The following is a 144,179-nucleotide window of genomic DNA, read 5'->3' as shown; positions in this document are numbered from 1 at the left end:
ACGACGAAGAAACGAATGATACGACATTAAACAAAAAAGTACAGTGGTGCGGCGAGAGAGCAGCCGGTGAGAAGTTTTCCGCTCGTGCGAGTCGTTCCCCGCGATGAGGAGAGCTTAATATTGATTCTCGGAGTTTTTTTTTTAAGGCGTCGCGGAGGGGGGGAATCGGGGAAGAGGGGATTGGGGAGGAGGAAGAGGGGTTGGCGGGTGGTGGGTGTTCGTCGGTCGTTCCATCGCGTTCTGTCTGTCGGTGAGCCCGTGAATGCGTGTCAGAGGTTACGTAAACAGAATGATTGATACATTAGCTCGACGATCAGCTACGTATATACCGCAGAGCAGAAGAGGGCAGGGCTGCAGGGCCAGGCCCTTTTTTTTTTCTTTTTTTTTTTTCTCTCTCTCTTGCCTTATCTTTTATTCTACGTAGGTAGTGAATTGATTTCGTTCGACCAACGGCGCATCGTATATAAATAATATCACCGTGTACGCGACGGAGAGTCGATCGAAAAACTGCAGATGAGGGTAAAAGAAAATTTTGAGAAACGATATCCTTCCTAAAGGATATCGCGGTATTTATATATATGTATAAATTGAGGTAATTTTCAAGGGCCGTGAATAGCGCTCGTTACAAAGGTATACACATAAACTTTTCGTCTGCATCTCGTTTCGTTTCACGCCATCGCGTCACTCAAATTTTTTTCTTCCTTTCTTTGTACCGATCCAAACCCCACACGTACCATCTCGGCCCCGCCTATAATTCTATCGATTCGTTCTAAATCGAGGACATGGCTAGAAAAGAATCGATGTAAAAACGAGCCAATTACCCGACTATCGCGCTGTCTGTCCATATGTATACCTATATAAACGGTCCGCGTATTATCTTACCACATATAGAAACACGACCTCTATTTTCTATCAAAGAGGACTTCGGTTGCACGTATACGTATACGTACACGTATAATACCGCCGTCAGCTACGTGTAATATTATAGTCGAGCGCGTAACAAGAGCGGCGCGCGGAAAGCTCGAGGTGTCTCCATCAACGCTTACCTAAATCCATTATGGCTATAAATTATCCATATCGACGCGCGTCGTTCGCCTATTGAAAAATGTGTCGGGTATATGATATTCCCGTATACTTGTACACGATCCGTTCCCTTCGTTTTTTCGTTTAATTCGGTGGAAGAATTTTCCCTCGTAAGATGGATATATATTAATATACGGGGTTGCGGGGACGAGAAGCGCGCGTCACGCGAACGAACTTTTTTCAGCTGGATCTTCTGCGGCTGAGATCCTTGACGACGATAGCGAGTGCGAGGCATCGAGAAGTGAAAGAAATAAAGGATCGGGCGCGAGGTGCGCAACGAGTAGTCGAATAACAGGACATCAGCTTCGTTCGTCGCGACCTGTCGATCACCGAGGAGAATCATAATTACCTCGGCAGGACTTTGAAAAGTTGGAAACAAAAAGGAGCGATAGGATTTAATTTTCGACATTTTCCGTCCTTCAATTACTCGCCGAGGTGCCCGGATATAAATCTACTTTCGAAATCGGAGGGATAAAAATCGTGCCTCTTATATTTTGTTGTTTTCGTTGTTGGTTGTTGTTGTTGTTGTTGTTGTAGTAGTTGGTTTGTTCGTTTTAATCCACGTATCTCATCGGTGTCGAGGGACGCCATTAGCGATCGTTGAAATAATGGCTATAAATCTGTTCGGTTTAATAGGCAGGTCATTTTGACCGGTGATGTTTTTACAGCCAGCTAATGGCGTTCCGAATATATGAATCTGGCTTTTCAAGCTTTCGAATACATGTTATATATACACGCCGCGTATACCGTATTATTCGTATACCACGGGAGTTTCATTCCAAACTCGATGCAGCCCCCATTATCAATTCAAAAAGACATTTATTCGTTAATCGTTAACAGGTGAAGGTTGTGTTGTGCGCTCGTTTCGATGTCCGACAACTGTTACGGGATCCCATCTATATTCCTGTAAATTTATACGACGTATTATATAGTTTGGTAATATTCCACCGAACTATTTTTGTATAACCGTACCAGAATTCGTTACATCTCGTTACACCTTCTCGCAACAAAAGCGATCGCGTCATCGGTGGTTGCTCCCGCGAAATTCACCCCATTTTCCATTTCGTTTCGTTTCTCTTTTCCGCATGCACGACGTGCACGCCGACCAGTGAGACGGAGTTGATTTTCCGGAGCAAGAACGAAGTTCGTTTCCTTTCGAAAAATATATAATTCAAAATTGTTGTTGTTGTTTTTTTTTTTTGTTTTTTTTTTTTTTGTTTCGTTCTTCGCAACTCGAAGCGACGGGAATGCGGGAACGGTTTAAATAAAACATCAAACGCGGTGTGCGGGACGAGTGCAGCTGAAGCAGTTAGTACAACTGACATGTACCTTTGGCGCGTTGCGATCTGGTTTTGTTGCGTGTTGCTCGCGATGCGCAATGGAAGAAGAGAGGAGTCGGTTGCGAACTCTCTTCGGATAGCGGCGGTGGTCGGTGGCGAGTCCTTTTGTCTCACCGGGTTTGTCGAACGTACGGCGATCGAGCTCGGAGCTGCGAGAACGAGAAGCCTTATTCGCTCTCTCCTCAACATTTTGTACCTTTTGCTCCGTTGGTCGACCGCGCGGCATCACCGTCGGCATTAAGTGGGTAGGTTGTACGGAAGGATCGAGGATAGCGGAGGATCGACCAATCGGGCGCTGTACGTTAATCCTTACATGCGTCGGTCGCGCGGTGATAGAGAAGCAAAAGGCGGCAGCGTCCGTCAATGTCAGATCGGAAGCCCGGGCAATTCGCCCTTCGCTCGCGAAAGACTTCGCCTTCCGACCGTGCGCTGCGTTTATATCCGCTGCCGACTACGCTGCTCCTTCTACACCGGCTTCTGCGTAGACTGTTTTATACGAGATGGGATGTAGAATTCAGCGATGTATACGACAAGGCCAAGTAAGAGACGAATGTTCGTAAGACGGAGAGAGATACGCAGCTCGCGGACGCGATACAAAGGCGAGAGAAAAGGAGGAGAAAATTTCGAGAACGGACGAACGGCGAAGCGAAAGAGAATGAGGATTCGTTCGCCTCTTCCTCTCTTATTTCTTCCTCCTCGAAGGGTGATGAAGGACGAAAGGCGAGGGGAGGCGAACCAAGTTCCATGGAGACGTACGTCACATTCCTCGGGCTTGTTTCAGTCCTTGTTACAAGAGCTCTGAAGCTACTCGAGGGCTTATTGTAAAAACTGTTCTACCGAACGTATGATAGTATATCGTACATTGTAAGTACCCGCGGGAACCCCCCCCCCCCCCCCCACCCACCCGGAATCCGAAGAAACTTTCCTCCTTTTTCCTCTCCGGTACGCGTCTCGATACGCACCTCGATACAATCGACGTTCGTTTATGTATATGAATTATCACGTCTATCCGACTTTTTGTTGACAGGAAAAACGTCGCGGAGAGTGTTACACTCGGAGTAAAAAGAATTTCAACGCGGCGTTGAAAGAGGAGTATAATGGTGAAAATTTGATAATGAAAATTTGCACTCGGTTATGGCGAATTTTCAAAGGAGTCATTGATTTTTCGCGAGTACAACGACCGATAAATTGGCTCCGGTGTTTCTTTCCCTCGAGTTCCGAAGAGGATATATATATATATTCGCCGCGAGACTCCCACGATATACGTTTCCACGTCAGACGAGAGATAAAAAATGAAAAGAAAAAGAAAATCGAAGGACGGCAGAAGAAGCGGACTAGCCAGAACCGATTGGATCTATTATATCGTAGGTATACATATATTGCATTATAACGGTATCTGTAACAGGTGAAGGCGTTGACTGGATGAGCGAACGGACATCGGATGACCTCTGGCATGGCGCGTATAACGCAGTCGCGTGACGTAGGGAATAAACTTTGGTTGACTCGTCAAGCGCGTCTCTATGTATGTACGCGTACGAGTATATGCGATATAAAAGAGACGGATGACGGGCCGCGAGGGGGAGAAGGGGGCTCATAGGTATACGTGTATATTACGATACAGAGGTAGAGCATACCTAGGGTATCGATTTAACCCTTGAAGGCGAGAACGTGCCGCTCCTTCCCTCTCTCTTTTTCATTTTTTTTTTGCTTTTTCTCGTATTTCTAATTACAGACATATATACGCGGGGACTAGATATTATATAGAGTTGTAGCTACGGGGGCATGTGATTTTGGGAGTACGAGAGCCACGGGAGAGTTCGCCTCGAGAGGTAATCGGGTAGCGTGGTGAGGCGATGTGCGTTGTTAGTTATTAGTGGATATAAGCCGTGACCAATGAGAGGAGGATTCGTTGACTTCGTTATAGCGTAGTACGGTAAAGGGGGAGGGTCGAGTCGGGATCCCTTATATATCCAAATCCCGAACCAGAATCTCCCGGACCCGTAAGCGGGGGGTCGAGAATCTCGTGGCGTGCTTGCCCGCGGTTTAATAGAGTCAAACTTATAACAATAACAATATTATGCAGATTAGTACCCGAGGAAAGAAAGGGATCGGGGAGGGAGGGAGGGAAAGAACGGTGGGGGTGCGGATGGAAGGTTCCTCCTATAATATACCCTCTTCTCCTCGTCTCCCTCCTCCTCCTCCTCCTCATCTCTCGACTCTTTACCCTCCTCGGTATAACGCCGCGGTTCACATGTATCCCGTGCGGGTAAAGTACGTTTCGTGGGTATATGTATACCTATACGTACAGCTATGTATGCTTATGTATATTACATGGCCGCGGTTATAGGCGGTGCAAGGGATGTTAGGTCACGTACACCGACTCCTATAATCCTTACTTTATGGGGTTGAAAGATGAGCGGAAAAACTGAGACCACCGTGTTGCGGTGAGAAATCTGTATCCGCGTTATTATGTACCTACCCCGAAAAACTCGTCGTTTATCAACGAACTCGCGAATACTCCGAGCTAGATATTAATTACTCTTTGTAATTGTACGTAAATCTGTATATTATTTTTCGTATTCTAAATTTTTGAAAAGACGTGGTTTATATACATATACGTCTGTTATGCCAGTAAGAAAAACTCGTTATTACCGTCATCTAATTTTATAATGAAATAATTTTCAGCGTCCCTGCTGCGCCACACGAATTCAAAAGGCTGAACAATGGTCTTTTATGCGTCATATCTTATTCTAATCGATGAGAAACTGACATGGATAAAAATAAATGAGGAGAAAATAAAAAATATGTAAAATTGAACGAGGTATATTAACATCCGATTTTTATGTACCAAAATAAAGCCGTAAGTTAATTTTTTTTTCTTACCCGTAGATAAAAAGATACGATATAACGAAGGCTGGTATATGTACATAGTTGAGCGCAGCTAAGGTAAAGAATAAAATTCGGTTCCCTATCGATTATTACAATTCTCCTTTCACAATCGTCGTAATTTCGTGACCGTATAGTTTATCCCTCTCGGCCAGCGTCTAACTACATCCTTCTTAAACTGTTATCCTTTTTCAGTTTGTTTTTACCTTCTAAAATTGAAAAAAGAAAAAAAAAAAAACAGAATCGTCTTTGTACAATTGAACGCCGCGTTAGATGTAACGTTCGTGCGTACGTCGCACATACACACGTCTCTCAATTGCCGTTTCTCGACGATTTCTTTTCTCTTATTCCGTTCTTTCCTTTTTTTTTTATTTCGTTACAAGTTTTTTGTTCGTTCATCTCGTTCCTTTCATTTTTCTAACACGCAACGTACCACTTCTCCTAATACGCGTACCTATACCTGGCCGTGTATATTTCGGCATTGCCGCGTCTGAACCCCTAATCATAAGGTTCACGTGTTGCGTAACCACACAGCTATGTACGTACGTACAAACGTGTACATGTAATATACAGACACATAAATATATGATACACGTACGTATATGCCCATATAAACACGTGTAGAAAACAACTAAGCCTGTAATAATAATCGAGCTGTATAACATACATACCATTAGATCTAACAACGCGATTGAATACGAAATTAAACAGTTATCATCAAACGCGTATATAAATAGGTATGTATTTACATGCGTATATGTACAGCTGTACAACAAGAAGGCGTCGAACCCGCAAAAACGATTGTGATTATGATATTGCATCGTTATAATCATTCCTGTAATTCATAATCGTTGAGGAGATAATTGCGCGGTAATGAGTATTCGGACGGTGTACCGTGTACGGTACACTTCTTACAGTATTTCATACAATAATGCTGTTTCGTGTGTTTCGGAAGGAGCGTGAGAGGAGATGGAAACGGAATAAAATTGAAGAACGAAAAAAGGAAAAAATTGAAGGGAAAAAAAAAAACGAGAAAGGGAAAGAGGATCTCGTCGGTGTTCTACACGACCGGTGGTTGTAGGCGGCTAATAGAGGAGCTGAACAAATACAGCGGCAAAGATAACGAACAGGGAACCCTTCACCGTAGAAGTCGCTGTCTTCTGCAGTTAATCCTGTTTTAATCCTTCAATCTCAGCTTTTTTTTTTCTTTTTCTCTTCGTTTTATTTTTTTGTTTCCGTTTAATTCGTATTCTTCTTCGACGCCGAAAAACGTTTTCGGGAATGGAAATCAAATTCGATGAAACTGAGAAGAGGAATGAAATAGGCGTATAACGGCCGGTGGTGTGTGAGACCGAAAATTGGAGTAAAAAATTCCACATAGTCGGAAGTTGAAAAGTGTCGGGTGGACTTTTTTAGTTTTTTTTTTTCACAAGCTTTTCTTACGAACCGAAGAAAGTTAAGCACGTCGGGTCCAACCGCCCATTGTCGTGTAACGTGTACGTATTATAATTAGAATTCATTGATAGTTTATCTGCCGGTACAGTAATATATAAGCGCGGTAGCAGGTTAACTTTATAACACGAGTGCGTGACTCGTTTGTCTCGTGCTAGAGGTTACTAACTCTATTTCGCCAGCAGGGTATATAATCGGACGTTTTTATCGGAATCTAGTTTTAGTATTTTATTTCTTTCCATAATTCCTTTTTTCGATTATTTTTAACCGTACCGTGTATAGTGCAACCTCGATACGATTATACTCGAACGGTTAACAAAGTCACTAACGCGCTTCGTATTTCGATGTATACACTTACCGTTACAGCTATTCGTGATTATTGAATTGGAGTTTTTTTTATTCAACGATATATTTAGCTGAATCATATCTAAATCAGATTATCGTTTCGTATGGCTCAACTTGATACGTGTATCGATTGAATTTTATCTCACGGCCCCATCGATTGATCGGAAAATCTTGATCTCACAAGTTTCCGATTTAATCGAAATCTATTAATAATGTTGAATGCGAAAAGAGAGAGAAAATTTTTTGAATACTTTTGCTCTGCAATCAACCCCCCCAAAAAAAAAAAAGAAAAAAAAACCACGAATTCAACATTTCTTCGAGTTTTAGAGTTCACGGTGATACCTTATACTCTACCATCGGTGCGAATCGTTGGACATAAAATCGAACCTTCGCGTTAGGGACAATTACGTAATTACTTTTCCGGCGAAAACGTTGACCTGAAAACTTTCGGATACATGAAGCAATATATCATTTACGTGTAATAAAGCTAGTTAGTTACACCGAGGTGAATTCACAAGTAAAATACACACTTACCTGTGCACACTGCACACCTACGCGCACACTTGTACGTAATATTTATTCACCGACCACGCGATAAGAACATCTCGGTTAATTAATATGGTCATCAGTTAACGTCATAACGAATTCTGCTTAGGAATTCTCTGCTCGGTTATATAGGTATACATCCGTGGCGTATACTATAGCCCCGTGTTACATACGCTGTTTCGAGTAATTTTACACAACAGTTTCGGAATATTAGATGCTAATGACGCGTTGCGCATGGTGTCTGTATTAATTCTACCTACGCTGGCATTGACTGATTAGCGATTCGGTAGCCATTATATATCCCACCCCGATCACATAAAACTAAAGGTAATTATTATACCGAGGTATGCAGGCACATAAACCGTATAACTGGGATCATCTTCGTCCATCCGAGGACTGAAATTCGACGAGGAACATCCGACACGCACCCGACGGATGGGTTTTCGAGGGCTTCGGAATCACGAAAAAGATCCCGCAACTGTGGTATTCGGTGTGGATTGAGAAAATTTCAGCACTACTCCGCGATGTAGATCTCAAAAAAATGAGTTCACCACAAGCATTATACGTGGTAAAAATTTTATCGCTCTAGATCTTCGTACGAAATGAGTTTATTATTTTTCAAAATCACAGCAAGTCTGATGCTGTGAAATCAATTTTTTTTTTTTTTATGTAATCTTGATTTTTTTTCAATTTTTGTAGGTAACGTACACGTATACGTATACGTATGTATGATATAATAGTAAAGGTATATACGGAGGTGTGGCGAATGGCGATATTGTGAAGAATATAAGTAGGTATGGAGGGGGTGAGGTAGTTTGCGCCCCGCGTCGTGGATAATGATACGTGGAAATCGGTCGTTTGATGTAATTATATATAGCGCCAATTGAAATATCCCGCGCTACCGCTGGACGGCGAGCAAAGCCAACCCTACTCGTATAGCTGCGGGACTGAATCGCTTAGAGTTACATACCGAACTGACTGTACTCGCATATCTAGGTGGGATATAAAACCCTCCAGGTATAATTTCATTACGTGTTGCCCGTTTGTGAGAAAAGAATATAAAAGAGAAAAAGGGACAAAAAGTTAAAAAGAAAAGAAATACTCCGACCTAAGGGATAGAAAACCATCCTGCGTTCTCCTGCTTTATAGAGCACCCGATATCTTTCGCCGCCGCTGCTGCTGCCGCCGCCGCCGCGGCAAAGATATTTTATGCGGGCGAAAAAATTTCACCGGCAAAAAACGTAGAATTTCTCACAATTAACCGTCGAAACAGGAGTTATTACGAAGAGTTGAATTCATAGACAGCGTGCTGTTCTTAACTAGTTTAGTTCAACGATTTGCGAGTGTACGAGAAAAACTAAAGGAAGAAACCAAATCAAATAAAGTGGAAATAATGAGCCGTAATGATGCAGGAAGGAGTCGGAACAAATGATCAAATAATGTAACCGCATTCTTCGAATGTACGAATGTCTTACGAATCCTGAGCATTTTTTTTGTTTTTTTATTTTTATTTCGATTCCATTGGAAAAGAACAATTTTTCTTCCAGTCTGACTCGAACAATAAACGCGTAATCGTACGTTGGATCAACGAAAACATTGAACAGATTTTGAGATGTGATGTAACGACTTTATCGGTCTCGATCTCATTTTTGTTTTTCGAGACCAAGTCGGTGCGCTTGTTTCGATAAAACATTTAAATCCGATCGCCCCCTGCAGCCTATCGACTAACGAATAGAATCGAAATTAATTTTACAGCAAATCCGACGATCGTTGGATTCCGTGGAGGTAATGAGGATATTATACCACGTCCGCTCAGCGTTGCATCGACATCGACATCGGCATCGGCATCGGCGAACCTTCCTCCGTCGGAGTACGAGCGGCGATGGCGATGGCGAAGACTCGCCGCCGAACGGAGTCCGCTACGGGGGATGAGGAGCGGGAGAAATCCGCGGCGTTCCTCCCTCCGCGGTTTCGCTTGTACTACCTACAAACATTCACGCGTATACGTTCGCGCACCCATACAGAGGCAAGGGATTCACGGAGGCTGCGAGAGAGGCGAGCGCGCGGAGCACGTCGCGGTGCATGGAATATACTCAATTTCATCTTGGGTGGTCCAGGTCCAGCGCCGGCTGTTGTCGTGAACGCCAACGATCCCCGTGCGCCGCGCTTGCCACCTCATCTCCCACCCCCTTCCTTCTTCCTGATACCGCCGATGCTGCTGCGGCTGCTGCAACTTCTCTCACAGTGGTCTCTTTTTATCCGTATACTCCGCGTGCCCGGCTTCAGGTAAGTCGCGGAGACTCGATCTCTTAAGCCGCCCGCAGTTCCAACAAAACAGGCCATAATATCGTGTATATATATATATGTACCTGTATACATCCAAGGCATAGGTGTATATATATTTGTATCTGTATGCTGTATTCTTCGGGTCGAATTTTTAGATTCACTCGTTTGTATTCTCGGAAAGATTCTTCGTAATTATTGTATTTCCTCTGGATTTATTTCACTTCTTTTGCACTTGCGCCTTACTTCTAGATACGTATAGGTACCAGCGTGAGCCTAGTTTTCCCGTACATGTTTATTACACCGGAGTTCTGACAGCGACCCAACTCTCGCGAGTCAAAGTGCTACAGTTTGGTAAGTTGGACGTATACTTATAAGTGTATCTTACTTCGAACCAAATCAAGCGAAAGCTATTATCCATAAACATATACCTATATCCTCTTCAAATTGAAATAACGATCGCGCGTACTCGGTTTGAAAACCGCATGTTCAAAAATCTACTCACTAAAATTTGAGAGCCGGAATTTCATTTTACTTTTTGTACGCACGTAGATCTTTTTGCGACGATTCTTTTGACCAAACTTTGAAAGAACTTAGATGATTTCAACGTTATTTTACGATTCTCATCACATTTGGAACACCGACTCCCGTACAGCGGAATTCCTACTTTTTGTGGATTACGTCTTTCTGGTTCTCGTTTCTGTATACAATTGAGAAAAAAAAAGTTATACGCGAATGTGCTTACGTTACACGTGTGAGTTATGTGTGGAACGGTACACCTATGCGTACGTATGCGTGTTTGTATACAAACAGCCGGTTTATTGATACTTTCGATAACCTCGTGCTACACGGTAATTCCCCTCGGTTATATTTATTTTCAATTGATGAAGATACATCGTTGCGATCGGAGTAGAACGATCTACAGAAATGAGCGAGCAGCTCGCGATCAGTTAACTAGATATACCCGTCCGCGTACACCGAACTCCCCATATATATTGTATTATACACCGTCATCCTCGTTACAATTATCATCATCAAAAACGTACCGCTACGTGGAGGAAAAAGAAAAAAACAAGATAGCTACATAGGTGAGTGAATAATTGTCTAATTTCCAATTTCTCACTCTCCCACGCTTTTTCCCCCGCTGCAATTATTCCCAAGTACGTGAAACGTACCGGTGCAAATTTTACACATGCGAATAATGTACGAGGATCGTTACATTCGCGCGGTCATGTATTCGGAGGAATGGATGCTGCGCGGGATCCTTGGGTTATGAGGCCGAGAATATCGTTGCGAGTCTCGCCGCGGCTCTCACAGAGAGGATCTGGATTCTGGACCTCCTGTAGGCGGCCTTCCTCTACATCCTCCGCTTCTACTACTCGCTACGTGGCTGTTGATCCTCTCTCATCTCGCATGCTGCAGGTCCGAGTAGATCCAAAGGACCGCCCATTTCTTTATACCTTCGTGGGACCCCTGCTGCACGCTGTAGGCACACACGTTCGTATGTATAGGAGGTATATATATATACAATATACATGTGTACTCGTAATATGTGTTGTATATATGTAACGCGCACCCACACGTTGAGGAGATTTTTCTGATCGGCTCCATGGACCGGCCAGGGTATGTGAGTAAATATGTATTTCACGTTCCGTATTCGTAGTTAGTGAAATACCGTGCACACCACGCGTACCTATACCCATGGAAACGGAAAATTCTACCCCACCTATTTCGTTCTTCGATTCGATAAAATCTTAACAGGTGTAATTACACAATCGGAGAGAAAATTGAAGAACAAGATCGAATTACTCATCGCTCGCGCAATCGAGATTATGAAAAACAGACAGACGGGGATGCTGCGGTGTGATAATTGTTTCCCCTTCGTCCATTGTCGTGCGCATTGCTCGCCTCCCTCCGTTGATGGAATATAGACGTACGTATACAGTGTAAGCGTACGGGGTCTCCGTGTGCGGAGAATATGGAGGGAGAAGGGCACCGCGCCGTACGGAACACGGAGAAGGGAATCGAGGAGAAACATACAATACGAGGGGGAGAGTGGAAGCACCGCTGCCGCGGTTGTACCCGCCGTTGCACAGGGCGCCATGTGGAGGGTTCGGTTCGTCGGATGGGTGCATCCTGCGGTCTCTTAAATTGGGAAAAGCAAAATGGTTGTCTACACGTCGCCCTTCCCCTCGAGCCGCACGGTAAGACCATCGTGTACGATACAAATGATCATCGCGTGCGTCTCGATTTTATTTAGCCCAGCGCAACCTCTCCTTGCATACTGCACGTCTCAACTTTGATATAGATGCACCGTACGTATGTTCGTGTACAATTTATATACATATATATATATATATGTATGTATTCGTATAGGATCACGCTGAGAAACAGGTATAGCGCACCCTTATTTATCAACTTTTTTCTCTTCGCTTTCCTTTCCCGAAATAAATATATATTTTCTCTCCTTCGTTCGTACGGTGGTAATTTTTTGTCGGGGATAAGAGGATACGCGACCGTGCGAAGGGAAAACATAAAAATGAGAAACTGACGTACGACGATGGTAAAAATTTTCAAATATCTCTAACGTACGGAAAAATCTGTATAAAATCGAAACTCACGTTGCAGGAACAAGGTTTGAGAAACGCGGCGCTACGCACCATCAGGTTTTGGTCGATGGTCGGCAGCCAATCACGTATCCTCGTGATGAGCCCATTTGGGTCCTCCATTATACAGGTACCCATACATTTTCGGGCCGGGCCTAGACCCGGAGATAATCGCTTTTGTAGCCAGTCCCGATGCCGCCGCCTATTTCCACCTCATCTTCCATATAGGTATGTACGTAATACATATATATATATATGTACTCCACCCCAGACGCAACGCAGCTGTTACAAAATGTTTCTCTCCGCGTACGTGTTATACCTATATTATGTACGTATACGTATGTACGCGTATATACGTATATCGGTTCGCATGCTTTTCCAAAAAATTACCAATTGGATATCGTAATAACTCTTGGTGTAAAACGGAGCGATCGTCCCTCTGGAAATGATTACACGGGGGATTATTATCGCCAAATAATCCCCCTCGAGCTACGTACACGCCTGTACATAAATCGCGTACACACGCGGAGGTGTTTCGCTGGCGTACATACGAGGGTATGTAGATGTACTTATACATACATATATGTAAGCGGTTAAGCACCGCCTACATGCTCGAGCTGATTCCGTTCTGCTTATATGTATGTATTCGCGTCGTGCGTGTGCACGGGTACGAGTGCGTCGGACCCGTGTGTGGATCGATGCATACTCGAGCGATGTGTACATAGGTATAGTCGGAGCCACGATAGCCACGTGCGCGAATAAATTGGCCGCGAACGGCGAATTATCCGCTTTACGCCGTTGGCCGTAAGCCACGCGGGAATTGACGGCTCACACTATACATACGTGTGTACGCGTGTAAGTGTGCAACGTACCGATATACACGTGGTGGATATCCGCAAGTACGATGCGAATTCTGGAGGGTAACGAGGGTAACGAGGGTGTGCACCGCGTATGTACGTTTTATACGCGATACACACGCTCGCGTAACCAGGGGGAGGAAAACCATTTAATACGTTACAACTCGCCCGGAATTAATATACTGAACTGCGTTCGCTTTAGATATAAAGCTCGCGGGGAGGGCGCCATCGCGATCAGATAGAAAATTACGGGGGATGAAACCGCCGCGATTAAGACTTTCGTGAACAGGGTGAATATTGGTGCATGCCGAGTGCGGGGCGCGGGGATTTGAAAAATGGAAAATAAATTGAATCCAATATACTAACCGCGCGCGATTGGGTGAAGTTTTCAAATTTCCATCGAACCGTTTCGGCTTTCGTCCTTTCGCGATTTGATAAAATGAAATAAAATGGAGGAAAGAAAAAGGGGTTCAAAAATACAAGGATACTCGGGGATAGTCTCGCATCGGCGGACGTTCAGTCGAAGAACTCGCGAACGATCGTTCGCCGCCCGCGGTAATTGCACATATAGGTATACGGGGATATGATTATTGCGTTGAAAATATGAAATTACCCGACGTTGTTCATGCGCCCGTGCAATAATTTACCGAACTCAATGAGGGTTGTTACGATCTGACCCGTTTTACAAAGGTCGGTATCGGTAAGAGATCAGAAATCGTCCATCAAAAAACTGTATACATAATATATACACCGACTGCAGTTTATATATATATATATAGTTTTATTTTCATTGATTTTTTCTCACTGTAATAATATTTATTAGTTTTCACTTTTTTTTCCCGTACCTCTCTCGATACTCGGTTCTTAATCATCGGGATTGAAATATATACGTTCATATCCTATTCATACATGTATGTATTCATTTTTTTTTTTTTTTTCTCTTTTTCTATTACGTTGCGTAATAATTTTCTCTGCAAATTATTTAACCGGTTAGAGTTATAAATATTGTCTAGCTCGCGGTATGTGGATCACCGATTTTATTCCCACGTGAAATTCTATCGAAGAAAACGCGTCCCTCTCGCAAAATGGCGACGATTTACGAACACGCAACCAGCTTGATTTTTATTCTTTGGGTTTTTTTTATTGCCCTCATATCATACCACGCATTCGCAAGTCATAAGAATTTACTTTATGTATAATGATGTCTCATGCAAAGAGAGGAATTTTTTAAGAACTGTTTTATACGCAGGTATATATAATATAATATATATATATATATATATATATATATATACACATAATATATAGGTACATCCGACGAAAATAAGGTTGTCGGCTGGGCTGTCAACCCGTTTCGGAACTGCACGGAGCTAAAGAATGAAAAGAATATGAATGCATCCGCGGGATGTGTGTACACTGTACACAAATATAATACGCTCGTATGCTGCAGCGAGCATAAAATAAGAGGTGAGAATTTAGGAGGGAAGGATCATCGCTTCGATGACGGAAGCGTGATCTTTTCGTGGGCGAAAATTAAGCGACTTACGTTCGCGTTCGAATTTCTTATTGCGTAGGTATGTATAATTTATAGTCAAATATACGTGCGCCGTCAGATGCGTATCGGGTCCGGTTTCGAAGAAGGAATAGTACATGTACGTGTGCGTGCGCGCCCGTCTACGTACATCATATATTTTCGTGAATCGTCCGACGTTGTATACGACGATGACGAACAATCAGCTTGTTATATATATATATAATATTCGTTTATGCGTGGGATGGAATTATATAGGCGTGGGCGTTGAGACGGAGGGGCCTTGTATATATGTATAAGTAGTTATACCTTACATACCTCAGAAGACCCGCTGGACAGGTGGCGATATTCTTACGATGATGGCGTCGTTCTTCGTCGGACAAGAAACCGTACCGAAGATAGACGCGAGGGAGGTGAAAAAAGCGAGAGAGAAATTGATTCGTAAGCCCGACGGCGATGAAGCGATCGATCAATTTTCCAAATTATGTTACAATTCACACGTTTTTCAAAATGTTCGATACACCCGTTGAAAGATTTTTCAAAACTCTTTCTTACCTCGAACGAGTCGGCGTCGAGGGGTCGGGGGAACAAAAAAAAAAAATCGATCCAGACAGCTTTCCGTAATTTAAACTGCATCGGTCTCGGACGTTTTCGAGAATTCCGTTCTTCTGCACGATTAGGTTCTGTGAGAAAAGACGCAACTTCGAAAGAACCGAAAAAACGTAAAAGAAGGTCGAGGGTCTGAATTTTATTTCTGTCTATAAATAATCAAGCGAGAGGATTGAAAAATTCATACATCGCGACGCTTTCATTTGCATTTCGTATTAGCGGTGGTCTTTCGTTTCGGGGTGCGTGTTGACGCCAAATAAAGGGTATTCAGGGGTTGACAGTCTCGGGGATTGATAAGGGTGTGTAAAGCTGTGACAACTCTTATAATAACAGAGGCAGTTGTAACGGCCTGCGGTATAACCCTTTACAACGCAGTCAATAGTGCGGAATGCCATTTAAGTGAGTGGATTCTTTGTTAATACGTATTAATAAAACAATCCTGGGGTACGTCCTCCTGTCGACGTTAAATTCTCGTTACATAATATATATAGGTACGCACGCCTTGTTCACTCTCAAAACTCGGATATTCGAAATATCACGCGCGGTGCACGCGCGAGATTCGAATCAACTTGGAACAATTAGCCTGATTACATGAAAAAGCCAGTCAACTATGCCCCCTGCGAACCACGGTGTTGATGTCCACGATATCCGCGAATAAATTACCACACTTACTCCTGTGCCCTGTCTTCATTCATTTTTTTTTTTTTTTTCCTCTTATCTGCCATTATACCGCAACAGCTGGCCAAGTTCACCTTATCTGCGCAGCAGAGATAACGGGAAGTAAGTAAAAGTGACGAAAATCTTTTTCTCCATTATTTGCACGTGGATCGAATTCGCTAAAAATACGTACGTTTTTTCAGCGAGGTTCCATCGCAGACTCCGTCGGCGCAATGGCAATGCTTCGCGGAGTTTGTGTCGAAATCATTCGCTGTTTTCGGGACAAAATTAAGATTTTCCGGACACTCGCAATTGGGCTGATTATACAATTTACAATTTTGCAAAGCTTCATTTTTTTTCGCCTCGGCCGGTTTTTCGCGCACTGGTTTAATACGGACGGTTGTGCCGGAGCCGACACTTTTCGGCTCCCTGTTAGATGGTAAAAGGTCCTCTTCTTTAGCCAATCCTTCTCCCGATTCCGACGACACTGCAGTTTTTGAATCATCGGTGGGAAAATTTTCACAGTTTATTAGCGACCCGCAAGAGGTCGATAAATTTATAGTCCTCGCGATAGGTCCGATTTTGCAGATCGAACCGCTCATAGATCCTGAATTAGTAGACGTTATTTTGTCTACCTGGTACACCCGAGAACACCCAGCCATTTCTTTTTTATTTGAATTCCTCCAGCTCGAGACGCTCATGTTTTTGTAGAGTCTTTTTATCCTGGCAAATTTTTTTCGCGTAGAAAAAAATGAGCGTACGCGATCCTGAAGATGAATCAAGTTTCAATATCTGTTTCGTACCGCACGATCTGAGAAATCAAAAATTCAGGAATATATCACCTTGTAGGATTTTTTCGAAGACCGGCGAGATCTCTTCGGCTCGTTTGCCTCCGGTGTTGCCGATCGTTTAATTTTCGAAAATCTGTGAAAAATTAAAAGAGTGTGATTTCGAATTTCGAGAGTTTTTTCAAACTTTTGGTGTACCGCCATTTTCTCGATGAGTTGGACTTCGATCTGGTTGATACGCTTCCGTCGCAATATGATCTCAACGATTTTTCGGAAGCAACAGAGAATCTCTTTCCGAAGGAATCATCGGAGTTGATATCGTGGACCGATTTTTCCGAAGGGTAATCGACGTGAAGCGAGGATTTCGCGGAACATCCCCAAGATTCTCGAGAGGGATGAAGACCCTGATCTTGATCAATGAAAAACTCTGTCCCCGATTTTCTTTCTCTTTTTTTCCGTAACCCACCCCGAAACTTGAATTCAAAAATCGGTGGCCTCGATTCTCCGGAACTTCGAAATAGCTGAGTAATTTTTCTCGACGCCTTTGAAGGACTTTTCGTCTTTGAAGAAACGGAATCCTTATTTTTTATAACGAACAGAGGCAATCTGCGATCCGACCTCTCGTCAGATGAAGGCTTCAGAGATCGTTTCGTTGATTTGGCCAATTTTTTCTTCACGTAAAAGGGAAATGTTGATTTTTTAGCGCGGCTATTACCGATGGGTGATTTTTCTTCTGTGGCTTCTTCGTTGTTATAAAAAGATTCAGACACATGCGGGTCTTCCTTTTGCCTCGATAATCTTCGATGGCTGCAGTTGTTCGTTGTAGAACCGTTCATTTTTTTCTTTTAAATTTTTTTTCCACTTTCAAATTTAACCTCATCTTGTCATCGATTTATTAATCATGACAGCGGAACAGCGATCGTAAACCTGCGAATTTATCAGCTACTGAAACGTGTTTGAAGAAAAAAAGAGATTTTCAAACTTGAAAGAATTGAAGTTTAACTAATCGACAATCAAGGGAACATGTCGAGTAATCCGCGGCGCATATTTTATGGCTTTATTACGATCTTATAATCACCATCGCACCGACCTCCGCTCATCGAAGAACCCATATCGAGCTTCGTTTATTCTTCTTTTCAGGCAGCGTTCTCCGCTTACGAATACTTTTCTTCCCGTTAATTAAGGCTCGTCGTCTCCGCTCTTTCTTTTTCTCCGCGTTTTCGACATGGCGTGCAGATCCTCTGAGCTACAATTTATTTCTGGGGAGGAATCGGTAAAGTTGTCGTTTTAAATGATTGCACTCGTGCAGCTGGATGATAATTATTTTTTTGTTATTATTGCCTTCAGAATTTTGCGGCGTTATGTCGTCGGCTCCACAGTCGTAAAAGTACCGTCTTAAGATGGCGTTACCGCGAATCGTTATCACCGTTTTTCCTCCCGCCAAAATATTTCCACTCGACATCGGCGCAGGCGTCCGAGATATTATGAGAATTTGCTCGGTCCGGAAGTCGTCCTGATGATTCAGGAACGTATTTTTATCGATCGAAATCACAGAGAAATGGTAGAATAAAATTCGAATAATCGCCCCGTACTCACCGACGGATTTTTTTTGTTACGGTGAATTTTCCATTTCTTGTACCAGACTTTCCATAAATTTGGGATATGGACCGGCGCCACGATATAATCTCTCCGATACTGCAGTTTCGTCATATTACCGCAGTCTCCGCTATTTGGACTGACGAACACTGATTTTTTTTTTCGAATATTATCCTAGAGGTAGACTTATAGTTACTTATAGAAGTGCGTACTCAGTGAATACGTCGAGATCGGGATTTTTTTTCGAACTAAATCCACTCGGAGATGGGAAACCGATTTCTGGATTTTGCAGATGATATTGTGAAAATTCCATCGGGTGAGCCGCGTTTTTTGTTTCGGCAGTTTCTACCGTTTCCACCCTTTCGTTTTCTTTCTTAGGATTTCTCTTTTCATTTTCAACCCTTCGCCTTTCCTGGATATTAAGAACGCGACAAAATCATTGATGTAAGCGTACCCACCAAACGATCTGCGAGTGATTGATTCCAATTTTGTTAAAGACTCACGCGTTTTTTCGATTCTTTTTTTCCCCGACTTTTACCCCCGGTATTTTCACTGTTGAAAGTATTTTTGGGTTTAGGTTCCTCATCCACGTAAGCGTAGGCTTTATCTCCGTACCAGATATGCCTGGGAACAGCAGACGGATCTGAGACTGGAAAAATATTCCATTATATTTCGAAGAGAACCAGAATCCGAAATTCTTTGAAACATTGATCCGTACGGGGTTCGGATTTTAGGGCTGGTATTGGCGGAGAGATCCAGGGTTTCCTCTCCTTCTTTTTGGTTGTAGTTTTACTCGATTTCGCGTTTTTCTTATCCGGTTTCTTCCTTTCATTTTTCTTACGATCGGAATCAGAATTTTTAACGGCTAATAATTCCGCTTTTTCTTTTTCCGCGCATTTTTTCGTGCACTGATGCTTCACGCTACTGCATTTCGAACTGTAAACGAGAGTGCCAAAAACTGAATAACGTCAACGTCGATCAAATTTGCATAGATTGCTCGTGTCATTATACCTAGAAAATTCGTAGCCCTCGCTCAGGCACTCTTTTGAATAGGAGCAAGGCGAGGTATTCGCTGATTTAATTTTCCGCATGGGACTCGTCCCCTGATTCTTACGATTCCCATTTTCTAGATCCACGGGCTTTCGATCCGACGATTTTTGTCTCCCAACCGACGAACGGAATCTTTTTTGCCCCTTGTCGCACGGCGTTGCCTTGGTCACGCTTGATTCGAGGTGGGAATTTGGCGCCAAATTTTTCTTGGTCACGTCATCTGGATTTTCTTGCGAATCGTTGTGCTGATACAATTCCATAATCATCGGCACGCCGTTCAAGTAACCGTGGAGGTGCGGTTGGACATTTTTCCGGTCAATTTCCACGGTATCTCGTCTTCCTTCGTGGTCGACTCTGCATGCATTTCTTTCAAAAAAATCCACTCCTTTTTCCAAATTATTTCCGCAATTTATTACAATTTCGTAATGGCTGTGGGCGTTCACTCCCGAGCCACCCGTGACGCTTCCGATGGACGTTTGGCAGGAGACTGGCGTAACGTTCTATGGCAAAAAAAAAAAAAAAAAAACAGTACAAAAAACAAGAAAGGCAACTGTATCGCGGCATAAGGTTCTTTTCCCACCTTAACGAACGTTTGGATTTTAGGTTCCGGAGGTCGGCAACAATTTTTTATCCCCGATCGATCATGATTTCGATTTTTATTTGCGAGACAGACTTGCCCGTATTTCTCTGTAACTTGAGGTTGAGGGTGTTGAACATTTCGGGAACAACAGGCTGTAGATTTTCCCCCGCACTTGACTTTGCGTTTCGAGATCGCGATTTTTCGAGACCCGCTGAGTCCTCCACCCATTTTTACTTCGACCGACTTCAAGCCGATAACAAACAAATCGTGGTTAGCGTACGACGACTGATAATTATGCGAACGTTTCATTCATGCTCACAAGATTTCAGCCTCGAATATTTGCACGAAGGAATCCGATCCATGAATGGAAAATTTTCCATCGCGCTCCTCGGTCATTCCCTTCTTGCGTCAAAAATTTTTCATTGTGGTCATTTTTTCCCCGCATTTTCGCTGTCAACGTCACTCGGCATAATTTTCTATAAAGTCGATCATGCGCTACGTTCAATTTTTTTCTTCCCGTAGAAAACCATGTAGATAAATCACCGTTGAGTCGAGCATTGTCCTCTCGCAATAGAGGAGTCGTTTCTTGAATTGTCGCGAAAAATGGATAAAATACAAATTGTGAAGAAGGAAGTTTTTCATCGGTGTGTTAACTAGGTTACCACATCGCGTGATATTCGTATTGTAATTTCTGGGGTGTCTCTCGGCAATGTAAATCGGTGTGAATCACAGGTGCGTGAAATCCTAAGATTTACAAAGCTGAGGAATTTAAAAAGCCAGAAGAACTATAAAAGCCCTGTTGTGTATCGTTCATTGTCCGCGGTAAAAATCAGACCCCGTATCGTGATGTCCTCATTGAGGTGCAAAATAGGATCGTCCGCATCAATTCCGTGCCCCAGAATTATTATTATTGTTGTAATCATTGTTATTATTACGATCTTACAACGTCGCGTAACAAAAGATGATGTCCCGCACCCCCTTTAACACGTCACACGTAGCGCGGAATGCTGCATTGTGAAATTTTGTCGTATAGCTGCATTCACGATGCAAATAATATTCCGATCCCGAAATTTGGTTTTCTTCTCTTCGGCGAACAGGAATAATTTGCTCGAATTTTCGTTTCGACAAGAATTAGTTGTACGCACCTACGAGTTGCACGATTTTTTCGGCGCAACTCGCGTCAGAGGAAAATTTGAAAGAGAATCTGTTAAGATCGTAAATTTCTGTTGATCTCGAGAGCATTGTATTATTCATCTTCGTAGCTGGCACAGCGTCTCAGGATCGGTAAAAGCCGCCTTGGTTGCATACGTTATAGAGTGTAAAACTTGTTGATCAATGGGGTGCTGGTGTAGCCGCCCACAATAAACCCATAGAATTCGGTGTGTGTGACAAAGTTGAAAACGTTTTCGTTATATATATTGTGCATTTTGTGGTTGTACGGTTAGTGAACGCCGCAGATACACCTCCGTGAAGAACGTACAACACATCTTTACCTATCCGTTTAGGGAATACGTGCGTACTTACACTCGGGTAAATGTATACCTGTATACGTGTGCGGCAGGTAGCTATAGAAAAACCGTAGAAGAGTCTTCGCGTCGCGTCGCGTCCCCGCATCCTTTTTCCCAACCATCGGTCGCTTTATGTTTGGGGTAAAGTAAAAGTCAAAATAAAGTAATTGTTACCTTTGTGACACCCGGGGGGGTGGCGGCTGGACTCCCAACAGTACCGACTTTGACGCGCTGAAATTTTTCTTTCTCCCTTCACCTGTTTGTTTTTTTTCTTTTTCTCTTCTCTCTCCGTTATCTATCTCCTTCTACCTGATCCCGCAAGTCAAGCCGCCTAAAAGTTCAAAGCGAAAAATCTCTGCGGAGCTGAAAGTTTAAGTCACCCCCGCAGCGGGCGTCTAGAGGATATTCTTACTGTTATTGCAAAACTTCATTCTTTCTTCTTCTGCTTCTTCCTTTTTTTTTTTTTTTTTCTCCCCACTTGCGGTTTTCCCTTTTTGCCCTTCATTTTTTTCATTTTTCTGGTAAGGGGTGCCGCGCGGCGAGACCCCCGTCGATCTAATCGCTCTTGGATTTTTGAATACCACCGACTAGCTCATGAGCCTGCATATAATTAGGAGACCACACACGATACGCCACATTACAGGTGCGTATCATATAATATATCATATTTTATTGTACGCGCGTTTTTTTCAAAATTCGTAAGCAAACTTCAGAGCTGCAACGGCGCGCTGTACGGGTGGCCCGCGATTGAACGGTTTTTTCTTTCAGAGTTTTCTTTTTTTTTTTGTTGTTTCTTGTATTATACAGTGTATATGTCAACTGTACGATGAACTTATACTATCTAGTGTTATTATACCGCTGCTGTTTAGCATCTCAATATACCGTATATACCCGGACCAACTGTTATACATATTTATTCCTACGGGTTAACTACCGAGCAAGGTATATAGGTATACGTAAAACCACGCAGGGGCGAGGACAACTCTTCCTATCGGAAATTTATTTTTTTCCTTTTTCATTCTATCCCTATCTTTGGAATATATATGTATATGTTACTTCGTCGTTTCATCCACCGCGCCGAAAGGGGACAGTTTTGAAAGTAGATAAAAAAAAAAAAAACAGAGAGACAAACCGAGAAGGTATACGTGTACGTGTGTATATATATGTCTATAAAATAGTGTCCTGTCCGTTTCACGGGCCACCCTAAAGGCAGGTTTCCTTTTCCTTGTGGCGCGGTGCTTTTCATCCCCTTCAAGATCTCCGGGGACATAGATCACCCTCTGTCTTTCAGTTTACCGCAAACGTATAAACGTCGAGACTACGAGGAGGAGGAGGAGGACGACTACGACGACGACTACGACGCGACGACTTAAAGTATATCTGGAGGAAAACCTCGAGACTGCGTGCGGAGGCTGAAAAAACCTTCCATTTTGACCCACGTTCCCCCTGCCCCTTTCTTCCCATTACACCGCACCAGGTCCATCTCCCAGAAAGATAGGGAACCGGGAACGTGTATAAGACTCTTGAAAATGAAGAACAAAATAAAATAGTTAAATGAAATGAAACGAGAAAAGAGCTGCCGTAGCTTTTACCTGCGGTATACGGGCCAATCTGGTAACCGCCATGGGGTGTTATTGATGTCACCGCTCTTACGCCGCAACAGTTTCCTCTGCCATGGAGATTTCGGCCCGATTCCATCCCCTCTTATTCACGGTATCTATAACGTCTCCTCTCCCTCTCGATCTCCTACTCTCTCTCTCTCCCTTCCTCTTTTTCTCTCTGTAATTTTCCGTCTCGCCGTCATACTCTTTCTCTCGGGTCCGACTGACCCCGCCTCGATCCGCTCTTTGGACCTGCCTCATTCCATAGCTGGTAGCATCAGAGCATCAGATTGATCGCATACTTTGCCTAAACGTTTATTAATATCTTCATCTCGCCGAAGCGCGTGTACGTGGTCTCGGCTAGCTAACTCGCCATGTGCGGTGTTTTTTTTTCAAGAATCGTACGTCGCGTAGGTGGACTTTACCGATTTTTTTTTCCGTTTTTCGTTTCGGTTGTTTCAAAATGTCGATAGGAGCATTTTCTGTTCCTTTCGAATTGGGAGAAGTTCACGCGATTCTTCGGAGCATATTTCGCATTCGGTCACCTTCGCAGGTGCAAACGGATTCAGGAATGAGAAGGAGAATATTTGACGTGATAATTAGTTCGTATTTCGATGACGAACTAACGTTATTTGACACAGATATAAGTATTCAAATTATCGGGGGGCGTTAAATACGTCGTATACGTGTCCGGCGAGGTAGAGTCGTCGTCTGTCATTTATTTACCGAAGCGAGAGAGCGAGCGCGGGAGGTACGGATGACGGTCATCTTCTTTCGCCGAGAGAGCGATACATGTGGCTGGTTAGGCGAGAGAGGTGATCAATCAAATTTCTGTTGTGTATACCCAGGTTCATTTCCGAGTTGAAAATTTCAGGCGTGGTACCACGCGGTGAAAAGCAAACTATACAAAGCCAATAGATGGATTCCGATAATTAAAAAGCCGAACCCCGCCGTGAACGGGGGCGATACGGCAAAATACACATCGTCGCACACGCACAGTATTTACGCATATTGTTTTATATATTTCTCACGCAAACCAACCAACGAACAAACATCGTGCGTATTACCTAGTTCAACGGCTCGCTACGATACAGTACGTATACCCTATAAGTATATCCGAACAACCAGCGCACAGGTATTCATTACGTTAGACACAAGGGGGGCGGTCTTCGACGATGAGCTGCGGTTTGGTTACGCCCTTGCAACTTTACCCGTATGTTTGTACCTGAGATTGAAGAGGATGAAGTTGCACCTATTATATAAGTTGGCGAGAACGTGAGGATGAAGTTGCAGCGTCTGAAAATTATTTCGCAAAACTATATGTTCGATGGTGCATTCGAACATACGGAAATATACCCGGTTTATTTTTTCCGACGCACTGTGCGACGGAGTCGAATTCTTTGAGAAAGAGATCAAATCATCCGCCATTTTGAAACTGTAAGTCTTGCGGTTTCTGGAAAGCCGACGCGTTGCAACGCGAAGAAATTTCATCGAAATCGAGCTATCGGTTCGTTTGCGACAGGTACGAGTTTGTCAGAGGTGGTGCGCAAAAAGTAAATCGCAATAATTGCCAGGAATGATTGCGGCATGTACACCGAAGATATGTCGTCAATTTCGATAATTGCCGGTAGCCGGGCTTCGTCGTCGTTCGTATCGATATTCCATCTATGTTTCTGCTAATCCTGGAAAAGAGTTGTTATAAATATTAACCATCGGAATTGACAATATGTCAACGGCGCGCATACCGCAATCATTCCTCGCGATCGTTACGACGGACTTCGTTCCCTCGATATTTCTGAAAATTGCCCGTACCGGTAATAACGATTTCTTTTGTAACCTCCGCGGTACATCAGCGCTATATTTGTTGTTTGTTTTTACACGGCTAAAGGTTATTTCATTTGGCTTTGCAGGGAGGCTGTATACCTATAGGTATATAGGTAATATTTATACAGCTACAAACGAGGTGGTGGGAAACGCCAGCTGCCCGTTCGCCGTGCAACCGGGGTCCGTCTTCTTGGCCCTTGAGACCATAGATCACCGACTCCCAACGTTATACGTACGTACCTACGTCCCCGTATACATCCTACCCCCGGGCATAATAAGCTCTACGCCCCGCGTCTGACGCCTGACGCCTGACGTCGCCCTCGCAAAAAAAAAAAAAACAAAAAAAAAAAAAAAAAGCACAGAAAAAAAACAAGGAGAAGAAGAATTTACAAGGTGAAAATAAAAACGAACAACCGAGCGGGCGACGAAATAAAAAGATGAAAAATAATCCCGCGCGCGATGCGCGGCACAGGAAGAATCTTTAGGAAACCTCGCTTGGAAACGTTACGTTGCACTTCAGCCTGTGACAATTTCACCTGGTTGTAACTTGGGTGGATGTTAGAAATACAATGAAAAGTATATCTTACGAGTATGTAAGATTTGGGAAAGGAAGGTATTCGTGTAATTCTCTTCTTCTGATCGGGCACCCCGTGAACCGAGTTTGCGGGACGCGCTCTACGAAGCGTCGCGCGGCGACGTCTGTGGCATGGGATAACTGTTTTAGAAAAGCATTTACCGGGCCACCTAGGAGGCGGTTTGATTGTGAGGGTTTCGTAGGTACGAACTAATACCTCGAGGCTCTCAGTCGGCTCCGGGTATAATGGCGCCCGTTTGTCAAAACACGTCAAAACACAATCGGGCTCTCTCAAAATCCTCTCGCCTCGTCACGCCCCGCGATGCATCACCGTACTTGGTCTCGAAGTCCTGCGAAGACTAGCCTTTCCTACAGGGATCCTAGATGATTTTACCGGCAGGTATACAAAACGAAAACTACTACGCAACGTCATCCGGCCTCGGGCTATTTTCACCAGTCATTATTCGTACGATTTCCACAACCCGGAGCAATTAGGGTACGACGCGTCCATCGGAAAGAAACAAAACGGCAGGGCTTACGAGTGAGTAGCGATATCTTCTGTATTCTACTTTGTCTGTTTTTCTTTAAACTCCTGAATCAGCAGTTAACAACAACAGATCTGAAAAAGTACAAAAAAAGATTTTCAGAAATTTTGGTTTTTAGATTGTTCTATATTTTCGTTGAACTAATTTCTTTGAGAAAACAAAATTTTGATCCATGATTTTTGGGAGGAGTAGGAAAACTTCAAATTCTATATCAGCGAATTGGAGAAAACAATATTTTTTCACAAATTATGGCCTTGAGCTGCCTCTGAATTTGATGGTTTTTTTTTCGTAAAGATTAACAAGAATTACAATAATATCTGTAACTACCCACGTCAAAGTACCGCAGATGGACGAGTCTTTGGTTAATTGAGTATTGTATGGGAACAAGAAAATCAAATTTGTAGGGTAGCCTATATTTTTCCTAGTCCCCCGATGGGTGTGGAACGGCCATGTTTGTTATGCAACCTTCATTGTCATGTGCGTACCCTCGTAGGTCGTAAGCTCGCGCAATTTACAGCGTTTGAAATCGCACATACATAATCTTTTCGGATGGATATACGAATATCCTCGGTATACACCAATACCAAACGCGGTGAACCGCACGGAACTGTGCCATTTACATCGCATTTGTGACAATATAATGCGAACGCACATGGAAAACAGCCATTCGTCATCTTATTGTCGCCCCGTTGTAATATTACGGGACCCCAAAACGATGTCCATTTACACCGTTTAAGGCAACTAAAAACCGGTGTAAGGTTGTCGCATTCGACGCAGCATAGCAGATGCTGCGGTGTGGTAAAGTGAAATAAAAGAGGGGGAATGGAAGAAAAAAAAATTCAGGGGTGAAAAGAGGCGGACGAATATTCCCCTCCCCGAAAATGGTGATACTTATATGGGCCTGGGCGAAGCGGAAACTGAAAAATACAGGATGGAATTACGATCGATTATTGTCAATTTCTGGAGCTTCACATACACTACCGGATCGAAAAGAAGCGAATCGACGGTCGACAAAATGGAGTCCGGGGGTTGAAGTATATTCGTAATGAGAATCCACATTAGGAAGGGACGCGGATCTTTGCCTAGCTGATCGCTTTCCATGTCATCGAACAAGAATCCTTGAGAAGGAATTTAATAAGAGCTTAATTATCGGCGAGATCGAATAGGTGAGATTCAGGGTGAGGTAAATATACATAAGGTATTAAACCAGAGCGGAGTCGAGCGCGGTCTTCTCGAAGGGGGCTGGCCTGCGGGACTGAATATCAGGCTCCTACCGAGCCAGGTCATCAATTTTGATAGACCGATCGTTACAGCTTATAATTAGTCCGGTCAAACCAGTTTCTGTATACACACACCATAAATGTGCATTAGGTTGTAAATAGCGTGCATGCGTGAGACGTGTAGGTACGTTGTTTTCGTGTTGCCGGTTATATCACGTGATCAATTGCATCGTGTAATATCAACTGCCTACCCCTGCGGTTTGATTCATCATCTCGGGATCAGCATCCAGCACGCGTGCATCACACCGATAACAATTGATCAGTTCATATGTATACGGCGTGTTGCCATCGGTACCGAGATGACGAGGTGAGCTGTGTGCGAACATTGCTCGATCGTTCTACGACACATCGAGTTCGTTCGTTCGTTCGTTCGATTCCGTCGCCGTGTTTTTTTTTTTTTGGATATAAAACGGAAACGGGAGCGATGGCCGCGCGTTAGTTCCGGTGTGAGTATAGGTATACGGTCTGTATGCGTGAATATACGTGTGCGTGCTTTTTGCATGGGCGGTATCATTAGCATCGAGAACATCTGTGAAAAACCTATATCGAGAAGAGGATACCGTGGTAAAAGATGGCGTTGATATTAGGGGGAGGACTGAAATAAAATGGAAAAAAAAAAAAAATAAAATGAAATAAAAAAAGATGGAATAAAATGAAAAAAGGAGACGAAGGATGCGGAGTGGGCTATATCAGTATCCCACGATTCACCGCGATTATCCTCGTGGGACAACGCCAGGTGGTGCATATTGGAGAACTCTGCAGCAGGCCGAACTACCAAAAGGACCACCTAAATCACATCCTCCCCTTCCCTTTTGCCCTTCACTTTCCCTCTCCCTCTCCCTCTCCCTCTTTCCTGCAGCAGCAGCAGCAGCAGCAGCAGCTTTCTCCTGGCCGCTACACAGAGAAACCGACAACCCTCGACTCCGGAGGGTTAGATGGAACCACACCCTAAAATTCGAAGCTCCACCCCCGAGAACTGTGTTACCAATTCTGGTTGCCGATCCCTTCGGGTTCCCATATTCCATAGTCTATGTCCGACTAGCCACGATATCGTATACCGCCTGAGGGAAATAAATAAAAATCTCCGCTATGTACAGCGCGCGGCGAATATAGGTACAAATATACATACCTACCTATATATGTGTACGTCCAGAGGGATGAATTATTCATTATATGGTCGCTCGGGTTCTTGTAATTTAACCGCAAATATAATGATCGTCGATGTCGTCGTTTATGGTAGCGGGTAAAGGTATCACAATTAAATTTCCAGAAGGACATGATCATCGGTCGGACTAAGGCGGTAATTAAAATCTAGCGGAGCAAGTTTTCATTTACTATTATAAAATTCCACCTGCAATATAGGCTCGTAATCAATATAATAACGACGCCGATAATGATGATGATGCGGCTGTCTAATAAATTCATCGATAATTAAAACACTAATTAGATGATCATATGATTGCGGTTGAACTGGATCATAGATACGACACGACCAAGCGCTGCAACCCTGAAGATGCAGGTGTGAATACTGCTAATAATCCACGTCGAGTACCCGCTGTGCTGCAGATCCAGCGCAGACGTTCTATTGATCGATCATCGATCATACGCAACTTATATACTCTTATCGCGATCGGTGATCTACATTAAAGTACACGCCCGCTGCCACTCTTCCAGACGTCGCGTTACACCGTAAGAATATATGTAGAAAACATTGCCCGGTTCATCCTTCGCACGCCATGCAGCTGCAGCAACATTGTACCGCGTCAAGAGCCGACTGTCGTAAGGGCATGAGTTCCAAAAAAAATGTCGCGTATCCTTCGGAGAGCGACGAAAACGGAGGACACAGGAACCGCGGTTCCGACCTCGTTGCGAAAATTTTATACATCATTCATACAGATCATTCTCATTTACGAAGGTATACATACGCTTTCACGGGAACACAACGGTCCCGCCGAAACCGAAAAAATCGAACGGACGCCCATCTGGTTCTCCGGAGGTAACAGAAATCTATTTGCAAACAACAAATTGGGCACGCTTCGACCACCGGGGCGAAGAATCCGTGACAAAAAAAAAAAGAGAGACAAAAAAATAGCGAAGAAAAGAAACTCTCCGGGGTTTGCACGGATAGTTCCACGGACAAAAGTGAACGGGTGGGTGGGTGTTGCGCGTGTTGGCTTTATACCGCAACTTTTTCAACTGCGCGATTTAACCGTTTACGTACGTACGTACGTACATGACGCCGGACGACTAGCCCCCAGATCCTTTATTCGGGGTGTAATGTCTGTAAGCGCGCCGGACGGAATGGCGTAAAGTATAGGTCGTATAGGAGTTGGGATGCTGCGGTGGCCGGTGCGAGAGGATCAAAAGGACCGTTGAAGAGAAACACGACTTCTGCTGTTGTTGGGACCGATGTTATCCGGGGCGAACGCAACGCCCGTCACAATACCGCCTCACGGGTAGTCCGAATAGTCTCGGTCCTCTAGCCCCGCTACGATGTCCCATCTAGAAACGACATTTCGAGACACAAAGAGAACCCTGGATTTGTTGAAACGCCGTCGGTATAAAAGCCGAAGCCACAGTGAGCCGTATTCAAAATACACAAATTTTCTTTTTCCTACTCACCAGTTTTTTTTTCATCTCATTTTTACTCTTTCACAATGCGAGAGTCAGCCCCGTCATGACTGTTGCGCGGCGTTAAAAAGTCACCGCTTTTTCCACTTCTTTTTCTGATGCACTGCACGTGTCACAATATTTATGTCATATATATGTACACTCGGTCCTTTGTGCGCGCGTTTACGTGTAACTGACCACGCAACGGTGTAATGGTACAGCTGTTTAGGGTCATTCATATATAATACTCGCCGAGGTTTCGCTTGTTTTCACCTGCAGCAGCAGGCGAACGTCCGAACCCATTGCGATGGTCATTTTTCAGATCTTGCGAGAAAAGGAAAATTATATGCGTATATCAGAGGTGTAGAGGATATTATACACACGATGTTGTAAACCGCAAACCGAAGTCAGCGAATTGAAAGCACATCAAACGAAACAAGGCGATCCGAGTGACACGATCCATCCTGCAGCTACTACACCACAAAGCGTATTTCATTATTCACGCGACTCCGCAGCAGTATAGTTATCAAAGGTATATAAAGAGTCAAACTACGGGCTAAGTAAGCGACGTATGCGGTAAGAGATGGTTATCCTCAACGCTCTCCAGTTCCCTTTTCTCGTGAAGGGCTCATCCGATGCAGATGAAGTAGGTATATTCTCCGTTGTTATTGAGCCTCGAATCTTCCCCGCCTCCGCCTCCTCTTCTTCTGTTTTTTCCATCTTCCTCTTATGGTGGCGATTGGTATCGTTGCGCGGGTCCCATGCAGGTACCAACACAGAGATATATTATCTCGCCCTTGCCTCGCCCTTGTCTCGTTGTAACGTAGGGCCCACTTATCCACTAATGTTGTCGCTACCCCGCGCCCCGCTCTTTGGGGCGGCGATCGTTTCCCGGAATAAATTATGTCCTTTGGTCCTTCGCGCGGTTCGAACTACGCCGGCGGGATCATCAGCACTAACTTCGCTGTAACGTAATGGTGGGAGTTTTTGAACAGGATAAGAATATATATACGTTATACAGCTGCAGGAGTATCGAAGAATTTTACGGCCACGAATACTACTCGAATACCTATATCGCCGCGATATAGTCCGTTTGCGTCGACGCGGCTATCAAAAATCGAATACTCATCCCACGGAATCGTAAGGGTCAAAGTCCTGGACGCGACGCGAGCTGCGTTACCCGCAACGTATCCGTTCTTCGGCGATCGCGATCAATCGCACGATATCGGTTTATTGTTTGCCCGCAGTGCACATTAAATAATAAAATTATTATCCCTAGCTGTAAGAGAAAAATACGTCGACCGTACAAAGGTACAATCGTATATAAAAACCGGCAGCTGCGTAATCAGGATATAGGTATACGCGCACGTAGAAATATATACCTACCCTTGTAACGACAAAATAATTTGCGAGTTGATCGCTAATTACAACGGTGCAGCGACGGCTTCGAATGAAATGTCTACCGCAGGAATACTTAGACCCTTAAAGTTCTCCGCCTTTGTAAATTAATCTTTTTGTCTCTCGAAGGTCGCCATATTAAGGCAGCTGCAGCAGCCGCACGTAGCGTCTTGTGATGCAGCAGCAGCAGCAACAGCAGCAGCTTGACCATAGGACTTAAGTAGGTGGCAACTTATCTGTTTAACGACATTTCGTTTTTATTTTCTCCTCTCCTCTCTCTCTCTCTCTCTCTCTCTGTTTCATTTGTTTTTTCTCCGACCAAACCAACCGTGGCAATCGAAGTCGAAGGAATTCGATTTTAAATAGTGATCGGTCCTCCTATGTGCATCGTTGCTGCGCCCGACCTCCGCCATCTTGGATGTATCCGATTAATTAACAGAAATGGAGACGAGGAGCCATTTTACCGAGTTCCTTCCATTCAGCTGCCTTATTCTCTCTCGTAGATTTTCAAAAAGGAAACACGAAAAATGTGTAAGACAGCTTTCTGGTATATATTTCCCGTTCTCGAGTTCAAAATCAGGAGACTCGTATCAAATACGTTGAACACAACTGAGGAAGGAGATTAATATCTTCGATGAATATAAGAATAATGAAAGATATGGAAATGATACAATTAATTAGTGTGAAACGATCACGATAGGATTGAGGGGAAATTATGACTCAATAAAATTAACGTCATCTTATCGGAGATACACCGTCATAATTTTGTTCGAAATTCGTTACGTAGGCATTTTTGAATATACATGCATTTATGTAACTGCAGTTTTTCCGTGGCGTCCAAAAATTTTATGATAATAAGTAAAAATCCAGCTAAATCGGCGCAATTTTTCCCTTTCATTTTATTTGTTTTTTTTTTTTAAAGAAATCCTGAAGGTTTCGACTCTTTAAAATCTTACGAATATCATTCCTTGTATGGTGTTTAAATTGTACGCCGTATTCGTAAACGTGTATATTACGTAGGTATACCTACACGTATAGAGTTATTTCCCTGTAATTCAAACAGCTTTGGCGCGCGGTATAATAAATTCCAATGTACTAAATTATACTGACCCAGACACGAAAACCGGGCGGAAGCCATAATTACGCTCCCGATTATTATTTCACTCTTACGATGATTCGTGATTATGTATGTATATATGGGATGCGGTTTTTGAAACTCGCTACGGGAACTTAATTATATCATCGAAAATAATAATTTTCTCGTATTATATCGCAGTAAAATTGTGATACAGAGATACAGGGAAAAATAATCAGAGCTTAATAAATATTTATTAGAACAAACGTCGGATAGTTAACAACTGTGCAAATATGCACTTTTTTGAATCCAAGAAATGCTTGTTGACTCCAGTTCGTAAATTCCTAATTTTTTTTTTTCAGAAGTCATTCGAAAGACTGTAGCTGGGGCAGCATATCCATATCGTCGCAGTATACGAGATGTGTAGTACACGCAGGTGATTTTGCATTGAATTAATCCGTGTATCGAAAGTACCAACATGAGATTAGAACTGGGCGTGTCGGTAGAATGCGAGGGATATAAGGACAAGCGCGGTATATCCATATACGTATAAGTACGTGGTACGTGGTGTACGTACGTGGTGAAGATTTGCGGAACGAGGTGGTTGATCAAAGAGTTAAGAGATGAACTGGTGTTGCAGGATCAAAGCATACCTATACAGTATATTACGTTGAATGGTTGAATGCCGAGCGCGGATCGAGGAGGATGTGAAGCGAGTCGAAAAAGGTATAAGAAAAAAGGACAAGGTGGGCGAGAGCGCGAGGAGCAGGAGCAGGAGCAGCGGCGGCAGCGGCAACAGCACCACTCAATCCACGTAATGGAATGACTTGATCACCGCGCGTACTTTTACTCGCCACGTTCCCTCCCTCTTCCACCCCCGCAGATTTAACTCACCGTGCAGGAGAAATTGCATTTTATCCGTATGTAATCCCGTACATAGGTATGTGTAATTTTTTTGTTTCATTCTCACCTCTGAGAACGCACGATGTCAATCGATCGATTGTTCCGTTGGTGGTGATTTTTTTTTTTCTCTACCGTTGACCGATTATAATCGCGTGTGGGGGGCGATGATGATAAGTAGCGAGACAGTGCGATCGGATCGTTGTCGGTGACGTGAATATGACGATACCGCGCTGAACCCCGAAGTCAGGCCTCGCATGGGAGTGGAAAGATGCGGAACAAGAGCGTCGGTATCGAAAAAACGAAATATCGAAGGAAGGAACGAGGGAGTATAAGTAGGGAGTTAGGGACCAACCGTTGAGGGAATAAAAACTCCGTCTAGGCGATGGCGGCTGGGGCTATACTAACTCGACTTAACTACATAACTACATCTTTCTTTTATGCCTACCTGCCTACCTTCCTTCCTTCTTTCCTTCTTCATCCTCTTCTTCATTTTTTATCTTCTCTCCTTTATTTATTTCTTCGTTTTCCCCTCCCCGTTACTATACCATAGGTACGTCTACTCGGATCCATCCTATCCCGCTCTTCCTCTTCTTCTTCTTCTTCTTCTTCTTCTTCTTCTTCTTCGTCTGTCTCTTCTTCTTTCTATCCGCTTATATATAAATGCCGATGCCGATGCCGACCATGCCGACGTATAGCCGCGCAGCGGTATAACTGCAGCCGCGAGCCGGGTGTGCACATATATACATGTATATATATATATACATAGGTATACACTACGTATAGGTACGGTCGAAAAAAGGCGGCCCAAAAAGAAATTCATATTTTTTATGCCCCCTGACAGGAGCAACGCCGCTTGGGTGGTCCAAAATGGCCGCCAATGATATAATAGAGTGCTTGGCTTCGCGGAGATTCGACAACCCAAATGAAATCGAACCACGCGCGGTGCAGCGATCAGTTGATGCGGATACAAAAAATGCGCACCTCAAATTCATCCCCGGTACTATTTCAATTCCGTCTACCGTATAAACCCGCGGCGCCCCCCTATAAACGATCAAACCGCAAATTTTAAACGGATATTCATCCAAACTACTGAAATTATAACCGCGAAATATATCCGTGAGGGAATCTAATGCAATTGATGTGCAATTTATTTTACTACCGCATAATAATATGGCGTCCTATATACAAATAATTAGTATCGAAGGTATACATACGAGGTATACCGTATACATATACGTTGATGCCGCTGTATGCATATACATATATTTACGTGTGTACTTATAATACGGTCTTAATGAGTGTTATTTTATACGACGGACGCAGTACGTCAATCATGAAAATATATGTGCCTCCATACACACCTGTAGCTTGTTATTATAATTATTATTAAATACTATGGATGATGTTTCGTCCCCTGCGGGACACAAATATATCTCAGAATTCATTATAAATATATATCATCTTCTAATCGTTATATGGGCGCGATGGGCTAATTACGATAGTTGTTATGGTTAATTACGTCTGGAAGGCAGTTGTATATCTATATGAACATGTATAAAAATACGAATACGTATATAAACGAAGATATATACGCACGTATGCATACTGTATACGAGTGTAAACGTTAATAGAGGCGAACGTACGTGGTAATCTCGGATCTCCGGATCTGGTTAATGAGATAAAATGAAGCTCGTCTCGCGTTTCGTGACGTCTAAGCTGATATGTATACGCTACAACTTCATAACTATATACAACTGCTTTATCTTTGTCATTATCATTACTCTCGTATTATCATATCACATCATCATCATCATCATCATCATCATCGTCATCGTCGTCTGCAACATCGTACTCCATAGACATACTGGATGTTAATTCTAATCAAAAAAGTACGTCGAATTACTTTTTGATTCTACCAATAAGCAATTGAAGTAAAAGCTTTGGAGGAAAAAAATCAGTGTAACGACTTGTAAATCAGGTATAATCTTCCTCACCTCCGGTGATCGCTATGCGAAATTAAGTGCAGGCATACGTATACCGATCCTCATTATTGAAAGCGGTAGGAATCTGCAAAATCGATCACTGCAATCAATAATCTCATCATCATTGTAACCACGTCGTTTTGATGTTAATTCTTTTGAATATCCTTTCGTGACGTCTGTTGTCCTGGCGGCGACTTTTTAGGAACTATTTTCAAATGTTTTAGGTCTGCATCGAATGAAGATCTCATGGAATTCCAAAAATGAAATAAGAGCTCCCATTCTTCTAGTTTGTGGTATGAAAAAATTTTTTTTATAGCATAGTAATTTGAAAAATTATCAGAAATTTTGGGGAATTATTATGGAAAACGGTGAGGTTGAAGGCGTGCAGACTCGTGCGAGCCGAACGTGTACGTGATATTATTCTTATTAATACCAATTTTTTTTCTTTTATCGTTGGAAAAAGTGGGAGTCACCGCGACATGACTGAACTGTAATAATATGGTTGGCAAGTTTCAGAAGTCGTTCGACGCACGCGGTGTGGTTCGCTCGTAGCAGAGGGAAAAGATATCACCGAAAAAAGAGAGGAAAAAAGGAAGATAGAGAGAAAAAGGCAAAAGAATAAAAAGCGCGATGTCGCACCTTTCGTCTGCACGATCTAATACTTCGCACCCCATACTTACTCCCTATTCCTTCGCCCCCTACCATACGAAACTATACCGCTAATATTTGTGATCTCGGTCTCATATTACCACCCCGAAGCGCGACACATGGCAGAGTTCTCAACTCCAGAAGCTATTGCCCCGGCTCGGCTGCAACGCAGAGAGATAATGCGAAATGGGGATCCCACGTTCTACGGAAGTACCGAAGAACCGGGGGGCGCGAGAGGGATGAGAAAATAGAGAAAGCAAAGAATGATATGTGGGCGAAACACTGCCGGAAAATTCGAATGGAAATTTTGGTGAGAGATACCTCTACCAAGTAGTCCGGAGAAGGAAGGTATTTTGAATCAATTGTGTGTAGATTACGCGAGTACACGCAAATTTCGATTTCCATAAAACCGGGAGGAAAATCGAGGGCATATTCAAGGGAAACGATCGATCGGAACACGCGAGACCGAATGCGATTTTTTTCTTTTTTGCCGCTTTCTCTCTTTTTCCTTGAGACTCAGGTAATGACTCAATACACGCATACGAAATAAGTGTTTCATATTGTTACTGTGAAAATTAAATTAACACGATTGGTTTCCGAACTGTTCAGAACGGGGTCGTTCTGTTGGGTCGCTTCTGTGCCTTACGAATCATGACATGAAAAAACCAACGTCTCAGTTATTCTCCAGGTTTTGAAATTGGAATTCTAGCGGCGAATTCACTTGCTCCAGAAAAATGATGCGATTCGGTGGAACGGTGAGAAGATGCCACACTAAACTTCACCGCACCGACTCATGGGTAAGAGCTTGAAGAGAATTGGCAGAATATCAGTCAACGGTAAGAGCTTTCTGCCAAGATGACGCAACTGCTTTACCAACTGATGATGGTATATCTTACTAAGATGGTCTTAGAGTCGACTGACAATAAGCAAGATCTGTGACTGGTTACGTTAGTTCAATCTAAAAGATTATGAACCCTGCAATAATCAAAATCCGGTAGTGAAACCCACAGGTATCCAGTATCACGGTGTATAAAGGATAAAAAAGATACCGGAGACCAGGAACCCGGATAGCGGCTGCAGCCTGGATATCCCGCCAACAGGTGCTCTTAATTGATGTTCTCTGATTTTCTTATTTTCATATTTTCTCCAACTAGTTCATCACGATGGAAGTCCATTTTTCTCATGAAACCCAAGAGTCTGAAAAAAAAACATCGCTCACTTGAGCATTGATATATTTGAAACGATATTTTTGCCGTCCTCTTCAAACAAGATTCTACGTGAGCAGCTGCAAATTCTGCCAGTTCAAAGGTTCAGAAGTCGGGATCGTGGAAAATTCTCATACCTCCAGATATGAAAGTGAATTTCGTTTCATTAATTCTTCAAGGGTGTTCTTTTTTCTTACTATTTTATTATTATCTTTTTGCGCAACTTCTAGTATCCATCTACATAGTATACCGGATTCTTTGGAACGGTTAATCACGAAGGATTCTCAGACTTTCATATTCTTGTGAAGATAAACTCGCCGATGCGAGGTATTTGAAATTATATGAAAAATTTATTGCCAAGAGTTATTGAATGTGGATGATAAAACCGATATAGTACAATAACATGCCGACCGTGAGACGAGCTCACTGACTCTTCACTTGTTGGATTGCGCACAATTCACCGTGATTATATATATATATATATACGTATTTCAACAGCTGGATTTTGAATTTAATCTATTACCGAGTAAATTTTATTAGCAAATACCACCAAGTGAGGGGGGGGGGGGGGGGAATAGGCGGACTATCGCACACCCGTAAGACATCAGAGAGAACGGTCCTGTCTACGATCTCATCTTACGGGAATGTTTTACGTACGTACATGTATACCATAATCAGATTTGCGTACTTGCGCAAGTTCCTTCTAAACTATACAAGTTTGGTACATAAGCGTCAACCAAATGGTAATCTACAGAGATATACACGGTTGCGAATGGAACATTTACACGTGCCCAGGCATGTACGTGGAAAATCATAGAATATTACCTCTCCCCTCGCTCCTCCGCCACCCCTAATAATCTTCCCGTTCTTATCGCATCGGCTGCACCGCCCCTCAACCCTTATCACTCACGATATATTCGCCGCTGCGTTGATGTTATCCAACGTTGCCAAATTAAGTCGTTCCACATCCTTTGACACGCCTGGGGGTTCCTATATGCCAGGCACTTTGCTGATTAGGGGAGGAAATCAGAGGAGGATGAGAACGCTTGGCGTCGCGCGTCGTCGCTCGCGGTGTAGCTCAGACCGAAAACAGGACGAGGATGTGTGGAGCGATCCTAGTTCGATATATCTATATGTATACGAGTGTACGTACGAGCGCCCACCGCGGTTCACAGGGCATAGGGGCATAGGGAGCCACGACTATCGGTGCGGCGTATCTCTCTCCCGGTCCGCACTCGCTAATTTTCCACCGGGAGACAATTGCTGATGTGACGAGGTATCCCATTCATGCATCCTCCGTCACGACGTCAAATTATTATTTTCTGCAGTGTGCATATTGAGCTCTGACAACGAGGTCGTAACCCACGAAAAGGTGGCAATGCTACCGCACGAAGTCGTCTACCGGACAGTGTAATTTACGGACAACCGTGGAACAAAAAAAACAGTGAGTGAATTTTCTCTGCTCTGCTCACTTTTTGCAAATACTATATATTGTGGCATCAACGCGGCTGCTCATAACTGAGAAAATTTGGATCACAATCATCTGGTTTTCAGCCCGTCGATATATTTGTTCGGGGAATTCGATCGCTTACTCAACTCCGATTCTCGTTTCAAGCATACCTTCTTACTCGGTCCTTATCGATTTTTCCTTCAAATCTCCGTTCACGAGTGTCGACCTTTAAATACCGAAATCAAGTATACCCTCTGGATTTGACTAAATACACACGGATTCTTTGACGTCCAAAGTTGGGCGAGCTTTAATTATAGCATTCCGCCGAATTCCGATACTCGCTAGTTAAATTGATACAAGTATAATTGCGAAAATATAATAAAAGAAAAGAAAAAAAAAAATAAAATAACGAAATATCCACCGAAGTTACCGGAGGTTGAAATTTTTTTTCACACGGATTACCTTCGCATACCAGATATTTCACGATACGGTTGAAGGAATAATTTCATCACATTAATTCGCGAAGAGAAAAACATCGTCTTATTCACGTCGTAATTCGAATTAAAATTTTTCACCCGGTCCGTATCGTCCGTCGAAATGGGAACTGATATATACAAGGAAAGAAATTGGTCAATTTTGACTTCGTATGAAGGAAAATTAATTAGCGAAAAATAAAAAACAACGAAAATCGGCCGGGAATTCGAACGCGGAAATTATCAATCTTATTTCACACCCACCCATTTTCAGGTGTGTACTGTAAGGAATGAATACGTGTGGGAGTGGATACATAGGTATACGTCGCGTAGAATGCCGTGGGGGTTCGAAGATGTATTTCGCGAGTAAACGACGCGCCTGCTGCTGCAACATCCGTGTTAAATCTTATCCCGTTTGACTAGAGCTTAGCGTGTATACCTCGAATTTCCCGAAACTCCTGAAGTATACTCGATATGTGCCCATGTATACGTATACCTGCAGCATACCTACTATACGGGATGTGGTAAGTATTATGGATACAGGATCTTCGAAGTTGTCCCAAGGTTCCCATGATACAGCCTCTGGGCTCAGAGTCAATTTTCAGAAATAGATTTAACCCCTCTTATTTTTATGTTCGAAATTTAAATCTGAAATTTGCTTCTTTTTCATCGGCTTTTCTTCTTCTTCTTCTTCTTCTCCTTCTTCTTTTCATCTGTATTTCAACGTTCAACCGATCGAAATTGCTTTTTCAAAGTACATTCTCATATACGGTACTTATCGTTTCTACAAGCAAATGATTTCCCGAGGACGTATCCTTATCCCCTCTAAAATGTGAAAACAATCCACGCGAAGTCGAATTTTCGAAGCACATTTGACTCGAACCGTTTCTTAAGCCTGTTCATTTTAGGGGATGATCCCTTGTAACGGCGGAAGAGTCCGCTACCTAAAAAATGCATAAACCACAAGGACACGTGGTTACAAGTGCAGCGGTAAGTACGTACGTATACATATACACGTGTACATGAAAGTGTAAAGGGTGAAAGAGTGGGAAGAGCGAGTGGCGAAGTTAGTGGCGTGCATAATACACTAGGTTGGTCGTGGTCGGTGTTTGGAGGTCAGATTGCAAGCAGCGATAGTCGAGAGAGAGAAGGGAAGTGAGTAAGGGAGGAGCGAGAAAAGGAGATCTGACAAAGCTGGTACGTGACTATTTGTGTGTGCACCTGCTTGGAGCTTTTTTACCTTTTTTTTTTCTCTCCTTCGTTCCCTTTTTTTTCCACCTTCCGTTTTTGCTCCTTTTCCAGAAGTGACCCAAACAATTTTCAGATAAGAACCTTGACTCAAGGTTTTATACCTTCTTTAAGAACTGGGGGGAGGAGCGATCGAAGAACTTAAAATAAAACAAAAGAAGAGGACGAAGAAATGGAAAAGGACAACGGTGAGTGATGATTTTATACGAAAGATCAAGATGCGGATTACATTTAATTATAGGGTGGATCTTCGACGATATATACGCTGAAAACTTTCTACGTTATTTTTGATCCCTCAGACGCTACTTCACTTCGTGCAAGATATTATTCGTTTTTCACCGTTCTGTTCTCAGTACGGACAACAATCAATTGATTTCTAATACCGATATGAATTCAGGATAATATGGACGGTCGTCTGATATAATTATTTATAATTATAGGCACGTGTATGATATCGAGACTTGGATACTGACAATTATGTAAGCCCGTAAGGGATATTCTACCGCGAGTCTGATACGTTGCGAATTCAACGTACGGATTGTCTGCGTAACTATTGCCACTCCAACGAATCTATATTTTACCGGATAATCTATCTTGCGAGAGAATTTACCTCGACTACTATCTACGTGTATCATACGTCGGTCGAACTTTTTTCCAAAGCGATCGATAAGATTCAGGGATCAAGAATGTTCCTTCTCCTTGTTTTTTTAGTTTTTATACTTATTCGTATTTCAGATATCGTCGTTTCTTTTGTCTGTAAATTGCGAGGTGAATTCAGACATTTCACTCTTCCATTTCTTTTTTTTTTTTTTTATCGTCCGTCATGGAACGATTTTCGGAGATGAATAAAAGAAAAAAGTATAACGTGAATGAAGAAAGTAAGAGAAAAGGAAACCGAAAAACAAGAACGAAAATTGTGAACTGATCGTATTACGAAGATATTGCTGTTTTCGATTATTGTCTATATGGGAGATGAAATATCGATTATTGTATTGTCGTAGGTCTTACATGTGTACAGGTACTGTACGTCGTGTATTATATCCATGTATTATATAAGCTTACGGTGCTTAATTTCTGCCGGAGGGTCTCTTTTGCACTTTTGCAGAATATTATCGGCACGATTATTAATAAGACTTTGATGAGCTTCCGCTCTTCTACATACATAGGTATACAAATATGCACAGGATACCTCAAAGTAAAGGCGAAATTTAAAATCCATGATAAAATGCCTTAATTATCCTCTTCGGAGTTCGAGTTAATTATTGATTCAGATTTTCAGCTTTCGTCACTACGTTATTCTTTACCTAATTCCCATTTAAGGAGCGTTAGGCGTCATATTTCGTGTACGTCAAGCCTTTTCTTCGACGTTCCCTTTCGGTATACCCTCGTTTTTCGCTCGTCGAAAAATGTGGAGAAACAAAGAAGAAAAAAAATAAAGATCGAAATCAATCTCCGCTAATCCATCACTCGAATACTTTTTCGGCGATGTATAGTACACGGTGTACACATATTATATGAGAGATTTGCCAAATTATTTGCACTGCCAACCCCTCGGCAATATCCTGCTAAAAGCATATATCAAGCTTTCAAGTCTCCCATGGGAACGCGCAAAACGCACGGGGTATTTACTCTCAAAAACGACCTAGTTTAGGGGCGATTATGGAGATCGTTTCTTGCGTCTGCCAAGTTTGCTGACGCTTTGAACTTACTTTTTGTCATCGTTCAGTTTTTTCTAGTTCAAAATCCTGCCATCATGCGAGTGCGAGTGCGAGTGTGTGGGAGGTATCGGCACGTTTTTTGGAATTCGTTCGTTGCCAAGATGTTTCGGGTTTCAAACGCCACCCCGTACATTGTGTTACTCGATACCTGCAGTATCCGTGTAATTGGATACAAAAATTTCGGAAATTATTCTCATCGCCCGAATCGACTGCACGGTTATATCCATGTACGCATACGAGGCCGATTCGCTGAAGTTGGCAATTGATTATAAATTGAAATGATTCAAGAGGAGCTCGGAGACTCGAATTTCGGGTGGATCATTCGCTGAACAATCGCGGACGTGACACCTGCTGGGGAAATGTAATGTGAGCGCGAAGCTACGGAAGAAACTAATAATATACAATTACGACAATAAATCGAATCACTTGATGATACGTGTTCTATCGAAATCAGGTGAACACACGGCGACATTCTGAGTCCCCGGAATCTTTCTCCGTTTTTTTTTTTTTGTTCTTTTTGTTTTCATAGAATTATAAACTACAATGAGTGAAAATACATTTGACAGAGCGTATCCAGTTCCATGATTATTGAAGAGTGAAAGAAGTCTTGAAAAAAGATGATTCCGTAATATTCGAAAGGGTACCAAGATGAGGGTGTTCAACATTAGATATCTTGAAATTTCAGGGCGTTTACTTAGTTTGCTCGATCGTTACAAATGACATCTCGTTTTAAAGGTATCGTTGAAAGATTGAGTGGGAGAAACCTGAGCTCACCTAACTAAATCTTCTTTTAGCATATTCATGTACACGCTCACCCTACGCATAGGAACATAGAATACCGCGTGATTCAAATTTTACAGGACTGACATCGCACCGGATGACTGATTTCGGTATCAATGATTCAAAGTCTTGAGGGGGTTCCGAATGGTACAAGTTCTCTCGGGGGCACGTAACTCAGTTTCAACATATATTTCTTTTTTCATTTAGAACATTTTTTTTTTTCATCAAATTTATCTTCCGCGCTTTCTATAGCTTAGCGATATTCACGCATGGCGGTCTAGATGCAATTTTCAACAAAATTATCATCATACAAGGCGTATCAAAAATGCAACATGATCAATCAATTATTTATGCAAATTTCTATTGCATTCTTTCACTTTTATCCTACGAATAATGAATGTCATAGAGACCACGTGCTTCGTCCTGAATTCAATATATTATAGGTATATCCATGTGTCTGATCGAACCATTTACTTCGACTTCCTATATACGCTACACTTTATAAACGGATCGTTTCGTTTCGATTATGAGAAAGGAAATTGCAGCCACGCTTCAATAGCCTACACGTAACATTGTCAACAACATACCGCATAAACTGAGTGAAAAAAAAAAAAAAAAATTGCATTGCAATAACCTCATTGCGTTGAAGTTTTTTTTTTTTTTGTTCCATAAATTTTTTTAATTTTCTCGATTTTTCATTTATTTTTTTTTCTGTTGCGGAAATAAGAGATAGATTTACGGAGCGGAAAATACGCGGGTTAGAAAAATAAAAGAAGTAGAAGTGAAAAACATTGGGGAAAAAAGTTCACCAAAGTAAGAAAGTGAGACAGAGGAAAGTGATAAACTGTGAACCTTTCGCATAAAGAATGTAGCGGAAAGTGATTCCATGCTTCCGTTCGAAAGAATGCTCACTTATTTTTACCCCCCTTTTTTTTTTTATCTCAAAGAAAAGGGGTTAAGATAGTGAACTTTTTCCATCCCTGGAAATACCGCCTATATATATATACGCATAATAACCACGATCGAAAGATTATAGACATCGCGAAAACTCATCCTTCTTTTTCTCACATTTTTGAATTATCAACATTTTTTAATCGAATTGCGGTGGAAGGGGGTCGGGGGCGGGGGCGGGGGAGGGGGAGGGGGTCGAGGGTTTTCACACGGCTTTTCAAGGTACGTGCGAATGGCTTGACGGAGATTATCGAAGTCTGTATACATACGGCAATGCGGGTGTATTAAACACATACGTATAGGTATGTTATCAACGGTATGTAGTGGGCGGTAACTAGGTATGTATAATGTGTATATACGTGCACATATACATACACAAACATGTACGTATGTATATACCCTCGTGGAGTGAGCTCTGCTAACCGGAAAGTAGATTAACGAAGATTGATTGCATCGATTCCGACGCTAACTGATGGTTTCAATGAATCCAATTGATTTCCGAGCAAATGTCTGTCAGGAAGGATAACACCGTTAAGTATAACAGCTGCTACTGTTGCTGCTGATGTACTTTAAAATTTTTTTTTTTTTTTTTCCACCGTACGCTATCCACGTGTCAGGTATATAGCACCAGATTCGTATCTTTTAAATTCCGAAAAAACAATCACGATTTAGCGATGTAAATTTAAAAAATCTGAAGGACAGCCCAACAACCGTTTGATTCTTCGCGATTCTCGTCATCCGCCGTAAATAGAAAGCCAAAAAATTGCGAGTGGTAAAAATAATGTAGGTACTCATCCACCATTCCGATCCTCGGCGACGCCTGTATCGCCCATATTTCAATCAGGAAGTAATGAATAACCTTTTAATCCTGAATTGCGGAATACAATTTTTTTTTTTTCATTCCATTTCAGATCCTCATTTCACATTCTACGTTACGTAAGAGTTGACGCTGAAGAGGAGGGATGAGTTTTCCAGACGAACAAAATTGTACATTATATGGAGAGAGATTTGATTTTGATCCAGACTTAATTTCACTCTGAAAAGGGGAGAGGGGTGGGGAGGGTTAAGAGAGCAGCAGGAAGCTTCGAGACGGTCTCAACGATTATATATACACGGATGAGATCTTTTCGGACGTTTATTTTCTGTTTTCTTACTTTTGACAGTTTTTCTGCACGCTTACTCTCAAAACTGAATTTGAATTAAGTGCACTCCAATTGTGAGCACCTTTCATCAACGCTAAAACTACGTTTAATTATTTTTTTTTATTCCACTTTCTCCGAGTCGCTGAATTCCGGATTGAAGATTTTTCATTAATAATATACGTCTATGTGTGCATAAAGTTAGAACGTATAATTATAGTTCGTGTTACACTTAATTAGTTATTATATCTAATAGCCGTAGGCTAATTTGTACTGCTAGTTAAAAGGGTTGGAGTATACCTATGTATAGTATATATACTGCAGGGGAATGAAAAATGAACCAACTAAATGTTTTTATGAGGTCGACTCTCATTTACTACCACCGGCTTACGTATACATGTATATCTATACATACACAGCTATATAAAACTCTATCTCTCCGTCTGTCTCTCTCTTTATTTTCTCAACTCGCGGCCAGGGTAAATAAAAATAAGCAGAGGAGATGAAGAAATGAAAAAAAAAAAAAAGGAAAAAAAAAAATTGAAACTAAATGCAGAGTTAGGAGGAAGAACCGTTGCAGCGGAAAAAAATGAATGAATAAATTCATGTCCGGGACACGTAAAATATTATAATCATCGCACAAGTATACGCGTATACGTATCTACATGAAAAACGGCACCTGGTACGGTAAAATTCGCGAAATTTCTCGGGATCAAACGTCAAAAATCTCATCCCTTACGATTCGTTCAAACGACAGGGATGGTGGAAAAAAAAATTGTCGGACGATTCGGGGAGCGTGGAATATTATGGGTAATTGCTTATCTACAAACTTCCGGGCGATGGACTAGGTGATTTTGCTCGGGTATGCTCCGCTCGCGTATATACGTTCCACACTTCTGCTCCCGATGTTTCTTTTCGAAATGATAACATTTGGGAGCTTTCTATTACACGGTGAACCTGCACCGGTGCCTCGTTGTAACTCAGAGGCTGCTTGAGCCGAGGTAGAAATGGGTGAACGAGGCGGGAGGAGGAATGGAAGGGATAGGAAAAGAGGACGAGAGAAAGAGAGAGAAAACGAGAATTTTAGAGAGAGAGAGGGACAAACACCCGGGCGAGCAGAGGGTTGAAAACGGGGGTAGTTCAGCGATGGCTGTAGTATCTCTGCGGACATTGCGGGAGGTTGACACGCGACTTAATGTTATACACGGTGTTCGTATAAGTCAATTTGAATTGTGGATCCTTCGTCTTTTTAGGTCAATAAGATAAATTACAAATGTCCATCCGCATATCATCGTTTTAACTGTCGTCGAACACTTCGTGGTTTTTATTATTCGTTTCTTTTCGCGTTTTATTAACACTGTTATTTTGTTCACGTACTATGATTTGCATCGCAACAATCGACGGGTAAAAGCAATGTAACAAAATAACGAAATGTTTTCCATTTTCAAATTATTCACGTTGCGAGTGCGCGGGAGCGTTGAAAAAAATTTGAAATCAGTGACCATGATTAACGATGATAATGTACACGTAGTGAATTATTTTATTATAATATGAACGAATCGCGTAGATTTTACAAAAGAAAGAAAAAGACGAAAAAAAAAAATTCCTCTCCAATTACCGCACGTTACATCGATGTGTAATTATTTATTTGGTAGATTAATTAACATAGCAAATTCATGCTAATCACTTTTGTCATGGGAATTTTTTATTAATTTATTTTCAATTTATCAATTAAGTATGTATCGAATTCAATTAGTTTCGCAAAATTTTAATTCTGTGCGAAAAAGTGATCTGGTGTTGTGACGTCTATTGGAAAAAAAAAAAAAAAAAAATTAATGATATAAAATATGTATCAATAATAAGAAATATAGTTGAAGAAGAGAAATTATAGAGAAGAAATTGAAAGTTCGCACATCCAACATCGGAGAAATTTATCAAGTTCGTACAAGCTTCGAAGGGGGTAGCTTAATTTATCAATGGGCGACATGTATTGAGAGGGTAAGAATAAATATTTATCATCAATTATCGCATGATTTGAATTGAATATATAGTTTTATTGATTGACTCGAGTATGTACTCTGACTTACTGACTGATATATATTGACATACGTATATATGTATGTATACCAATATTAATACGATACGAGGGGATTTCCGATTATGACCTCTATAACCGGATGATTAATCTTCATCTGTCCCGGAAGACAGAAAGCTCGTATAATCCAGACTATAACACCGTTGGCGAAGAGTGTAGCCGCTGTTCTGGGTAATTGAACTACCCTTATACATTATATACATGTAGTTACACACGATGTTGTATCCAATTATTATGCGACCGATGATCGATGATATTTTTCATAAACAGTAAGAAAAAAACGGACGATACACGTGAATACTCTGCCTCATTTCACAGCGAACTCCCTTCTTTCCTTTCTTCCGCTCTCTCTTTTTCCCACGTAGGGAAATGCGATACTATTTACCTAATCATTTACAGAGACAAGAACAAATTTTCTTGTAACAAATGATCTGGAAATAAAAAGGACATTTCAACCTCAAACCGCATTCGGAGTGAGGGAATAAAACAGGTGCTATAAAAATTTCAGATCAGAATTCGATCCAGCAATTTTGGTTCCCTCGTTCTGTAGAGGGACGGTTGGATTATTGAAAAAAAAATGGATCCCGAAATTCTCAATTTTCAAAACAAAGCACAGGCTTATCGAAATTTGAAAGCTCCGTACCGTTTTACTTGACCTCTCAAACGATATATCGTAAAATTCTTGTCAAAGTCAAAAAAGAATGCCAACCCTGAAAAATTTTGGCCCGCTTAACGCTGATCGTAATATGGTGGTCTCAAACGAGCGATATACGAGACTCTGAAATTCTGATGCGGGTACCGCGGTCTTTGAAATGTCGGGGGGGGGGGGAGAAATTTGGGTGCAAAACCGCGCGAATTCGCACGGCAAAACGATGAAAAGGGATCGAGAGAAAAGGGGTTCCATTTCACCCGAATAAATTCCTATCCTTATATACACCTAAATTAATTATATCAAATGCGACGTATACGTGGGGCATTCCACATCGCATTGATGATACTCCCGAGGGTCTGACCCCGAGGTCTCAGATTGCGATGAAATAATTTCTTTCTCTTTTTCACGGTACGTTGAACATCGAAAGCACGCTTGATTGGTTTTTTTTTTTTTTTTCTTTCAATTATTCGTTTTTATTTTTTCATCAAGCGTACGATGTTCAAAAGTTAATTCCGCATTTCTCTTCTCTGAATCAGAAGACAATCACGATTCTTCGGAATATGTTGAATTCGATACTCCTATATTCTGTAGATGAAAAAAAATATATATCGAAGACATGTAGAGGACCGCAGACGGGACCGAAAAAATGAGGTGAGAGAAGAAGGAATAGACTAAAAACAGAAAGTATAGGCGAAGGGATGAGAGGGCAGGTTCGGGGGAAGGCTCGATTCAACTCACGTTTTAATTCAGAACCTTGCGCATTTTTTCCCTTCTATGTACGTGTCATATGACAGCACCTACATTATCACGTATCCAGCATTTCACCAACCTGCACGAACTTTATATTGTCTGATCTCTCTTTTACGTACCAGAGCGCGACGTGTGTAAAGATAATAATAAAAACTGAACAAAAATATTTTACCCACCGTTACGTATTTTTCTCGGAGCAGTATAGCGCGCCGGGAAATAGGAATCTATTTTCATGCACGTTATGAGCGAAAACCGCAAATTAACGCGCAACTACCCTACACGGTCGTTGATTTTTTGTTCCCAAGGAGCAGAAAAAGAAAAAAAAAAAAAAAACATCAATCTCCAATTAAAAATGAATTTTTGTTTCTTCAAGTATTTTTCATTTTTATTTTTGCCACCGACGGGAAATTCGTACGGGCGATAAAAATTAGAGTTACATTTATTTATATACGGCGAAAATATGCATATTATCCGAACATTTCGACTATGATTGTCAATCAATCATAATCAATCAATTACGCATCAGGCGTCCACCGCTACACGGAGCGAAAGGATTAATGTGGCAATCGTTTACATAATTACCTGCCAACGAACTTCCGCACCGGATATGGCCTAGTGGAGAGAGGTGGAGAAAGGTGACAAAATTTTTTGAAAATATTCGAATATAGCCCACAGTGCGGAGAATTTAAGGATTTTTATTCCGGTCTTACTCGTTTCCTTTACACGGCAACTAATTATGGCAAATGAGGAGTGCGAATAATTGTTTCTCCTCGCTGGTAGATACGATATACATGTAGATTGCTTCAATTATAGTCGTGCGGTGAGATAGATGGAGAAGGAGGATGAGAATATCCTGAAGGGTTTTTAGGATCGAGTATAATTAATTGCCGAGTCAGCAGCTCAATCCACGTTGATTTTTCGTCCGTACTTTTTTTTTTTATGCTTCAATTTGTTTCTTTTTTTCTTCATTTGTTTTTCATTTTTCGCTATTCAACAGGGTAGACAAATTATGCTAATCTTTCATTCCTGAATATACTCCTCATCATATAACATGGTTCAATCTTTACTCCGTCGTTATTAAATTATTCGCATAAGTTATATACATCCGTGAATACGTTCGCTCGAATTATTCTGAATCTTCGAAATTAAAATGAATAAATAAATAACTAATAATAAATTCGAAGAAAGTTAGAGGCGGATGAAAAAATAAAGGGTCAAGAAAAAATGGGGCAGAGTTATGTGTACGATAGGGTGAATTATGAGGGGTATATAAGAGAGATTGATTCGTAATATAGGAAGAACGAAATATTTCAGCAGAAATGCCGATCCCCCAACGCTGCAGGGTGATGCTCATAAAGCGTAGCGAAGGTGAACTTTTTTTTTTTTTTTTTTTTTGGTACAAAAAGTGTGATTTTTTAACAAGCTCTCAAAAATTTTTGTCAAAAAAATTCAAAGTACACTTGATACACACAGAATTTCAAAAAGCACTATAAAAATTTCACATTTTTTTGATATATCCCTTTGTATAGGCCGCGTTTGTTCAAGTGGCAAGTACACGAAACACAAGGAACCTGAACGTGAAGGGCACGTGTGTACCGAGTTCATACAATAATGCCCAAGAGCGTCTATATTGCACTCATTTCTTCAAAAAACAACTGAGAATATTTTACTTTTTCGTCATATTAACCCGTCAGATTTACCTACTTCATTGTTTGTTATTTGTAGGGGCAAATTGGCTAAACAGGTATAATGAAAAGGCTTAATGTATAAATTATACTTCCTGTACGAGAAGCAGTGATCGTAAGTATAAATTAATATTAATTCAATATCCGATGTAGGTTTAGGAAAATGAACAACTTTGGAATTCATCGCGATGAATAAAAGGAAAAGTTTGCCGAGCCAACGAAGCAGGGAATACTCCTTCTGTTGTACACTTTCCTTTCTTTTTCCCTTTTTCACGGAAATATTAAGAGCCGGTAGAAAAATTGTTGAAATCTTTGACCATAAGTATTTTTTGTAAAACGTAACGTGACGCATGATTTGAAAAATTTTAAGATGCAAGAAATTACGGTGGGCCGAAAAAAGAGTCATATAGATTGTCGGAAGTTACACTAGAATATGCCAGAACGTTATACGAGCATTTAATAACACGTGGTCCCGCGGCGGTCTTCGTTTCGACGCAGAACTCCGTACCAAAGACGAGTGTAAAAGAAACTGGGTAAGTACCAATTGACACCCTCACGCCTTGACGAACACTGCAGTACAAGTTGGACGAGATATTCCATTAACTTGAATTGATTGTTGGACTGCTCTAGAATAATCAAGTTAATTGAATGTTAGCCGTCGTTAACGGAATCAGCAAAATATTGATTTGTCTTTTTTCCCGTACGTGTGATTTGAATTCTCACTTTTTCTCTTGCTCACGTTCATTCGTTTCAGGTAATAATCGAGCGTCAAACGTGAGCCGATCCTCGTCCACTCGACCAGTGCACGTTTCCAAAATTTGATTCAGGGTTCGCCGCAAAATACGGTAGCGGAAAAAATTCGGAATTCCATACTCAGATGACAGGGGAACTGCAAGGTATGCGTAATACTTGTGCGCACATGTCAACTAATTTCGAATTCCCGTGATGCGCTGGTTTCCTTTGAACTATGCTTCGTTCATAGTATAACTCTGTACGTATATATCGCATGCCAGGTACCAAACATAGTATAGTTCGTATCTCAATGCCTGCAGCTGGCAAATATTGAATACAGGTGACAGCCATATTATATGTATAATACAGGTGCACAGGTACATACATATATGCATGAGTGTGTATATGGTAATATTCCGCCATCGTATAGCCATGCCGCGACAATGACGATGACGGCGTTGATGTTCATGCTGAAACGAAAGTAATACGTACGAATTGTTTGCTCGATGCAAATACATGTCTCATTATAATTTCGATATTGGATGTCGCAAACAATTGCAGACATCAGATTTTGTCGGATGAACGAAATATGAGGTCATTATTCAATTTCGATCGTCCGAATAATAACTGGCCTTTGCCGCATACGCATATTCCAGTTGATATAATGTTTATCGACTATGCTGTGTAATCGGAAAAAAGAATTTTTATTATTTGGAAATTCAATATTTGCAATTAGCGATGTCCAATTTATACGTACAGCGAAAAACATCAATGCTCGGTCTCTCGATGACTGCGTGTGACGACGGATTATCCGTCCATTCGAAAAATCCCGGATCATTAGGCGCTACAAAAGAAGTGAAAATTGCTAGCGCGATAGCGTGTTTGCTGTTGGTCGTTTACGGCTCGTACCGCTCGAAAATTTGGGTACACATGTGATAAGAAACGCCGATTAACGTCAACAATGGAGATGAGATGAGAGAATGGAGGAGAATGATAAAAATGATCTGGACTCGTTTTTGGAAATAAAAATCACAAAAGACTCGAGTTTGGTTTCATTGTTCGAGTAAGGGAATGAGAAAATGGCGTATTTCTTGCGCTACCCGCGAGAGCGTACGACCGTTGTAAGTATAATGTACGTGTTATTGTATGTACACATGGAGGATACCCCGTCTTTCAACTCTTGAATTTAATGCGCGTAGATATGCAGATTTTGGGCTTTAGTATCGAGGTTATAAATTCGAAAAAGTTTGTCCGATAGACCGTGTGCTCGGAGCGGCGCAAGACTTTGCGGAATGTTTTGACCTGTTATTTATTACCGCGAGGAATTTATCTGACAGTTGCAGCACACGCCTGCACACCATATCCTCGTCGTTTCTCTTTTTCTTCAGCGGTCAGAAAATTCACGTGTAAAATATGTACATGTGTCGGTGCATGACATGTTCGGTAACACTTTCGACTTTTTAACTCTCATTGACTTTTACGATCCACCGCACGCTTGTATTCGAATTTAATCTCCATATCGCATAAATAGCGATTAGATTATACTTCGATTATTCGAAACGCATAAATCTGTACTTCAATTTCGAGTCTCAAGCGACACATAATCCGAGCCATTTAATACGTAGAGATATATGTATATACGTACGTTACAGTGTGGATGGTGAAAGCTTTCGGGTGCCCGGAAATTCCCTAATTTGCCCTTAATTTAGAGTTAAAAGTTTTGAGGACCTAACCCTGTACATACATGCCTATACACCCCTCCGAAGAGACTTTCGATGTTGACTAAACTAAATTGTATAATTTCCAGTTGTTCCTCGTCGGATTTTCTTTCGCACATATATCCGGGCAATCATAAATGTTCCTTCATATTTTACCAAAAATCAGAGTCAGGATTTTCTTATAGAAATGAACATCCTGAAGTGCGCGTTCTGTCGGGACATTATTATCATCGCTGATACTCTACTCTTACTAGTGAAACGAAATTTTTTTCAATTTCATTTGTACTCAAAAAATTGATGCCGATACAGTGGCAGCCGGTATCAGTCTGGCTACCTTCCTATTGTACACGTAATAACGTGCCGGAGACATACCCACCTATCTCCTTCCGGAAGTTGATTTTTCTATCGTTCTAAGAGGTAATTCCTGGCTGGCTTTTTGCACTAGAGAAGGCATCGCGCGGTACCTTACACGGGTTTTTCCTCTTCACTTTTCTTGTTCTCCTTTTTCTTCCTCTAATTTTGCTTCTTTTTCAATCACAAAGAACATCCCCCATAAAGGAAACTTATTGCCTTTGCGCTCCTGTGTGGGGCGTGATAGAAGCAGGTTCGGAAATTGCTCCTTCTTCTTCAGTTATAATGTTACCAGAGGTACGTAGAAATGTGGAGAGGGAAGGATAAAGAGAGAGAGAGAGAGAGAGAATCAGCGAGAGGATGCTTGAAACGAACAAAATTAAGTTGAGTATATCTTAAAGAATGGCGAATATGTTGTATCTTTTTTGCAATATCCAACATAAACTCACGGAATCTCATGGGACTTTATACCCTCTAGTACACGAGAGATGTACCCTGTACTTTATATCGAGTATAAAGGTACAAAAATACCTGCTCAATGTACACGTTATCCCGTATCAATGACAATAATGACAACAATAACCATTCAACAACATCGTTCAGGAATTTATATACTCACGTGATGTGACGTTCACCCACGACGATATACTTATTGAATGCATCTATACGCACACGTTGTACCATACGCGTACATACGTATACACATGTAATATTGCATGTACGAGACAAATAGATACCATATTACATAAAAACATGTGACTATACATGTATATATTTTTCCTATTTCCTCGTAATAGTGGCTGTTAGAATCGAATATTGGTAAAAGAAAAAAAAAAAATGGCCTACTGCAAGTTATACCGAAGCTGCAGTAGCGACATTTAATAATCCATTGTGCACGTCTATGTAGCTATATGACTGATGTACACGTACATTTCACAATTGTAGAAAATGAACAATGGGGGGAAAAAGTTTAAATATGATAATTAATGTCACTGGTATTAGCATCCTTTTTTTGTTGCCTTCATTCTAGTTTTATGCTCACAACGAATCATTCGTTTGAATTTTTTTCTCCACGCAGCGCTTCATATTTATTATTTCATTTTTGTAATTTCGGTAGGTTATAGGCTCTACCATTTCATCACTTGTATACGTACTATGCATGAACGAGGTCCGTGCAGTTTTACCAATTTGGTTAATTAATTTCAACTCACTTCAGAGTGAACCAGCTCATACCGGACTTTTCCATCGATTTTCGTAGCACCACTTATGAAACGTGAATACGTTCTACAGGATAGGGCAAAAGGAAAAAGAAAAATGCACCGACCAGCTGAAAGAATTGGGAAAAATTTGATGCGCGATATGGGAGATAGAAAATTTTACATTTGTTGCCAAGATATTTGAGCGCAAAAAAAGGATTTTCAAGAAGTCGCTGCCAAAACGAGGAAATACCGAAGAATGTAAATTTGGATTCAAGTTTTTGTTATTATTGAAAGCTATTGAATTTTGTTAAACGCTATTTTTTTGAAAGGATAATCACATTCTTTATTTCTAAATATTTCTTCTTCTCCAATATTTTACGTATCCAATATTTCAAGAGCAACTGATCGAAAGAATTATCGACGGAAATTAAACTCGAGATCGCGCGTACTTCCGTTAGTACATTTCTGAAATATTCATCTGCAGAGTAGCGAAGAGATTACAAAATATGATGGAAATTTGAGATAAAAAGCTCGGAAACTCGGGAGCGAAGTTGAACGAGTACGTCATATTGTCGCATGACAATTATTATCTCTGATATTTTCTGCATATCGAGATTACACGATAATAAAAATACGTCGAGTCGTAGCGATCCGCTCTTCGAACAAAAACGAGCGATACGACGCGTCTGAATTTTGCAGGATCTGGGTCCCTGGTACACACGGACATGGAGAAAAAAAGCGGAATCGCGACTGGTTCGAACATCTGAATACGCCACATAATCTATGTTGCACGTATCCACCGCCACGCAACATATTTAGTGGCTGAGACTAGCTGCAACGCGATTTGGACCCGATAACTGTGCTCGGCTAGTGCTATTACGGGACGATGATGTGCATTCTAATATTCATCGGCTAGAAATACCGTGTACGTAATCACTGGCCTTTCTGTAGTCATATTGTACATTTATATATTCGCATACATACGTGCTTACATAAATAAATATATGCCCATGAATGATTATGTAAAATTCCAGTCTATAGAGAGATGATGATTACGTTCGGGGCACCGATATAATTTCTAGCCGTGTTTCCAATCACTTTGTGGGATTTGCTGATTTGCTCCGCGGAAATTCGAAATCACGGCGATGATCGAATACGCCCGCACGTCGGTCATGTCCCCGCGTGTTACTGCAACACGTATGCACATGTATTATTTGTTCCGGTTCAACTACTTTCTACATTTTACCGCGTGCAATCGAATCCCCGAACACCTCGCATCGATTAACATGTACATGTAACTCCGCGGCATTCGCGATAATTGAGGTCGGCTATACTTCGGTATCGGTGCAGGGTCGTAACATCCCTTAAATGTGAACGGGATTAGGAAACCTGAAGAGTTAATGAGTTCGGGTTTTCAAAGAGTGAAGAATTTACTCCGTAAGCTCGCGAGGAAATGCGTGCAGGTAGAGTGAATTTAACAAAGTTAATAATCAGCAACTGCGTACGATGTATTTTTCATTTTTGGTTTTTATTTCTGAGGTTGAAATTATTCTTTCCACCCGGAATAATAATGGCCTCCCGGCCGCTAACAAGATCTCCACTTATATATTCGCGTCCCAATTAATTCTTTGAACATCTGTCAAACGCCGGATTATTGTAGTAGGTAAATGTAATACACACCGCACGTACGTACCGCGTAAAACGTACGTATGGGTTTTATTGTTATATTCACGTCATTCATTCCTCATTTTTATTCACCCCTGAAATATCTCGTGCATCGATTCCGAATTCGATTTCCACATTTCCACGCTATGTATTTACGTATCTATATAATTAACCTACGTCTAATCAAGTCAGGGTAGATACATTAGGAACCATTAGTGCCATTAGGAGCACACAGGTAACTACGTGTCACGTCTACGGGGTAGTCCATTTTAAACGTCACAAATGAAATATTTTGCACAACGATTTTCAACTCATCGTCCGATATCTTTTCTATAAAAATGAATTGAAATAAAATTCAAATAAACGAAAGACTTGTCATTATTCCTTTATTGCTTTCGGAGAGAGGCTATGGTTAACGATCCTTTCGGCAAGGGGTGAACTTAAATTGAAACAAAGTAAAATAAATTTAAATGAAATTGGATGAATTCTGATGAAATTAAATATAATCAGAGATAACGAATTACGATAAAGTAAAATAAAAATAATTATTTCGCTTTCACCGTCTCATATATATGTATTTCGAATATAAGTACACATATGCCTTTTTTCTTGTCTCGCTGTCGGTTAGGAGTACCGACGTTCCAACCCCTCGAGCTTCTATGGTTAGTTCCCCCCCCCCCCCCCTCTGCCCCTTCATAAACTTCACAAGTAAGAGGTATTTCCGAAGATTTCTCGGGTCCTCCTAAACTGATACTCAACTCTACTATAATTGGAGAACGGCCGTTGATCATCGTATCTTTTTTAATCGATTGTACCGACCATAGTACAGAGTCAAAGTATTATCGAATCTCAAAAGCGGTGCAATAGGGTGTATGAACAGAGCCTTTAATCAAGCCCAATTATTCTATCCGGGAAAGATGAGGGTTCCCGACCAGATCCTCCAGAACTCTTTACGGGATCGGGGTTGAAACTTATACACTGGTTTGAATACCCTCTAATTTGTTTATGTCACAAGTTCAAAGCGGCAGTTGTCGGTTATGCAAAATATCCGACCGTTATATTTCCACCCCCTACTTCCCAACCCCCGTTTCATTTTTTATTCTCTTATTCTTGGCACGTATAGGTATTGTGAGAATTTAAAACTGGGCGGAGGAAAAAGCTACGAGAATTGAGGATCTGAGAAATTTCTTTCTCTTTCAAATAGCCTTTATATTCTTCATACTCATTTCCCGAAAATTCTTCAAAAGAAATTTTTAATAGGATGATATTTGTGGAGAGTTCCTTTTTTCCGTATTATAGGTCCTCAATTATAACCATTCGTTTTTTTTTGTTTTTTTTTTCATTTTTCACTTCACTCCGCAAATTTTTCCTTTTTTTTTTTGATCAGTATCGAAATTAATTGGAATGTCAGCAATTTTGATCAGCGGATGATATGATCACGTTAACAATTTGTGGAGATTGCAAATTCTAGCTATTCCGTTGTACGTGCGCAGAATTTCTGTTTCGTTGAATTGGGAATGGTCAGTGGCGGAATGATAGTTTCAGTATATAACGATCCTATTGAATCACGGTGTATCTATAACGTGTTTCGATCACTATCGCTCGCAATTGAAGCCACATTTCCACATTTTCACAGTCCTGAAATACAGACTGAAAAAATGGAAGATAATCTTTTCGCCAATCGAAGTACCTGTAAAGATGTCAAAGATTTTGAGGAATCGAGCGACGGTTTGGCGCGGGCAAAGAATTATACCGATACCGCGGATGGATCAAAAGGAGGAGGTTGAGTCCCTCGGGAATCGCCAAATCTCGAAGACAGGATCTCTCGAAGTAAAAAAAAAAGAAGCTAGAACGATAAATAAACGTAGGAGGATCAGTGGAAAGAAACCAATCGTTCATCCCGCAGACTTGGAAAAGCGGAAGGCATGAGAAAGTAAGAATATTTGAAAAAAATCTCCAGAGAATATCGGAGAATAAGAGAAATTGAAGAGAATGACTCGGTGCAGATCGTATAAAAGAAAACGGGTTATAGAAATATCAGTTGGAGAATTCGGTCCAGTCTGAATTATTAGATGAATCGGGATCATCCACAGGAATTTTATTAGTATATAAGATCAGAAGGAAGGCTGCCGCAGAGAGAAGAGAAACAAAAAGAAAGATGACGAAGGTTTTTCGGGATAGAATAAATGGCAAGGATTACACACGAAAAATTCCTTATGGCGTCAAAAGGAAAGAAGAGCTAGTGGCGGTTCGAGATATAACGTTAGAACAAAAACCGTAGGACATTTGAAAGGGAAGAAAAAAAAAACCTCGAGAAACAATTCCAGTTCTAATAAAGGGGTTGCTCGCGATATCCTACGGGAATTACAGGTGGATGAGATCTACGGACAAAACACCGCCGTCTTATTTCCTGCAGGAAGAAAAGAGGAGAAAAAAAATTCGGTAATGTAATAAAAGAAGGAAAAAAAAAATTAAGATAAGGATACGTATAGCTACCAGATTCAAACCTCAGATCCGATTCCTCAAGGACCGCAACACAGCCAGCCGGTAATCAACGGACACATCCCACAGGACAAGATTATCAGGAATATCACTATCATTTGCAATTGGAAGGGTGTAAAGATTTGTTTTCTTATTTTTCAGGCTAATAATAAGGACGATTTTTATATCTAGAATAATGGACATAACGAAAATTCTGTTCCTCGAAAACGAACCGGATACTTTAATCAAACCTTCCATCTTTTACATCACGTGATCGTATTTGAGACGATGGTCTGTTGTCGGTTGAGTAATTGAACGAGCTAAAAAACTGTTCCCGCGGATAAAATTACACCAATGTTACAGATATATTTTGTCATAATTTCAAGAAAGTACAATTAGGATAAAAGGGACGTAAGACGAATCAGCTGACTGTTTCGCTGTCGGTGTTTCGAGTGTATTTTTGTGACAGAACAAATGAATTTAGAAAAAAAAAAGGTATTTTTTTTTTTCAGACCGGGTCTATTAGGCACAATATGAACGTGGGGTGAGCAGGTGTTTCGGTGTTTGGTAATTTGCATGTGGTGCATGCCTACGGGATTAGGTATTTCATGTCCATAAAGCAACGTATATATACGCTTTAGTTACTCCCGGGGGAAGCAAACGCGCATCAGGTGTATTATATCATACGCTTCATCATAACCACGAACGTAATACTATACCCCCCTGAAGTTTGCAGTGAATTGTAAAACCCGTAACTAACATCCCATACTAAACGATCCACCCCCTCCCCTCCCCACCCCTTCCTGCGTGTATATATATGTAACAAATTACAGCGGAAATCGACCCTATACGATACGACTAATACGTTACACGTACACCTATCGATAAAATGATCGCTGCAGGTGCTGAGCATGGAATTGCGTTACCCATAAAAATCTCGCAAAGATTTTTGGAACGAGGGACAAATACGTTTACGTGAAAAGACGATAGTCACATGATACGTATCACATTCTATAAATGAAGAGTTCGATCATGTGGAAAACGATTTGTTCTGAATTTATGGTTACGAGTATATCACACCATTGCTCGAAAGGGAGAAAAACGTCGTTCGAATTTGAACGGACCTCCCTAATCGGGACCTCAAAAATTTGACGTGGAGGAATTTCGACGCGCGACAAATTATTTTCAAGATAATTGAACCCTTTGTTCGAAAGGGAACAACCCGTGCTGGTATATCGCACGTATTTTATAGCAAACTAAATAAGAGATAGAGAGCAAGAAAAAGATGAAGAAGAGAAGAGAAGAAAATAAGTGAAATAAAATAAATGCTGACGCGAACGTTTAATAAAGACCTCCGCATTATTTGTTATACCATATACCTACGTATATATCCACCCGTTATAGCCAGCAGCAATTCAGAAAACGAACACAATAGTTCGGTTTTATATATTTTCATTTATCCTTACGTCACTTTTATTGACTGTTTTATACAAAAGATTATTGCGCTTCACTACTGCACGTTCAAGATTTTTTTCTTTTTTCTTTTTTTTCCTCTCTCCAACCGTTATATACGTCGGATTTCTACGAGAAGAATCGTTGTGATCACCGATCCGGACGATTGCAAAAAAATTTAATGAAATAGTTTCGAAGGTACATTTTTCAATGAGATAATATGTAACGCAGTTTATCATTAAGAACAACGATAATGATATAAACGTGAGAAATAAATTGCGGGTAATTCGGGTGAATTGGGTTTGATTCGGCATTCGGCTCGAAAATTTCCTTTGACTTTCACCGTACGCTCTGCAGATCAAAGCAGAAAATAATAATCACAATAATAATGAGGAAAACGTAAATTATAAGCAGCCTTCATCGAGGGCGATCACAAGAATTTTGCATTTCGTCCGGCGAGTATCTTTTGGATTTCATATTTATTCATTCGAATTCGTCTCTCACTATTATCGTTGTCATTAGTATCGCGGTTTCTTTCGTAACTTTTGGTTCCATGTCGACCTTGAATTCGGTTGCTCCCTTTCGTTAGAAGACTCAATTATAAAACGTCGGATGTAGGTAAGGGGGTGGGTGGGATTGGTTGGTTGTAGTGAAATTGAAACTGTGCCATAAGAAATTTAATGATTGCAATATTTATTCGCTCGTGGGGGTTGAACGAGCTGATTCTTACCCCCTAACTTATATATAATTGTGTTTGATCATCATTAAAGAATATTATTTGGAAGTTAAGATCTTGAATCTCCACCACCCGCCACACGTAAAGGGTGAATTTATGCTCGATATCTGAAAGATTCCGGGAAATAAGAATATACGTACACATAAATACAATATATAATACATACCTCGATGCTTTATATATTTTTTACAAGATTCATAAATTCTACCACAAAAAATTGATATCCTTAATCGAACGGATTATTTGCGCGAATATCGCCGCGATTGAACGTTATTTAGGGATTATCATATCATCTCTATACCCTATTGATAACTATACATAAGCACACGTATATGTATATATAGGTATGTACCAGTTACATGGGATAATCATAAGCTATTAATCAGGAGGTTGATTTAGCTCTACGGTGAAAAGAAATCCCGCAATTTCGTAGCCGGATCAAAATCATTCAGTGATATTCCCAATTATTAATAGGGATATCGCAAAACCGTACCGAATCTGGGGGACGTAAAAAGAGTATAGATATTTTTTTCATTCCGTCGATGTCCTCTCAACGTTCCATTGATTGAAGAAATGAAGAATTTTACATGTTTTCATTTTTTTTATTCATGTTTCTTTCGGTTTCTTTACAATTCATCTGTTTCGGACTATTTCAGAGATTTCTTGATAGGTCAATTTTCTTTTCTAAAAAAATAAAATGGCGTCCCCACTACCACTTCTATTCTCATTTAATTATATACATACGTACAGGTCACATACATATAGGCGTATAAATGGTTCAGCTGTTCTTGTGAAAGTGAAAGATTATAGACTGCCCCATCCTAAGTGGATTTTTTGTCCCTTTGCCTCCGGCCCTTTTATAAACCCTCACGAATGTTGCCCGGCTTTGGTACCCGTACTACGCCTATCTCGGGGAAAAAAGGAGAATCAAAAAAAAAAATATCAAACGAAAAAATAAAAATAAATACCATATCCTTGTGCGTCTTTCCGACCGTATCAAATGCCGTTCTGCTTATTGTTGGCTATATACGCATGTGACTGTACGATTTATACGAGAATTACCTATTTCATCTTATTTATCTATTTAGATATTCGATTTATTGTTATACATATATATTTCTTTTCAATTTATTCTTCCATTTATATTTTTCTTATTTTTCTTGTAATTTTGTTATTCCGAAGGGGAATTTCTCGGATAACTTGGGGAACTGCAGTCCATAAAGCCTCAAAGGAACTGTCGTAAATAAGCAGAAATAACGAATCTGACCCCATTAAGTTATTCCAGTTTCTACCTAAATAAAAATTCAAATAAAAGTAAAGTTTCTGGATAAAACTTTTTTTTTTTTTTCTTCTCTCAGCTTTTTCCACTTATCGATCTGGTTCTGCGGTACCTGTACAAGAAGAGTTTGGAGGGAAATTGGAAATTTTCCGTAAATTTCGAAGCTTGTCGCAATTTTTATTTCTTCTCTTAGTGTTATACGGTGTATACGTATTTCCTCGTAGTTTTACCATTTCACTTCATCCTTATACACCGTAGGGCCAAAGGGAGATTCTGAAAAATTTATAACAGGTCGTGTAGCGAGGCTCTTTTAAAAATGTATTTAGGTAGATGGTATGTAAATAAACAGCTTGTACGTTTATCTGTGTGCACAGCGTAACTTTAAAAACTCGTACTTACAAGGCAGTTTGCTCGGTTACTGTAAAATTCGAAATTTATAGTTCAAACAGCATGTGCCGTACAAATGTGCAGTTTCATTTGATATGCGTTATACCGCGTGGTCCGAGTCGAGCCGCTGGAGCCACCGCCGCTGTGAAATAGAAATAGAAAAAGGAGAGTGGAAGGAAAGGCGAAACGAAAAAAAAAATAGCAAATACTTAAATCCGACGAAAAAAAAAACCACTCCTCTGTAAATGTTTCATTTAATCTCTTTTCGATCTTATGGTTTTTCCACATCGCGCGGTACGATAAAATTCCCGAAACACTGCAGCGATACCGTTAATACGTAGGCGCTGTTTAATAAAACGCGTACTTCCTACGGACTACCCGAGTCTCTTGATAAGAGAAACGGCGCTCCGTGTGGATTGAGCTATAAATTTTATGCCCAACCGAACGATTTTCATCCAACGCCTTTTGTATCGCGCACTCTAATGTGTCTCTTGAGGAGAGGGTATGTCGAGCCGGTCACCCTCGCGCTTACCCGCGATTCCGTGTACGCAATATGCATAATATAGCGCGCGGTAAATATATGTTACGTCACCTCTGAAATCCAGTGAATATTCATCCGCCGAAGGTGGAAGATTCGCGTTCGATGGAAGTCGGAGGTAAGATGGAAGTATTGGGAAACGGGTGATTCTTCGGACCGGGATTGGGAACAGAATCTCAGATATCGCCCTAATTAAATATAGTACGAGGAGATTTTCTTACATTCGGAAAGAATTTCGCTATCTCTCCGTACGTATATACGTAGATATATATATATATATATGTATATACATTGTAGAAATTTCATTTCCTGAATTCTTTTTCCCCGAAGGCATCGCCGTTTCATTGTCAGATCTTTAGAGTGGCCAACGGTGAAGTATATCGTAACAATTTTTATTGCTTCTGCAATAGGGATTTTATAAGGAGTTAACTTTCAACGCTTCCACCTTGTAACAAGGTGATTTTATAGTTTTATGTACATAAAGTATCGTTTTACTCACGGTGCCATTCTATAGGTAAGAATATTGTTTTTTGATACCTTATTTACCCGTATAGAATTTTACGATAATTCATCGAAGACTATATTTATTTCAACATTCGTGAAATATTTGTATTCCAGTATAACAGCTTATTTTTCATTCGCTAGAAAATTGTCGGTGGATAATTTTCGTCAATAATTATACAGAAGTACGCGTATGCAGCCGTTACGATATTCCAATTTGGAAGTAGATGTCACGCACATTGCCCCCGGAATGTCCGACATGTCGGTAAACCTGACTAGGAAACTAACGGGAGACAGATACTGACTTATCCTGAGGGAGCCTACAGCCTTCTATAGGTATCGAAGCGAGTACTATCTACGCTACTATGTATATATTCTTGTTAATTAAATAGATACGTATATACGTACCCTTCTACCTACCTATAACTAACATATATATATATATATATATAACGCTGGATGCTGCAGTATGTCAGACAAATACCGTCAGCCAACGACACACAATCTAAGCGTCCGTATCTATAGACGTCCGAACTCGATTGTATACAGGGTGTTCCCGGAATGCGAACTGAGGTAATTCAATTTTTTTTCATTAATTTTGGTTCATGTCATTTCATTTCCATGTTATTCCTCGTAGCTTTTTTGCCATGGCCACGATTGATGCGGATGAACAGCAATTTTGAAACCGGAAGCGGCACGCGTTCGATCAGAGTTCCCCGTACGGTAAAATAATATTGCAGAGATAGAGTTTATTTCGTCAATTGCTGGACAACTCTTCTGCGAATGACGAATCAATTTTGAAAAATTATTTCAGAATTTAATGTACAAAGGGGACAACAGTATAACGATCGAATTGAAAATCAATTATTATCTAAGTACGAGGGTTTTTTTTTTTTTTTTTCCTATGGACCCAGCAGAATTAGAAACTGTCTCAAAATACGAAATTCTTCTCGTCACTCTTTGCAAAGTTCATTTGGATTCGGAGCACCCCGTGTAGCACAAAGCGCAGCGAATTTCCGTCTATACGTATAACACATCATGGATGAACGTAGCCTAGAGTCACGGTGTTTTGATGAGCTGCAGTAGTGTCTGTCAGTTTCTCTCTGGAGTACAATGTGAAGTGGGAGGGCTAGAACAGCGGTAGATTCAGTTCGCCTGGGTATGTACTTGACAAAGCTGAGGGAATTCCTCGACCTGGTAGAGAAATAACGCGCAAATGAATGTCAAGTTTTGGATCGATGGATTGATAGAACAATATCGAAAGCTAGAGATCAAACGGGCGTATTTTGACTTCCGAGAAATTCAACGCCATAAGGGCGTATCCCACGAACGTTCAGAGAATGAACGAAGAACTTCAAATTACCTCGCTTCGAGTGAAATGTAATTTCAGAAGGTGAAAAAAAAAATAGAATGAAAAGAGAGAGCTTGAACTGCACGAACGTATAGAGCAACTGAAATAATCGAATTTCTAACTAAATAAATAAAAATAAATCGTGACAGAAACGTAACTTTTTCTTCCACGAATGACAAAAAAAAAAAGCCCGAAAACCAAAACAGATAAATAAAAATAAATTATGGACTTTCGGTCCGTTATTTCCCCAGAGAGCAATAACTGATATGTACGGGCATATATGTCTACCCATAGTAGATTCGTACGTTCGGATTTATTTTCATTTTTAGTTTTTTATTTTGTTTCAACTCTTTTTGTTTTATATCCTCGACGAGTGGAAGAAGGCGAAAAAGGGAAAAAGAAAAGACGTGAAAAGAAGCTGCAGAAGTGAAGGAGACGGCAGAGTAGATATGTAGTTTTTTCACATCCATGATTTTTGTTGTTTCTCTTCTCATTTCATTTTGTTCTATCTTATTTGATATTTTTTTTTTCCTCAGCTTGGGGTAGATTGGGGAAAGGGCAAGCTGTAATGTAAGGGGTGAACCGCTATGTGACACCTTTAGGCAAACTGAGATTACCTGTAGATACAGGTGATGATCCCCATGTTACGAGACGTCTACCAGACCACTAGAAGCTTCGCGACGATATCCCCTAGGTATATATATATATGTATATGTATGTATCAACACGTACGTATATATACAACAAGTTCTACTACGGCGACGTCCTCCTACTTGCGTAAATATTTACACGAGTAAGAGAGATGGAGAGATTGGTTTGTACAGAGCGACGAAGCGCACCAGAGTAGATCTCAGCTGCTGCGGATGTGCGGTAAAAAGACAGGGATTTCAAACTGTCGAGGATTGGAAAATTTGACTTTCTACATCCGGTACACATACCTCGGTAGGGATATCGAAACATGTGTGCGAATTTTCCTCACGTAGACTTTATTCTTGGTCTTTTTATTCTCGCGTTTTTGAATGAAGCGAATGTAGAACGAGGGTTGCAAACTCTGGCTGTGTGTCTGGATACTGTGATAGAAATGTGTGCTGGTTTTCGGTATTTTTTTGTATTTCGTAAAGATTTCCGACTAGATTCGGTATCTTCTTCAAGATCCGCATCGAACTAGAATTTCGAAAGAAGAGAATGGAACAATCGAAATTCACAGAGTATTGTAGGTGCTGTAAGTAACTGTTGAACTGTATCCACGTCGTCGACAATACGGGATGACGAGGATATAGTTGGTCGGGTTTGTTATTTGGAAACTTTTAGTTCTGTTGCAGTCTCCCGTTTGATCGTCCGACTTATTATTGATTGTCAAACAAAGTTTGTCGAGTCTTAACTTCAGGTTGAAATCCAACCAACCGACCTGCAAACAGGGTCAATAGTAACAAATGGTCGGTTTAACCCGCCTCGCCTCCTTCATCATCTTCGTCGTCTACTTTTTTTTTCCGCTTCTTCCTTTTCATCTTTCTTCTTCTTCTTCTTCTTTTTCTTTGCCTTCTTCTCAGCCGCCACCGTAGGGGTTGGTTAGACGTGACTAGAATACGCGCTTACTTTAACCGGAGCGCGGAGGAATCGACTAGCGAAACGCGAGCCCGGGAGGACACGCCATTTTCGAGGTCCACATGTACATAGGTATATATTGACTTGCTTAATATGTATAACATATATATATATATATATATATATGTACCCTGTAGAAGTAAGTCGCGAACTAAGAACCCCCGTAACTCTTCTTCTATACTCCGAGAATTTCCGAATTCTCCGGTCCAAAGTCCGGCTGAAAATTTATTCCCCCTTACCCCCGCAATACTCTTTCCTTTTTCTTCAATTTCTTTCATTTTTTTTTCTTTCGGTTTTGGTTTCTATTACTGCACTCCACCGTAGAATGAAAACGAGGCGATTCTCAGACTACTTCGCCCTTTTGTTTCGATTCGGTACAAGTAAATTGAATCAACGATCCGAGTAATTTTCGGAATTTGAAATTCTATAAATTCGAGATGACAGACTCGATAGCGCCATTGTTCGCTAACAAGAATATAAGAAACTATCGGTGACTAAGAACCAATTTGAACATAGTTGACGGATGGTACTTGTAATCTAATTAAATAGATTCGTAGAACGATGAATTTACAGTTAAGTGGAGAGCAGCGCCGGTACGCGGCTTATTGCATGTTTAACAAGGTACTCGTACAACTCAGATTTCTGAACCGATTTCTTGAACGGGCATGACACGACATGACGTTAATGTCAGGTGACTCTTCGTCAGGTGAATTTTATTGATCGAGCTCTTGATAAATATTGCTGGAGATCTGTACGAACCTAATGGGCAAAGTATAACCGTTACAGCGTAGAAAGTTCAAGTTTACCACCACTTGTGCTTCACCTGATCCGGTATAGGTAAAATAGACAGCTACATTATGAGTAAATACGGTGCAGATGAGAAGCGGAACGGCGGGCGGAAGGAGAACACCTTAATTAAAACCGATTGCCTTTGCACCGTGTTTCAACGTGCAATTTATAATCAAGGTGGTACGAGCTTTGTAGTGTGCAACTAGAGCGAAGGCTCGAGTTTTGGAAGCCCTCTAACCTAAGTATGTACCGTACACACATGTGTCTATACATGTACAACTTCTACATACGTATATAAATATACTTTGAAGAGAATCTGGCTTCTATTTCAAAGTCCTTCACGCGTGCGACGTAGGTGGGTACGTGTATAGGTACTACACCCACCTGTGCAGAGTTTGAGAGTTAGAGGGGGGGAAAGAGGGAGAGAAAGAGAGAGAGAGAGATAGAGAGAGAGTAGTTTTGCTGCAGCACGAAAGGTAATTAGAGTTTCCATCCAAGCTATGTAGAAACTAAAATCTCAAGGTTTAATTTGTCGTTAACACATTTTTTACCTTTTCCTTCATGCTTTCTCCGTTTCTCTTGATATTTCTCGTTCTTTTTTCTTTTTTTTTTTCTTCTTCTTCTTCTTCTTCTCTAACAAAGTGAGCTCCAATCGCCGTTCGTTCGAAATTTGATTTCTCATTAAAGGCAGAGCTTATTTTATCTGACTAATTCTCATCGTCGTCATCGTGTAATTATGACGTTTAATAAAATCTACTCTATTAACGACCTCGTTACCAATTAGTTGAAAGGTTACGAAGGTTACACCCTTCAACCAGCATACCTTGAGGGCACGAATTCATTTCCCAACCCCCGAACGTCCCTCCACTTGCCTCCCGGTAAAGTAACTCTGATGAAACTTTGCGGTATATAATTTCAAAAATAAAATAAATAAATAAATACGTCCGTACCTATATATGTACTAAAACTCTCCGCGAGGTTACCATATATCATACCGAACTATTCTGTTCTAGGGAAAAAATAAATATCAATGGAATATATTTATGCTGTTCTGCTGACCTCATGTGAAAAGCTTTTACGAACTGAATGAAAGTCGCAAAAATAGAAAATACTATACGTATGTAAATCTATTATAATTCAGATGGGTACGTTGTACGTATGATATATCCTTCATCGGATCAAGCTCAATTTATTGGTCAGCGGGTAATTACGTAAATTCCAACACTAGATGCGGAAAATTGGCTCAGTTTCAATCCATTCAAGGTATTAGAGAGGCTGAACCGACCAATTTGTAAAATCTTCAGATTTACCTTGAACCAGCTTCCCGAATAACTAAGCCATTTGTGAGTATAATTTATAATCTCCAACGATCGGGGAGAAAAACATAGTCGTCATTCGCATTGTATGTATGTGTAAATAACGTATGACAATGCGATAAAACGATAAATGAAAATCACGTGAATTAATTCCAACAGAAGCAAGAAGAAAAAATGAAAGCAAGAAAAGAAATAGTAAGAAAGCACATGATTTTTTCCTTTCTCTCGGTGGACGTCGAGATCAGCATTCAGCAGGCTCAGAGCACATTAGAAGTTGAGGTTGAGTGGGACGGGGAGAGGAGGTGGGCTGGGAAACTTCGTTGAAGAAAATATGGCGGAGCGAAGAAGGGCGCGGTGGCTATAAGACGTGAAAGGGGGTTCGGTAGATTTCGAGCGAAAGAGGTCCCGTTCCAGTTTTCGTATATACGACTGAATTTCCTCCTTGGTTCGCGGCACCGCCACCACCACCTCCGAGAAAAGGGTCGTCTTAAAAGCTTGGCTTCCTTTATCTTCGTCATTCTCGTCGTCGAATATCCCTTCGTCAGACTTTACGCCTTATACACCTTACGCCTTAACCATTTGCTTTCGCTTTTTGCTTTTTTGCCTCGGATTTTCCACGCCTTCCGGTATCAGCTCCGATATAGACACCCCATTATCTTTATAGCACGTATATATATATTTATTATATATATATGTATATGCGTATTCTTTATGGAACGCTTCGGCACAAACTCGGAAAATATTGCTTTCTAGATCCTTGTCAACGCGGCATTGTCGTAGTTCATCTCTTTTTCTTTTTCACTTTTTCTGCAGTTACTTTTCATCATGCGTCGGTATGTTTTCAGTTATACGGCACCGTGCATCGAAAAACTTTTGGGAAGTGATCGGAAAATTTTACCCTACCCGCGTACGAGTGAGTCGTATTCTGAAGCAGAAGAGAAAAAAAAAAAAAAAAAAAAACACCCAAAGGCGGGGTAAAAATCATTTCTTTGTTTCGTCGGATACGTTTCGTTGAGGGAAAAGTAATGAATAAATGAATAAGATGAAAAGATCCTCCCCCTGATTTCATCAGGCAAATGTAACCCTGATGAACGTCCTTTCAATAATCTCTTTTTTTCATCTTCGTTCTTCGGAACGTGTCTGCATGTTTTTGAAATTTTTTTTTAATTCTTCTTTATTCTCAGTTTCAGCCACAGCGGATGTACGCGAATCTGCTTACCGAAGTACGCCGCGTGAAAAGAGAGAGATAAGTCCACATCAACAGCCTTGGTAAGATAATCCCGATTCATCTCAAAATTCTCCATTGAATAATATTAACGCTGGACTATAGCCCCCGACGGGGATAGTGTAGAGTTACCTGTACGTACAGGTGCTAGTAATCTGTTCCGTGAATTAATTGCATGGATAATACCATAGTATTCAGTAAGCGTTATTCACCTTATATACATATATGTATGATGTGTGGATATTGTGTGTGTGTATGTATATGTATATATATCTGGGTATGTAAGTATATAAGTACATGTGTACAGGTACATACCTAAATATATTTACCTAGCAACTATTCCCTGAGGGTACGGTTTAGCCGCACAGTTCTGTGCAGTGCGTTGCAGTTCTATTGTATATTGTAATATAACAACGAAATTCCAAGTAACTTAACTCATGCAACGGCTAAATTCCAAACGATGACTGAAGTTATAGTTTCGTGAACTACAGAGGGTAGTTTGATTCGAACGTTCGAGTTCGGTAAACGGGAGAATGCAGGAAGGGATGAGGAAGAGTTGAAATATTTCATTAACGAAGTAGTACAATTTCGAAAGATTCGATCGTTTCGGTCTCCCGAAACGACAGCGGATTCCCTTTTTCCGTGTCAAGTATAGACGCAGTTGGTGCCGATATCGATACGAACTCTGCAGGAATTTGTGCGTGGCAAATACCGCATTTTCGTGGCGAAATTTAACCGAGCGTACGTCGCAAGATCCGAGACGGAGAAACGAGATCGAACCGTGAATTTTGCAGAAAATCACAGTTACCGTAGCGACAAAAATTTTTCGAACCTCGATATCGCAAATTCATATTCCCGGATCGGACGACTTCTCGACCGGGAGAGATACTGAATCTTCATTCTCTTCTAGACCCGTGAGAGATTAATCGAACTCGTCGAAAATATGAAATTTCCGAATCGACAAATTTTTTATCGTACGCGAAATATCGAATAAAATCTCGGTATGTCGATATCTGTACATCTATTCCAGATATGCTAACTAGTTCCAAACCTCCCCCTCGTATCCACAGAATTCCCAAATTCGCTTTTCTCCGCGTCTGGAAATTTTCGCCACGCGTTGTTCCCGAAGATATATTAGAGAGCGGGTTCTAGGGTGGTAGTTGGGTACGGAGCGAAAGGGGTTTCTAACGCACAGCCCATCAATGGAGCTTGAAAATTATGGTCATATACCAGCTGTATACGTACACTCCACATACCCTTCGCTGGTGTTCACCGGTTCGCCGTCTACACGTATACTGGAACGTGGCTTTTAGCTCTCACAGCTGGTTTCGCTGCAGGCGAACGCGAAACGATCCAACGTACTTTAAGGAAGCGGCACGCGGTTCCTGTAAATCCTGTGGGATACCCACGTATGTACCTATACCGCATATATGGGTATAAAGTATGTACATGCACCTGCATATTAAGTATATGCGTAATGTTATAATCAGGAGAACAGTGTCTCACATTTTATATACGTACATACCTACCCTTGGCGTAGTTGCGACGCTCGACGTCGTAGCTGGATATCTAATGAAATGCTAATTTGAACCCAACAGTCAGAGTCTTGATATCGATCCAGTCTGTGATGCAGGAGAAAGGAAAGAAATTTGGACGAATGGATGATTCGCGAGCTGGGAATGAAAATTATCCTTGGTACACTACAAATTCCTCCTACAAATTTTTTTTTTTTCTTATCCACAACCTCGAACTGACGGGAGCTTGCAATTTTCTAATGATTGTAATACGCATCCGTATGAACAATTACCATTCAATGTGGGCGGAATCTAATCGTCATATTTTTTCCCTATTGCCATGAAAAAATAAAAAAAAAAGGAAAGACGTTGAAGTGAAAGGTACCGCGAGTGCTGTACGAATCGTAAATATTTCAAATTATCTAAGAACGTGAATTCATATTTCCAAATTGTAGAGGCAGCGTCGAACGAAGAAATAATATCGAAGGTTCGGTGCGATGGATTTTTTCTCTTCCTTTCAACACATGATTTTTTATCCGACTACCTTTTTTATTGTTTCTGTTCGTGTACGTGCATGTGAAAAGGATTCGGGATAAAGATTTATCTGGTTTTTCTTTGAGTTTTGTTTTTTTTTTTTTTTTTTCTTTTCGTTCAATATTTTACTCGTACACATTGAATGGGAGAAATTCTAAATTCTTTCCCTTTTTCTCATACTTTTATTTTTCATGTCTGCCGACGGTTCAGACGCAATTATTCGAGTTCCTTCAACTGCGATCTATATTCACGTATATCCCATTCCATTGAAATGCATAGCTGATGACAAATGTTGTCCAAATAATATTGAATTATTATTTGACGGAGTAAAATTTTCGCCTTGCGTGATATGCAAATTATGATTACCAAAGCGTTTCGCAATGATTCATCATGGTTTTCAAGAAGAAGAATATACGCCATTTCGCAAGGCTGACGGGATTCCGCTATCAGAATACTAATTTTCACATTACAGTATATAACGTGATGTATAATCAGTTGAAGATCCGTGAATCGCCTTAGCTAGGAATGTGGCTTGGAAATTTCTCATTTACTCGTTTGATCGTCCGTAGCGTTGCTACGTTTGTCGTAATTGCGGCGTCTCAACCTCACTCACATGTAAAGTATGATCCGATAAAACTTGATTTTCCGAGATTATCTATTCACTTTTTTTTCGATCTCCGCAATACCCCCGATCTCCCGCTGCTCGTCGGGGTAAAAAAAAAAAAAAAACTGAAGGCAAAAGGGAAAATAGAAATGAAAGCAAAAGCGTTGGAATTTCCATTTTTTCTCTACGTGTACATTCGTGTACGTTCGTGCGTACCACACACGCGCGTACAATCGAAATGCTAACGAGACCCGGGCGACATCGATAACTCAACCGTACCACGGGGTTTTTTTTTCGTATCGCATACATACACACATATACCTAGGCCTGGCGCCGAGGAACGAATTGTTTTCGAGCAAACGCATAAATAGAAACGACGCCCTCGGGTCGATGGACATTTTCGTTTGGGTTTTCGCGCCGCGTTGGTAACCGGTAGCGAGCGGGGTGGAAATATCGTCGCGGAAGAACGTAGTCGGCTATAAGGCATTAGCCCCGATCTCGTTCCCGACAAAAATTCCTCACCCGAAATTCGAACTACTCGCTACTCGCTCGTTTCGCTGGAACAGCTTTCGGGGATTTTGGGACCGAGCTATAGGCGGGACCCTCGCCACCCTTTTTCCCTCGTACCATCTCGACCTTTGAACTTTATTTCCCTCGTAGCCCTATAAGGTACACAACCCGCACGATACATCGCCGCGAGTTCCCGGTTAAATATATCCGTAATCGCAAACAAATTCTTACACATGTACGTGGAACGCGAGTATTTTAAGGACACTATGCACGCACGCTAAGACGTTTATAAAGCACATCAAGAATGCGGAAAACTTATCTCACTTCACCGACCTACCGACGCGCGGTGGTTCTTACGACCGTTTTGCACGACCGGCGACCGTGTACTCCTCACGAATAAACCATACGGATACAGTTTTTTTGTTAACCAGCCTTTTTTTTTTTTTTTGGCTTTTCATTATTTCTCACGCGACCGACAAGCTGGTACCGAATTCGGTGTCGAGTAAATCATACGGAATTGCCGGGACATGGAGGCAGAACAAAAAAAAAAAAAAAAATCAAGGTGAAAAAAAACTGGAAGAAGATAAAACGCGTGAATGAAGTTGGTAACAGAATAGAAAAGTTTCTTCTCGCCTCCGTAGAGAAATCTTCGACTTTTTTGTACATTTTCCTATCCTAGTTTGCTATTCTTTTTCTCAACCCTTTTTCCCCCGTTGCGCAATCGGTGCGACGTGTACAAAGAATTATACGTACGATACGTGTACAATTAACATGTGTAACATTTGGCAAAATTTTTTACTTCATTTTTTCCTGTTTCAAAATTTTTTTTGGTTTGTTTCGGTGCCGTAAGTAAAATTCGCATGTATGCAAATGTTGCGAATGCCGGTGAATTTGCATATCCCGTATGACGGGTAGACAGGGAGGAAATAGAAGAGAGGGAGAAAGAGTGAGAGAGCGTGAGAGATGAATTTTGAGTTGCAATCAGTCGGCGTATTTGATTCCCTCCGGATATGAAAGGATAAGAAAAAGAAAAAAAAAAAAAGAAAAGCTTTACCTCTGGTTGCAATAGGAGCATGTATTGTGGTCCTAGAAAATGAGAAGGAGTGAAAGAAAAAAATGAAGAAGACGTACCGATGAAAACCAGGGATTTCTGTTTTCTTTTTCCTCTTTATACTTGTAAGACTCCCAAGGGAATACGAGAGCACGACTTTGGGTTAGCTGTGAGTTTTTCAGAGTTGAATTTTAGATGCGATTCGCGACTAGATCCCGTCAGAATCTAGCTTCAGCTGTACTTGTATTTTATCTTTTATTTAATACTTTTACAGTGCGAGAATTTTCAAGAATTCCCGTACAACGTAATAAACCGCCCGTTGCAGGATTCGTACCGGTGGGATTATATCATGTAGTTGGTTCGAATTTGTCGCTACACTAAACAGCAGTGAAAATGAAGAGAAAGAGGCGCGGGCGCGGCGCGTAACAGGGAGAATTGGTAAGGGTGAAAGAGAGGAGAAATTTCGAAATGGCGGTCATTTAATTCTCTTGGTTAATTGGGAACCTGATTTTCCCTCGCGTCCCAATTAAACCTAAATTAGAATCATTTCTCTCACTTTGTACCTACCTTATGTGTACCGTCCTAGATATATATATATGTATATGTGCGTGCGTTACATATGTATAGTACTCGTAACTCTTGATTCGCACCGGCACATAGAAGAAGATACGAGACTATTAATGTCTAGTAAGTTTCTAGGTACGTTTATTATTATAATTACAGTACTCTATCATTACACATAATTCGCAGTGATTAAACCGTCGGTTCAAAACTTGGTTTCTTCAATTTCTGATCAAATGAGATTTGAATCTCTGATCTCGATGATGAGGATAATACAAATATGTGTTATTTTGTTCTTGGGAACTTCTGAACAACATGATTTCATAATCAGCGTGGCAAATAAAAATTTTCTTCAAAATTTTTCCTCTAATCGTGTCCTGCGTGAATAGAGAATAGAGACGTCGTTGTAGAAGGGAGAGATAGGGAGAGAAAAAAGAGAGAGAGAGAAAGAGAAAGATGGGAAGAGAAAGAGAGAAAGGGCGAGAGAAGGGAGGGAGAGATAAAGGCAAGTAAGGGTTGGTCGGGGAAATGGCGGGGAAAATGGTAAGGGAATAGCGGGTAGGGGGCGCTCAATCGATTCACCCGGGGGACTTGCATCCAGCATCCAGAATCCAGAATCCAGAATCCAGAATATCCAGAATCCAGCATCACCGCCGCATTCTACGGACGCGGCGCCGCGATGCGTAGTCCTAGTCGATGGCCAGGTTCTGGATATTATGTCCCGCCCGGACGTCAAAATATCCGTCCAACAGGCGTCGATCGAGGTCTAGGCGAAGTGGGATTAAGGAACCTCGTCGTAAGGGAGGGCGAGAGCGTCGCCCCCGCGCTAAATAAATACGAAAGTGAAACAAAAGTAAATCACCAAGTTATAATTGGGATAAATCGAAAATCGATGATCATCGAATGTGACAGATGCACTGATTCTGATTGGCCAATTTTTTCTTCCTCGCCTCAGGGACGCGATGTATCTTGACGTCGGGAATATGGGGGTGGCTTCGTGCTATCTCATCCGGTCCTAGAACATATATCCTATCCTTGCCTGTTACGGATGTAGGAAAATAAGAAAAGGAATATTTTGAGCGAGAAACGTCAAAGGTTGCGGGAACGCTGTACCATATTATTAACCTAAAACATATTTCACATGCGCTGCTCCTATTCCTGTAGAACCGTATACGTACAACACCACGTCCCGATCGCGAAATGGGATTGTGATAAAATTGTCAAGAGAAAAATTGCTATTCTCGATACATGTACAATGGGTAGACGGTTGGTTGATGGGATGATATTTGCATACAGAGTATTAGACTTACTTATACGTACACGCGTATAACGACATGTGCAGCGAAATTTACTACCATACACCGGTCCACCTATTGATATAAATCAATTGGAATAATTGAATTCAATCGTAACAATGTGCAAAGGTACGGCAGTCCACCTTCAAAATTCGAACAATTCCATTGATAGTCATGTACTCCATAGGTATGGTTACGATGTCGAGAGCTGGCGACGCGAAAGTTGTATCCCAAAAAAGTAGACGAATTGAAAAAAATAAACTAGAGTTATCGGTTGTTGCGTCCTTACAGTTGAAAATTTATTGGAACTCAGAAAAAAAGTGGGTTACACAAAGGATATACCTAGGTATTAAAAATTGAATATTCAGTTCATCTCTGTAATAATGATCTTAAGATTATAAAATTTTAATTAGGAAGTTTTCGTATTTTTTTTTTCAATTTTTTTTCCTCACTTGCGTAAGTACTTTACGCCCGGCTATAACAACTTTCTATTGAAAAAATATTAACGAAGAGAATTTTATGGGTAAATTTTTTTCCACAGACTCTTCGTATGTACATGTGAAAGTACACGTACATCCATGTGAGTATTATAAAAATAATAAATTTTTAGAGTTGATAATAACTAGGAAGGGATAACAAAAAAATAAATAAATAAAATGAAAGAAGAAAATTCGTCCTCGTGTCTAATCCTGCGGCTTTAAATTCTGGATTATAATGAACCCTCTTCTCTCTCTTGTCCCTACTCCGTTAGCTCGTCTCTGTCCCTCTCTCTTACTTCTCTTCACTTTTTCTTTTTTCTCTTCGCTTTCGCTCTCCTTCACACCCCCGTCAACCGACGGTCGATGGTTGCATGGAACAGCGGTGAGAAAAATGTTCGTTCTTCCCTTTAATTTCCCTTCAGTAATGCCGGTGCAGAATCCGCGGGAATTTCCCGGGCTATCGGCAAACAGAAGAACGGGGAGGGGGGGAATAGCCAGAAGAGGAGAAGGAGTTCTCGTTTCTCGTTACTCGGGAATGCGTGCGCCACGAGAGTGCGCCAAGTAAAATTTAGGGTGGATCGCTGAAGGTATAGGTGTATATATATATCCGATGTAATATGTATATAGTTATAGCTACATAGGGCACGGGGTGCAGTATACCTATACCTCCGCCACAGATCGTTCTCTCTTAAACGAACGCGCGCAATCTTAGGAAGCCCGAACTTCCCGAAATTAATCGAACTCTCAACACTCCTTATTTCCTTCCTTCCTTATACCTTCACCTTATACTCACTTTAATTTCCTTCTTTTACTCTCCTTTTCTAGAACGATCGTAACAAGAGACAAAGGATCTTATACCAGCTCTCACAATCAGTCCACAAACGATCAGAAGGAGACCTCCCTCAAGTGACGCACTGATTGGCCTGATTCAATATCACGACCAAGAGCACCGCCGTTCCCTACCTCCCTCGTTACCCACCTATACATACCCTCAACCGTAAGCCGGGTTCGGTAGGTTCTGGTCTTCATCTTTCCTCAGCTTCTTACCCCCCTCATTCTCCCCACCCCCTACCTCCCGGCGTCCTCCTTATCCGGCCAAACTCAACTTATTCAGGGTTAGGCTACGGTTTCATAACCAATTTTCCGCTTTTTTCCGATTTCTGTATAGCTATAATCAACGCAGCGTATTTACTGATTGACAATCAGAGTGCATCGTTCACAAATTTCGAATCTAGTTACTCGCGATTGAGACTCGGAGTCGACAAATCGATCTCGTAACGTCGTCGACGCATGATCGGCACAACTATTGCTCTCATCACTCCGAAATAGGAGTGCGCGAGGAAAAGAAGTTTCTGAAAATATGCAACGGAAGAATAGAGAGAAAAAAAAGACTCGTGCGACGCGAATACCTACCTACTCGTAGTCTACACACTCCATGAATGCGATGGTAATCTCCTATGCATTCATCTTACTTGATGAAATGTGCAACCACTAAACGTATCCATATTGTATGGACAAATGCCACGGTAGGAAAATAGGGGACAGAATAGTTTTGAACAATAATATGCTTCTCTTTCAACAGATGTCCGCCTTATGTAACGTTCGGTTGGACATTGTTTATGTAAAATACATTTAAAATCAAAACTGTTGGCGAACTCTGATTTCGTGGGACGTTGTTGATTATTTTAACAATAGGCATATAAATGCCCCGTGTTCACGACTGCTCTCGCCGACAGAGTTTCCTTTGTTGCTGTTGGTTTTTTTTTTTTAATTTTGTCAAAGACAATGATTATCTTGCAGCGCTACGTTTTATTCATGTCGTACATGTACCTGTCGTATCACGCGTGTTCAAAAAAACGGTTTTGAAAATTTGATTAATTTTTTGAACAACATCGGAATTGGATTATTCGCCGTAACGGAGTAAAAACACAAGATGAATAAATAGGTAGATGAAAAAAGAAGACGGCAAAATGAGCTTAAACCAAATTGTGGATCAGCGGTATAGTGTGCATAAAGAAGGTACAAGGAGAGCTTGAGCTTGAAAGTATTCTGAAAAGTTAATTTCTGTCTTCTTCCACCTAAGTAGCTTAGAAATTTACGACAGTTTTGTTTTTCCTCTCTTCCTTTTTTCGCTCCCTTCTTCATACACTTTGTCTTACCTGCTTTTTAGGAGAAATTTTAACTCGAGCGAGTTATAGCGTAGTGTTGAAATTTGATTTTCATCTATACGAATTTTCGAAAATCGAAACCATCGACTCCCGTTCGAATACTTTTTATTTTCACGCTTTGCGAATCGATTTGACGTAGAAACGAAAAATCATCAGTATCGGTTAAAAGACTGGAAATTTTTCGACGGCAAAAATTCGCCAATAATTCGAACGAACGAGGTATTGTCGATATATTTATTTATTCAACTTATCAAAATACCGTGCGAAAGTGCAGAAGCTCGTTCCACGCGGAATGCCGATCATATGTGCGGGGATGTGTTGGCGGGGTGTGAAACCGATAAAAAAAAAAAAAAAAAAAAACCAATAAAGATATTCGGAATGAACCACTAGACCGGTGAAGTATAATTTGAAAATTTTGCAGCGAGGGAAAACCGACGAGATGTATGATTCCGGAAATTATTCTTGCATCGATCTATGCGGGCGCGGGGAGAAACGAACTTGTTTCCCCCCCTGTACGTTCATACGTAGATACAGAGCAGCCCCGCGTTTTCGTTTGATCGGCGTTCACTCGGAGGTTCGCTCGCTCGGCGTGATAATCCCGGCGAACAAATTAGTTTGTAGCGTTTGCGTGCAAACGTGTCCTTACGGGCAACTGGCCTGTTTTCACAATTTTCTTGCCTCCTCTCTCCTTCTATTTTTCCCACGGTCGTTAAGCAGCCCCACTTAGCTACCCGTGCTTCAAACGAATCGTTATTTCGTAAAATTGGAATTTAAAATCGAGTCAGGAGAATAGAAACGATTGACAATTTCGCTCGGGCTTAATTAATCCGGGAGGGGGGAGGTGGGGGGTGGGGGGGGGGGGGGGGGGGAATTTTTTTAATAGATTTTTCAAGCGGATAAAAGTGTGACGTGTAACGCCATAAATATATCTTTCGGGATTAAAGTTTTACGTGGGGTGAGATTGAACTCGTGTAACGATTGAGCAAAGAGGATTCTATAAAGATGTTGACTTTTCTCCTTCGCTCCTAACACAGATAGCCAGCTGAACATCAAAAGCTGTGTCCACCTACACGGATACTCGGTATATGTATACGCGTGTACCACACCATCTTCTCGAGGAAAATCTTGTTTACTTTCTTGTAATCGTGTCCTGCTTTGTATCGAACTGACGAGGGTAGACACACGACGACGACGTCGACGCTTCTCATCGTTTATATCCTTGCCGTATACATGGACGATTGTATCATACCGAGAGGTAAGAACGAGTCGGCCGAATCACCACGACCAGGGCTAATCCCTGAAAAATCGGAAATGATCCGAGACAGCAATTACAAGCGATCATTGCTTTTTTTCTACACATCTCCGTTGCCTCTTAAAATCAGCCCTCATCGTCTAGTTTTTTTTTTCGTTCTATTCAATTTCAAGTCCAGCGATTCCCATTTATTCCAAGCCCGTGTAAGCGTTGAAAATTTTTGATGCGAACCGCGGGTCCATTGAAATTGCAAACTGAACGAACAACGTGTAATGAGAGATAGTCTAAATCGAGCAACTGGTTTCTCAGGAATCGAACAATATGTATGTGGATGCATGTTATGTGAAACTAGCTTAGAAGTTTCTAACTGGTAACCGGAGCATACAATATGGAATATTATCAATTACATACTTGTCAAAGTTCTCCACCTCTCCTCTCCTCTCTCTTTTGATCGACCGTAGAATTTAACCATTTACATATATACGAACAAGTTTAACCGCAAACTATGAGGCATTTATAATATTATACGGGTATCTACAAATATGGTAACGGGTAGAGTTCTCAAAAGTCACTCGCAGAATTTCATTTCAACATTCTCAGTTTTTACTATACTCGTGTCGTGAACGCGTAGCTTCTAATCAATTCAAATAGTACCGATACATGAATCTAGTAATTTAGATATTTCTTGTTCCCATTGGAGAAGGAATGAACTGCACCAACGAATACGAAAAGTGCACAAATTCAGGGACTAAAACTCATACTTGCAAAGGCAACGAAAAATCTTCAGGCAAGTAGCTTCTGGAAATTAAAAAAAAAAAAAAAAACAGATTGACAAAAACCGTTCACATCTGTTTGGGTTTAAAAATTCACGAATAATTACAGATGTTCGACAAATCACGGAAAAAGTTGGAAAATGCTTTGCAAGGGGACCACAATGGTAAAATGAAAAAATACAAATCCGATTAAAAACGGCGAGGGGAAAGCATCGGTCCAACCGGTGTCGAATCTATAATCGCCGGAGCGATTGCGTCTGTATTGAAAATGAAAAATATGAAATCCAGATGAAATTCTCAGACAGACGTCACGTACACGTACGTTACGGTGGGAAATTCGTGAGAATTCAAATTGTAACAACTAATCAGTTATTGTTATTATTACGATTATTATAGTTAATGTTATCATTATTGGAGTGATTTTGAATTTGGCGAACGTTGAAGTTTATAGGAGCAATTATTCCGAGGATAACGACTTTAGATAACGGGTTCTAATCAAAGTTTCAACAAAGTTCGTTCTCTAGCTATGTATATTTAATATATATGCTGCATACATAGATGTTCGGTTGGTGAAGGGTGGTTTTAGGTGTGTAAGTTAAACCTTCCACCAATCGTAAAGTCGATGTATTCGGGAAACCCCCTTCAGTCAGAGACGAAATGATTAAAGATAATTAAACTCGGACGTGATAAGGAGGGTACAAATGTCGAGTCACGATTTTCGGGGCTAAAATTATCGGACGCAAAACAAAAAGTTCACGAATTCACGAAGGTTCACCTATCTTTTGTTCCCTCACCTTCCCAATTGATTACAAAAAAATATTTTTCCTTCCAAAATTCTTTTTATGGAAATATTCGAAAGTTCTTTGCACAGACTTATAGCAGTTTGCTTATAGCGATAGCAGCGACGCAAAGTACTTAATTCTCTTAGGGGTGAAACTGAACTTTACTGTTATCGCTGGATGCTCCATGCGGCTAATACTTAGCTTGAAATTACAAAATCGATATTCTCCAGCAAAAGAAGAAGAGAAGAAGAACTTTGATATTTTTTTTCATCTTCCTTTTTCTGTGTCCTGATAATGCGTGGCTGGTTTTCACTTTGAAAACTTTGTCAGACATTTTCACGATAGCGCATCCGAGCAATTCGAATAGCCACGAACATTCGGTCGGTGAATGAAAATTGGTGTATTGATGAATGTCGAGCATTGAACGCGCGTGAAATTATCACAGTCGATATTATTATTACTGTTATTATTATACTTTGAACTTAGTCGATAACCTTATAAACCGACGACACGTCCCTGCCTAAAATCCGATAATCCTCGTTTGAACGGGTTATAATCCAGGTATGTTAATCCCAGATAATATACTACCACATCTTTCATCTTACGTATATGTACGCACCTATATTACAGATGTGTAGGTATCCTTTATTACACTCAATTATTATCAAAATCATTTTGATGTGCCGTGGGAGAAATTTTTCAATCGAAACGAAGTAAAAAATCTGCTCATAACGTACCTATCACTTCATTTTGTTGCGATAATTTGTCAACTTTTTTTTTTTCTCCCCTTACTAGACGATTAATTGTTGCGTCACACACTCTAAACCTGTAACGCGAACATCATCTTGACGGTGGAATGCCTTGTTATATGATATTTATTTATTCATAGAAAAGTTGGCAGAACGCTCTGCTGATATGAAATTTATGCGATTTCGTGGAATTGATTATTACAATATTTTATCCTGCACCGTTAATTATAGGAGAGTTTTTGACGCCATATTAAATTACGTGAGTCTTCTTCGTTTATTTATTCACTCATTCGTCTATTTAATCATTCTTTCTCGGAATCAAAACTTCTCCAATATTCCGTTGTGGATTCTCTATTTTCAGACCGTTTGCGTGCAATTTTTATTTTTACTTCCCCTGAAAACCCGCGGTTGTAAAATACGATTTGAATTACGTGCATACGTTGTAAAACGAGAGGAGAGCGAATATAGTTTTTCACTTTTTCTCTCTCATTTTCTGTTGCAACGCAGTCGGTTGACAGTTGGGAGATTGTTTAAGTTAAGACCCCGTATTCTCGAACGTTGTTCCGTGGTGACGCGCAGCGGCAAAATTGCGATTGTTGTTGTCCCTCTGAGGCTGTACAATGCTCAAAAGTAGCATCAGGGTTGCTAATAATAAGCTTGCATCGCGTCCAAAACATTTCAAGATCACCAACACCTCCTTCTTCTCCCTGCAGTTAACGCTGCCGCTGCTGCTGCCGATGCGCTGCTGATGGCAATGATGCACCTCCCCTTTACTTTCGTTTGCCAAAAGGCGATGAGTGAACGCAAATAATCTAGGTATACATTCTGCTGATTTTATGCTGCTAGTGAAGCTGCGGCTGCTGCGGTTCGTACAACGTCATTGAATTAAATGGAAACGGTAATTTTTCGTGATTTTTTTCTTTGAAAGAAGGAAAAAAAATTGCCGATCTTTTCTCTCCCCCCCCCCCCCCCCCCCCGTACACCATGTTCCCCCGTTCATGTTCCGTAATCTCATTTCCACGCTTTGCTTATCTCGGATATTGTTAAAATCAAAGTTTCTGATATTTCCGCAAGCCTTATGCTGCTGCTTCCGCTGCACTTGAGATGAAAGAAACTGGCAATAAAAGTTGTTGCATAAGGACGAAGCGATCTCTGGAAAACTCTTGATACGCGATACTTCGGTTGGAAATGTATGTACGTGTACGTATACATGGAAAGAAAATCTTCTTTCATATCTTTTTTCCATATCCCTGCCGTTTTGCGTTTAAAGAGTAAGTTTTACCAAATTGCTTCCACCTACGTGGACGCTTCCGATAAATTTGATCTTTTTTCAATGCTCCGATAAAAATCAGCTCGTCAAACATCAAAGTGCGACAAACTGTCTCGAGATCTTTTTGTTTTTTTTTTATTACTGTAGGTAGCTTTGATTTTCCAAAAACAAAAAAAAATAGAAAAGTTTTACGTCAATACTGTGCGGTTCGGTTTTGGATCAACTTTTTCGCTTTCGGTAGACAACGTCGTTCTACGACGTTCAAAAACTTTTTTGTAACAAAGTATATTGGAAATTTTGCGAACCCGTAAAATCTAAAGTTCGAATTCTTTTTGAAAATGGTCCGATAATACCTGTAGATTATTTTTGACGAACTTGATGCAAGTTTAGTAAAAGGGAGAAATTTTCATTACGAACATTGAAACCTGTTTTCCAGTACGACGACTACTCTCTAATTTCATCCCTTATTTTTATAATTTGTTCTCAACTGTTCCGCTGTTTTCCGATGCAAGCGGCAGCGACGAGTTTGATTCTAGTTTTTATTGGTTTTCATTATTAATTTTCCTTGAAAAGTACTTGTTGAAAACCTAGTTTTTGAAAGCTGTTGATGTAAGGTTAAAGAGATTATAATAGAAATGAAACTTTCCCCCCTTTCCTACTTTTCAATTTCATCTGTAGACTAAATTCATGCAGAATTCAAATGTCTCACCTATGCATTTGCGATGTTTGTGCACGTAGTCAGATATTCCCATACATGATACGTTGGAGGTATTGAATGGGTAGGAAGTCGAAAATATCTTGTAAAATATTATTGAAATTGCAGCAGCTTTTATATTTCATAAATTGTAAAAATTGCATAAAGATTTTTGACGTCGCTCGCACATTTTATACCGGTATAGCCACATATCTACAGGTATATAAAGGCGAACGGACCGACTACAACTCTTTCCAATATTTCTTCGATCATTTCCTAGCTGCAGCTATTGATAAATTGAATATTCACACGTAGTGACAAACGGATTTTCCTCTCTACATTTTTCTGAAAAATGAAACAAAAATTTTTTTTTTCTTCCATAAAATACGGAACAGGAAACGATAAAGGCAAGAAAACAAAAGAGGAGATAAATAAAAAAGCTCATACCTTTCCCGAAGCATCTATTTTCGAACAATCCCATACACGTGGATATCACAGGGATTTAATATCCCCGGGGAAACCCCCATTGAAACAGGAGCGAAAAATTCGTTTTTTTTTTTTTTTTTTTTGCGTTCGTGCAGTAAATCTTTCCTTTTTTAACATCATCCACAATCTTGAATGATTGTCAAAATATTTCGAAATTCATTTTCAGGGAGATCAGGAAGCGGACGGACGCGTAATTTCTGAAGCAAATAATTCAAGTGGCATTTGCATGCATTGTCTTCGACAGATACACCAAAATACCTACATGTATGTGCAATAATACTTGAGGCGGACTAAGTTTCGTAAACCTCAGCGGACTATTATACATTATATACTTATGTACAACCACAATATATCTGCGCGCAGGTATACATAGCTCTTGAATGAGCTTAAACCACCGCGTTTCGACGGGAGGTTAACCTTCGGGTTCTGCTGCACGCAGTTAGGGAACGTTTCAGAGCGGATGTAAGAAGGTCAGAGGGTCAAGCTCCACTCGAGCGGGAGGGTTAAGCTGTTTTCGCATCAATAATACCCCCCTTTCCATGCCTAATCTTCGTATCGCCAACGCTGTACGTGTGCACACTCTATACCGCACTGTGTCAAAAAACTCATTACATATATCTAAAACCGAAAATCGGGATGCGCCGATGTCTTGTAAAATCAGAATCGTTGAGTGAATTCACACGAACAAAACTTATATCACAGTATTATTCTTTTCGTAAGAGTATTAGTGTTTCCCCTCTGCAAGAGCAGGTTCCACGTTCCAAATTTTGAGAAATCAGTGTTTTGGAGCGTTTGAAAAAGCTCGGCGTTAGAAGGGTACGACTGGAAAAAGTAACTGCCCAATTAAAAATGGCGGTGGTAGAAGCCAGCTGAAATGCCCCAATTGTAATGGTTATTTGTTCGAGTATAATGAGCGAGCAACTTTTTTTGCGGCTTTTTACTTCCCTTGGATTCTTGGATCATTTCGTTCACCGAGAACTGTGAGTACACGTTGCCGCAGAACTCGTGTTATTTCACATTACGTATCAAATGATATATGCCGTACTAGAAGCTGGGTTTGCGAGAAATTCTACTATGCGCAAAAAAAAATTCTTCTTATACCCGGTATACGTAAAGAGCTGGTATACAGAGCAAGAAGTGAAGAATGTTTCGATTTATATGCGGAATAATAAAAAGATGAAAATAAAAGAACGAATTTTCATGCTTCTGCTCGTGACGACGTTACTGGTCTCCGGCTCGCATATTCACGAAACTTGCATTCTGCCATTTCGTCGTTTCCGCTCGAATAAATTCGCCGATGCGAATAAAGTGAGTCTTGAATTTTTCTTTCTTTTATTTTCTATTCCGCTTTGTCGCAGAGCAACGATTCTGTGGGGTTTCGAGATCGCGGAGTAGGCGGTAACGGAGAAAAATTAGAAATGAACAAAAAAGAAATTAGTATAAATCGAAATCGTACGTTCCGATCACGTGTGTTCGAGTATTGAGCTGGAAAGGGTGAATTTTTAAACTTACACTCCACTCCATGGTCTCAATGTAACCGTTATATTTAGCAGAATACCAAAACAGTGTTAATAAGCGACATTCAGCTGTTACCAATTTCTCAAATGAATAGCTCCTATATTATAACGGAATACCTTATATCTGCACACATCGTATTTTGGATGTTCGCCAGAAATTTTCATACATTATACTACACCCACTCTCAAAATTCGAACTTTTTTCAAACATATATCACCAATCCGTACGCGCGTACATCCCGCGAAAACCTTAAGGTAATTCACTTACGTGACATTATTTTTAAATTTATTCATTTTTTTATTTATGTAGTTCTTCTTTACGCTATAAAATCTGTCACCGCTCGATATAGTATACTATACGATAATTCGGACCAACACCTGGATGAAAAAATGAGTGGACTGTAATAGATTTTAGTCAAACTCGTCGGACGGTTGATAATGATTATTGAAAACCATAGCTGAAGAACGACTTTTCTTTATTCCCTATGATTGAAATGGTAACTTTATAGTACCCACTGTAATGATCTCACATAGCATATACATATTTTGTACGAAATTTTTTGGTTTTATCTTTCACTCTGTTTTTGTATTACAGTGGATACAATTTTTATTTTTCACAGCACTGCGCCTGATCAATGTGATGATCAGTTCGAATTAATAACATCACCGTGATTATTTTTGTGATTTCTTCTTCACCTTCATAAATGAGAGGAAGTAGTTGTATCGATTGACGTCGGGTTCGAATCAAACTTTTCTTCCATTTCGACGATGCTGAGTTGTTTCGTTTCTTTGATGAAAATCATCGTAAAAATAGTACCGATGAGTGATATACCGGCGAATAACCACATCATATTTTCCTTGCCGATACCTTCCGAAATTTCGAGAAACGATAAGATCATGGTTAAAGATATGAGCCAGTTCAGAATTGACGACGCAATTGAAAACTCGATTTTAACGCTGCATGGAAATATTTCACCCAAATATACCCAGGCAATCGGACCTACGCCGATATTTAAAGAAAAAAGATACAACGAAATCCATGCCAATGGCATCCACGATATACCGTCCGCAAATTTCGGATCGTCTTGTTCCACTTTAGAGAACCAACCTGAAATTTAAAAATTCAATTTCAATCAAACTGCGCATATCTTTTTTCATCGTTATTATCTTTTTCATTCCACGTCACGCGAGAAAGAAGCAAAAAACTGAACGAAGACATACGACAAAAAAAGCCTGTCAAAGCCAGTTCAAAAAATGAATAAATAAAAGGATCTACAATCGAAGTTCGATTTTTTGCGCTTTGTCACAACCCCTTTGACGAAGAATGTATTCCCGGGGGCAAGGTCGCGTTGGTGTTTGTGGGTATTTTTGAAATTTTTATTTTTTTCCATCATCTATTTTGGGATGTACCGTCGAAAATATTATTTTTAAACCAATTCTCACCCATCAAAATTAGGAAGACACTCATGGAAACCGAAGATATTATTAGAAGCGGTTTCCTACCGCACGTATCGATGAAAATCATGGCGATTATTGTACCAGCGATTTGAGCGGCGCCAACGATTAACGTTTCAACACTTGGGGTGAAGTGTCCCGAACCTCCGTGTTTGAAAATAGTAAAGATGTAGAATATAAATGGACTTGTGCAGCCGAATTGATTCATCAGCATCACTCCGCATGACGTTGCGAGGCTTCTAATAACCGGCTTTTCTCTCAACATCTTCAGTGTCACCTGAAAACATTTCGATCAAAGGTTGTAATCGGTCATTCAATCGAAAATTTCATCCGCTTTGACATCGAAACCTCCGACTTCAAAAAAGCTCCGTCCATTTATATTTCGTTCGTTCTGTTTCAAAAAAAGAAGAGGAAAAAAATGAAATCAAACACCGCGGACACCACGCGGAATATAAATCTTTGTGAAAACTTTTCGCAACCGGAACCAAAGCGCGACATACCGATGACATTTGATTTTCATAAAATCCACATTACCCGTTTCGATTCCTGCGCATCGACGAATCCCCTGAGTTCGTTAAACTCCCTATCGAATCCCATGTACTCGTTTCCCCTGAAATATTTCAGGGATATTTTCGCCTGTTCTTCGTTTCCTTTTTTCAAGTGATAGATGGGACTTTCAGGCAGTAAAATTACGAGGGCTACAGGTGCCGTTGTGACGGCGCATATCAAACTATAAACCCATATGGTCTCCTCGTCGATCGTAACGTGTGCGAAAACGTAGGCGAACATTATGCCAGAGTTTAAAAAAAGCTGAAACGAAACCAAAAGACGGCCGCGTATTTTTTCGTCCGATATCTCAGCGATGTAATTGGGGGCGAGGACGCAAAATGTTCCCGAAAAACCGCACAACGTTCTACCCAGAAGGAGAAGAGGTACCTGAAATTCAAAATCAATTCGAAAGACGAAGGGGTCGGGTGAAAATTTTTACAGATATTTGTTTTTTCGGAATTTGTTAGAGGATTTGTTTATCTTCGTTTCTTTTCTCTTTGCTTTTTCAATTACCGGATTACCGTCTGCCCTGCGAATGTGATGCAACTCCAGCCCAAAAATATTATCGGAACCGTCATCATCATCGATCCGATTTTGCTGAACGATTTCATAATAATGGGAAGTAATGAGATCCCCATACAGATACCGACGTTGAAGATTCCACCGACCAAACCGAGTTCTAAGGTATCGGCGTTCACGTAGTTTATCAATGATTCATACGCACTCGAATTCCAACCGAGACACACACCCAGGGAGAAACCACCCGAGCAAACTGAGGGATTGATCAATTTTCAAATAAAATTATCCAACGATATAATTCGAAGCCGATCGATTGACTCACCGACAAACGTAGCCAAGTATTGCCGAGATCTTACGATACTTTCGTGATGATCTATAGATCGAGATTCGGAGCCTTCTTTGAGCCGGATTTCGCGCTGCCGATTCTGACGGATTTCTTCGATTTGTTGCATGATTTTTCTCCGACGAGTCGAATTTTCATCGACTTCGCTATATTTGAACGAAAAATCGACCACTCTTCCTCTTCATTTACCGTGAGGTTATAAACCCAGCCGACACAAAATTTCACTGTACAATATGAAGTTACGTACGTACAACAACCAGCTAAACATTGTTTACCGAGTGAACTAAACCGGCGGCACGAAAACGTACGTGCTTTATTTGTCAAACAAAAATGTTTAATGTCTCATTTGTCATGTAACGTGAAGTTAACTGCTTCAATACCTATACGCTTTAAGCAAACTGCTCCTTCACGATTCCCAGGTGTTGGGTAAAGCTAGAGCTGTTGCGCCTTGCCGGAAAATTTTCTCCACATTTCAAGAGAGAGAGAAAAAAAAAAAAAACGCGAACAAACGGACAATTATTGCACAACAATCATTGAACGGTGATCAACCATTACGTGTCGAATAATCGATGCAAAAATATTGCCGACGTACGCGAGAACCGTGTACACGTGCGCTAAATGTATGTCGGAGCTTAAAGATGAGGTTCCTGTTTTTTTTTTTTTTTCTTATTTTTTTGTTTCTGCAAAACGTACACTTAAGCCGTAGGATTTTCCGAGCAAAAGAGACAGTAGAAGAGAGTGAGAGAGAAGATTGACACGAACAAAGAATGAATCACTTGACTGAGAGAGACAAAGAGAGAACGAGATTTCCTCTTTCAGAGACCGCCCAAGTATTAGTCGCCTAAAGTCCCTTTTAATGAAAAAGGGAGCAAAACGCGATGAAAAAACAAAAGCAACAAAAAGAAAAAAAATAGGAAAAAGGAAAGATTCATTAAATCCGCGTATAGGTCATTCAGGATATTCGGAAATTGTCTCTTAATGTATTCATGTGTGTGTCATGCAGCAGCGCAGGTGATCCCTGCGTTTTAACTTGCGGAACAGTCGTCAGATTGAGCTTTATTCTTCAATCTCAATCAACCTTGCGATTAATTTTATTTCATTCTCACGAAGTTTGACGGAATAAAATTTCGAGGGATAAATGAATTCTAAGTTTTTTGCAGGAAGCAAGTATGTTTTTGATCGTCAAATTCGAGCGACCGTTCTCAATTTGACATTGATTTCTGGAGTAGAATTGGAGATCGAACGAATAGATCTCCGGTCGAATGCAATTTCTACGTGATAGTAATGCATTTAATCGAAATAATCCACGTCGATAATTATCATCTGCAGAATATATCTACCTTATAGGATATGATATGATTATTGGAGAGGCTTAATCGTAACGACGTAACGCGTGCGGTAAATTGGCTATTACGTGTACTACAAGGTAGACGAATATAGCTGGCTGTATGTAGTACATACGTGTAACGTAGATGGTGTACCTATATAGGTGGAACCATGTCCGTGCAATATACATGCAGTTTCTCAGGTAAGATGGAAATTCGTAGCGAGGATGATAGCAATTGAAATAATTCTATTTACATATCAGATACACTCGATCCGTAGAATCGAACAACATGTTACATCGATCCGAGGAAGTTGAAAATCAGACAAAGGGGAGAACAAATGGCTGGGAACATATAAGACGAAATTAAAGTTACATACACCTACGTATATCCACATTTCGTTACGCGTCGTTCACCGCACATCGTGTTCAGGTTTATGCATTTGTTTTATTGACTAACGCACTTTGACTGGCTTACGTAATGCACATTACGCGTATTCTATATACTGCATACTGTATGCAAGCGAAAAACGTGCTTAACCGTTAATTACTATCGAGGTAAGTTAGATTGCCGGTTGAGTCGAGCTGTTGCTGTCGTTGGTGCCGCCGGTGCACCTAGCTACGACGATAAGGTCCCTGAATGCGATAGGGAGGTCAGCGTTGCTCACTCAATAAGTATTCTCGCAATGCCGTTTCCTATATTACTTCCTCGGACATGTTATTAAACTCTTTTACGCAACACGTGCGCACAGCAGAAAAGCATTATTTCAATCGCATCGATTCGCGCTGCACCGGTGGAAATCTTTTCGCTCTCTCGACGACACGCCTCGAAAATGAATAAATTTACGTTCACCGAGGCGAACCTTCTTCGAGGTGAATCGATGAAGCGGAGAAGAAAGAAAAATCCTCATTCGAATATTATCGTTAACGAAAATTTCATTCAACTCTTCGGTTCCTCACGGAGATAGCTACGAGAGCACACGTGCGTCAGAATGGATTTACAATTCTCGACGCTGTCAACCCCCCTGGGGTAACGAAAGGGGTGTTATACCAGAAATCCTCTGCAAGACTATCCCATTTGTCGATTGACATATCATCTCGACGTGCACGTGACTCGAACCCCTTTGATCTTATTCTTTGCCTGCTTCGCCTCCGACTTTTCCGATGCAGAAATACCCAGGTATTTCTTCGAGCGAATTTTCTTCCGGCGTGCGGTTTCTCGATTCTGGATGGAGAAATTCCAACAAAATGGCCGCGGCATTCTCGCGCTCCAAAGAGTCTTCCGCCTTTCGGACGGCGCATCGATACGTCGCTTCTATTTATTTGACTTTATCACATTCGTTCGAAGGTTTATCCTTTACAATTACTCTCGCCCGTAATGACTGATATAGCAATGTTTCTGGTGCCAGTGCCGTCGCGACGTTCGCGTCGTCGCTCTCGGCGTTCGTTTCGACTACGTAGCTTCCGAGCTCGAGTCAGTCGCGGGCGATCCGCCACGCCGCAAACAACGCCGATTACAGCGGATACCGCCATTGTTTTATAAATAAAATATAATATAATATATATATATATAGATCAAATATAATATATGTATATGCATATATAGGTATATCGGTATTGCGTTATCATCCGAAATTTCAGAGTCATTTTTTTTCCTTTGATTTTTGTTCAATTTATTTCCGCACGCTAATCAGTTGGACTGTTTTGAAATATTATAGGCAGATACGGAGAGAGGAAGAGAGATGCACCGCGCCTAAACGCCTTAGAAAAAGACAGATCATACATTTAATTTGTGATGTTGATGCTGATGAAGAAGACCGGAAATGAAAAGTCGTCTTTTATTCTACTCATTGAATTTATTTGCCTGACCGATTCATCTCGTGTACACGCGTGTACACTCGGATTGTTGAGTCATCTGTGTATTTTTTTGTTCATTTTTTGAATCGGTTTCCTTCTTTTCTTTCTGTTCTTTATTTTAATTTTGTGCTAAACATTTTCCACTTGCGAACCACCGGTGATAATAGATAAACATGTGATGTAACAAATAGGGTTTAATCGATGAAAAGAAAGATAAAAATGAAATAGGTAAATCAATGCTATTGATCGGGGTTTAAAAAAAAATATATTCTTCCTTATCTTGTGGTATACGTATGACAGTTTGAAAAAAAAAAGAAGTCATCGTTGTTGTTACTACTTTCCTTAATTTATTATTTATTCTTGTCGTTATATACGATATTTGTGTGAATGTGCACCGAAGTAATTCAGGATACCTCAAGAAATGTGAAATTTGGTGTGTGGTGTGCATGTAGTTTTTATTTATTAATATTCCTCCGCGTCATACTTGGAGAAGAAAAAGTGGAAACATCTTGTATCGGATTAGCGGATATGAGGACGAGATAAAGTGATCGGATGACAGCCAGCTTAAAGAGTATAAACATAAATCGATCAAGCGACTGACGTTATTCGCTGCATAGCGGTGGACCGATGCCTTCAACTTCATCTTCGAGAGCTTACGTGAATAATCGCCATCACCAGACAACTCATGTAAGTTTTATTTGATGTCTCGTTCATTCCTCTCGTTCGCAAGAAACGTTAACTACCCGATAAAATCGATCATCGTTCCCCATAATCTCTGGCAAAGAGATAAAAAGGAAGAACGAATCGCAGCCTTTTCTGGGGTCAGCTGATTCTTGGGGTGAATTTAAGAAACGTGCCAATTTTCGTTCAGTCTTCTCCTTCTTCTTCTTCTTCTTCTTCTCCGAACGTGACAAAATTTTGGCCCGGGTTATAGGTAAATAGGCTGCGTAAATGCCCGTGCACATACCGTACGGTGTACAAAGATACAGCGAGATTATGGGTACGTAGGTAAGACGTGGGATATGTACGACGATAATACATGTACGCGAAACATAAACCACTCTCCACCAACCTTCGACAATGCTCAAAATAACAATAACCGTGTCTCTCTGACGACATTATACGGGGCAGCGAATCATGTCTTTCGCGAATCGTTGCCAAAACAAAACAGCTGAGAGCGCTATCAATAAATGTACACAGAGATAGAACTAGTTTCCTAATATAATACCTTCCGTTCCCTGATGGTCTATTTTAATTCAAATGTACGTTTACTACACACATCCTATCCTGTCCGCGTAGACATTATCCATTTGATCATAATTACATGCACGTTACATGCTCACATCTTGTGTCTTATATCTTAATTCAAACATGGCCACTACGTACGTCGCTTTTTTCTCCTCTCATTCAAATAATTGTGCGCACAGCTCCGAGTTATGTCATCAAGTTTTAGTGGTTTTCTGTTCTTATGTAATCTCGACATCACATTTATTTATTTATAAATCTTTCGCCACTTCCGTGTAGACCATTGTCTAGCAATTTGCCGTTGATGTTTTACAAATTTAAGTAGAGTAAAGCAAATCAAGCAAGTAACGAACACGCAGCAGCAGCGGCAGCGTCAGCGGCAGCAGCAAGCAGCGGTTCGGTCAAAATGAACGCGTCCGTGAGTTGAATTTCCTCAATAATAATCCAAGTGATTGAGTGAGGAGGTGATTTCATTATGAGATAATATCGCTGATTGGTCTCCCCCGCACCCTTGTGCCTTGGACCAAAAAGTAGAAAAAGAAAAAATCATAAAATCAAATGAGAATCGATCGCAAAAATATCGAAAGCAGAGAACGAAACAAGAATAAAACCGAAAGAAAAAAAAAAAAAAAAAAACACCTCGTGGAAGTTCATTTTTATTACTCGACTGCGGAGTGCGACGAAGAAACAAATGCTAACAATAATAATGTCACGGAAATCGGAAATGGGGGACCCCCGGCAATTTTGGCACCGAATTTAACAAACGCCGTAATATATTTATAGCGATATACAGTACGGAAAATACATACATATACGTATATCCACAGCTATATTATACTTGCACGGAAGACATTATGTATAGCCACGTATATACGTTCACAAAGGTATAATACACCTGTAATCGGATGTATAATTGCGTATTGCGATTAAATTCGCACATGCTATATAGTATGCGAGTGCGATACGCGTGAACATACATAATACATAGGTAACGTTATTGCAGTCGTGGACGTACATGAACGTATACCTATGTATGTAATACATATGCACATCGAGCGGTACGCCCTCGCGTGAAAGAACTATAGATTGAAACTTCACATGTATTCACGTGTTAAGTTACCACTGGAGTAATTATTGAGCAGATATCATATATTTTTCTAATTATTTTGCAACTTATTTTTCTTTCTTTCGTTAAATTTCCACGTATCTCGAAGCTTCGCACATACGCAATTTGAATAAAATTAAGATGGAGATTTACATGTCGAGCGGTAAAATTTTTTATGAATTAAACGACTGATTTTAATTAATTTCCAACTTTCAATCGAGTTTATTAACGCAGTATAGAAAGACAATAGAAAGAGGGAAATAAAATTGATTTCACAATCGTCCGAATTTTAACGCAGGATTAAAGATGTTCATTTTCTTTGAAGTCGCGTTCGTAATGAAATACCTGAATAATAAAGTATAAATAAATACCTATTTATAAATAAATAAAACGCGATGAGCTTGGAAAAAAAAAAAAAAAAATAGAGAGGGAAAACATAAATAAGCATGACTCGTATTTAAACAGGAAACAAACAACAATTATTACCGTCAGGTATAACTGACTTGGAATTTGCACGTACAAATGGGGGATCAATTAATATTATTTTTATTCCACCATTTTTTTTTTTATGTTATACAATTTTTTTTTCTCATTTGTGAATTTTTCTCCTTTTTTTACCTCTACTTCAGCCGTCAACTTTTCCTTTTTTTTTTCTCGCCACGACGACGATGACGACAACGAGCTCTCGAGTATACGCGACGTGAATCCTCGCGTATATATAAATATAGAAAATTTATAAAATATCGAAGAATAAAAACTAAATTCAAATGAAACGAAAAACGGGAAAAATTGTGCTTCTAAAATCCATAGAAAATACGCAAATTTATAATCATTTCATGTATACATAATCAAGCTTGACGTTGCAAACGACACATCGCTTTTTCACATACCGTTATACATATACGCAAATATGTAGAGTAAAGGTATCGTAACATAGAGTACACATAACATCCGATAAATTTAGTTTTTTATTGATTTCTGCTGGTTCACATGTAATAAATATATGTGTATGCGTACGTATGTGGTACGTTATTCACGATACGTATGCTCTAATTGGCTCGCTTCAGTCGAGAATTTGTTTGACTCGTCGAAGTCGATACAGAAATATTTTTTCTCTCCTTCGTCTGTGCATACACACCGGTAGCAAGTCTAGTTCAATTATTGAACTATGAGAGTATACTTCGTGCATTATTTTTTGCTCGTGAAATAGTTGGTACACTTGCATCGTCGTTTTTAATTATTTTTTTTTTTTCCCTCCTCAACGTCAAAAATCTTACGTGCCACCGTAATGTGAAAGTTTAATTATTTGTTCGCGTGCGTGATATTATTTTTCTTATTTCTCGTTGTCCATGTTATTATTATGTTTATTATTGTTGTTGCGGCGATTATTTTGTTAAGATACGATTAAACTGTCGTTAGATACTCGCGGAATTTTTTAACAAGTTTCAGAAAATATGTATAAATCATGACATGTGATAATGGAAGAATCATTATCACGATAACACAAATGATAAATCATATTTTTAACTATACGCTGCACCTGTATATGTACCGTATGTAATTTGGAAAATCCGCTGCATCTGGCTTTTCTTCGAGTAGGTGCTAGAAAGGGGGTGAAGTTTTCAGAGAGACGTATTGTCGCTCTGATTTTCCAGAGATGATGAGATAAATTTTGATTAATTACCGTACCTAATGTAACGGTAAGTTTTCTCTCCAAGTTGAAGATCTCAAGTTACATAGTTGATCCGGGGGGTATAAATACGCGATTACAGCCTTTGTCGACGCCACAGGTTTTCGAATCTTTGAAACAGTGACGAATAAAACACTTATTGCGGAAACATGAAATTCGTTCATTTTCTACTCATTCATTTATTTATTCATTCATTGATTTTTGCGTGGAACGTGGACCAAACAACATTAAGATGAGAAAAAAAAAGAAAATCTGAAACCACCTTCCAAGTTTGTAATAAAAATGAAAAGTTTTACTTTTTAAAATTCGAATTAAGAACTTTTCAATTCGGAGGGTTGAAATTATATACGTTCGATACGCAGCGCATATACGTGTACATAAGTGACGTAGGAACTTGGGGGGTTCCGCGAAGATCGATTAATTATTATATACGATACAAATAACATAATTAATTTGGGAACAATTTTCACCGGAGAGGTGGTGATTTTTAGAGATATTTTTTATCGTGTTTGACGAAAACGTTTCAATCAACGACTGATCCGAAGACTTTATAAAAGGATTTTATGAGGCAAAAAATAAACCAGCCGGCTGCAGGAAGAGGGCGGTTTGTTTGACATTCGCTCTCGCTCAACGGTCCATCAAGTACCGACGATCATTATTCATCGTGATTAACTTTTTCAGAATAATATCTCAATTTTTATTTTTTCCTCGGTTTTTTTTTTCTCCGGGGGTGTGGGTGTTTATCTACGCCCTTTGGCTGTTGGTTTACCGTGATTTTCATGAAATTCACGCCTCACATACTACCAGAAGGGCGGGTCGGCGGAAATTCTTCTTTTTTTTTTCTCGTAATTTCTGCAAAAAATATTTCAACCGAAAGTAAGAAAAAATGTTCGTTTCAAACGAAGCGCCCTGATTTACCTGAGACATAGAAAACGTTGAGTTGTGTGATAAGCGTTTTTTCCCCCATCAGATTCGTGATTTGACAGTTGTATTGTTAAAGGAATTAAAAAAATGCATGTATCGTATAATCGCGCGGTGACGGTTACGGCACCGTCACGAATTTATTAAAAATGCAACGCACGTTATCCGCCTAATTCGTGAAATTTTCACCTCGGCAGATTTGATTAACACTCGCGTCTAAAGTAAATTTGAACTGACATAATTCCGAGTGTTTCGCTCATAAATTCACGGAAATATAAAGGGATGCAACTTCAAAGCGCATCGCTGCCGTTGGTGTACGTTGATTTGAAATTTCGGATAGGGAATGTGATGAATGGCTTTTTTATCCCCGCTTCGAGAGTTCAATTTCGAATGAAACCTTTTAATTTTTGAAACAAACGAATTTTTGTATCGCAAAATCTTTGTCCATTGCGTGTAGAATTCCACCATTTTTCTTCGTTCATTTTAGATCAAGGACGTTGCAAGATTTTCATTCGATCATAAACCGTTCTTCCGCATTCTTGAAAATTTAATTTATTCGAAAACAGTAAGTTAACACGTCCGTACAATCGCAGATATAGTTTGATGCAGTCATAGTCTATGCAGTGCGATGCAATTTGCTAGATAAATATATTACGGTATTCGATATATTTATTTACAATTTTTTTTTTTTTTTTTTCTGTTAGAGATCTGCAGATATCACGCTAATCGTCATCGCAGTATTTTCCCTACATACCCACGTGCATACCTCTGTGCGTTCTATGTTACATATGTATAGCTTAGTAAAACGTGTTAAACTGACTAGACTGTACATTATTAACAGCTAGGTCGATGCTTGCGTTACGTGCGTCGGAAATAACTGCCGTTTAAGATTTAACGGATGGTTTAAACGAGCGTTCGACCGTTAATTGGGCAATTAGTGTTAAATCGCGTTGCTTGTACCACTGAAGGGCCGTCCACCTCGCGATTCATACCGGTGCGGCGTTTTGAAACGTTATAGGTAGGTGTGTAGGTACCGGTGTTACTGCAGAATGCGTGTCACGTTAATAAACCACCGTATCAACAGCCGAATAATCGCGATCGTCGTCCTCTTAACACGTGTAATCGCGATCGTCGACCCTTCGGCGATTTTTTAATCTTCGCCTAATCGTTTCACAATTAATCCTGCAACGGACGTGTATTAGACGTCTTTTGATCACTCTCTCGCACTTAATTAGCTGTCAAGGGTGGGACATAAACCAGTTGCTGCTGCTGCTGCTGCTGCTGCTGCCGCTGCCGCTGCGTGATCGCGGGGAGCGGGTTAACGTATATCGGGGGACTGAAATACCAAGTGGGTACATAACGAAATATATCACGTGCGTCTAGCCACGTATAACAGGTATTTCTGTTTTAGGTTCATTAATTTTTTTCTCATTTTTCCGTACCGCAACACCGAAGATATTTCCCACCGAAAATTTTGCCAATTCGAATTTTGCGAAAATTCGTGTGATTCTACTTTTTCCTTTACATTTCGTAACACCTACAGAAGCGCTGAAATTTCAATAAATCGACCGTCCAAATCACACAGAAGGGAAAAAGGGGAAAAGAAATTAACCAAATAAACTGTTCCGGATGTTGTGTGCTGTATAGGATTATGGGAACGGCGACGAGTACCTGTACACGCGTATAGTACCTATACCTGTAGACGTATTCTTTGACCGTGCATCACACAGATTGGAATGACGTCACAGAAAGGGTATAGTATATACGTAGATATATACATACACATATATATACACGATCATTTGTGCCGTATCTATAGGTATATTGAAATCTATGTGTCGTTCGTATATTATACGAATTCGAATCCCGTGCGAGTTGCAGAGAACGCGTATATTAATGAGTATACCAAGTTATGCGGAATTTGTGCCATCGCGAGTCCACGAATAGCTGGGAAACCGTATTGGTTTAGTCAGCAGTCGCGTGACAGGATCACTTGCGATACAAAACTAAAGATATACCGCTGCTCTACCTGCATTTACGTCATATTGGTATCCTCGAAATACAGGAATCCCATCCGCATTATATACACGTACTGCGTTTAATTGATGAAAGCTTTGTTCAATCAAAAGCAAAAAAAAACGAAGCGATATACGTACAGGTGTACATCTAACTTGCAACGGAACTCTGCAAGTAGCTTCGTAACTTAATATGCAGCTATTGGAGGTATCGTTAAATTCAGCTAGTTTCACGTGAAAAACTAAAACTCAATAAATGCGAATGATTAATCACAATGCGACCTATGAAGATGTGTTTTTCAGATGAATTGTGACGAGCTATGGTGAAATATAAAAGAATCTACATACATCGTGAGTAACTATGATCAGAATAACGTACGTACAAGGTGTCATAATTTTTCTTCATACGTCTGATGAAAATTAATGAACTTGCGCTCGGAGATAACAAATATCACCTCTTCTTGGCGTGGCCTCTCAAGGTTCAAGTCCGTTCTAAGCGGGGGTTTAGAAAATAGAAAAAGAAAAATTAATCAAGACGAAAAGCGTAAATTATTATATGCCAGGGAGAACCAAAAGAGAAACAAATAAATAAAAAAAAAGTATAATGGAAAGGTAGTAAAAAACCAAGAAGGCACAAAAATAAGGAACCGTAAAAATCGCAATGCTCTTTCGCCGCTGATGTTCCCGTGGGAATTATACGAGGATCGACCGAGCCTGCACACGCTCGCGCGAGTATAAAACTCGCTTCGTCGGAAAGAATTATGGTAATTTTTTGACTCCTCTTGCGAACCTGCCCGGAGAAGAGATCTCGGAGTTATCTAACCTCCCCCGTCCTCCTCTTCTCGATTTCCGGTATCTTCTTTTCCTACTCTATTCTATAACCACCACTCAGATATTCCATTTCTTTTCGTCTCTCTTTCAACATGCCTGCATGAGTCCGTAGAGCATGCCATTTGCCACGGCAACCCTCACCCTCCTAGAGAATAACAAATAATATTTGAAAAAAAAAAAAATCCAGACGGGAACAACTAACAGAATATGACAACTAATCATGAAAAAACGTGTATTGAATCTGGATCACAGAGGATATAACTTGGAATCTCAGACGTCGGATGAGAGAATATGGGATTCCGGAAATAGGTCCTGATAAAACAAATCTTTGATTATAAAGAGTTTGAACTGCGAACATTTCCGAGTTCTTTTTGAGAAAGTACCGCAACATCGTGTGGAAGAGTTTCAACCCCGTTAGAGATGAATTTTTTCTTTCTCGTACAACCTTACCAGCGTGTATCGCACAGCTGGGTATTTTTCCCCACCGAACATATTTTTTTTTTTTATTATTTTCACCGTTATTACTGTAATATTCCGTTGGGAACGTGTGACCTACAGAGGATTAGCTGCCACGATGGCGAACCAATCGGTTCAGGATTTTGTATCCTCATGGGTCATCGGTTCCCCGGTAACGCCAGAGTTGAGCGATTGCTGGAAGATCTTGGATTAGAGCGATGATGTAGAGGGTCGAGGGGGAAAAAGAAAAAAAAAGCAATATTTCATAATCTAAGTCCAGCAGGCGAAGTCTTGCGAGCCTCGGAATCATCTGAATCGTCGCACGATTCGTTTCGTCGTGTATTTAATGTCCGCACGTGCGATAAGTTTCTTCCGCATCTCCGTTGGAATTCGGAAGTACGAGTGAAAAAGGTGAAATTCTTTCGTCTTCTTTTTTCGCCAAGCCTTTCACATCTCGTACGTATCCTTTTCAGGTATCCGGGCATTATCTAGAGTTATATATATATACGTACGACGTGTCACAAAGGAGTTATCTCCGTTATCATTTTTGTACCGTATTATACATAGGTGGATAGGTACACGGTTACATTATAAATACATGCAGCCTAAGGGTAAATATATGTAGATGTAGTTCAGGTATACAGGTATAACATATAACATATATATATAGTATGGAAGGTGCTCGCTGCGATAACTTTACCAATTTGTTGCTCACTTTTGAAAACTCTGCAGGCGAAGATATGCCCTCCCTTACCTATACGTATTAACGTATACCTATACCTACGACTACCTTCTTCGCCATTGCCATATATAATAATACCGTACTATATACTACATTTTATTTATTCCCTCAGGGTGACTTTCTTGTTCACTCTTGTGAAAATAGATAGAACAACTTACCTGTACCGCAAGCTACCTGTGTAGGTTTCAGGTAACGTCGCTTATCAGGTTGGCTGGTTGCTACGCTGAGAGTAAAAATTGAAGAATAAAAAGTTTGAATTCCAGGAGGACGTACAAGTGCAAAGAAAAGTGAGAACGTGAACGTGATCAACATATTCTTTGAAAATTCCGAATGATCGGAAATACGCGTAGGTATATGAACGTGTAATAAATCGATGGGACCCAAATATCGTCACTTCCGATTCGACTTGATTCGCTAACAATAAGTAGAAAATAGCGCTTACGTACTGTCAGATGGTCATTGATAACCATATCGCATGTAAAAAACGTTCGAAGTTAAATTTTCCGAGCTTTTTGAGAACTGGAACTGGAATGATCCAGAGTCAATTTCATGTAGTTTCCTGATGTATTTTTAAAATCCGGAAATTTTAGTTTTTGCGTTTAGTAACTATAGCACATGTCCTCCAAATATTTAATCTTATCAATTATTCTCGAGTCTTCGTTCCGATTCAATCTTCGGAATAATTAAAAGGGCAGATTAAAAACTAGAAACACAGGGACTAATGCGTGAATCGTGTAACGTTAACGCGTATACCTTATATTACACAGGTTAAAGAGCAGTTAGTGCTTCTCCTCTTTACCGCGTTTTTACGAGAATCGTGTGCACGGGAATTGGAGCCGCAATAATTAATTTGTTTATTCAGTTATATTGAGGAGGTGTTAAACCTTGAACCGAGGAGATATATTTAGTGTGGCCTAATTAATTGATATTCTTGTCTCCGCCGTGTGCTGCAGCTGATGACGTTTCACACGCGTTATGTGTGCGATGCGGTGTACCGAAAGACGGCAACGATAATTATTTTTATCAAGATGACGAAAATATTTTTGGTACAGAAAATTTTTGAACGTCACATTATATGACATATTGTGTCATTCCTTCAGATCGATGAATCTTTGTTCTTTCATCCGTATCTCGTTTCGGTCGGTTGAAATTGAATCGTGGTCGCCAGCTTTCGATGTGATCTGTATACCCTGCAAGCAATGGATATTTCGGAAATTGAGTACGGAGCGATGCAGGTGGTCCGATACCAAACGGCTGTAATTCTGCAAAATTTCATTCCAACTGTAAATGATTTGCAACGGCAGCGACACCGTCGGTGACGGAATTTCATCTCCTCCTCTGCTGCCACTCCTTCCATTCCATTACCGCGAATACCTAATTGGTGTAAATCAAACGTAATATTGTGCATACCGATCACACGAATATTACATCGCTTGTACGCCTCTGTCGAATTGTTCAAACAAAACTGACGAAAAATTCCCGTCGCAAGGGACCAAGTGCGGAATGCCAAAAAACGGAAATGAAGAAATGAAAATGTCAATTTGCACGTGCATCGCGGATCCGATATTACAGTGAAAAAAAAAAAAAGAAGTGTATCAACCACATGGGTGTCTACGTGCACATAGAAAAAGGTACCTCAATTAAAAGTTTGTAAACAATTTTTTCATGTATTTGAGTTAAACAAAAAAATTGAAATGGTAGATTGAAAACAATCGAGAAAAAAAAACGATGTTTGAAATAACTATGTTTGAAAAATTAACGCGCCTGGATATTGCTATGTACGTATAATATATTATCAAAGAGCGCGGTGCATTGGGTAATTTTTTTTTTCAAACGAACGTATGAACAATATGATTCTGATGTAGGGTGTCGGGACTTTCTGCTTCCCCAGTTTGCCCCTTTCGAATAAATAATTCATCATGGTTTGCATTTTGTCTGATGAATTATGGGGCGAGTAGTGCTGGAATACAGACATTGTATCGTATTATACGTGGAGTATAAAAAAATCTGTATATCGTAGAACGTTGAATAGATAATATAAAATATTAAAAATAAACGTAACAGATATTGTATGTTTAGATTCACGCATCGTACACGCACACGTGGACATCTGTGTAATTTAGATTGTGCAGTATGTATGTGTGTGTTCGTCTCAAATTCATTCGAAAGGGTTCTATAAATAAAACTTGCAAGTCTACTAGCGTACTCTCTTGTTACAAGTCGATTAATATGTTCGCGCGTGGAGCGGCGCGTTGTTCTGGCCATCATCGTCATCATCATCATCATCATCATCATCATCGTTATCAGTATCATCGTCGTGATCGTTACCGGTTTACATGCATGAACATACACTTTTGCATATGAAAACCAAAGTAGAAGTAAAACACAGAGAATTTATAAATAATATAAAAATATAACATACAAACCTTGTATGTATTCGTTTCAGGTATAGCATATCTCGATTGCACATACCGATGAATAAACAATGTACATCCATGGGGTTGTGTAATAACGATATACCGTTGGGATTTTCAGTACACAAGTTATACCCACTGACCTCTGTTGAACGACTAAAAGGTTCAACAATTTTCAAACTTTGTTCGAAAACTGTCATTTTCCCGCAGATCGCTGCTTCACTGTTGCCACATCATCGTGTTAAGAATGTGTAAATTTATTACGCTACCACGTGCAAATATATTCTTTTTTTTTGCTGTTATTTTCACTTTTTTTTTTTGCTCGTTTCCATTTCACGGGGTGTTACGATATGAAACAAGAACAATTTAACGAGCAAACAAAAAACAAAAAAAAAAGAAGAAATTTCAAACTCGTGAATAACGATATTAGTGATACGCGAGTGAACTCGGGGGTTCTGCACATAGAATAAACGCGATTACAATATCAGCATTATTATAGAGATCAATATTAAATAATTAAATACAGTATTAAAGTTTGATCTATTAATTGAAATGTTTCAAAGGCTATATTTTTTCTCTTTCAATTTTCGTTACTCTAATAACGCTGGGTTATTTTTAGCTTTATTTTTCGTAGTTATAAATCTCATCCCTGAACTGAATGCCCGGTTATAATGAGAAAGAAATTTATGCAAGGATTCAGGTCAGACAGAAAAAAAAAGTTCAGAGTTCTCTCGGAGGTTTTGAAAATTGCCGTTTCAGTAAAAAAAAAAATGGTGGAGTCGATTTCATTGTCTCGCTCTTTTCTAGATAAAGTATAAAGAAACACAAAACTCCGAGTATCTGAAAATATTCACGACGAAAAAAATTCACGCAAAGGTACGCAACGTATAGAAATTTCAATCTCCCAAGAGTGAATTTTCATTATTTCCTATAGGACTTTTGTACGTGATTTTCGTTCCGCAGAAGATCATTGATTTTTGCAATGAGAAAAACTCAATTCACGGGCACGTTCAATTATTGTTCTCTCTCTTTCTCTTGAACTTTCCCTCACGTCCGTCGCGTCTATGACATGATTTCGTTCAGCTTTTTGGCTATACTTCAAATAGGTTTAAGCGAAGTCAAGCATTGCGGTATCTGGGAGGGTGAAAAAGGTCGTAAATTATCGCCCGTGATGTCGCCTCTGATTCGAAAGTACACCTCATGTGGAAAAAGGGCATCGGCAAATTTTTCAATGTCACTTCAAATTATCGATCTTCGGATGAACCATATCTCATTGTGTCCAAAAAAACAAACTTTCTCTGCAATAATGCTGCTCTTGCACCAACTCCCCCAGCTAGTAAATCTAGTACGAAATAGAACAGATCGACGTAATTTGTCCATCTCTACAACTACTTTCCGGCAAAATCATACCCACCATGGTAACCACCATTAGAAAACAAAAATCCATGTAACCAGAACTTAAACGGAGCGGTTAAGGGTCGATCGGTTTTCCGGAGGTCGGGTCACGTTGGGTGGTTTTGCTAGGTACACCGGTCGTGTTGCAGGGTCGATAGTTCCTTCAATGGGTCAAGGGTTGCCCCGCGTTATAATGCACGTATACACACATATGTATATGTATATAGTATATACGTAATATACACGCGTGTGTATATGGGTATGTACTCCGCGTGGGTACAGATGATGTGTGAATACATGTAAATACATAGGTGACTTGATACCGTTATAATATGCCTGTATATACATGTAAATTATGTATGCATGTAACTAAAATTCCCGGCATTCCTCAGCTGAGAACGTTACGCAAAACAGTGGATGTTTGATACAGCTGCGGAGGGGGGGTTTCTTCGGCCGAAAACTACCCTAAGCCAAGCCCCGCGCCTGACTAACAAACACTAAGAGGAGTACAAGGGCGGTGTATATAGACTTTATCTGGTAGCATCTAGCTGGGTGACTCCCGGCAGGATGGTAGGTCGTTCGGTGGGTCGGAGGGTAGCGTAACGGATTAAACTGGTGGACGTGACTTTCCTCCGAAATTCGATTGCGAAACAGTTCAGCGGCCACGTGCACACGTCTAACCAACCCTTTTACAATGCTTAATGCGGGTATACGTAATCAAGGATACGAGCAACTTATTCCCGAGGTTCCAACCACCGTTAGAATTGCATTAAGTTTTAGCCTTTTTACTTTCCACTCTCCATTACTACGTGTTTGTTCTTTTTCCCGTAATAATTTATGTAAAAGTTTTTCCAGTCAAATCGATCGATCCACCGCCGCCGCAACCAACCGCTTTGTAATCGACTGCCCTTTCTGTTGTGTTATATTTTTCCCTTCGTTGTTTTTTTTTTTTTTTTTTCTTTTTTAATCGATGTATGTGTCGAATAAATCAAATATTGCGATTTCCGAATGCATAGCCGGCTGCCGCGGAAGTACGTGTTTCATGCCGTACGAGCAATGTGCAGGGTTGGCTGAAAAAAAAAAGGGAACTACTAATTTTGAAACGGAAATGAAAACTGAACGTTTAAGCGAATTTCACCGTCGGACGATTTCTATTTTCCCTCGAATGATTATAATTAAAAGAGTGTAGCACCCGAGCATTCCATTTTCGAAAAATTAACAATTCCTAATTTCTCACCCCGAAGAACACGCGCTTTGATGTATAAAAAGCTCGGATCTTTCGCGTGCTCGTTACATGAGGATTGAAAAAACAATTTACAGATGTTGTTGAGGCGATCAGCTTTTACCCATATTTTAAAACGAGTTTTGTTTTTTCCGTTATTTATTTTTTTTTTTCAACCACTCTGTACACGGTCGTTTTCACACGCAAATAATTTATGTATCTAATGTACAATGTACATATTTTATAGCTTCGGCAGAATTAGCGTGTTGTTTGGCTATTAATACATATGTAGCCACGTAGGAAAACTTCGTTTTTGATACGAACAAAAAGTTCTTCGGCTATTATATAGACAGAGGGCTAAAAACGAGAAAACCATAACCCGTAATTTTTGACTTTCAACAAATTACTCAGCGGAAAAAAATTATGCGAATTGTTCCGATTTTTACCAAAATTTCAGTCTCGTCACGAACACATGTCCCCGTGCCTTCTTGCTTCTGTTTTCTTTTCACTCTCTTCTTCCTCTTCTTTGAATCCTTTGAATCGCTGGATGAGATAACCTTTATATTATACACAATCATACGACTCACAATAATTAGCAAAACGCGCGTCGCTCTAATACCTGTCCACACATGCCTAACGGATTTACATATATTCATCGCACGCTATATATTTGTCTCTTCGTTTCATGTCGTCATGCAAGGTCAATTTCAGCCATATAATAATATATTTCTTGACTAAAAAATTTTTTTTTCTTCACATTTCATGTGTGCATACCCGCGCACGTAATCATTGTATGCCTCTGTGTACACTGTACGAAAACACAACGATCATTACGTTCCGTACAATCGCTTCGATTTTTTTTATATCTTGTAAACGCATCTTTACGGGTAATAGAAACATTAATCGCTTCATGTTCATTATCTTATTCTCCTCCGGTACGACCGCAGCAAATCTATTTTTAATTCATCTGAGATCGCGATATCCAAAAAATAGTTCGGATTAAGAATTTTTTCCGATGGTTTCGTCCGCCTTATCCCACTCGTATACGCCGAATATTTGAAAAGTGCGTCTATTTTTTCGATGCCCTGCACGATTTATTTTCCGATAATTATGCAACGATAGAAGAGGAAAGAATGAAGTGAAAAACATGATATCGTTCGACGTGACGATTGATGCATAGTTATTCGAATACCGAATTTCGAGAGAGCATCGGCATCTCCAGGTACTATGCGCACATTGATTATTATTTTTCTCTATTTTTCGTTTGAATGGATTCCGGCATATCCATTTCTGGTATTAAGATGTACATATGGTTATCAATCCTTCCGAATATCTGTACGAATTGCCGACGCTGCGCTGCCGCCGCTAGGAATTGGCGGCATAGAAAAAGCGAGCTCAGCTTGGCGCCTGCAGCGTAGTTTCAGAATGCAAGTCTCTACGGAATATGAATGGAATACGTTTTCTATACGTACTCCGTATGTGGGATGCGTACGAGTATAACGTGAGAATCCATTTATGGTTACCCATACCCCCGCAGATCCGACTGGAAAGCTCAAAGGTCTTCGACAAGTCGTTCCGGGAAACTACCCTGTAATTTTTCGACGAATGAATTTCCCGAACGGATTTATATTCTTGAAATTTAAACTATAGTCAATTCGGAATCCCCCGTTACCGAATACGCCGAAATTCCCGTCCGTGTACGGGATACCCCGGTGTAGATTGATGCGCGGATCAAAATTCTAATTCGCAAAATCCCCCATTGTGAGGAGCGAAATTCTGGTCCACGGATTTCCTACTTCTGCGGATGAAAAATTTGCAGAGAATTTCATCTCACAAAGCGGATATCTCCATTTCAATCGAATTCATTGATACAGCGAGACTGTACGATAAGTACCGCGGAAAATAATGAATATATGGTAAAGTAGGCGCACGTATGAAATGTACAAAAACTATATGTGTAGGTATTTATTCGCATAAAAGTACGAGGAACGCTGAGAAGGGGGAGCGAGAGATGGCAGAGGGGGTTCGTTGCAAGTGATGTAGATATATGTATACGCGTATATTTTGGTAGCCCATGGCAATTTTCGAGGGAGGTATTATTCGGGTTTCCCAGCTTCCCACAGTTTGCCCGGTTTTCCGCGTTTTGGCGGTTAATCGACCTGTAGTGTACCTATCCTACTTCTATGACCTATATAACGTCTATATACGTATATCGTATATTATGATACCGCTTCGTCGTAGGCACTCGTGATATCCTCATATTTCACTGTAATTTGCAGCAACTCTTCGTTGAATACCTGCAACCCCCCTACCCCAACACGTACACGCAGAGATTACACATTATCACAGAATATACTCCCGCGTCCGCGTAGGTATGTAATATAAATATGTACGCCATGTGCAGATTAAAGGCGTACCGTATACATACAAAGCAACCGCGACCGGATATCTGTATATATAGATATATGCTATTATAGACTTGAATCGGACATTATTGCTATATTGTAATAATTTTTTATTACGATGAACTCGGAATATATTATACACCATTTATCACTTATTTCAGTTGCCTCGTTCATATCAATACGAAGTGGGTAAGAGAACAAAACTAACCGGTCATTAATTTTTGAGAAAAGCGCATACGAAACAGTTCTTTGAAAACGAACCAAAAATCTATTCAGACATTCAGTATCACGTGTTAGAATACCAAATATGTGCGTGGGGGTGCGAAGCACCGAAGCATGAAAATTTCTAGGGGTAAGCACGCGTGTAGATTGTGCCTATAAAAAACACGCACATGTCACATCGACTGAATATTCAATTTTTTTTTCTTTGCAATTTAGGTAATGAGTGCATTATACGTACGTGTGCAGTATATGGTATAACGATATGACCCTGTGACCGACATGTTCTGAGGTGTTACGATACATGCGTGGGATAAATCAGCACAAAGGTCGGCTCGAGTCAGGAAAAGTTGAAAATAAGAAAGAAAAGCTGGTTTAGACGTCCGATTCGTGAAAATTATCACATAAATAGGTACGTACGTGACTTACGGAGGAATTGACTATTTTTGAACAAAAAAAAATGCGAGAAATTCGAAAATCAATTCGTCAGGAAAATCCATAGGGCAAAAGTGACGGTGAGATTGAAAGGAGCTTCGGTGATATACTTACGAGCAAATGTTCCGGTACACGTGATCGACGATGAGACGAGATGGCAAAGATAAAGTTTGACACGATCCGCCGAAAATGAGAAAAAAGAACGGAGAAAGATGAAAAAGTAATTGCGTATACCGGCTGGGATTTTCAACCGGGTTATTGAATCTTCCAGATTCAGAACGAATCTAACCGCGACAACGCGTTACTGTATACCACATACATATGTGGAGAGATAAAGTTGTTGGATCCAATATTTTCCTTCCGTCGGTCCTTTTTTCTTCTCATTTTTCCACGAGCGTTCCGAAATGACGTTGCGAGATAGCGGAAATCGAGAATACATGTGCAAATACATGTACGTACGTACATGCGAACGCAGAGATGTACAGATACAACACGCCGACTGTGAATACCGCTACTTTTTATGTACTTTCTTTATAGCTTCATTACGAATACGAGGCCAATCAAACCATACCCGCTCGGTAAATTCTTCTTTTTTTTTCTACTTTTTGCCTCATCTCATCGACTTGAGTACATGGCAACATTTTCCCCTCTACTAAAAATCTTGAGTTCAAAAAACGACCGATAAAAAAACCACAAATTATCGCGAGGAGGGATGGATTTTTTTAATTTCTTGATAAAAACTATTTTCTTTCATGAACGTGGGCAAGACCTTGAATCGCGTTATAGGGTTTTGAGGGTGTGTGAGATATAAATCCTCCGCGTCTAACGGATATTCTATGGTTCTCAGAAATTCGAGAAATTTTCATCAAATTCTTCGGCGTGCGACATTGAGCTTGACAAACACCCGGAGAAGTATTGGTACGTACATCCTATTATATCCTTGACAACATTTTTTTTCTCACTCCTCCGCTCAATCTCTTTCTCCGGCTATTATCACACCCCTTGATGGGCATTTCTAAATTTTTGCCTCCCCGGAGAATTATGCAGACGCGCGGAAATATCATCCATTTTGTATTGGATATGTACCACTGTCGGGATATTATATTCGAATGTTGAGAGAAAGAAAGGAGATCCGTCATAAAGTCCTCGTTTATTCGTCGTCATCGAAACCGCGAAAATCATTTCATCTGGTTACCAAGACACGGTCTTGCGCGATTTTCGATTCCAATGAGAAAAAAACTTCATGAATTTAGAAAGTTATGAATCAGAAGGACGTAACCGAAACGAAATTCGTCCGCACGCGGCTATACAACAAGGAAAATGACATATTATAAGAGAGAAGACCAAGGGGAAGCGAAGAGAGAGAGAAGAAAAGTAGAAAAGGAGGCTGTGTGTGCGAAGAGGAATGTTAGCGCTGGATGCCCAGAGGCGTTGCTGAGGGTTGAGAGGTTCATTTGAGGGAGGCGCCGCTGCCTCTTTTTTACCCTCCTTTCCCCGTATATATATATGTATATGTATATACCGAAGATATACTTATACATATATCTAACGTCACCCGCGCTACGTGACGCTGTTCTCCTCACAACGACGCCTTCCTTTACAGTTCCCAACACCCCCACACGTACGCGTATACGTATTATAAAATACACACAACGAACATCGTCCCGACACGAAAATTCTGCCGAGGCAAACGGAGTAGTTCGCACCGCGACGCGCGGCCGTTCCTTTTATATACCTACAAGGACAATTTTTCTTTCTCTTTGTCTTTTTTTCATCATTCGTTTTTCTTCTTTTCCCTCCTTTTTTTACTCATTTTTATTTTTTCATTTTTTTTCATTTTTTTTATTTTTGTTTCATTTTTTTTTTTGTTTCTAGAGACAACTTTTATTGACCCGCAAAAACACCCTTCGCTCATCAGTACCTTGAAGCTGATTTTTCTTTCCAGAATGATTTTCACTTTTCTTTTCTCTTTTCTTTTTTCTTACTCCGAAAATATATAATATATTGAGTCATATGGGCGACCGCAAGCAAACAAAAATTATTTTCTTTTCAATAATTTTTTTATTTCTTTGATATGTTCAGTTTTTTTCATGGTTCTTTTCTTTGATTTTTAAATTCATTATTGGAATGAGCCGCACTTCGCGTTGCAGGCTCATAATTAATTAAATACCATGTATGTAGGTACATACCACATGAACAGGTAAACGTATATACGTGGGAAGTGGATGATTTCTTGGAACTTTAATCCATCGAATACGTATGTGTATTCAGAGTACACATTAAAATGTACGTACATGAGCTACGAATCAAATTGAAGAGGGAAATGAGGCTGCCTAGATAGATTAAGATGCGGAGTGTTTTTCTGGAATGTATATATATATATATTATACCTAGGTGTGGACACCCACGTACTATAATGAAAAACGATAGTGACCAATTATACGGAAGGTTTTTTTCTTCCGTATCTCATTTTTTCATTTTTTTTTTTCTTTTTGATAAAGTTGACGACTTCACAGCGTAGGGAAATAATTACCAGTTGGATTTAGGGGTGAGAAAGTTTTACGGGGGAATAGGGGGGCCATTAGAGGGAATTTCTAAATGATAAATTATACGAATTTAATTCTAAAACTTGGCAACTAAATAAATTGAACCACTTTAACGGGGTCAGGTATATACAGGTATGTACCCATGTACATGAATTATAATGTACATGGGTATGTACAGAGATTGGTTCGTTTGATGCGAGCCGAGTAAAGTATATAAAGTATAAAGTAACGTATACACACAGGTGTATATACCAGCATCAGCAGTGACCTGCAGGGCAAAAATTAATCGCGACTCTGCGGCCTAAAATTGAAATATACATGTATATATATAGATTAAAGACATGTACGTACAGTTTGCATATTTTATGACTCAATTAAAGTCCTCAGCACAGATCTATTGAATTCCACGGTACACGTTTGGTGAAATAGGCGGATATTCTCTACCGCGAAAAAACCAGTCATTCGCTACTAATTGAAGAAGAAATGGTACAACAAAAAATAATCTCTATTCTCAAAATAGAAAAAGAAATTTACGAACATGTGTAGGGGTAAAACTTATCGTATCTGGTGTGTTGAAAACTGATGAGCGAAATTTATTTTTCCTGTGATTATTCGTAGAGAAGTTTTAGAATTCGACATTGAAAACGTATGCTGTACACAACTGTGAACGGTAGTAGGTCACGAGTCGATTTTACACATTTCCCAAAGGGTATTAGAATTTTTCCAGCTTTTTTCCGATCCGTGGCAATTCGCCTCCCCCGTTGTGGGATTGTTACCGAAATTCAGAAACTCGGGGAATTTATGCAGCCAAGTATATGTAGTAAAAATTTTCGACCAGAGACTTCGCCTCGCCCTTCTCTATAACTGGTTTCTCTTTCGTTTTTTAATTTCTGACAGCCCCGAAAATTAAATTTTTCGGAATCTCTTTTCCACGAAGTACAAAAAGTCGTGTGTGGTTTATACCGAAATCGGTTCGGAAATCGATGTTTTACGGCGGTTCTTTTTTTCATTTATTGCGAAAACTGGGGCATAAAATGCGAATAAGGGAAAAGTATAAAGACCACCTTATTTCTAAGTATGCGTATAACAATGAAACGTTCAGTAGGCCATCTACGTGGCAGTTGCTCAATAAAAATCACCCCATAAAAGCGAGAGGCATTGAATAACGCCGGACTAGTGATGATTAAAAGTGAATTGAAGAAACAATCGGCTGACGCTTACTTTTTTTTTTAAAAAAGTCCCTCAAGTAGCACAATCTTCAAATTTGTATTATTCTTTCGAATCATCGCCCGGATGAGCGTCTATTAACATATGATTTCGGGTTTCGAACGGTGTAAGGATCGCGCGAAGAGAGAAGAACTATCAGGTACTGCGGTACGGACACGCAGACCCTACGCGAAGTTAAAACACACCCCTTTTTTGCGTGGTCATGTTATACCCCCATTATATACGCTAGATGACAAAAATGAGTCTAAACAAGTTTTTACATAAGATCTATATATACGCTATATACATATTTCGCTGCGGGGTCGGTCCCGTGGGTAACCATGGCAATGAACCAATAAAGACGGTGTCGAGTTGAACCACTTCAAAAGGGAACATCTCGCCCCGACATCTTATCCCGCGTATACGTACCGCACGGTGAAGATCCTCGGGGCGAAAACAAAAGGAAAAAAAAAAAAAAACCATTCCTCTTCTGACTACAATGAGACATTTAAGAAATATTATTACATAAAAATACATATAGCAAATATATGAAAAGTACATAAGATTATCCAAGCTTCGTCGCGAGGACCCTTTTTCTTATCTTTTCTTTTATACTTCTCCTTCCACCCCCTCCCCCTTCGGTCCCTCTTTTATTATAAATATCATACCGTATATGACGAGAGAAAAAAGTTTTTCATATCGATTAATACAACCTCCTACTCTCGTTTTGAGAACCATTGTATGGCAAGATGAAAATGCCAAATGGCATTACTTATTCGTAATGTCCAGAGCATCTACATGCAATATGTACGCGATGGTACAGATACAGTATGTGAAGGTACACCTTATACAACATCGCGTAAAGTTATTTCCTATTGTACAATTCAGTAGCGTATTCGTAGCGATATCCACCTGGGAAAAAGCAAACTAAAAAGAATGAAATTTGAAAAAAAAAAAGAGAGAAATGAAACGAAATAAAACAACAACGATTTTATATGTACTACTCCGGAGTTCACACGTATAAATATATGTTACACGCATCTACGTACCTCGCTAATTGTGCTATAAATCAGAATTTAGCGCTTTTACCAAGTTTTTTTTACCCCTCAAGTCGCGAACACCCCTGTGGCAAGCAGCGGCTCCTGTCGGACCGCTGGTTGCTTGCTGTAGGTGAATTATTGTTCCACTTTAAGTCCGCCGTGTTCTTTGGTTTCTTCTTTTTTTTTTATTTTTTTTTTTATTTTGGTTTTTAATTTTCTTTTCCTCACCTCTTGTTCTCATTACAGGGCGTTATACCGGCAGGGTCATAATTATGTTATAATACCTACGTTCCAGTAATATTTATTATTTTACGTGGCACGATTTATACGCATGTGTAGTCATATACAACTATATATATATATATTGTACCGGTTTGCTACAATCGGCAGATTTAATGTGAATGTTGGGCGCCAAGTTGAAATTCAACTAATTTTTTAGACTCTTCTTCTTCTCGGTCGATTGGACATACGTCCTTGGGCCGGATACAAAAAATAAATAGGACTGGACTATGATTGCGTCGTAGGAAGGAAGGATTTATAGGTTTTTATTCAGGACACACAATTATATGGGAATGATAGGAATTTACAAACACTTTTTCTTAAGGTTAAGAGGATTTCTTTCCTTTTTTCACAAATTGTTTAATAACAGATCCTATCTATCTTTATAACTCTTTCTGTTTTCTCACTTTTAAAGGTTCTACTATTTTCTATACTAGAGACTCCTCTACTTGTAGAGAACAACCATATCCCAGTTTTTTAGATACAAGGAGGGAATTTAATGCAACCTCAATGCGTTGACTTTGAGTATTCAATTGAGTTTAGGGGGAAAGATTTTTGAGGTGGTTATAGCTCCGGACAGGCAAAGAAACCGAAGCGTCTCCGCGATGCCGGCATGCGAACCAAAAAGAGGGGAAAATCAGAGATCTGGACAGGCAAAGAGACCGAAGCCACTCCGCGATGCCAGCAACTCAGATTTGTGCAGGATTTTACGAGTAAAGATCTGGACAGGCAGAGAAACCGAAGCCACTCCGCGATGCCAGCAACTTTACCGGGCAAAAGAAGACTTCTTTAAGAGAAAACCTATTGAAGATCTGGACAGGCAGAGGGACCGAAGCCACTCCGCGATGCCAGCAACTTCGCTAGGCGATCAGGTACAAGGGATATGGTGATCCTGGTTGAGTGAGGAATTCGGTGGATTATATATCCCCTTCATCCTTTTGTTCCCACGAGAGGCCACTATTCGTTCGTGTCCCTCTAGGAGTCACATATTCAACTCATCTGGTTTGCTCGGGGCCTTCTAAGGTGCTCCCGGCGATCGCGAAATTAAACAATTGCTAGCGCGCTTCACGTATACTGACCTACACACTTCCGTGGATCGGTATTCGCGTCGCTTACTTCTAATATCTATGCTTCTACGTATCTTTTTCTTTCTATCTTTAGAGGATTGGGCGCACCACGTTACAATATATATATGTATGAATATTTTAACTCCGAACAACTCTGCAGGTTAAATAAGATCGGCGGTTCTCATTGCGTTAATTTTTCATTTCAATTAATTCGAATCGTTCGTGAGTTGGGAATACGCAGATTTATTCGACCCGACGAAAAGAAATCTCCGGAAAAATCAAAAAGAATAAGCAAATGTTTCAGCATACTAGATGGAGAAATCTGTATGCAGGTAGAAGCAAAAAAAAAAAAGAAATAAAAAGGAAAGGAACATACGTTTTTGGATAAACAGGTAAACGATCTGCAAACACGAGATGGCATATACATATGTTATATTGTAAAAAAATTGTGTATGGTCGAAATAAAAAAGGGCGTTCCATGGTCCAAAGTGTATACACGTGGATACACACATCGAATACCTACCTACTCCTTGAAGTTTATTGAAAGTGTTGTGTTCGTTTCCTGTTTCAGAAATAGCGCGAAGGGGTAACAGCAGAGCAAAGATCAACGGGTGAAAAGTCAACACAGAGAAGATTTCCTCTAATACAAAGACGTTTCGACCGAGATATTTGAGAAAATAACAAGTGTAAGAGAAAGCAAATCCGCTTTCACGGGGGGTTGGACCAAAGAAGAATAAAAAATCGAAACGAATAAGTAAATAAACAAGTAAATAAATAAATAAACAAATAGCAAAGGAAACAAAATCAAAGGGAAATCCTCTTCGTTTATGAAAAATGAAGGCTACAGTGACGTCATCGCGCAGCGTCGGTACTTCGATAACCTGAAGAAGAAGAAGAAAAAATTTAAAATCAAACGAAAGTCGTCCGGTTTAGGGGAATCTCTGAACAGTCATGCCTTTCACGGTGGATCCTTTGGACCCCGTAACGTCGGAAATGACGTCTAGGACGAGTGCGGCAGGTTTTTCCACCGGAGATCCTTTCGTTAATGGAACTTATTCCGACGAAGAAGAAGAATGGCCGGAAACGTCGGTTGCAATATTGAAAGCGTGCGTTTTGGGATCTATAATAATAACAGCTGTTTTTGGAAATCTCCTCGTAATGGTATCGGTAATGAGACATCGTAAATTGAGGATAATAACGAATTACTTCGTCGTATCATTGGCACTGGCCGATATGCTCGTGGCCATGTTCGCGATGACTTTCAACGCCAGTGTACAAGTAACCGGAAGATGGTTGTTCGGATATTTTATGTGCGACGTATGGAATTCGCTCGATGTTTATTTCAGCACCAGTTCAATACTGCATTTAATGTGCATATCGGTGGATCGATATTACGCAATCGTTAGACCGCTCAAGTATCCCATAAACATGACCAAAACTGTCGTCGCTTACATGTTATTGGCTTGTTGGTTGTCACCCGCCATAATATCGTTCATACCTATCTTCAACGAATGGTATACCACGATAGAGAACAGCAAATACAGACACGAACACCCCGAACATTGCGAATTCAAAGTGAACAAAGGTTACGCGATACTTTCCTCCTGCATTTCATTCTGGATACCGTGCACGATAATGACGCTCACCTATTACGCGATATTCCGGGAGGCTAACAAACAGGAAAAACAAATGCACAGCAGGATGGGAAACGCAATGTTACTCAGCCACAGACCGAGCAAGGACATCAACAACATGAACAATTTAAACGGAGAATTGAACAGCGGTGGTGGTTCGTCGAAGACTTTAACGTTGAACGAAATAAATACCGACCATCTTCACACGCCAACTAAAGATAAAAATATGATTAAGATGAAGAGAGAACACAAGGCTGCGAGGACCTTAGGAATCATTATGGGTACTTTCATAATATGCTGGCTACCATTTTTTCTATGGTACGTCACGACGACTCTTTGCGGTGACGAATGCCCCTGTCCAAGTTTCGTCGTTGCGTTACTGTTCTGGATCGGTTACACCAACTCGGCACTCAATCCAGTCATATACGCGTATTTCAACCGAGACTTTCGGGAAGCTTTCAAGAATACCTTGCAATGCGCTTTCTGCTCGCTGTGCAGGAGGGAGCCCTCGGATCTCGAAGCTCTCGACTTTAGGAGACCTTCGCTCAGGTGAGGTGAACATTTCTCTCATTATTATCATTGACATTTCTTTACTCTGACAATATCCGCTTCTTCAATACTTTCTTATTCGTATTTTGTATCTTTGCTGGTTATAGAATTTCACTATTTTTCTTTATCTGGTGAAATTATATAAGATTAGAAAAAAAATGCCCACGGGCATTTCCACCGATCATTGTCGAACGATCGACTGCGGACTCTACCTGAAAATTATTAACTCTCTCGTAGCATTTTCTGGGTTTCCGGATATGTTTTTTTTTTCTCATCCGCCTGAATGCTTCATCATTTTCTGATGTACTTTTCATCTGGAAACAATTTTTTACCACTAAAACCGACGATATGAGGAGTGAAACTGTCTCGTCAATTGCTCGACTCGTTCGTATCGATTGTCAATAATCGGTGTATTCGCCCATAAATAATACGCGGTATTTGTTGTATCAAACTATATGTATCCTACATTACCATTATTTAGCATATAACACGGAAAGTATCAAAAAACTGAACAGAAAAAAAATACTAAAAAAACACGAGTTCGTCAAAATGTATGTATAAAAATATCGCTATCGCAGCTTGTTTGAATATTTATCACTTATCATTATTTTTCTGCAATGTCGTAGTAGTAAATATATGTACATAATTAGACAGCGATGAGCAAAAACAAAAATTGATAGATATTTTTCAACGTGTCGAAAAACGAAGGGAAAGGAAACCCTCGTATTCGTAATGGGGCAATTTTTTCAAATATCGGTTGCGACAACGTTGCTCATTGCCGTTGAATTGTGGTGCACACGTAAAACTGCATGCAGCACATTGCAACTTAGGAACTTGCACAGTAAAAAAAAAATAAAAAATAAAACAGAAAGAAAAGGAATCAAATCGTAGGCCTGTTGAATGGTATAAATCTGAATAACCTGATGGAATGTCTTGTTTCTTTTTTTATTCATCTTGTCGATTCAGGTACGACGACAGGACGAAGAGCATCTATTCGGAAACTTATATGAAAGTCGACCGGAGAAGATCGAGTGAATTCGGAAGCAGTCTCTGAGAGGAGACAAAATTTAGATTTTAAGTAATTCGTGGTAAAAAGATAATTAAGAGAAAAGGTGGAACGGAAGTAAGATTGAAAATCAGAAAATGAGAATACACGACTCCTAAGATTCTGCCAAATTAATATTTGCAATGTTTAATAGATGAATGAATGAAGAAGAAATATATGTATCGTATGTATGGTATGCGCAGATATTAAATTTGATATCGGTCTATGATATACAACAAATATGCAATATCCGAGTAATCTATACGTATATCTGTACGGTCGACGAATGCTGTTGAAATATGTGATTTGAATATGATGAAATTGTATGTAGATCGTTATGATCGATAATAATTGTATGGATATCTATAGGTATATGTTCATAATTATATTGCCAAAGATAGAGTGAAATTATGTATACTTATTAACTAGCTATAACACATACCTACCTACATATATAATTATATCGTAAAACAGGTTGCACGACCATCCGATTTGACATTTGCGACAGGTGTGGGTTCTCTCCTTTTCACGTTCGTTTCCAAATTTCATTCATTAAGAGAGAGAGAGATTATTTCGCTTATTTGATGCTAACATTTTTTCGTTCCATACAATGATCACGCGAATTTTTCAAACAAGAGAACGATAAAGATAACAAATAAATATTCAGAATTGCAATATATATGTCTATATTGAATGAGCTGAGTTTGAATCTGATGAGAAAAATAAACGATTAAATGAATACGAAATCGAATAAATGAAGAAGCAAACTTATCACCATTGGATGTAATATACGTGTATACATATGTGTAGAGTATGAAGCATGTTATAGCCTGTACGTATATCGACATGTAAATAATTTTTAACCATAAGATTGTATTTTCATATGTTTGCTAGGCATATCTACTATACATTATATTAAAACTGCATTATACCTGCAATACCTACCTATACTTACCCAACCTAATATCCACCCCTACTTTATAATTATACATACGTAAGAATTATTGATCAGAAGCAATTAATTAACTCGCGAAAGAAGGTGGTACGTTAATAATTTTGCGGCTAGTGATACTTTGGAGCTTTAATTACTCGTTTAATTATCAATTTATTAATTGTTGTTATTATTAAAAGAAAAAAATTAATATCAGTCGTTGATTGTTAGCTCAATTATTGTCATTAATATATTATAATATGAAAATACGTTATAGAATGTGCAGAAAAGGAGAACGAAGAGCTTATATTTATTTGAAAGATATATGTACATAAAATTTTGGAAAAGTTGGAGAAAATTCTTCAAAAATTTCAATTAGTGAAAAAATATCGGCCTCCGGATTCGTATGGCTTGAAACTTATTCCTAACGCCTATACATACGTCATGAAAAAATTAGAAAAACAAAAAAAGAGCGAAAAAATAAGCAAATAATGAAATGAAAAACGAAAAATGAAAAATAAAAAAACCAATCGACTTTACTCGCGATTAATGTGAATGCAATAATCATTGAAATTATTTCAGAGTTTCGTCTATCTGTCTCTTTTTTCTCAGTTGCTATTTCTGTCCGATTTTAAACTCTTATTTCAGTGTAATTGCTATGAGTGTAAATAATTTTGTAAATATAATAATTACAATAAAACTTATTATAGTAATAATGATATATTAATGAGAGTGATTGATATCAGATGTATTATTAAATATTCTATGTGCTACGAAATCAAAAGCATGTGCGAGAAAAAGGAAAAATGAACAAAATTTGACGCAAAATTTGGGCTTGACGCAAGTAATCAAAATTGTTTCTTTTTCAATTTCACTAAAAAGGGATAATACTCAACGAATATTAGCCGGCTGCGTGTTAACAATCAAATGCAATATTAGGACATAGGGGATTTTTTAGATATTTAACATACGCGTAAACAGTTTGTAAGTAAATCGATAAATAAATATTGACGAGAAGAACCCCAATTAAAAAGAATCACAAATTAAAAAAAAAAAAAACCGAAAAAAAATACTGAATTGTAATGACAATTTTCACTATATATCCTCATGCAATCTATGATAATCAATGAAAATACTAGAGTAAAACTTTTCAAAAATTCACCAATGACATATAGTAGCAAAGTAAAGTACGTTCATAAAATATCATCAACAGTCTTTGTTGGGGCCAAAAATGATTTTTTTCGGTCTACTTATTGCAATCCCTCCCCTCCGCCTCACGTTAAGCTAAACTGAAAAATATGTAGACTCGAATGGTACACTCTTTGGGTCGAGCTTGTGGAAAAAAGAGCCTCGGCATGCTAGAAGTAATGAACATCAGCATAATGATTATATTAATAATGATGGTGATGATGATTACGATGATAATACAATTAACAAAACTGATGATAATAACAATAGTTTGATCGATAATGATGAAAATGATGTCGATAGAAGGGAATAAAAATTGTAGATATTGAATATTGAATCAGAAACCGCGAATATTAATTATCGAAGTTAAATAATGAAATGCAACGTGCATAGATGTAATTGTATGGGTAAGCGAATAATAATAATAATAACAACAATTACCCACAGCTACAACAACAATAGTCGTATTAATAATGACGATAATAATAAATATCCAAATTTTTTCTAGTCATGTGACCAATGGAACAAAAATACTCAGATTGCTGTATACCGATGTATTATATATTTACACGTAACAATGATAACAGTAACAATTATCGGCATATATTTATGACGGCACATTCGATTACTTATAAATGTAAAATAAACCTGTAAACCACTGCGATGTAAGGATTGTTATTAATTTTTTTCTTCGTCGTAGACAGACGTTCGATTTGAAGAAATCAGTTGTGACTTATCCAACTTTAGTCTTGCTACGATTTCATGGTTCAATGGTATACATTATATGTATAATTTGTAATTATACAAATGTAATTGCCTCGGTAATTACCTGACCTCTGTTATTTGTTGATTCCTTTTTTTTCGTTTGTTTTAATTACAATATATTACACGACGATCTCGTATTCATACACGTGTATAATCACGGTGAAACACGTAGAAGCAAGTAACAAAAGTGTAACATATTTAGCAACGTACCCTACCTTGGTATATACCTACGTAGTGGCGGCCGCGGCAGCAGGAGAGTTTCGGATCATAAATTTCTTTGCGAACGCCACCGTATCACGCAAATTAACCGTTTACAGAAAAAGATTCAACAACAATAAATAGAAAAAAAAAAAGAAAAGAAAACCCGAAAATGAAAAACTGCGCAAGATATTATCGCGATACCTTACCCGATGCCACGTATACCGTGGCCACGGAAAAAACAAAACGCTGCACGCAATCGTCCTCAAAAATTTTGTCGAAAAGTGTTTCAGAAAAAAAATTAACTAATCAGAAATACAAGAAGAATTAAATATATCTGCATGAATTTGAGCTAAGATCGTTGGATGATATTCATATGAATTTAATATGTGGTATAATTGGCTTTCGCAGTTTTTTTTTCTCTTTTCCCTCCGTTTCTCCCATGTATATGGTTGACAACGAGGGCTAATTAATTTCATAAATTATTGAAGACATAATTAAAATAGATTCACATACAAATTACGTACGTGCGAATAATCAGACATACGTACATAAATAGATCTCTGTTATGTGATAGTATTACATCAAATTATTATATAACAATAATGAGCAATATTCGCGAATTATATACGTATGTAATGTTTAAAGTAACAAAAAATAATTATGATAATAATGAAAAATTCCAAGCATATAGACATATGGTATGATCGATTATGAAAAACAGTCAACAGAATATATATATATATATGTGTATTGATCAATAATAGTATTAATAATAATAATGTTAGTTTTAATAATAATTATAATAATTATAATAAGAAAAGAAGAAGAATAAAGGTAATAGTGATATAAATTATAATTTGAGAAATATGACAATTGTATACATATGATACGTCTATAGATAGGTATATTTACGTGATTTCATTATTTATTTACCGACTCGTTTACAATAATATTATATACATATACATATATGAATAAATAGAAATATATATATAGCCGCTTCATGTGCGCGCTACATGGTTTGTCGGGCAACACAATCAAAAAAAAGAAAACGAAAAAAAAGACGGAACCAAAAAAAGTGGCAAAAAATCAAATAGAATGAAAAATATAAAAATTATCCACCTAATTCATGCAAAAACCAAATAAAAAAACTTATCAAATACGTCATTATTATTGTTATACCTGTATAGCTATGTATACTTTGAATGTACATAGGTATAGCTATACGCCATCATCGTGTCACCTACTATTACACTTGCATAGAATTAAATATGTATGTACGTATACATGCGGATGAATGTATTATCTAACGTCAAAGTGAATGGTTTAGTGCGATTGCTGAAAGAAAATTTTTATGTACTGTACATAGACGATTAGACGTGCATACGAATAAAAAAAATCATATGAAATCAAAAAAAAACTATAACATATTACATATTATATCAATAATGGTAATAAAAAGATCTTAATTATAATTACTCGCATGTTATGGACGAGAAGTGCAGTTGGATAGAAGCGATTTCATTTCCGAACATATCCACGAGAAACGAAAAAAAAACGGACTGATTTTTTTCTGACTTAATTAATTATTCAACGCTATGTATGCTCTATTTTCTGACATTCGTTTTCGGTTCCTCAAGGACGAATAAAAATCGTCGGCAGTATAGAGTGTCTCTGCCACGAGAGCCTACGTGTAGAAAAAATTGCAATTACGCATCTGATTTTTGTTAAGTTTGTTCACAGTAACTTGAGGGTAGATCCATAATTAATTCCAAGGATAGATGTGTGGTGAATATTTTTCTACGGCAGCATCAAATCTCGAACCTCAAAAGTGGAATTTTTCTTTCAACTTTTGATCGAAATTAATTAATTTGATATTATTAATTATTCTTTGCATCATCACCAACACCGCCATTGTCCGCTTTATACGCTGATCATATCTCATAAATTTGAACACTCTGGTGAAATACATCATACAAAGGCGATCGATATCGTAAATTCATGGTGGTACTAAATCTACTCTTTTTACGAATTTTATCATTTTCATTATTATTGTTGGTATAATCATGGTCAATGTTTATTCTGATTATTGGCATTATCATCGATGTTATTAATAACCTAATGAAACATCATACACCTACATTAACTGTGAGAATAACCTGATCGATGGGAACCATTTGCAATTTTGTGCAGTGGATGAAAAAGAAGCGCACAACAACCGTAGGCAAGGAGCGCACTGAAATGGAAATCTGAAAATACAATAAAACGTAGACAATCATCAATTTTATGTAATTCATGAACATAGTTGTTCCGAATACCGAAAAAGCAAAAATAGATACACGATTAATCGAGGAATTAGTGGAAAACGCTTCTTTGGCATTTCGTTTGTTTGTGATAGACATGCCCATTACCCAATAAATAATCGAAACCAATGGTCAATCCTCATACGTAACGGGGAAACGAAGAGTAAATTTGATAAGCGTATCAATAAATGACTAATCAAAATAAGATACGAATACATTATTTGAATGTGTGTTGTAAATAGATGTATTTATCGATGGGAATGTAATGATAATGATGAGAATCATAATAATAATAATAATAATGATAATAATATAAATGAAATATATGGAAGCGGCACTGTATAATAAATGTATGGTAGCCCACGATAGACGAGTATTCGAATATTTTAAATGTTACGAATTCTTCTTTTTTTTTGGTGATAATACACATATGATATATACATACGTATGTACATATTATACATATACATATATGTATGTAGTATGATTTTTATTAAAATGACAGTGATCGGTTGGAAAATAAAGATTGTTTTTTGAAGTACGTACACGTGTAATCCGATAAATTATATCGATAATGAACATTCAACGAAGTGGTGTAGAATACAAAAAAAAAATGAATAGGGAAAATATTTCTAAAGTTTTTTACTTAAAAATCTTACGTATAAATCTAAGATAATTAGACAGAATATGAAAAAGAAAAAGAAAAAGACAAAGAAAAAGAAAAAGAAAAAGAAAAGGAAAAGGAAAAGGGGAAGAAAAAACGGATGATTACTTTTAAAAACGTTTGCACTCTCTCTCTGCAGACCGCCCCGAGCCTACATCCCCATCATCCCAACTCGAGTATCGATTGCAGTCGGGGAGTCTCTAACTTTTCGCCTTGGCCTATCTTTCCTAGCTTACAATGCAGATATAACCTACATATCACGTGGAGAAAATGGATTTTCATGTGTGCATACGTACGGACGTAGGATGGCTCTTATTGTTGGCTGCAGGGCAGAGTCGGTGCATCGCAGGAGATCCCACGACGCTTGTTTTACACACCTGCAGGAAATAATGATTCTCATCTCAGTCAGTGGAACAGCTATTACCGATAACCTTCCACATCAGAACATGACACGGCGAAAAGCCTCGTTACTATAATCCAAACTTTGCAAGTCTTTACATACATACATATAATATGAAAAGGGACAGTTTTTTCGTATCTATTTTTGACTCGATGAAATGTATGTCGCATAGGACACTTCCATCCAACGAAATAAATTGTAGGTACATACAGGGGATAGGGTGGTAGGTAACGCGTGAATAACGATTACATGGGTACATGTTTCACCGATTTCCGTGATTCAAATTTAGCACGAGTTTGTACAACTATGATCGATATTAATTAAATTTCGAGAATAAGTTACCGATTAATTTGGGAGGGGGTCAGCGTGCGTGTTTTGAAACTCGGTTTTTTTTTCCTCGTATAGTCGCGCTTCTTTTTAAGAACTGTGAAAGATGAAAATGCTTCTTTCATTGCCTGTCCCAATTTAGTTTCAGGTGCGACGGCGCCAACGAGTACGTTTGGTGTTTGGACGGTTCCGCATTGCAGCTGAACACAGCCCTGAATACGACCGACTAACACTGCGAAGTTTGAAGCTGCAGCAGGTTTTAGTCCACAGTTACAACCGAGCCTTACAAGCATTGAATACGACTACGTAACTATAGCGTTCCGCATATGTGTCTATTCTACATGTACAGTGACGACCTACCAAACCTCAGTTTCCACCCTCCCACTCGAGATAGCTATACGTGAATTTACTGGGTGAGCGGTACGCTTCCGAGGAAAAAAGATGTGCAAAAATGTATCAATCTTCTTTATTCCAAGGGTAACTCGTAAACGACGAACCTATGTGTAAAATGAAAGCTTTGCAATTTTTCGAATTTTCTGAAGAAACAGAAAAAACGTTTGCCAGAATTGGTCAACACAAGCGTCGCGTTTACCTTTTTATTCGACTCTTGATTCTTCGCACTCCGTACGATATCTCAAACCAAAAACTCGAAGGTTGATTACGATGACCGTGGGTATTCGCTTTCTTTTTTCATTGTCTTGTAATTTTCACATGTTTTCTCACGTTATTAAGGACCGGTTAAGATAAAGTTGGAGAAAAATGTTGTGGGTGAAATACAGCAAGGCGATAATACTTAGGACTAAATTAGCTTTGAGGTCGAGCACGTAGCTGTGCTTGAGCTTGAGTTTTTTTTTTTTTTTTTTCTCTTCTTTTTTCACTACATTCAGCTGTATTCAGGGTCGAAATGGGTGTCCGACCTTGGTCGAGGCTAGATTTATCTCAGAGATTAAAAGCATGCAACTCAAGAACCTTTCCTGTTATATCGTTGTGTATAATATACAATTAGGGGAAAAAAAAGAACACTCGCTTGAAACGCCCTCGTTGCTTATGCACAGCGCTGACCGTGCCGGTTAGCCTGAATGATTAATTTGGTCTGGATGGTCTTTGATTCGCTAATAAATATCTGCGGTCGGCGTTCTAGGTGAAGTGGATCGATTTTTGACTGCAATGGGATTCGGAGATTTCCACGCCAACTCTGAATTCGTCTTTCTATCGCTTGGTATGCAGAGAGCGGCCAGTATAGTTTAAAAAAAAAAAAAACGGAATGTGAATGGCGCAAGGACTATGGGGTGTGCATTCTACTCGCGAAAATTATCCGTCACGAAAGTATATCGAGCGGAACCTGAAAATCATTCGACTATGCGAGGGAGAATCGGAGTATCATTCGCGATCGAAAGATTCAGGTTCCTTATTTTTTTTTGAATTTTTTACAGAAGTTATTTTGAAAGTGAACCGGACTTGCGGTAACATTTTTAGCTCGGGGGTATCCGGCAATGAGTGTATGAAATGCCAACTCCGTAACGGACAGCGGCGCCTCTAGCGCCGGGTGGAAAAATTTTTGCAGACGTTTCCCACTCGCAAAACTGTTGTGCGATTCCAATTAAAGCTGCCACCGGTCTCGACCGTATTTCGATTTGAGGAATTTCTGCCGCTAGATATAAAGAAGAGCTAACCGTTTGAATTTTTTTTCACGAGTACGGACAGTCACCTTGCCGTTTTTTATTTCTTAGGGGTAGTAGATTACAAATTCGAATGCCTTGCGTGGGTTCGAAATACATCAGAACCAGTCGCACGAACAATTTGAAAAAGTGAAACGGCCTTTTTCCATTTTTGGTAAATGCTGAATCCGAACTTCGGAATAGTTCGTCCTACTGAAGGTCAGAGGCATCGCCCTCCGCTACGCAGCCGAGATCTAGTTGAGATTACTCTCAACATCACTTCCAAGTTTTCCAATTTTCAGGTGGGTCAATCGGATCATTCGAGAGAAAACAACAAAGAAAAAAAAAAAGAATTCGAAATACCATTATTCCTGTACCGATGTACCTCAACCGTCGACTCCCATCTGCCAAGTGACAAGGCGGTGAATATTCTGCGTTGACGTCGAAATTGTCGACTCCGGCTAAAAATCGATCCGCTTTACCTGGAATACCTCATATTATACTGCATGAACGTTGCAGTAATACCATCTCTTTTTACATCGATTGGAATATATGATTGAACGAGATGAATTTCAGATCTCGTGTGTCGTCGAGAAGCGCGCCTGGAAGAGAAGCAGATTTTCATGTCATCGTCCGCATGAAATAGTTAATATCTAACAATAAGGTGACTGCACCGTTACAACTTCAAATACAGGGATAGAGTCGTATCTCTCGAAGTGTTCAAGAAGCGAGTATCTAATAATATAAACTATTCCGAATCGAAGGAAATGTGATTTAGTATTTCCGATGTAAAAGGAAAAAAAAAGCTCAACTCGGTGGTCCGAGCGTTGGCCTATACGTTCATACATTTTGTATCGACTTCATATAATCATCAGTTGGAAGTTCTATAGGGATAGGGAGTATAGGGATTCTCTGGGTTTTTTTTTTAAAAGGATTATCGCAAAATTCATTCTGGACTTCTACCCCCAGTTAATGGCCTACAAAAGCTGGAGTCACATCTACAGCTATATATACACGCTCCATACGCGGACGTCTGAATTTTACCATCAGATGTGATTTTCAGAGAGGAGTTTTCATTCTCGGTGTACAGAGTGTGCGAGAAAATCAATAATTAATTAAGCCGCAAAGTTAACGCTCGGTAACACTGCCAATAAATTCTCTTCCAATCGATGTGAACGGCCGAAATAAAAACAAAAAATACAACAAACATTTTCGCCCAGTGATTGAACTTTCGCTCGTTATCTCCGCTGAATTTTCAAATTTTTCAACGTCGAACTACCATGTAGGTATATAAGGTATCTAAAAAAGAATTTCACTCACCCCGAAATACGTGTACGTATATATTTTACCAATATAAGAATGAAAAAAAAGAGTTCGCTCGACATTTTCGAGGTGTTTGTGAAGTTCGAAAACAGGAATGGGGTAAAAAAAAAGGATAAACTGAATGATTCATGACTTGAGACGTGATGTATACGTGAGTACATAGGTCCATATACGTATAATATATATGAGGGGGATACATACAGGGCACGCCAGATGAGAATCGGTGGCCCTGTTCCCACGGCTGCGAACTTTAAACACCACATTTCAAAGTTACTAAACTGCAGTTTGCTTCCTCATTTCACATCCACGGCGCAGTTTGATCCGCTTATCTCGAGCTCTACAATGCGCTTTTAAGTTGGACAATTAAATTTCGTACTAATTCGTGTACCTCGCATACCCATCCATATATTTGAAACAATATACACGTGGGCATAGTATGAATTTTACTGCTCTCCAATCTGTATATATCATTAAATAATCCTTTACCCGCTGTCTGTATACTCGACAGAGCCAATGAGATGGTGCATAAAATATTAGTGGAATCTTTGAAGTAGTCTCGCAGTCTGCATACATCTGCATTACTAGATACGCTATTTTCTATCTATACTGTATATATCGTTTGAGATTCTTAGAGATGACGGAAGTTGTTGATAATGTTCCACCGCAGCGCTGCCGCTCCACTTGACTTATAATTTCACTCAACGCTTGATGCATATTTACTAAGTTCTTTGGCGCAATTTCCGAGGCAAAGATTGGAATAAAGAATCGATTTTACTCCTGTGTTGAAGAAATAAACGACAAGATACAGTTTCAATCGTCGATTTAATTATCTTCCTCTTCAATTTGATTGAAAATTTTTTGAAAAATTGTACAACATTTTTTCTACAAAATGGACTAAACCTAAAGAAGGGTTTTTTGTTCCATTCATACCCTTGATCCGGAACTATAAATGCAAAAAATGCATCCAAAAACTTATTTCTTTCTTCTGCAACCTACTTCGCCTACTGTGTTAAAAAACCGAATATTATAGTAAACTCACATTTGATAAAATCGCACTTTTTGAGCTGTAAAAAAAGAACATCTGTTCATTCCCAGCAGCCCCATATAGTAACGGCAATTTTTTGAACCCCGGTATTCAAGCTTACGGGCTGAAGGTACTTAGATGCGATACCAATGCCCGAAAGCACCTGCTGACTTCGAGCTTTTAACAGCAGTTGGAAGTACGAAACCTCCATTACCTCCTGCAGGACACGCCCAGTTTGACCTTCAAAGGGTATCTTAGGGATTTAAAGCTCAGTTGTAAAACAGCAATCTTTCTTACCGTTCGTGAATACCTGTTTTCTCGAACAGGACGAATAACTTTTTGCAGGAAACTGCAGGGAATAACAGAGCTGTCCAAGTCTACGAGTACATGAGTTTTCTGTGAGAAACATTCTCAGATGATGATAATAAATGGTATCTGATCAGAGGAGGGAAAGTAAGAGAAATTCGTTTTGAAAAGATGTTGATCAGGTAAACACTCGGAGCAGGGGAACGAGGTGTTTTTCTCTGGATTTGATTTTCAAATTCAGAGTGAATTTTTTCCTCTTAATAGTACAGAATTCTGTAGTATCCGATAAATTACTTCGCCGGGGCGGGGCGGGGGATTTGCGGGGCAAATAGAAGAACGAAGAAAGCAAAATGTCTGGAATATTGGAAAAACTTAAAGAAATAAGTTATCGGAGAAAGAAGCAGGAGAATTCAGGGGGAGAAAAAAATGTGGAATAAGGAAAAAGGACCGGAAAAAAACGAATGTTACAGTAGGGGTTAAAGTACGACGGGGCTGCTTATACAGCGCGCCACAAACCCCGTCCACCTCATCACTTTCGTATTATTTTTCCATTTTAATGAAATTACTTGCTGCTGCCTGCAGAGTTAAACTTTGCAATTTATTACCTGACTTTTTAACGAATTGAGTTATAACTTAATCGTTGGCTTCAAATTTATAACTCGAACCGACTCACCCTTGCGATCTGCATTTGTACAGGATGTATGTAAACATCGGACAGCACCCGTGTCACTCCGTTCCTTTTTTCAATTTTTTACACATACACATATCAAAAAAATAATTGAACGAAAGAAACGAAAGGGAGTAAGCGCTCCTCGTGAAATTTTATTTTATCTAGGATTTACTCGTCGTGGTCCGCGTATAGTTTCTAAATCCGAGATCCTTGCATCTCAGCAAAATTTATCTTGCTTTCAGGTAGAAAAAAAAACCGGAGAAAAAAAAAGTACAGAATTAAAAAAAAAAGTGAGAAATACCCTCGCCTAAAAGGCCCACCCCTCTGCACGTGCCACAGATTCCTAATTCTCGTATAGTCTACATTTTATATACAACCTTTTCCCATGAAATATCTCAGACAGCGATGTTCAATCGTATCAGTTATTCGAATGCAGTAATTCATGCCTAGATAGAAAATGAAAAAAATATCTACAGACAACTGTATTTATGGTATGCGTAAAAAACTGGAATTCAAAAAATTTTTCTCGTTATAATTATCGTCCCTGAGAAGATTGTTTTTTTTGCAACCAATTAAATTTTCACCGAACTAATATCGGATCAATTTATTGATTCGACTAGAAGGTTTCGAGATATATGGTAAAAAGTGCTGAACGCAAATTAGTTACGTGAAAATTCGCGTCCCATTCGTGGAGAAGATGGAAATTTTTTTTTCGAAGGAATTAATTTTCAAGCTCAATTATACCCGGGGACGAATACCGTTTTCGACCTTTTTAAAAGAATTATAAAATCAAGTGTATCCCACGGAGTATTAGTCAAGTCAAATATACCGGGCAATATTCAAGAACACCGTGTATAAATACACGTTATAAATATACATAAAATTTAATTTATACAAGAACCCCAATTTAAAACCGACCGTCGCCGATATATCTAAGGATCCTGCGGATAGTCGTTTCGGAGCTGGCTTAATATCCACTGGAATGAATTTCCGAAAAGATTCCCTGGGGTAACCTTGCGGTGGTGAAAAAGAAAAAAAAAAAGGCAAAAAAGAACAAAAATCATGCAGGTATACGTTACACGCGTACAGCATACAATATATCTATGGTTGTTGCCATGGGGAATAAGCACGAGTTCTAGTCATTACCGCAATTTGAAGATTTTGCCGCTTGCTGTCGTGTGCTGAAAAACCCGCGTTAATCTGTTTATCGTTCGTGTACGCCGTGCAATAATTATCGTTCCTTATTGTCCACGGTGGCGATTAATTTCCGTTTGACGTAGGACTGGTCCATATTGGTAGCGCATTGCGTGCATCAGTATCTTCCGCAGCTGATTGCCGATTTTATTTGCCGCTCTACTATCGCCTGTTTTATTCTGTGAATTGAAAATATTAGAGCCACCGCCCAGCGAAGGAAACTATCGCGTCGTAATTCACGGCAAATCCAGCCCCTCTACCTTTCAGTATGGCATCTGAGCTAGTTGAGTTGCCATCCGTCGCAGATTACTTTAAAAGTTTTATTTTGGTATGAATTTCGTTTTATCGACCGTTACGTGACGCATTGGCGTGATCTGACGCCTCGCAAATCTAGCAGAATAGTTATTTTGGAATTTCGTTTCGAGAAATAATTGAGTAACTATACGAGTCGGTGATCCCTGCCGTTCATTTTTGGTGTGGAAAATCGCACGTTACAGTGCATAACACGTGTACATCGAGCATAAAATTCTCTCTCCGCATACGAATTGAAATAGAATAGCTAAAATAATTGCAACAAAAACAGCAGTTCAAATATGAGTACATCGTACATTGTATCCGTCTAGAGGGAATAGATGTCTCGTTATATAGGGTTGTTGGATGCATTCCTTTGGGATAACCTTATTTTATACTACAGATAAATGAAGAGATACTCAATTTTTGTACATATTCTACAAACAACGCGCAGAGGGTAGATTGAAGAAGGCAAAGGGTAGGCATGGATCGTGAATTGTTTTCATCACCGAGGGTCGAAAACTACACGCAATACGCACTTGGACAGCGAAGAGGTAGATCTATGTATTATGTATACCTACGCATAGGTATGTAATGTGTATAAATGGCATAGATAAACATCGGAAATACAGTTATATACTCATATCGGTTTTCTGCTACTCGGAGAAAATAGATGGTCGGAGTCTTTTCTCAATTCTTGGTAACTCGCTGTACGTGGATGTACATATGTACGTATCTATATATTTTTTATATATCCCAAGATGTCTTTTTACCTCGATGCTGCAGCTGCTGCTGCTGCTGCTGCTCTGCACTACAATTTATCGTTTCATTTCCTCTCTCTTTTTCCAACCCTTACTACGACGGACAGAACCGACAACGTAGTGCGTAGTGAACTTGTTTTCCAACTTTCTTTCGGGGGTTGTTTACGCTTCGTGTACGCCGTGTATCGTATGTGCGTCACATAGTTCGATATCAGACGGTTTTACATTTACTATTTAGTGTCCTTTTTTTTTTTATTACTCTGGGTACATCGCGCGACGACGATAATTATAAAACATGAGGATCGTTCGGTGTATATAATTGCAGGGATCATTATCCTTTACTATGAAGTGACCCCGCGTAAGGATCATGTAACGCTATACATCGTATCCGCGCCGGATAATAGAAGCCCTTTCAGGGAAATAGATTTGTAAAACTACGTACGCGGATATCCATGATGTAACTTCTAGGGAGCGAGAAAATAACCGGAAAAAAACGATGGAAACCTACTGTTTAAGTTGTTCGTTGATCGATGTATGTACGAATAATATTCAATTGCTGTATGCGTGCGTATGGCGTTTTTTTCAAAATAGTTTTTCATGGTAAAAAAGGAAAGGAAAAAACAAGAATAGGATTCCGAAAAATTCTTCGATCAGGCAGTAGGTAACAAAGATACCGTTGGAAGAAGAACATGGAATACGTCACACATTCGACGGCCAATGTGTGGACGGTAAACTTCTTCACGAATTCCCCTATTTGGTTTCATTTTGTTTCTTTTTTCTAACGGTCACTCCAGCTTCTCTCGAAGTGAACCGTAAGAATAAAGTAAATATCGCGGAATATTTGCAGCGGCAATTTTCTCTATTCCTGAGTGAATTCAACGATTCAACTTCGGTATTTTTTTATTTCCGTTTTTGATCTACTTCCTCAATTTGTTTTTTTTTTCCTTTTCGGGAATCCTTCGGAATCGGCTGAGAAATCAGCAAAGACTATAGTCCTTGGTGTTTATCACTCCAACGAATGTGTACAGACTTCAGTCTTTGGTATTTTCACACTCTGAAATCTCGAAGAATTGCTCGAAAAACAGACGATCTGCAAGTGTTTCATTTCATTGTTATACGAGCTGACCAACCTCTGAAGATAAAATGAATATATCGATGAATGATATGCTCGAAACGACTCAAAGACGGTTTTCTTCTAATGAAAAACTGGCCCAGATAAGGTGATAGCATAGATGATAGACTCGAAAGACTATTTCACGTCTATCAACCAAGTTGTATTCGTCTTAAATCTGAGAGCTCTTGATACTCAACATCTCAACTCACGATAATACTCCGAGCTGTATTGGATGAGTTGTAATAACCATATTCCAAAGGATTACATGAAAATTGTAACAATAATTGTAGCAAAAAACCTGAAAGAAAATCACGATAATCAGAATTAGAATAACTCTCCACAACCCCATCATTCCCAACTGGAGCTCCTTCGATCATCGAAGTCCCCACTAGAAATGACGGAAAAAATTGCGCAAAAAGTGCTGGAAAAAATTGCGGAAAATGGCACGTTGAAAAATTCGTACCGAGATGAGAAACTATGGTAAAAAGTCCCGAAAATGAAGCTGAATCTATCCGAGTAATGTTGAAACGGTCAATTGCGAACGCGCGGTTCGGTATTCGGCCATCGTAGCATCTCGACCGTAGATTCTTCTTTGCCGAAGCAACGGCAGTATGGCCGCGGCAGCCGAGGCGACGTCGTCGTCAGGAGCGACATCGATGGCAGCGAGTACATCCTTGGAGAAGAAAAAGAAAAAGCTGTAGAGGAGAGAGGGAGAAGAGGCATACATCGGGGTAAGGATTAGTACGTAGTTACCGTGGCGCCATAGTTCTCTGTTTGGTTGAAGTTACTCCAGTCGCGTTTTGAACGTCTACCAGAAAGGAGAATCGCACGAATCTTCCACGCGGTGAGTCCAGTTTCCAGTTTACATTGACCGATGATTGGGGAAATAGTGTTAAGTTTTGTTTGCATATTTAAATCCATGACCACAAAAACACGTCTTTAAAATTTGAATTCCATCGCCAAATTTCGATCATTCGTTCCCGAGGTATAGAGAAAAACGTGATGGCAGATTACACATAGCTCTAGATTTCATATTCTGGCGGGCTGCATCCGAGCGCTCTCGATCTCGTTCGTATTTTTACCGCTCCGCGGCGTACCGCCTCACGCCCTGTGCTCGCACTGCGCTTAGGTTTCTCGCACCAAACGAAGTATCTAAAAAATATTAGGCAAATGCACTCTCGGCGTAAGTCGGTAGCGGACGCCGGCTCACCGGTAAAAAAGAGATCTCTGTCACTTAGTCCGCTACCTAATTTTTATACGTGCGTCAGGCAAAGTGACGGCCGGCACGCGCAAGAATTTAAGCATAATTAATGGCTATTCTAATGAGGATGAGGTGTGATATCACTTTCCTTATTTTTTTCGTGCTCCCATTGTGAGCAGGTGTCGGACGAGCTGTCAACACCTGACATGGATCTTGTTCACACCTCGTAAATTGATCCTTTGATCCACCCGATCGGCGGCATCCCTTTGCGGTATTTTTGCGAATTGTTCGTAGTCGCAAACCGTTTGAGAAAGTAAATATGTTAAAACCTTGGTAGTTAAATGGTTCAGAGTACACCCAACGTGTTCGGTTCTGTCTTGTTTTGCCATACTAAAGCGAGCGCTCGTAGTTCAGAATCAGATTCGCAAAGTGTACGGTTTGAAAGATAAAAAAATGTTTTTTTTTTATTCGTACATCGCGTTTTCATACATTCCGAGAGGGGGTGATAGACATTATTCGTTCATTTCCAAGCTCACGATAGTTGTCACAACTTTTTGGTTTTAGAATTAAATTTGGTTTTAGATTGAAAAATTAATCAATTGCTATGATTTCGATGCATCTCAATTTTTTTGTTCATTCATCCATTCATTTAGATATTTAGTTATTCATCTATCAATTTGTTGATTGAATTATTAATTTGGGCATGATTTCTATGAAATCACATGTCAAGCCGTCGTCGCGTCTATGATTGCAGGATGTTTTAGTAATCGAATAATCAATTATTGATAATTGTAATTTGAACTATCTAGGAGTTGATGAGTATGTCGATAGCATTTATTCATTTATTTATTCAGTCATCCATTTGGTTATTCATCTATTTATTTAATTATTGAATTATCAATTTATGCACGTTCTATAAGATGTCACTTCAAGCCATCGTCGCGTGTATGATCGCATAGTGTTCCAGTCATCAAACAATTAATCATCCGTAATCGTATCCTCTATTATGAGCTTTGCTGAAAGACGTATATTGCAAATGCACTCAATGCAGCTTGCGAACAATTTCTTTGGATTTGCGGGATGATTTTACAATGATTCACACAATTTCTTCTTCTAATAAAATACTCAAAGATTTATTGATCTTTTTCGTGGATACAAAAATCATAATATAAATATAAGTCATTGTTATATCGTGACTTGAATTGTGCATTTGATATTTTTTTTTTGGTAGCTGACCGTGACGCGATAGAACCAAATCAGGACAATAACGAGTCTCTCTAAAGATCGACTTCTCTCCATCCTGTTCCGGTAGAGATGGATCTGCCATACATAACACGTACAACTTCTTTTTTTGCAGAGGTATGTTTCATTTGATTCATCCCTTTCGAGAGTCCCTAGTATAATACAGCATTCGGAATCTTAGCATATGAATTGCACACCTTCGGAGGAGATTTTCGAAATCCTCTTCACGAAATCAGATCAACCACTATCACCCAATGGACTTAGTATATAAATTCATGCACCCCCATGATATAATTAATCAGACACGAGAATAAGGCTAGAAAATAATTTATTATCTTGTATAACTTGGTACAATTTGATATATTTCGAACGTCTTATATACACAGAGCTAACAATAAGTAACTTATATTCAGTCATAAAATAAGTCATAGATTAAATTACAAGTTACGTCATAAAGTAACTCATGTATTGCGTTAACTAATTATTTATATTTTATCAATGTTACAGGTCGCAGTTCCTCCAACGTCATCGCTCGGACTCCCCCCGTCCATCGGGGGGAGTCCACTTACTGTCCCCTGGGACAGCGCGGCCTCCCACCGCCCCCGGGGTCCCAGGGGACCCAGTCCCCGAGGACATGTCTTCGGGGATGCGGTATCCCCGCTGGAGGGGATGCCATATCCCGAGGGACATGTCCTCGGGAACTGGTCTTCGGGGAAGTGGTTCCCCCAGGGACACGTCCCCGGAGATGCGGTATCCCTGCTGGAGGGGATGCCGTGTCTTTGGGGGCGTGGCCTTGGGGGAATACACTTCCTCGAAAATCCCGGGAAAAGGAGGTCCCAAGCGGACACTTTGTTTTTCGTTTCTCTAGAGAAATCAAAAAAACGAGCGACCGCTTGAGGCCTCCTTTTCCCGGGATTTTCGAGGAAGTGTATTCCCCCAAGGCCACGCCCCCAAAGACACGGCATCCCCTCCAGCGGGGATACCGCATCTCCGGGGACGTGTCCCTGGGGGAACCACTTCCCCGAAGACCAGTTCCCGAGGACATGTCCCTCGGGATATGGCATCCCCTCCAGCGGGGATATCGCATCCCCGAAGACATGTCCTCGGAGACTGGGTCCCCTGGGACCCCGGGGGCGGTGGGAGGCCGCGCTGTCCCAGGGGACGGTAAGTGGACTCCCCCCGATAAACAGGGGGAGTCCGGGCTATAACTGTGGTGGCAGCATCCCCAAGAACCTGAAACATACGGAAAACTAATTAACATGGAGATACATATAAGAATATATTATTACCAATATTATATTCCATGTTTTTATATTAATTGTATGTTATATTATATTCTATGTCAATACACTAATTATTTTGCATATAATATTATCTGTTAATATATTGCTGCAAATGTGTTACAATATATTGCATGGAATATATTTTTATGATACACTAACTTATATGACACTGACTGATACTTATATTCCATACCTGTAAACGAATTGTGCGATGCAATGCAAGTCCTGCCCTTTGTGGTCGAGAGTTGAATAATTAATGCTATGAACCAGGCACCGTGATGACGAATAAAGAGCCTGAAGAAAATGTCATATCAGAAATAAAGTGAAATTGTAAAAGTAAACCTAAAATAAAAGAATAAATTTGTTTAAAATATGACAGCGGAGATAGTTTCTAAACCTATGGTAAATTCCCAAATCCTACAGATAAACGAGGTATAGCGTTTGAACACGGGTACCACTATCCCGCAGTTTTAGATAATCATCTTCCCCCCAAAAAAAGGTAAGCCTATGACCAGAGATTTTCATTGGAATCTGATACCAACAAATTGATTAACAGTTTGAAAAACTATCAATAATTGATTATTGGATTACTGAAACATTCTGCAATCATAGACACGACGATGGCTTGACATGTAATTTTATAGAAATCATGCGTAAATCAATAAACCAATAAAAAGATGATTAACCGAATGGATGAATGAATAAATAAATGAATAAATGCTATTGAAATACTAATCAACTCTTAGATAGTTCCAAATACTAATAGCAATGATTGATTATTTGATTACTAAAACATTCTGCAATCATAGACGCGACGATGGCTTGACATGTGATTTTATAGAAATCATACATAAATCAATAATCAATAAATAGATGAATAACTAAATGGATGGATGAATAAATAAATTAATTAATGCAATCGAGATATCAATGAATTATTAAATAGTTCCAAATACTAACAGCAATGATTGATCGTTGGATTAGTAGAAAAGTCCGCAATCGATAGCTCAACGTGTGATCTTATAGAAATCATACCCAAATTAATAATTCCATCAACAAATTGATAGATGAATAACTAAATATCTAAATGAATGGATGAATGAACAAAAAAATTGAGATGCATCGAAATCATAGCAATTGATTAATTTTTCAATCTAAAACCAAATTTAATTCTAAAACCAAAAAGTTGTGACAACTATCGTGAGCTTGGAAATGAACGAATAATGTCTATCACCCCCTCTCGGAATGTATGAAAACGCGATGTACGAATAAAAAAAAAACATTTTTTTATCTTTCAAACCGTACACTTTGCGAATCTGATTCTGAACTACGAGCGCTCGCTTTAGTATGGCAAAACAAGACAGAACCGAACACGTTGGGTGTACTCTGAACCATTTAACTACCAAGGTTTTAACATATTTACTTTCTCAAACGGTTTGCGACTACGAACAATTCGCAAAAATACCGCAAAGGGATGCCGCCGATCGGGTGGATCAAAGGATCAATTTACGAGGTGTGAACAAGATCCATGTCAGGTGTTGACAGCTCGTCCGACACCTGCTCACAATGGGAGCAAGAAAAAAATAAGGAAAGTGATATCACACCTCATCCTCATTAGAATAGCCATTAATTATGCTTAAATTCTTGCGCGTGCCGGCCGTCACTTTGCCTGACGCACGTATAAAAATTAGGTAGCGGACTAAGTGACAGAGATCTCTTTTTTACCGGTGAGCCGGCGTCCGCTACCGACTTACGCCGAGAGTGCATTTGCCTAATATTTTTTAGATACTTCGTTTGGTGCGAGAAACCTAAGCGCAGTGCGAGCACAGGGCGTGAGGCGGTACGCCGCGGAGCGGTAAAAATACGAACGAGATCGAGAGCGCTCGGATGCAGCCCGCCAGAATATGAAATCTAGAGCTATGTGTAATCTGCCATCACGTTTTTCTCTATACCTCGGGAACGAATGATCGAAATTTGGCGATGGAATTCAAATTTTAAAGACGTGTTTTTGTGGTCATGGATTTAAATATGCAAACAAAACTTAACACTATTTCCCCAATCATCGGTCAATGTAAACTGGAAACTGGACTCACCGCGTGGAAGATTCGTGCGATTCTCCTTTCTGGTAGACGTTCAAAACGCGACTGGAGTAACTTCAACCAAACAGAGAACTATGGCGCCACGGTAACTACGTACTAATCCTTACCCCGATGTATGCCTCTTCTCCCTCTCTCCTCTACAGCTTTTTCTTTTTCTTCTCCAAGGATGTACTCGCTGCCATCGATGTCGCTCCTGACGACGACGTCGCCTCGGCTGCCGCGGCCATACTGCCGTTGCTTCGGCAAAGAAGGATCTACGTTCGAGATGCTACGATGGCCGAATACCGAACCGCGCGTTCGCAATTGACCGTTTCAACATTACTCGGATAGATTCAGCTTCATTCCGGGATCATTTACCATAGTTTCTCATCTCGGTACGAATTTTTCAACGTGCCCATTTTCCGAAAGTTTTTGCTATAACCGACAGTTTTATTCTATGGAGAATGAAAGATCCGAATCAATCACGTATTATGCACCAAGTATACGAAATGCATAACGCCTAGTCAAACTGGATTCATTTGAAATGAATTTGAAAGATTCGGATGAAAAAACTTCTATCCCTGAAGTTAAACAAAATTCGGAGATAGTGATGATATTCATTTCCGTGGATTTCTCTCATAAGGAACAAAATATTCTTTCAAAAGGTCGTGATCTCAAAAAAGCAGCTCGGGTGCAAATAGTTTGCCAAGTACATCATTCTATCCAAATAAATCATCATCAAAAAATTCAAATCAATCACTGTGTTAAGTACACACACACCTAAATGTTCTTTTGCGAGTATTTTTTGTTCTCCGAGGCACGGACTTCCGATTGCGTTTACGCAATAAATAATTTTGGATGTTGATACAATTCATATAGTCGGCAATAAATAGTAAATCCCCTAGGGAAAACTGCGCACGATGTGACACGTTTATAGTAAGTATATCTATATATAATATATTCCTGCAGCAGCAAACCTTAATATAATGAATATTCATGGTAGCTGAAAGCTTTTCGAAAGGCAGTTCTCTGTTCTGCCGCCCCGTTATATGTATAGCAAACTATTTTATACATAGTTATACATGAATGTAGATTGGTATAGGGAACTCTTTCAAAAGTTGCATCAAGGGGTAATCACGAACGGACGAATCCCGAATCCCGCATATCTGCATATAGTAGCCTTCAATGGTCACGCTTCCCGATTCATGTATAGAACCGAATACGAGTAGTTATATGGGCGTCATCGTCGGTGATCCGACCCAGCTAATTGTAAGATGGAAAACATTTGTTCTCCAGGAACGTTTATCAAGGTATTAAAAAAAGCGAAGTACTTAGCCACATTTCCGACGAAATGTTGAACCCGTTTCAAAAGTTCTACCGAAATTGAACGATTCTTCCACGATTTACGTTTCTTGTTTCCGAAACGATTTCCATTAATCTCAGATATCGACCGATCCAATGGCCTCTTAAAAAGCAATTGAACATTCTTTGACCGCTTCAAACACGCGATACGTAGTCACTTCGACATTACGTTTTTAAATTTATACAAAACTTTTGGAAATCGTAACATTATTCCGGCAATAAGTGGCCGAGTATATTTCCTTTATTCGGAATTTTCAAAGAAACTTCTGCTCAGACGATGATACGACGAGTCGCATTCCCGGAACGGTAGTAGAGCACCCCCGGTGATACCCTCTTAAGACGGCATAAAGTATCGTTCGAACAGTACGCGAAATGGGCGTGAAAAAAGTGAATATAAAACTGACAAGTTTCACAAATAATCCGAAAAAAGTATAGGAATTCAGACGCTTACCATCACGCTGAAGCTCCGGTACCCAAATCAAATCTCAAAGTAAAGTCTGGCGAGATGACTCGGTTCGAAGATCGTGCTTTGTCATCCCATTGTTTCCGTTGAACAAGCGAACGAAAAACAATAACAAATTAAGGGTTTGCAGAGGGGATTTGTTTACAAATACAAAACACCCTTACATACATATAGTATACCTAATTCGGAATAAGCTCTTGGTGAGTGGTTGTCTGTGGTACCAATCGTCGGGACGCGGGTCTGGACAGATTACAGGCTTAAGAACTACCTTTATACGGGGCATTCGTTCTTTCGGATACCCCAGACAGGATTGCAACTTATGACCTCAGATTGCAGGAAATCGTCACCTTTCGTCGCGGGATCACGTCGACTTAAATTGGCGTCTGCTCGAATAATTTGGAAGTCGAAAAATTGTCTCTCTGAGCACGTATTATATTTCACTCCCGTAGAATTGATATTTAGAAATCAGCAGGAATTCTCAATTAGTTCAGGCGGGTGAAAGTTTTTTCCCTTTCGTTCCATTCGACTCGTCCAAAAAATATCTCTATACGTTCAAAAGCACTGGAACGGCGAGAAAATAATTCCATCGAATTAGCCTCGCCGTTCCGATTTAAACTTTTCGAGAGAGTATTTCATCCTCCGACCTGAAATATTTTTTACCGACCCATTTCGCTGCATATAATCAAATATGGGGCACCCCGTACATATAAATAAACCTCGGAGCTTTTTTGTGTTAATTACTCCGGACACCCCGTCGCGGCATCTACGCGGGGAAAGTAAAGCTGTCAACGGTCGGTTTTATTACCGGCAACGAGATAAACTTTCAAAAAAAGGGAAAAAAAAAAATGTATTTCTGCTCTCTTTTCGTCTTTTTTTTTTTTTGTTTCGTTCATTCCGTTTGTGTTTTTCGAAACTCTGCACGCATTTCTTTGTTCTTCTTGTTTTTTAAATTTCTCTTTCATGAATCACCCATCTGCGAACTCAAAAGAAAAGAAGGATACATATATGCAGATCTTTGATGTTGCGTTAGAATGAATGACAATGAGCAAAAGTTATTGTCGTAATGATTATGATTTTCGTCCTTTACGAAGATGAATATTCTTCGAATGTCAGGACCTCTCGTATCGGGGGGAAAGTCCGTTCGAGTTGATTATAATTGAACGTTTGAAGGATCGAGGAAGATGTTTTGGGGTTGATGTAAGACGTTTGAAATGATAACGAAGTTTCTACGGTGTATATAGATTTATAGAACGGAGGACGTGCAGTGTAGGTATTTCAGGATCCTGATTGGTATACCCTGAACGTAATTATCCTCCTTTTGATCCCTGAGGACCTACCTTCTATTATACCCGTCTTACTCCTCCTCATCTAGAGTCAGACCGTCGTCAGACACGTGGTTTTCAACAATGACAACCGCTTTAACCTCACCTCCTCCCGGTGGCCTGGGGCCTGACATGTCTCGAATATCTTGGGAGGATGTTATATTATTCAACGACATATATCTGTTGATCCTCTTCGATTGTTTCTTTTAAAAATAAAATAAAGGAATCAAACCCGACGATTTATATCCCTCAGTTGTAGGACGTTGGTGAGGGTAGAAAAGACGATTTTTCTTCATGTTCTCTTACCTCTATCGTTCTTGTTTCGAGATACCTGCTTTTCGTTCGATACATTTTCCACATTTGTATGCGAAAGCCGATAAATTGTTGTTTCAAATAAAAAATTTGTAAGAATTGTTCGTTTCTCATCTTTTTTTTTTTCTTCACGCGAACGAAGTAGATGATTTCAATGTATTCTTATGAGCGTTGTAATTGTCAAAAATGAACCCAAAATCAACAGATAATTAAAATGTAAAGAAAAATCAGTTTTTTTTTTTCCCCACAAAACCTTCTTCAGATTTCGGACGAATTGATTTTTCTCTTATTCATTTTTTTGCACCCGTCTCCCATTCGCGAGGAACATAACACGTATAAATTAATGTAAAAGTTTTTCGGTAAATCGCGGGTTGTTTTAATTTTTTTTTTTTTCTGCTCCACTTCCGATTCTTTATATACCAGCCGCTTGTAATGTATAAGTATCTTTTCCATAACAATAAAGTTTAAAGTGAGCCTTTTCCTTTTTTTTTGGCTTTTTCACTTTTTTAAAGATTTTAAGAGCACGATGGTGTTTCTACCCGCATACTTATAGACGCATATATATATAGAAAACAAGCTTTCTGTCTTTCTTATCGTTAAAATCCGACGTGATTCACGACCTACTTCCTTATATATACGCGTGAACGAAATCTATGCATACGTATGTGTGCATTCTGATGTACATACATACGTACCGAAAGAAACTTTATTATACATATTACTGAGGCAGAAAATTATACGAGAACTTTTTTTATTCATGCGTTACGTGATACGTACGTGAAAAGCCCATGGTTTAGAATCGACGCACATTCGTACGCCATAAATCCGGCGATCCTATTCGAATCAATTTTTTCTTACGTTTTTCGCAATTGATAAAATTTTGTATTTAGGAGATGAAGGCTGATTGGAAAATGAGAATTTATCACACTACGTAGCTCGCGTTGCGTACGTGCATATAACCCGCAGATCGAGCAGCAGCAGCGGCGGCGCGTTTCGCGCATACCAAAGTATCCGCCTGTAGGATCAAAATTTGATTCGTAAACGTGATACTCATTCGTATGCGACGGGCGTATACGTATATTCTTGAACGCTCGCGCCGACACGCGTCCCTCCTTTGTATGTATATCGACTCTGATCATTCCTCCTCCTCCTCCTCTTCCTATACGGCAGAAGTTTACGTATTAAATTAACCGAAAATTCTATCAACCCTGATCGGATCAACCGACCCACGTGTTAACGTTTCGGCCGAATACAAAAATATTCCGAATAAAAAGGTCGAGCCAAAAAATGAAAAATGGTTAAAATGGGATCAAAATGGAATAACAATATCTTTCTTCACCGCGGAGGATTATGCATATTGTACAGACTCCGTACGAGAGGAGTTTTCAGATGGCCGGGCGATCGAGTGAGAAGGTTATCAA

General features: G+C 39.8%; 3 protein-coding genes and 1 long non-coding RNA gene across 12 annotated transcripts; 1 reads left to right on the top strand and 3 right to left on the bottom strand.

Annotated features, from left to right (window-relative positions):
- Positions 1 to 15,657: 15,657 nt before the first annotated feature.
- On the bottom strand, positions 15,658 to 18,943 carry LOC105689324. 2 transcript variants are annotated; one of them, XR_007277271.1, is made up of 5 exons: positions 18,792 to 18,943; positions 18,580 to 18,728; positions 17,182 to 18,496; positions 16,389 to 17,119; positions 15,658 to 16,295 (listed from the first exon to the last, which is right to left on the bottom strand). It is a non-coding gene; the product is annotated as an uncharacterized LOC105689324 (long non-coding RNA). The 2 variants fall into 2 exon arrangements; XR_007277272.1 differs by having other exon boundaries at positions 18,580 to 18,718.
- A 127-nt stretch (positions 18,944 to 19,070) lies between these two features.
- On the bottom strand, positions 19,071 to 20,668 carry LOC105689278. The gene is made up of 5 exons (XM_012406193.2): positions 20,529 to 20,668; positions 20,210 to 20,452; positions 19,591 to 20,129; positions 19,298 to 19,515; positions 19,071 to 19,228 (listed from the first exon to the last, which is right to left on the bottom strand). Exons 2-5 carry the CDS (start codon positions 20,435 to 20,437, stop codon positions 19,071 to 19,073), a joined length of 1,143 nt encoding a protein of 380 aa, XP_012261616.2. The 5' UTR covers positions 20,438 to 20,452; positions 20,529 to 20,668.
- A 25,631-nt stretch (positions 20,669 to 46,299) lies between these two features.
- LOC105689413 (octopamine receptor beta-2R) lies at positions 46,300 to 136,496 on the top strand. Of its 8 annotated transcripts, none has more exons than XM_012406405.3 (4): positions 46,300 to 47,119; positions 69,588 to 69,672; positions 115,719 to 117,330; positions 118,297 to 121,661. In XM_012406405.3, exons 3-4 carry the CDS (start codon positions 116,099 to 116,101, stop codon positions 118,382 to 118,384), a joined length of 1,320 nt encoding a protein of 439 aa, XP_012261828.2. In that variant the 5' UTR covers positions 46,300 to 47,119; positions 69,588 to 69,672; positions 115,719 to 116,098; the 3' UTR covers positions 118,385 to 121,661. The 8 variants fall into 8 exon arrangements, 6 of the variants coding, with proteins under 6 accessions (XP_012261828.2, XP_020710008.2, XP_012261829.2 ...); XR_007277260.1 differs by lacking the exons at positions 46,300 to 47,119; positions 69,588 to 69,672; positions 118,297 to 121,661 and adding exons at positions 91,478 to 92,601; positions 135,928 to 136,055; positions 136,446 to 136,496; XR_001103243.4 differs by lacking the exons at positions 46,300 to 47,119; positions 69,588 to 69,672 and adding exons at positions 91,478 to 92,601; positions 117,812 to 117,881.
- On the bottom strand, positions 85,877 to 89,164 carry LOC105689412 (facilitated trehalose transporter Tret1-like). Its single transcript, XM_012406402.2, has 5 exons — positions 88,713 to 89,164; positions 88,393 to 88,643; positions 87,857 to 88,258; positions 87,311 to 87,599; positions 85,877 to 86,975 (listed from the first exon to the last, which is right to left on the bottom strand). The coding sequence occupies exons 1-5, from the start codon at positions 88,840 to 88,842 to the stop codon at positions 86,566 to 86,568; spliced, it is 1,482 nt and encodes a 493-aa protein (XP_012261825.2). The 5' UTR covers positions 88,843 to 89,164; the 3' UTR covers positions 85,877 to 86,565.
- Positions 136,497 to 144,179: the final 7,683 nt, after the last annotated feature.

The sequence above is a fragment of the Athalia rosae genome, chromosome 2 (assembly GCF_917208135.1).
Source record: "Athalia rosae chromosome 2, iyAthRosa1.1, whole genome shotgun sequence".
Lineage (NCBI taxonomy): Eukaryota > Metazoa > Arthropoda > Insecta > Hymenoptera > Athaliidae > Athalia > Athalia rosae.
Note: the sequence above shows the minus strand (reverse complement) of the source record. Positions and strands in the feature narration are given on the sequence as shown.

Excerpts from the sequence above, each read along its gene's own strand:
- LOC105689412 (XM_012406402.2), bottom strand. The coding sequence starts at position 88,842 with ATGCAACAAATCGAAGAAATCCGTCAGAATCGGCAGCGCGAAATCCGG. Across the intron at positions 87,600-87,856 it reads ATGCGCAGGAATCGAAACGG|GTGACACTGAAGATGTTGAG; the intron begins GTAATGTGGATT and ends AAATGTTTTCAG. Across the intron at positions 86,976-87,310 it reads TGTCTTCCTAATTTTGATGG|GTTGGTTCTCTAAAGTGGAA; the intron begins GTGAGAATTGGT and ends TTTAAATTTCAG.
- LOC105689278 (XM_012406193.2), bottom strand. The coding sequence starts at position 20,437 with ATGGGTGGAGGACTCAGCGGGTCTCGAAAAATCGCGATCTCGAAACGC. Across the intron at positions 20,130-20,209 it reads AAATCCAAACGTTCGTTAAG|AACGTTACGCCAGTCTCCTG; the intron begins GTGGGAAAAGAA and ends TTTTTGCCATAG. Across the intron at positions 19,229-19,297 it reads AGCCCTAAAATCCGAACCCC|TCTCAGATCCGTCTGCTGTT; the intron begins GTACGGATCAAT and ends ATATTTTTCCAG.
- LOC105689413 (XM_020854349.2), top strand. The coding sequence starts at position 116,099 with ATGCCTTTCACGGTGGATCCTTTGGACCCCGTAACGTCGGAAATGACG. Across the intron at positions 117,331-125,296 it reads TTTAGGAGACCTTCGCTCAG|TTTCAGGTGCGACGGCGCCA; the intron begins GTGAGGTGAACA and ends GTCCCAATTTAG.